Genomic DNA, 144,179 nt, shown 5'->3' with positions numbered 1-144,179 from the left:
GATAACATGTATTACACATTAAGAACAACTATTCTGATATTCTTAGTCATAAGCAATTAAAAATAAATTTTTTTCGGAGCCCATACATGAATGATTACGATTTTGTTTTTACTCATGTACAACCAAAAATATTAAAATAACTAAAAAGTTTAGTTTTAATTTTTAGTGCAGTTAGCTGAAACCACATAATATTAAAAGACAGACATTTATTTTCGACATTTTATTTTACAGATGCTTTATATTAATAAAGTAGTGGCTGTCTAGGAATATATATTTTTTCAAACTGATTCCAGAATTACTTTAATTTCTTTTAGTTAGTACAAACAAAGAATATGCAGAAGTCCTTTGAAAGTTTAAATTCCGAGTCTTAGGCAATTTAATATCCCGTTTAATTATGTTTTATTATTTCATTTAACGAAACCGACTATGAAAATCCAGCGGGATAATTGCCAGCATTTTGAAGTTATATTGTATAAATAGAAAAAAAATATTATAATAAGCAATAGCTCTTGTTACCTGGTGGTTCAATGCTTATGCGGAGCTTTCACTTAAAACTACCGTACCAAAATTCACATCACTACCCACCGTCAGCGTTAATAACAAGAAATCTGGAGAATTTTAATCTACACATGGTCGACGACAGTATCTAGTTCAGTTATGTATTCGAGACAGCTCAAGTGAAGAGGTGTGTTTAATCTCCAGAGGGGTATGAACCAGTATCTGCAACATAATTTATTTCATAAACTAGAGATTTCTTAATTGCTTTAACTCTAGTGACGCTTAGAGCTGAACACGTGTTGGGAAGCTGAGAGTACAAATAAATTAAACTATACTTTACTTATAATTTAGATCGGCAGTCGTATTTTTATAAATATACGCATGCTATTTTTTGAATATATGTTTATATATAGACACACAGATATACACTCATGTCCATAAATTAAGGATAATGCAAAATCAGGCAAAGGAAGAGTTAGAAGCAAAACAAATTTGACTTATTTGTAAAGCTTATTTATTAAACAAAAGGTAAAGAGCAAAAAAAGATGCTATATGTTTGATATTATTAAAAAAATTAGCGATTTTTTCTCCCTGGAGCAAATTACAAAAAAACCTATTTACAAAAACCAATATTACATGCTTGGTATGATTGTTAATACATTTTATGTCTCCCAGACGATGCAATACAGTCCGTACAAAGCCTAGGCATGCTGAGTATCAAATTATCGATCTGATCTTGAAAGATATTACACCCCTCAAAAAGCAATGCTCTCCGAAGTTCCGGTAGACATGTAGGAGAAGGTTGACGGGCTGCAACTCGTCCGCCAAGAATGTCCCACACGTGCTCTGCTGGATTCCAGTCCGGTGAGAATGCTGGCCAGTCCATACGGGTGATATCCTCCGATTGAAGGCATTTGCTTACGATGTTTGCACGGTGAGGACGGGGTGTTGTCATCCATAAACACAAATTGTGCGCCCATGGCGCCCCGAAACAAACGTACACTGCTAAAAAAAAAAAAAAAAAAAAATGGGACAGTGCTATATCTCCCGTTCTACTGGGCCGATTGACAAAATTCAAACTGCGTTTCTCATGTCTCGAAAGCGCGACTTAGGATATATATTAGATTTATATATAGCACTATTCTAACATAGGTATTTTGACACAAAATCGGACTTTTTCTGAAATAACATACCAAAGTTGTTACATATTTCGAGTCTACGACTCAAATTATGCCAGAATACCAAGTTATGTAAAGATCGTACGACTAGTTTTTAAAATATTAGCTCTCAAAATTTTAGCTCCTCAATGTTAATAAAATTTGGCAAATATTTATTAATATCTCTTTTTTCATTAAACTTTTTTGATTTTTTCTCTCACATTTCGAAATTTAGGTTCATTCCAAATAAAATTTACCCATTTTTACTATCATCCATATTTTTAAACCACAGTATATTTTTATAGAAGCATAAGATTTAGAATAATCATTTATATAACTCAAATTATGATATAAACATACAACCCTCTAGAGACTGAATTAGTGGAAGTTCAGTGTTTATGTAGAAATGATCTGCAGCTACTTAATGGTTGGATAAGTCAGGAGCTTCTGTGGACAAGTAAGAATAATTATATAAACGACCCACAACATTCTGGATTCAATTAACTACGAGGATACGATGTTTATTAAATGAATTTAAGAAGTTTTAAAACATAAAAAATCAACTCATTTTTTATCCTAAAATGTATTTTTGTGCGTAGCGTATTTTCATTATATCCTTAAAATTCTAATTTAGAATGTAATTGTCAAGAACTGAATCCTAATCATCAGTAATATAAAAAGTAATTATTACGGTTATTAATAAATCCTTCTTATAAAGTAATTGCAAATATTTCAAAAAAATTTGTCTGAATGCAAATATTTTTCTATGCAAAATTTTTAATTTGATATTAATCAAGATTGCACACGATATTATTTATTTGCACTTTAATTTTTACCGTCAGATCTAGTAGAAGTTACAAATCAATTATATTTAATTAAGGATTCGATTGGATTATTTAATTATGGCAAAGCACACGAGGGTTATCTGCCTAAAGGGAGAGATGCCTTCGTGGAGGACTTTCTAAGGTAAACTGGCTCGTATGCACGTTACATATGAGGAAAACCACGAAAACGCCCATGCAGCCAGCCCGTTCGCGGGATTCGAACCTCAGACCGAACTACCAGTGCTCAGCGTCTTTACCGCTCGGCCGCTGGTGGGCTATTTAATTAAGGAATGACCATCTAAATTTAGAAACAGCGTACCGTAACAGCAATTTAATTATTGGCGCTGTATCTTTCATGTTACTCCCGATTGGCAATCTACATGATTTTTAATGAGTATTCGGGTTTTGCTAGTAACTTCATTTGGAAATCGCGCTTAAACTAAGTTAGTTGGTTATTTGAACATAGAAAGAACATGGGAGCTATTTGGTTCAGATGCTTTCATAGAGAACCTTTGTAAAGAGAACCTAAAAAACTACGAAAACCAACCATGCAAGCCTGGGTTAGACTTCGCAACAAACAATTAGTATTTAACAATCTTCAAATGCTAGGCAACTGGTGAGGCTCCAATTAAATCTCTAATTTAATATTTTATTTGTAAATATTTAAAATATTGTTGTATACTTAGACACAAAAATCAGAATTTAAGTTTTGTTAACTCGTTAGTAAACTACCAAGCCGTAGTGCAAATGACTATTCAAATTTCTTTTGCAATAATTGTATTCACTTAATATTCTTGGAATATGAGCTAAAGAAGGAACGTTCTCGGAATTAAAGAAGTGTTTAAATCCAGTGATATAAGGTTTGTCTTACAAGCTCAGGATCAAACGGATTCTGCAATTGCCCCAGTACTTGACTTGTAAATGGCTGTGAATTAAGCAGATGACTTTTAATCTTACGTTTTTCAGTCAGACAACGTATTCCAATGTTTTGTATTGCATGATAATGCATCTTTTCATTATTCAATAACCAGTCGGAGAACCGCTTGTGTTCCGAAAATAAGTATGTGTGCTCAATCGTCCTGCATGTTTTTCAAATTTGTCTTCTTGTGGTTTTTTTTCTTCCACAAAAACTAAAGTTGCCTCTCAAAGGAATGTTTTTTGATATTGAAGAGACAAAAGGAGTATGACATCTACTTTTAGAGGCATGTCAAAAACAGATCTCTACAAGCCTTCTCTTCCATTACATGTTGTGCAGTCAGACAAAAAGTTGCATCAGCATAAATTCTATAATTTATTTTTATTACACTCTGATTACTTTATTAACATACAGTGAATATATACTAAATCTTTTACTTCAGCTTAATTAATTCGGAATTTTTGACGGAATTGTTGTCGGAACTAGGACTTAGAAGATAAGTCAAATTAAATATTTCGATAACCCAATAAATTCAAGGTCGAATTTCAATATTTTATTTTCGAAGGGAGGGGAAATTGTTTCAGTTTTGGTCCATTATCCTAAGTATATTTGCTTCGATTCTTTATTTTTCCATAAAAGCGAAAAATTTAGGTATGGTATACATACAACGCATAGCTTCAAATGAAAATTGAATAATATACGGAGTGGTTATAATGAAAGTTCCACATTGAAACGGTCATAAAACGAAAACTACTGGATCAAATGTTATCAAACGTGGTAATCGTGTAAAGGAGGTCACAGGAATTTATTTTCCGCGAAAAAAGGAAGTTCCAAACCTCACCACCAGGGAGAAAATGGCGCTGTATGCAATATTTTTAAACGAAATATGGGTCGGAATCTAACTTAACCTTTTGTTACACGGGTTTTATATGTTGCATACCCTTAAGAAAGTTTGAAATAAGCAAATCACCATTTAAAGGCGTTAAATTCAATAAACGTCGAGTGCGCCATCCGTTAAATGAGAAATTCGGCCGTGAAAACCACGAATTAGCGATTAGAAAATGTGAGATCGCAAATCACTCGCACAAGGTCGTACAATCTGGAAATCGTTTTCTTACTGATCGCTAATTTGTAATTTTTGAAGCCTGAATTCGCCCTAAAACATGAAGATACTGATTCAAAAAGCTTTTAATCGATTTGGGCCAAAGAAATCCCTCATGTTATCTATCTAGTTCCATTGCCTTCTCCTACTGCATTCGATTGCATAGCAGTCATTCCAGACCGTTTGGTGTTGACAGCTAGTTTTATAACTGATATATATTTTTCTCTGAAGAGCAGTCGACAGCTGGACCACTGTGATTGCAGCTCACTTAGAGTCAATGTTAAAATGTTTCATGATACATGAACTGTAACGTGCCATTTTAGATACTACGATTTTATTCACGGCTGGGCTCCACCTCACGTGTGTCGCACAGTTACTTAGGCAACATAGGCCAACACTTCCCATCTTCCCACCAGACCTCAACCTCTGTGACTTTTAGCTATGGGGTTTTCTCAAAAGCACTGTTTATGGCGAGAATATAAACAATTTGGCATAAATGAAAAATGTGAAACACTGTCATGTACGTAACATTCCTCCTGATATGCTAAGAGCTGCTGTTGAGAATGCAGTAATAGGATTTAACTTGCTTTCGGAAAATGCTGGACGTACATTGAACATGCTTTGTAACACGTTTCGGAAAATATTAAACACATTTTAAGCAGATGTTTTTGTGTCTTATTTCATTTAACAATCTTGTATACAGCGTCATTTCCCCCTGGTGATGAGTTTTTTAACTATTTTTTCTTCGCTGAAAATAAATTCCCATAACCTCGTTTACACGATTCCCAAGTTTGATAACATTTGGTACGGTAGTTTTCCTTTTATGACCATTTCAAATTGGAACTTTAATTACAACCACCATGTAAATTAAGCTTTAAAAATTTTACAGTTTGGTTCAAGTCCCAGCTTTAAAATATATATATATAATCTTTTATATTAATCCTCTTAGAAAGAATGTTTTAAGAAGCTAATTTTTATCTCGCGTTATAGATTGTATAAAAAGCATGATCTTTAATATGATTTAGATTGTTTCAGCCGATATAAGAATCGGGTTACTCGGTGGTACAGAATAAACCCTGCTGGACTGTTTTATTTCTTTGTCATTTAGCAAAAATCTTTTAATTAAAATATTTATCCTTTGGACTTCTTTAAACTTTATTTATAGTTAAAATGACTAGAAAATGAAAAGCTGTCTTCAGCTGAAACGCAATTCATGTAATTGATATTTTAAAAAATTGACAAGAATGCAAAATTTATGGAAGTCTAGCAATCGAAAAATCTTAATTTTCTTGTGTGTGCACTGAAAATAACTGTAGAAGGAAAGAAGAAAATTAGGGAGAAAAGTAAGCAAAAATTTGCAGGGAAATTTGGCTGTCAGGCATACCAAGATGTTTCAAAAAGTTGGACGCTTTTGAATATACTTTCAGGATACTTTAAAGAATTTAGGTGTTCAAAGAAAAAACACTTGGATGTGTACACCAGCAAATATCATCAATTGAGCTTGTGGTTAACAGAAAAGACAATACGGTTTAGACTATATGGCTGTATAAATTTAAATTATAGTTACAGAACATCATATCGTATCATATAATCCCATGATTTTCTCACTCGAATTATTTGAAGATTGAGGAGTTTATCCAGTGATGTATGTGGATGTCACCTAAAGATGGTTTTTTCCCCTCCTGATGAAACAGCGACCGAGCGAAAAAGTCGCTGAACGCTGGTAGTTCTGTCCGAGGTCCGAATCCCGCGAACGGGCTGCATGGGCATTTTCGTGGTTTTTCCCCATGTGTAACGTGTATGCCAGCCAGTTCCCCTTAGAAAGTCCTCCACGAAGGAACCCTCCCTTCAGGCAGATAGCCCTAGTGTGCTTTGTCATAATTAAATAAACCAAAACCTCTTGATGAAACCAGTCTTTCCTTTCATCTCATAACTTCAAAACGTTTAGCCTCTAAAGACTGATAAAGGCTCTGACCAAATATTGATGAAATGGATTAAATTGAATTATTAAGTTACGTCAAAGCAGAGCTATTTGCCTAAAAGGAAGGATGCCTTTGTGAAGAACTTTCTAAGGGAAATCAGCTGGCATACATGGTACACATGAGAAAATCCACGAAAACACCCATGCAACCAGCCTGTTTACCGGGATTCGAACCCTGGAGTGAACTATCAGTGTTCAGCGACTTTACCGCTCGGCCGTTTGTGGACCTTTATGAAATGGAAGGCGATAACTTTATTTAAAATGATTGTCAGAAATATCAAGATATTTCGAAAATTTGGATGCTTTTTAATATACTTGCGGAATGCCTGAAGAAAAAGAGCAAGAATAAAGTAGAATGCCTGAAGAAAAAGAGAAGAAAAAATAAATTTTACGGTAAAATTTAGTATTTGTATTTTTTTTTTTTTTTTAATTTAAAACTTTTTAATCTTATGATATTTGATTTTTACGATGTCAAAAATAAAATATTTGACTAAAATATGAATAACATTTAAGAAGCCAAATGTAGGATAAAATTGTGTAAAGCAATGGGAACAATGATAAAACTGTTTAAAGCAGTGTATGCAAGTCATCCTAAGTTAAAATGTCGCAATCCTAAGTTAAATGTCTCTCTTATTTATATATATATCTTTTCTGAACTGAACATTGAAAGGCGTGTTAACTGTGCTTTACTGTATTTTCTCTTTTAATATATGCAGTTTTCAAATGCATCGTAGTCTGGGTTACAAAGTATTCTTCCGAAAGAAACGCAATTCAAATAAATTAAATCAAATTCTGGAAAATTTATATTAATAAATATATTTAAAATGCTCAATTCGAAGGAATAAATAGAAAATTTTAAAACAATTATCTAAAGAGACAATGCAACACAAACAATTAAAATAAAAGATAAGAATTTAAAAATTACCTAAAATAATAACTATGACAAAAAATATATATAAAGAAAACTATTTGAAAAAAAATAAACGCTGTACCTTTATTTACGCAGTTCGAATAGGTAAGTAGAAATTTTTAAAACAGTTATTCGAAAAAAAAAAAAAAAAAAAAAAAAACATTCAACTTAAACAATTAAAATGAAATTCAAAAAAGAAAAAATTACTTAAAATAGTAATAAGTAATTTTTTCTTTTTCGAAGTTATAATTAAAAATATAATATAAAGAATATTATTTGGGAAAAAGGAACGATGGTGACTTTTTTTCCGCTCACGGGAAAAGAAACTAGGTTGCCATATATTAAGAAGTTCGCCAAGTGAACTATTCTTGGCGCGAACTGACAAAAAAGTGCCAACATAAATTTGTGAATTTCTCCGTAAATTTCGCTCCAAATTTTAAAAAATTTCATATTTAGGCGTAATTTGAGTCGTAGAATCGAAATATGTAAAGAAATTGGTATGTTATTTCAGAAAAAGTCCGATTTTGTGTCAAAATACTTATGTTAGAATAGTGCTATATATAAATCTAATATATATCCTAAGTTGCGCTTTCGAGACATGAAGAACGCAATTTGAATTTTGTCAATCGGCCCAGTAGATCGGGAGATATAGGACTGTCCCATTTTTTTTTGAGCAGTTTACATATTGTTCCAGAATGACGTCCCGATAGATTTGGCTTGTCATGGTTCCAATTTGAACATGCAGGTCAGTTCTGGAACTCAGAATAATTCCACCCCAAACGAGAACTCCTGCACCACCGTAACGGTGTCGTTCAATGATGTTTTCTTGGTAGTAACGGGTACCTGGAGCTCTCCATATGAAAGTCCTGCGAGAATCAGACTGCAAGCTAAACCTGAACTCGTCGGAAAACATCACACAAACCCACTGTTGTGTCCACAATGCATGCTCTCTACTCCAGGCTAACCGCAGGCGACAGTGAGTTGCAGTAAGTGGAACGTATCCGACACGTCTACGAGCATATAGACCAATTAGCCCTAAGCGTCTGTACACGGTCTGCCTTGAAATTGTCGTACCAGTGGCTGAAGAGAGCTGACGAGACAGGTCTGAGGCTGTGCTCCGCCAGTTTCTTTTGGCAGTAACTGCCAAATGCCGGTCCTCGTTCGGCGTTGTAACTCTGGGGCGACCTGTGCTGTAACGTCTACTCACATTATCATAATCTTGGAATCGTTGCCAAAGACTGGAGATGACACTCTGCGCAATTCCAAGTTCGTCTGATACTTCCAGTTGGGTACGCCCACATTCCAGACGGCCGATAATTCTACCACGTAAAAAATCATTCAAATGCGTCCTTTGTGTCATAACTATTCGGTTATTGCACTGAAATGCTTTATAAAGTGCCTGCGAACAATTTTACTTTTGGAACTTTGGAACCTTGCGGTTATACTGGCTTTCAGCAGGAAATTAAAGTCCTGCTCTTGCCAGTTCCTTATGTGATCCCATGTGGGGCCTGACAGAGTAGAAACCTGAAAGAAAATTTCTCTCGTGGAAGTAGAAGTGTGCTGGAGAGAGAGAAAGAGAAAAAGAAGCACTTTGCTCCTGTATCTTGGATGGAATCCGCCAAGCAGGGCCCGGAGAAAGAAACTTCGGATGACCTGTGCAGGATAGCCCGAATACTAACTGTTCATTCGTCGGAGCCAGTCACATGGGCGGTCACCCTCCCAGAAACTGACCCCGATCGATGCTGCTTGAAAACCAGAAAACTGGAACTTAGAATTCTGAACTCAAGAGGTGGGCGGCAAATGGGCGGAGGTTTTTGTCTGCAGCCAGGGTTTCGTAGATAAGAATGTCCGTGAAATTAGCGGGATTCACATTGATAATATTATTTAAAATGTTGTTGTTTATTCTGCTGAGGTAGTCCTGAATAGTATCTATTTTCAAGTCGGAGTGGAGGGTCCTATTCCGAACATAGTAAGGAGCTTTTGTGATGATTCTCAGCACCTTATTTTGAAGCACTTAGAGTTTGCTAATTTCATTTGCTTTGTAGTTTGCCCAGGCTGGGGAAGCATACGTGAGAATGGGTCGGATTACAGTTTCATAAATCCTCTTTTTCAGTCTGAGGGTGGGGTTTTCATTCTTTAGGAGAGGGAAAAGCCTGAAAATGATCCCGTGTGCTTTTCTGCTTACTCTAAGCATATGATCCTTCCAATTGTAGTTCTTGTTAAGGGTAACTCCCAGGTAATTAGCTTTATCAAATGTAGGGATGATTTTGCCAAAAAGTTTAACCTCAGTTCTGACCCTTTTCCTCTGTCTGCGATTTCGAATGAGTAGAATCTTGGACTTTTCTGGCTGAATGCACGTTTTCCAGCGACTGCACCACCCCTCAATAGCAGGGATTTTGGCCTGAATTCTCGACAAGGCATACTCTGGGTTTACAGACTTGGTGGCTATCGCTGTATCATCAGCGTAGCTGGCTGTGAGAACATTTGTATCCTCGGAAAAGCATGGGAAATCGTTGGTATAGATGATGTAAAAAAGCGGGCCTAAAATTGACCCTTGAGGAATACCTGCGTAAGTATTTTTGACACATGAAGTTGCATTTCCAACTCCAACGGTGCAAGTTCTATTTTCAAGGAAGGACTTGATAATGAGTATCAGATTTCTGGGGAAACCGAGATGAATTAGCTTATAGGTTAGCCCTGGATGCCAGACGCGGTCAAAAACCTTTGCCACGTCTAGCATCAGGATAGCAACACTCATTCTGTTGTGCATAGCCGCGCCGATGAACTCCGTGAGCCTGACTAACTGCGTTGTGGTCGAAAGTCCTTTCCGGAAACTGTGCTGGTGATCAACGAGAAAGTCCAAGTTTTCTTGCATTCTGAGATAAATAATACGTTCCATGATCTTGCTTATGGAGGACAGCAGGCTGATGGGTTTAAAGTTTGCCGGGTAATCCTGCGTTTTCCCTGGCTTAGGAATCATCAGGATGCTTGCTTGCTTCCAGAAAAGCGGGAAATAATTTTGATACAAACATGCATTGAGAATGCCTGTTAATTTGCATACGGTCTTAAAAGGCATGTTTTTCAGCATCTGGTTCGTGATCTTGTCCTTTCCTGGAGCGTTCTTTAATTTAAGTCCCTTAATAATGTTCTGCACTTCGTGCGGCGTGGTTAGTTTGATAGAAGGTTCCGTAGAAGGGCAGTGCAGCCATTGATCGTTAAGGTAATGAACTTGAATGTCCGAACTATGATCTGAGGGGAAGGAATTTGGAATTAACTGTTTAGAAAGGTGTTCCGCTTTGTCTTGATCGGAGTAAGCAAATCCGTTATCGCATTTAAGCGGTTTTCTGGCAGAGCAGGGGCGTTTTAGTGTCCTTGTATGACGCCAGATGGCGCCAGGTTCGCCATTGATCTTTTCCATCTTATCCTGCCATAAGCTAGAACGATGGTCCTGAATCTTTTGCTTGATTTTCCTACTAAGCCTGTTAATTTGAGTTTTGATAGCAGGATCCCAGGTGAGATTAAATTCCTTTCGGAGATGATTTCGAAAGCAGATTATTTCGCGAATATTGGCAGGAAGCATGTGCTCATGTCTGACACGATCAACCTCAGTCGTAGCTAGGGACTTAGCAGAATGCAGGTACGAAGTAAAGTCTGTTATAGCACGTTCAATATCCGAAGTGCTTTGTAACGAGTCACAATTAAAATCAGTGGTCATCAAAGTATTATGATAAAGATTCCAATCAGTATGCTTAATTGGCGGTAGGTTCTTAGCATTTTCCACTCCAAGCAAGCACAGGTACATGATCAGAAGACATGTCACATGTTACCGTAATAGCCATAGGAATATTGAACGTCGTAATAAAAATATCCAGAATGTCAGGCCGATGGTTGAGCATATTTGGCCTATAGGTAGGCTCATCCGGCACATGCAGAAAGACAGGGTAATTACACACAAAATCATGCACTATGCGTCCATTATAATTCGAGTTGCGGCATCCGCAGTCGAGATGCTTGGCGTTTAAATCGCCATCTAGAAAGGTGGGGGAGTCTGAGTTAATAAGTCTATCCAGAATTTCAGCACTGAGCTTGTTCCCAGGGCGGTTATACACCGCACAGAAAGTGACTTCCCCAATGTTCGGTAGATTCACCATCACTTTAACACTTTCCATTCCATCACAATTTTCTGCACTTTTCAGATATGAATCAAATGTCCTTTTAACATAAATGAGCACTCCGCTACCACGGTGGTGGAGTCTGTCACTACGGTAGCTGAAATAATTGGCTATCCTTAAGGAGTGCGAAGGGTTAGCATGGGTTTCTGTAATTAAGCAGATGTCTACGTCATTTTGCTGGATCAATTCATGAAGTTCCGGTATCTTGGAGGTAACGTTCTGCGCGTTCCAGAGCAGGATCTTAGCAGGAGAACTTTGCCGGGAGGTGGGATTATCCATGGTTGGGGGAAGCTGGCCTGACTGTGTCCTCTATCATAGAGGCGGTAGGAAGTGCCTTCGCTACATCAGCAAACATAGAGATGGCTGTTGTGAGCTTTTGAATTACCGCATTAGCTTCGTCGAGCTTTGCTTGAAGCTCACTGAGTTGTGAGAAGGTTGCTTGTGGTGCCATTTGTGGGGGAGTAGCATTACTATTGCTGACTACTCTATCTGCATATGATATGCCTTTTTGCACAAAGGATGAGCGAGGCTTGGGGTAGAACGAACAACCTTTAAAACTGGCAGTATGAGGAAGTCCGCAATGACAGCACTTTGGTGGCACATCCTTGGGCTTGGTGCAGTCACGAGACTCATGCCCCTGACCACATTTGACACACCGTGGTGCGTGACGGCATTGACTTTGAGCGTGGTAAAAGTCTTGGCATCGGAAGCACTGCGTGATACCGCGTCTACCTCTGTATCTTTCAACTGTTATCTTTAGCCTCATAAGATACTTTAGATTATTAAAAATGTCCTTGGTTTACAATTTTACTTCTTTGCCTGTATTCCTTATATATCACTCTCTTACACTCTCGTCATTGTGACGTACCATTGGTGTCATCTGGTTACTTCCTGAAATTTGCATATGATTCTTGAAGATGTGTGTAGTAATTTTACAGGTGATATATTTATTTTAGAGTTCGATTTCCGCGTGACTCCGAATTATCCTTAATTTATGGACATGAGTGTATTTCGTCATATAGATACTTATTCGTGAGCAAAATTAAAAGAATTTACAAATTATGTTTTATAAAATGTATTGAATTACAAGCACTAATTACGCCGCCGAAGAAACTATTAGAATATTCAGAGTAGTCGAATACGTAGGTGTACATCTGCGTGTATGCGGAGCTGTGATTATGGAAGGGATATAAGAACACACAAGGTTTTCGGTGATTTGTATGCCCGTACTCCTTCACGACATACGAGGTGTTTTTCGCAAGAGGTAGGTAAATTTTTTAAGGTATCAGGTGAAATAAGTAGCCATGAACGTATGGATCACAGAATGAGATGGAGAAGTCAATAGATTAGAGGCAGGCTAGGCGCAAGTGCAAGTGACTACTCAGCTCAATGTTGTTTGCAATTTGTGAAAACTGTTTCAGGGCACTAGATCCTTATTGAGAATATATATACCTTTGATAACATATATACGCGTTTTATTTATCTATATGAACGGGAGTTGCGCGGTTAAAATATATCTATATACTGGTATAATAATTTTATGAATACGTTTAAAAACTTGTGTAGTGGTTAGATTAGTTTAGGTTATTGGAATAAGGAAAATATGCAAGGCATGCAAGGCATGCAGTCTTCGTAGAGGACTTAGGCCAATAAAATTTTATCCGTTTATGATTCCATCTAAAAATTAATAGTAATAAATAATATTAATAAATTATAAGTAATAAAAATGATTAATAATAATAAAGGACTGACCTTTATTGCTGTTAATCGTTTAGTTTGTTAATAACAGACAGACTAAATTTGAAAGAAAAATGCAATATCTTATGCTTTTCAGAATAGCAACACACTGTCGCATGGAAGATAAAAATATTTTATTTCGGACAGTGGCTGTTTATATCTTTCCAATCGATGAGTTTGCTGATATTTGATAGGCAAATATCTTTCTTTTTGGAGAGTCGCAAAACATTTCTTTTAAGTCATTGAGTTTACGAATCAAAACATTTTTAGATTCCCCCAAAATATGTAAGAAATAAAAATTAAAAAATATCGAAAATTCAAAATTATCTTCAGCTGCACCTTTCTCTGTGTTTTACGCAAAGATTATTCAAGATTAAGTGTCCCATCCAGTTCATAAGAAACGAGATTATACAATAGCCCTATCACAGACGATGATATTGCGCATCTTAGAAGATCATTTTTGGGTCACTTAAGAGGTTATTTAAAATTATAAAAATGTATTTTAGAGGTAAATAACGGTGGCCATAATTAAACTGACAGTGCTCAAAGTGTTCTGTAACGCGATCTATTTGCGAGAATGACGCCACATTTTGTAGGAAGATTAAACAAGACGGGGGACTAAGGATTCCGCGAAAACAAATAGTTCCAAAAGTCACCTCTAGGGGAATATTTGGCGCTGTGTAATAGAAAATAGAGTGTTAACAAATGCAAATCTATACGAAAATTACCTTTTATTCTGCATTCAAATTAGGTTCAATGTGGCTGCCGTTGTTGTAAACCACATATTGCATTCTGTCCATAGTATGCACAACAGCAGAAAGTAACATGTCTGCAGGAATCTCCCGTACAGTCCGTGATATGTTATCCTTCAAGATAGCCAGGTTCTGAAGGCCATGCAGTTGGAAAGGAGCGGCTAATGACTCTTTCTGTTGTGAATTTCTGTCGTAGCATATGTTGCACCTGTACAGCAACTCCATCTTGCATGAAAATGATTTTCCCCAGGCATTGTCTTTGTTGAAGTGCCGGAATGACAAAGCTGTTCAACATGTGGCGATATTTCTCTCCGGTAACAGAACACGTTTCCGGTCCTGTTGGAGTAATGTTATCAGGTTCAATGTTCCGCCTTACTTTCTTTGGGAACAAGCAAAGACCCGGACTCGGAACAGGGAGCTTACTAAAGCTATGTTCAATAAATGTGGGAAGTAGACAGGATACACAAGAAGGGTATACAAAACCCTTTATTTTTCACTCTTTACAATAATTTCCGTACTTCGGAATACAGAGACCAACTACTTGTGGTCTGAACGTAAGAATATAAAAATATTTAACTAAACTCTAACTTAACTTTGGAATAATAAACAAGGAAGTTTGGCCGTATATTAACAGGAAGCCGTATGTAGTACAGAGAACTGTTAACACTACAATACGTTTAAAATTATCACGAGGATTAAACCTCTGGCCTGGAAGGTAAACAGCAACCGAGTAAAACTTCTGAGGCAAGCGGCCTGCTTCGATTAACTCCTTCCTCTCTCTCGCTTGGCAAAAAGCCACAACATAAGTACTTGGCGTTCGCCAGACAAATTTTGCATAAATAAGTTAACGCTTTTAATTCTGGCCAGAAGTAGAAAATAAGAAGTGATAGTAAAGATTTAAAATAAAATAAACGTTAGTAAAACTTAAGATCCTTACATACTTCCCGCCAGAGTTAATTAGTTTGAAACTGAGGTCTAAAACGACCTTGTTGAAAACTTTTAGCTCTAGAATCTAACGCGAGGCCAATCTTTTACAAACATTTCTCACTAGAAACTAGAAATTTAAAAAAAAATTTCTTTTTACAATACCAGCTCCATGGACAACCAATTTTTCATCTGTACTGCATCTAAACAGGAGCTTTTATTCAAATCTGGTTCCTTCCAGAGATCTGGAAGGAAAACTAGTTTAATGAAATGTTACACAATGAAATGGCAAGTAACATGCATATTTATATTAGTCTTAACATTCTTATTTCATTCATGACTAATTTAATTATCTCTCCCCGTGCTCTCTGACATGTGTTGTGAAAGAACACCAAACACGAATGTGTTTATGTATACGTGTTCAACTGTGCCTCCTACAATCAAAACACTAACGTGTTAAAATTCAACATGACAAGACCTCGTAACACACCCTATCTTCAACTCTAAACCCTGAGGTACTATTCTGAAAGTGGCTAACTCTGAAGTGTAGCGTCAGAGAGCCTAACTACATTCATTCAACCTTTAACACATATTCACCATAATTTGGTCTTTTTACAGTCACACGAACAAAAAAAAATTTTTTGGCATTACTTTCACTTTTACCATATCACAGTATTTCTTAACATTTAAAATAACAGTTCACATTGTATATAAGAACATATTAACATGTCGTTAATTTTACGCAATTTAAAACATACATTAGTAGTACATTGTTAACTTCTATTCTTTTGCAAGCAAGTGCTAATTCTTCTACATTGAAATACTATATTTCAAAAAGTCTTTCAGACTAAAACTTCTTTCTTGCCACAATGTTTTTAAATAAAATTTATACAATAACTTTTACAATATTTAAGTATTTACACAACGCTATTATACATCAACTTTAGTTTTACGCGCGAGTAATTGAAAAACATAATACCAAAATCGGTAACAACTCATTTCTCGCCTTTTTGGCGATAAAGGTAGACCTCACATGAGGTAAAACTTCTTGCAATCTGCCACTTGCAGTAAGAATGAAAGATTAACTTAAGTTTGCAAAGTAACATAAAATTTTACTTATCTTTGTGATATTCGGACATTCTTTTCTCAGCCCAGTCCTGGAAGGTAGCGCAGATTCTCGTTTGATTTATCCTCCTTCTTGTGCGAGCTCGCCCTTCAGTCCCTTCCTCTAGAAGCTTTCTTTTTTCTCCAGTTCGGTCACCCTTGAATACCTTCATTTTCGCCTCTGCCTGTAGTCTTGGCCGTTTGATGGCAGCTGGTCTTGGCGGAACCGGGACACTTCTTCCTCGTTCCTGCTTGGACCTCGTTGCTGGCCGTTCAAATTTTCCTTGTATCTTTTCCTCGGCCGCTAGTGGCCCTTCACCAGTTCGGCGACATTTGCTGCGGAGAGTCATGTCCGATGAATCGATCTTCCGTTTGGAAGCCGGGTTATAGTTCCCGTTATTTCTCCTGGTTTTCTTTGCATTCGTCGAACTTCTCCCTTCTTCATTCTGAGGGTGTTCGTGAGCTCTCTTTTCTGGACGGTGGAACGGCTTCTTTTTCTTGTTACCTTGAATTTTCCAACGGGGAAACTTTCTTTTCAATTGCTCCTGCCTCCTAATGGCTTGTCCTTGTGCTTGACGTTGTTCCACCTCTGGAGCTTGTGCCTGCCGTGTTTGCCGTGCCGGATTCTGCAAAAGATCTTTGAAAATTTGCATTTTATTACGATCATAGTAGGGTTTGATTTGATCAATGTTTGCGGAGCACGTTTCACCATTCCTGGCTTTTAACAGCACTACAGCGTGAGATATTTTTTCTATGACATATGGTCCTTCAAATCGTGGAAAAAATTTGGCAGTTTTATCTTCCGGTGCTGAAGAAAGTGAATGCTTAATTTTTAACACTTCATCCCCTACTTTATAAGTTACTCCCCGTCGTTTCATATCATAATAAAGCTTCTGTTTTCTCTGTGCTACTTCAGTATTCTTTTTTGCTTCTTTAATTAATTTTTCTATATCACCCATTTTAAATTCTGGGGCTCTTTGTTGCACATAAAATAATTCATCTAACGGCGTTATAATCTTTCTGCCTAAAAATAACTCAGCAGGAGTTTTGCCCGTTGTATCATGTTTTGCGGTCCTAAGGGCGAAAGCAAATTCATTGACATAGTTATCCCAGCTTTTATGTAAATTGTTAACATAATTACGGATAATTTTCACTATATTTCTATTGACCCGTTCCGCTATATTTGATTGCGGCCGATACGGGACCATTTTTAAATGACTTATGCCCAGGTTTTGGCACGTCTTCAAATACATTACTTACAAATTGAGGACCATTATCCGATATAACTTTTAGGAGCGCCCCGTATTTTAAAATATATTTATTTAAAATAGAATCAGTAACTAATTTCGCGGAGGCTCGTTTTAAGGGAACAATTTCGGTCCACTTACTAAAATGATCAACCATAACAAGGAGATAGCGAATTTTATTTTACTGACTTTTTGGAAAAGGGCCCAATAAATCGATGCCAATTATTTCATTTGGAAATTCGGATTTAATAATATTTAGAAACCCGGCCGGGCGGAAATTAATATAATTAACTGCTTGACATGTTGGGCAGGACTGGACATACGCCCTTGTTAACTTTTGCAGTTCAGGAAAATAGACTGCCTCGCGTACGCGTTGTATAGTTTTTCGAATACCAGCATGAGAAGCTAAAGGGCTGTCATGGAGCTCCTGCAGGATATTTAATCTAAGACTAGCTGGGATAGCAGGTCCAAATTCGTTGTTGGAATTCGTAGTTTTTGTATAAAATAATAGACCATCTATTAGTTCGTAATGGGCCGCCCTATTTCTTATCGCCACAATATCTTCGTGGCTAAAATTTTCAGGATCCTTTAAATACTCATAAATGCTTCCAAACTCAGGATCCTTACCCAGTTCGCTTATTACAGTTTCTCGGGAATTTATTGTACATGCTGTGAGCATTGCCACCTTTACAGTATTACCTTCTTCATCTATTTTAATTCTGGATAGGGCATCTGCTACGATATTTTCCTTTCCGGGGGTATGCTTGATTACCAGATTATATTCTTGTAGCTTGAGTGCCCATCTTATGAACCTTGGGGATACGTTTTTCCCTGAGTACAATCTAGTTACCGCCGCATGATCAGAGTACACTGTTATTGGCGCCTTTCCAAAATAGACTCGGAACTTTTGCAGTGCTAACAGAACTGCAAGTGCCTCTCTCTCGGTCGCGGAATAGTTTCTTTCTGTTTGATTTAAAGTTCGACTAAAAATGCCACGGGCTGTTGATTTTGCGGAAGTACCGCTCCTACCGCATAATCCGAAGTATCCGCTGAAAATTTCTAAATTCTCATCCTTTTCAGGAAATTTCAACACAAAGGCTTGCGTTAATGCTTGCTTTAATTTTTCGAAATCACTATTGGCTTCGGCCGTCCACGAAAATCTTGTCTTTTTCCTTTTTAATTTTAACAATGGTTCAGCAATAGTGGCAAAATCTTTTATAAAGGACCTATAATATGAACAAAGTCCTAGAAAAGAAGAGAGCTTCTTCGCCGTACTTGGCGGCGGATACCTTTGCACAGCGATTATTTTTGATTCGTCTGTCTCGATTCCTTTCTGAGATATTTTGTAATCTAAGTATTTTAATTCAGGGGCTGCAAATTTGCACTTTTCGACATTAACTTTTAGACCGGCCTCATTTAATAATGAAAACACGTGTCTTAAATCCTGTACATGTTGGTCCAGATTATCACTAGTAATAATGATATCGTCTAAATAGATAAATGTGGACTTTCCAAGAACAGGCCTTAACACAATGTCCATACATCGCTGAAATGTTGCCGGTGCCCCTGAAAGGCCAAACGGCATACGCAGAAATTCATAAGTGCCAGACTTGGTTATAAAAGCAGTCTTAGGCACGTCCTCAGGCCTAACCCCTATTTGAAAATAACCAGTCGTTAAGTCTAAAGTCGTCATATATTTGGTCGATGTTATGTTGCTTAGAATTTCTTCAATAATAGGTAACGTATATACCGGATATTTAGTTATGGAGTTTAAATTACGGTAGTCAATCGCGAATCGCCACCTTTTTGGATGTGTCAATGGATAGTCATTATTTTTCTTACATAAAACCACCGGGCTAGCATAACTACTTGAGATGGGCGTTATGGTCTTTTTACGTAGCATATCGGTGATATGCCATTCTATAATTTTTTCCTTATTCTTATCATACCGGTATGCTTTGTGGCGAACTGGCATTGAATTTCCGGTGTCAATACTATGGTTAGTAACCTGAGTAAATCCTGGAATATCACTAAAAAACGAAGCAAATTCACTTATTACTTGTCGGATTATTCGTTGTTCTTCATTAGGCATCTGGTCAAGGTTTAACATCGGCGGTTCAGCCTTTTCTTCTGGAACTGGTTTCATCGTCAGCTTAAGGGACGTTTCATTAAAATCCAGCGTTGCTTGTGCCTCTGAGAGAAAATCTATTCCTAAGATAATATGTGCTTGCAGATTCTTTACTATGAAAAACATAACCTTTACTTGTTCGTCCTTGATACGGATGTATAGCGGTAATTTACCTATGCACATCTTTCTCCTTGCGCAGCTAACACTGTCGTATTATCCGAATTATATATGCGATATTTACGAAAATACTTCCTAAAAAAATCTTCTGCCACACAGGAACACTGCGCGCCTGTATCCAGGAGTGCGGTGGCTGGGATATTATTCACCAACACTTCAATCTTCGGAAGAGTCAAATTTTTCACCATTACTGTATTTAACTTGAAGGAAGAGGGGTTTTCTTGGCCTGAGGATTTCCGCACCCTCCCGTCAGCAGAAATCCGTTTTAGTTTAAATCATTTTTCATTTCCATGCTTTCCTTCTTTTTCCACTGGCCTTGAGACTTTTTTCCTGGATTGCTATTGAACTGTCGACGTTCGCCGGCTGTTTTTGAATGCTCGGGTTTCCTTGCCCACTGATTCGCTTTGCTTCCGTAGCCGTGTGCTTGACTTTGCTGTGGTCTTGGCGCACGAAATTGGTTTCGTTGTTGATATTGGCGTCTTCTTTCAATGTCCGCCGTTCTTCTACTTTCAAACTGGATTGCTAGCTCAAATAATTTTTCCAGTGTAGTCGGATTCCTTATTTCAATAAAGTCTTGCACTTGGGGAAGTAACCTCGGCAAAATCACTTGAATTATCTCAGGATCCGGACGGTTTCCATACAAGAGTTTGAAGACGTGAATTTTTCTTAAAAGTAAGCTTGAGAGACTTTCGATTCTTTGCTGATATATGCTGAAAAGTTCCGTTTCTAATTTCGCACGATCCCTTACGACAGGGAAGGCTTTTACTAGGGCAGTCTTGAAATTTTCGTAAGTATAGGTGGGACTTCCTGCTTAACCCAAGAGACATCTGCCTATACATTTGAACCAGTTAAGCGCTTGGCCCCTCAAAGCGCTGGTAGCTAAGGTAACTTTTTGAAACTCGTGCACGGTGTAGAGCATGAAGTGGTCATCCAATTTTTCCAAAAAACTGGTTACCGGTGACTTTCCATTAAATGTTGCTTCTGGTTTCATCGAAGCGCGCATGTTCTGGACGATGTAACCAAATCCTTCCAGGGCAGCAGCTGGCATTTGTGGATTCTGAGCCGCTTCTGCAGGCAGCACAGGTTCTTCTTGAAACTCGGCCATGGTTATTCTTCTTCGTTGGGCGCCACTATCAGGTTCAATGTCCGCCTTACTTTCTTTGGGAACATGCAAAGACCCGGACTCGGAACAGGGAGCTTACTAAAGCTATGTTCAATAAATGTGGGAAGTAGACAGGACACACAGGAAGGGTATACAAAACCCTTTATTTTTCACTCTTTACAATAATTTCCGTACTTCGGAATACAGAGACCAACTTCTTGTGGTCTGAACGTAAGAATATAAAAATATTTAACTAAACTCTAACTTAACTTTGGAATAATAAACAAGGAAGATTGGCCGTATATTAACAGGAAGCCGTATGTAGTAGAGAGAGCTGTTAACACTACAATACGTTTAAAATTATCACGAGGATTAAACCTCTGGCCTGGAAGGCAAACAGCAACCGAGTAAAACTTGTGAGGCAAGCGGCCTGCTTCGACTAACTCCTTCCTCTCTCTCGCTTGACAAAAAGCCACAACTTAAGTACTTGGCGTTCGCCAGACAAATTTTGCATAAATAAGTTAACGCTTTTAATTCTGGCCGGAAGTAGAAAATAAGAAGTGATAGTAAAGATTTAAAATAAAATAAACGTTAGTAAAACTTAAGATCCTTACAATGTTCTCATAGAAGAATGGACCTACGATAAATTCCGCTGTGAACCCACACCAAACAGTTACCTTTTGTGAATGTAAGGGAATTGCTGTGACTGCATGTGGTGATTTGTCATCCCGAATTCGGCAGTTCTGGGTATTCACAGTTCCATTCAAATAAAGTGGGCCTTGTCTCCCCATAAGATTTTCCACGGCTAATCATCATCCACCTCCATTCTGGCAAGAAAGGTGAGAGCAAAAGTCAATCGCTTATCATGGTCGGGGTACAGTAACTCCTGTACACGACTGGACAGAAGTTGATAATCTTTCGTAAGATTTTCCATGCCGTACTATAAGGCATATCCATATTCCATAATGCATATCCATAATAAAAGGTAATTTTATTCCGTATTAATTTGCATTTGTTAACACTTTATTTTCTATTACACAGCGCCAAATATTCCCCTAGCGGTGAATTTTGGATCTATTTTTTTTTTCGCGGAATCCTTCGTCTCCCGTCTTGTTTAATCTTCCTACAAAATGTGGCGTCATTCTCGCAAATAGATCGCTCTACAGAACACTGTGAGCACTGTCAGTTTAATTATGGCCACCCAAGGCTCTGAACCGTGACCTTTATTGATACGTAATTTATTACGTAAAATGGTAAAAGTGGAATTGAAAGAAAAACAGATTTAATAACTTAATAATAAAAATTATAGTTGAAACTTCATTACACCCCTTTTCTAAGAAATATTTAAGCTTCTCGCTTATTTTTTTAGCATATGTCACAATGCGGAAACGTTTATTTTGACAGTCATTAAGACATTTTTACACTTTTTTAATGAGAGGATTAATTTTTCATTACGGGATCGGATGTAACGAACCACCAGATATATAGCTAACCAAGCTTCTGGTTTTTCGAAGTTCCTTATAATGAAGTTTGGTTGCATTATAGAGTCCCACTCCCTTTGGTAACATAAACTAGATGAGAACTTTACAAAGACGTAAGCAGCTTATCACTATGTCTTAGAAATTACACCAGAGACTGTGAAGGGTATAAAAGACATTTTTATTTAACTCGAAGAAAAGTTAACAGAAGGCATGTCTTATGCTTACAGAAACAACCAACTTTTAAGACGTAAAAAAAAAAAAAAAAAAAAAAAAAAAAAAAAATAACGAATTGAAATTAAGCTAAGTTAATCATAAAATTAGTTCCAAGGCTACACAGATAAGGTCGCGCAAGTTGGTTCAAAATCTAATATCGGTGTGACAAGCCTAATGTAGAAATACACGCAACTCCGCAGATAACCTGCTGTCAAGAAAATCAACTAGCAGCGTGGCCTTCAACAGGTGGCAGATGCTATCTATGACTCTAATATCTAAAACCTACCTTTAAATATTACCTCTTCCTTCTTTGCCCTCAAATTAATAAATTAATACTTTGGCAGAAAAAATGGAAAGCGAGGCAGACAGAAACTCTAATTAACATAAAATAAATGAATACTCTACAGTATTAATAATATTAAAGCTTTTGCTACTTAGTATTCTAGAGTGCAGATCTAGAGGATATGTTAGAAATTTCAGCATTACTTTTGATGTTTGAAAGGAATGTTTTATATATGTTTTTCTAGAGATTATTAAATTCTGAAATTTTAATTGTTATTTAACGTTCATTCTTTTTTATTGCAGGGATTTATTAAAAGTGAAATTTTCTTGGTTGCTCTGTGAGTAATTAGGAGTTTCTTGACGAAGAAATTTTATAGAAGAGAATAAAAGTTGAATAATTATAATTAGTTTCAATGATATGTTTCATTATTTAAATCATACTAGCACTTTTGATAAAGATTGAATACTAAACGTATTGCCAGAAAATTGTAACGTAATATATACGAATATATTAACATGATGATATGTGCTCATTCTCTCTCTCTCTCTTACATGTACTGAAGATGTTCGGTGTGATCAAGCGAATTAATTATAAAGTATATTTAGCAAAAATCGGTATATTTTCCGAAATAAAAAACAATTCATCTGATGTTAACAAACAAGTTATTTACTGTTTCAGTGGAAGAGGGACATTGATAAATTGAGTTGCACGTGTTAATTTTTAATACCATATACTATCTTGCGACAGAAAAACTTACCTGTAAACGAAACCCTCTTTAAAAATTTATTCTGCCTAAAGCTTGGTGAGACTTATTTTCTAAAAGAAAATCTCCAAAGACGTCAACTGTGAATTTCATTTCATCTTTCAAAGCTAGATGACAGCGCATATGTAAACTAGTAAGAAAATGGATAAATTTTTAAAGTAATTAAATTAAAATCTTTCTTATAATATTAATAAACTCGTTAAACAACTACGCGAAATGCCAGAAAATTTACCTAGCCAAATTGACGAAGCTGAAGATTTTGATTAATAGTTAATATCCTAGGTTTGTCATTTCTACCATTATTTTGAATTCAAATCACGGTATATCATGTATGTATGAGCATAAAATTTGAAAAAGCTTAATAAATATGAAACTAATTTCTAAGTAAAACACTATTCATTTAGAAAAATGCATTTTAAACTATATAATTGAATATTTATGTATAATAAGTGCAATAATCATTTTTGCCCATTATATATGTCAACACCGTTTAATTGCTTTCTGTCCACACAACGATATAAGTATTTTTCCAGAAGGTTCCTGCAATTATCAAAAATATTTAATATATAGGCACACATAAATGCGTTTTATTTATAATATATATAAAAAACTAAGCTAACAATTAGAGATACTGCATTCTGTAATTATCCAGACCATCACTTCTAATACTTGAATATCGTGATCATCGGAAACTTGTCGCTTATTCAATGCTTTTAACGCGTGCTTTACAATACTAACACTTTTTAGACGCTTATAGTGTGAAAATATAAATATTTCTCAAATTATATTGATTTGTTGGTCACTTGACACGAAATTAATAATAATATGCATGCAACGTAAATGTCCGGTTAGCTGAAAATCATTTCAGCATGTTTTAACAGACTGCAATCAGATAATTGTTGTAAAGAAAATTTACGTTCATGATTCCTGAAATAAAAATTTTATTTGCATTTATGCAATAAATCTGCGTGTATTATCAAGCATCAAGAGTGAAAAAGTAGAAGTTTTAATTCAGCTGCAAGTTGTAATTTGTAAATTGTAATTCAACATACATACTTGTCCAGGAGCAATATGGAGTGGATGTGTACCAGAGAACTATAAAAGACACCAAGAAACGGAACATATTCCAGCAAAGGAAGATGTTTCAAGAAAGTGTCTTTCTGGTATTGGACAAAAGCAATGGATCCTCTGGAAGCACGTTTTCTAAAGATACACGATCTCTAGAAGAAGCAGATTGCTATAAAGAATTTGTATTACAACCTTATCCACGAAATGGTAAGTTTATTTGAAATTTTTGTTTTATTTTCAGCATAATTGTAATAAATATGTATTCACTAAGTTAAGATGTAGAATTTTGTGACAAAGTTTTAGATGGGCATAGGATGGTTTGGCCAACGACAGCACGTCCAGTTGATCTGTTTAACGTAATAATGTAGAAAATACTGATTTATAAAAGTCACGTTTGTGTATTTACACGTATTTCATTCTCCAGCATTCATGTAATATATTTATATTGTATAAAATGTATTTATTTTTTGGATAAATCTATTAAAGTTCTTGTGTGTTTCTTCCCTTACGTTTGTGCAATCATGATGACATCAGACACAAAACGAAATTCCTTGCCATTAATGTATTTCCACGCGTATTTTCCCATTAGCATTTTAGAAGCAGATTCTTAAAAATTAAACAAATGCTCGCGTAAATTTTCCCTTTTCTTAATGCGTTCAGAGAGCGAGCTCAATTTTAAAATACACTCTTTCGCAAAAAATCGAAGCACCAGGAAGGAAGTTGTTGAACAAGTGTATAGCTCATACACAGATAATAAAATGATTAAAAAATCAAGGTTATAATATCTGTTCACGGCTCAGAATCACCCATTGAGTGTTCAAATTAGTAATTGGTCGAACCCCCCCCCCTGACGACAATGCATGCTTGAATTCGTCGATGAAAGGAGTGGTAGTTTCCTAATGTCATCCTACGACAATTCTGCCAGGCATTCATCAGTTGTCGCTCCAGATCTGCGATATTTTGCAGTGCCCGAATCTGGCGGCCTACCATGCTCCAGACATGCTCGATTGGTGAATGGTATGGTGACCTTGGTGGCCAAGAAAGAGTATCAACTGCACGGAGACAGTCCAGAGATTTGCGAGCGGTATGTGGCCTGGCATTATCTTGTTATATAATGGTCCCAGAATGACATGCCATGAAGAAGGATGCTGTCAACATATCGTTGAGCTGTTAGAGATATACGGAGGATGACTAAAGATGACCTGCTGTCATAAGAAATAGCGCCCCCCACCATCATACCAGAGGTTATGGCTGTACGCCTTTGTAAAACAAAGGAGGACTGAGACCGCTAGCCACGTCCTCTCCAGACACGAACACGGTGGTCATTTGCTTCAAGAGTGAAGCGGGATTCATCGCTGAACACTATACGATGCCATTCTGATGGCAGCCAAGATGATCGGCTGCGACACCACTCCAGACGACTTCGCCGATGTTGTGGGGTCAAAGTAAACGTCTTAAAGGCCTCTGTGAGCGTAACCCCGCCTCAGACAAGGGCCGTGAGATGGTGGTGCGTTAACTAGTCGACAATGATACCGTTGGGGCGGTTCGTGCCTGGCGAACAATCATCCTAGCTTGCCTCGCATTTGTCCTCCTTGGCCTTTCAAAGCCTTCATTTCGTCGGCAATTTCCTTGTAGCAAACATTGCTGCCAATATCTTTGCACAGCAGTGTCTGTACGCTGCAGGTGGCGGCCTATTGCTCGGTTTGACCACCCAGTTTCACACAATCCTACAATGTGACCATGTTCGAAGTCATTTAGTTGTCTGTAAGGTCTTCGATATCGTCGTAATGGCATCTTTAGTTGCTTCTTTATGGAATTACAATGGCAGCAACAAAAGAAGATAATTTTTCCGCCTCTGTTATTGGTTTTATACATTGCGAAATGCGCGCTATCATTGCAATTCCTGTTCATTTGCCTTGAAATTTTGATCATTTGCATGTTAGATCAAGATGTTGTTGCATACCAAACTTCCTTACGATGGCAAAAGTCCTTCTTGGAGCTTCGAGTGTTTTGCAAAAGAGTGTACATTTGCCTACGTAGTGATTGTTTTGTCTTACTAACAAAAACAAATCCTCAAAAAATATCTGCGGAGATCACACTGAACCTTAACTTTCAAGTGTTGAAATTTATGCAGAAAAGGAAAAGAAACCACTCATCACAGCGAAGCAAACACTGAACTCACATTCAGTCTACGACTCTGCTGAATCAGCTGCACATTCATCTCTAATTATTTATGGATTATTTAAGGCCTACGGAGTAGTTAAGAAATGGCTGTAGCTAAGAGTTGATTTCGGAGAGGGGTGAAATCAAACGAAAGCCAATAATTCGAAAAGTAAAATATTTATTAGATTTACAAGAATACCTTGTAATAAAAGTTAATTCTGAAGTCATTTAAGACATAGAGATGCAGTTGGCGATCAGCAAGGAGAAAATGTTTCGTAAACAATAAAACAAGGAAAATATACCAAGCGTTCACAAAAGCTACATATACTAAGCAAAGTTTTACCATATTAGAGCAATGTTATATTTGCAGAAAAGTAAATATTTAATATATTTGGGTCAGACAGAGGAATTAGTATACTCTGTCCCAAACGTTTATAGACTCAATTAAATGACATGTTTGAGAAAAATTTATGAAATTACCCAATTAAAATATGTTTATTTAAAACGGACGTGTCTTGCAATATAAATGCAAAATATTTAACAAAAATATCAATTTGTCTTTAAAAAAAAAATGTGGGACTCAAAAGTTAAATAAATGTAACTTATGCTATAAATGTAATTTTATGTAAATTGGTTAGTAACAATTATGATGGGGAAATTGAGTCTTTTTATAAGATAACACTCTCATTGTAACTTCCAAATGATAATTTGAACTGCGTTTTAGTAAACCTAAAGCTACTCAACTTTCTGTTGCTGAAATTAACAGGATTCTGAACTTTAACTTTCACTGTAGGTCTGTTAAAGAAATTTCGAAACTTCTGAATCTATTTGTAAGCATGATTTATCGTGTAATGTCTCGTAAGACGCCATAGCAGCCAAAAGAACTCTTCAGGAAGAACTCGAGTGACGGATAGTCGCAGCGATTGGCGAATACAAAGAATGTCTTCGACACAGAAAAAGTTGGTTTACCAAATTACAAGTGCGAACTGACTAGTGTATTGAAAACATCCAAAAACACTGCTCACAAGCGAATCAAGGAATCTGGTTGTATGATTCATGTCAAAATGGCTCAATTATTACTGCCGTCGAAGCTTCACAAACGAATGAGATTGCAATGGGCTTATAACCACATGGCATATGGTGAAAAATGGATCTATATCATTTTCAATGATGAAAAAAATGGAATCTAGATGGTCCTGATGGGTATTCATATTACTGGCATTAATTAGGAAAAGAGCCTTGGAGCTATTTAATAGAAACCGTGTAAGAAAAACTGTTATGATGTGGACAGCTTTCGATTTGAACGAGCAAGTGAGTTTTACCTTTCTAGATGGTCAACAAGGTTCGTTTAAATACATACAAACACTAAAAGAAACCATCTTATGCTATTTGCGGAAAACACTGGAAGACAGAGTTTGGGTGCAACAGCATTTTAATGCTCCTATTCACACCTCTAATACTACAAAATAGTTACTTAGACATGGAAAACGTCACTGTTTTTAAGTGGCCACCAAATGAGTCCCGATTTTAACCCGATCGAGAATATGTGGAATATTATGTCTCGGGGAGTTTACGAGAATGGAAGGCAGTTTGTTTTCTGCGAATGCCTTAAAAGGAATTATCGAGAGTGCATGGTACCATGTGGAACCAGAGTTACTACAAAAGTTAGTTCTCTCGTCGGAGAAATATGTATTCGACGTCATACGTAATAATGAGGCGACTCTGAAATACTAAATAATTTGAAACTGATCACAAGTTTTTAAAATGCTAACATGCTTTAAACTTTTGGGACGCATATTCTTCTGCGTTTTTTTTCTAAACTACAAATTGCTATTTTAGTTGAATATTTACTGGAATGCAAGTCGCATGTGATGTAAATAAACACATTTTTATTTGGAGTCTGTGTTCCTTTCTATTTATCCAAAACACGTAATATAGTTGAGTCTATAAACTTTTGGGACAGAGCATATATGGCAAAAGCCGAATTAAGAGTTGAAATAAAGAAACGTGTTGCCAGCTGTTATGCACGGGGGAGGGGGTAGAATCATAATGGTTTGGTACCTTTAGAATAGGAAATTTAGTGTTTATCGAAAATAATATGGATTTGTATAAATATACAAATGTGCTTAATGAAAACCTGAAAGCATCTGCAAGAAAACCTGGAATGCAAAATACATTTAAACTCTATCAGTATAACAGTCTTAAACATACAGTCCTATGTAATCGCTTGCTGTAATTATACCAAGGCCCAGAAATTAACAAAATTCCTAAATATTCTCCAAAGTGAGTTAGAGAGAAGAAAAAAATATATGATATTTCTTAATAAGTGCCTGTGTGAGCCACTGTATTTAAAGTTTTGAGTTTAGAGATTCCTGTAATACAGTAGTCTTCAAACATTGTCGACTCACGGAACCATTATAACTATAAAGAATTTTGGATGAACCCTATATCACCCTTAGAAAAATATATTATAAAACAATATTTAAAGCAGATCAAACATTAATATGTTGTAGGTACTTTATGTAAAAACAACTAAAGAAAAATACTGTAGTTTTACTAAAAACCTTTAATAGAAAATTAATGTAATTTATTTATTAATAGCATTAACTCTTACTCCGGGTGTCACCTACCCTTACATTATATTTTCTGATAGTGATGTGCTTCGCACGTGTTTTGCACAAACTGTCGAAGCCTATTGATTAACTCTATTGATGTTATCTGCAGTCGCATTTCATATTCTGCATTAATTTATTTCTATAATTTATTTCTGTTGTCACATATACGTTGAGAAAGATTTTTCGCTTAAATACGTTGTTAGAAATGGCACTAAAATATTTGGTATTTTTCCACTTCGCCGGTGAGGGCGATAAAGTCGCCAAAAATGATACAACCGACGCCAAACGGAATATACCCGTTGGTAACCTTTTACGCCATATTTTCAAAACAACTCGCGGCCATTTTTTATCAGATTGATCGTTTCTTTCAACACTGACATACAATTATTACATAGAATTTTTACCAGACATATAAATTTTATGCAATAAGGCCATTCGTGGTAATTTAGTCAATTCAAGTGCAGTCACACCGCTCACACGAAGGTGAATATATCAAAATGGCAAAGTCAAGGGTTAAGTTCACCAATTGTAATAAGAATGCACTAGTGAAATAAAGATCTTCGGTTTTACATGATTTTTAAGTGAGCAGTTCGTACGAATTGAAATAATTCTTGCATTTAAACTCGTATTCCATAATAAGATTTAACTTGAAATTTATACAGATAATTACTGAAAGAGTTAGACTTTTGTAGTGTAGTTTACGTGAGATGAGATCACTTGGGTTAGGTGATATGAATCGGTGGGTATGTTCTACGATGAAAGCATAGAGAATTCGTGAATTCACGTCTTTTCCTACTACATCAAAACTGGATGAAAAAACAATGAATATTTGGGATTCGCCCAGAACAGAGTGAGTGAGTGAGTGCACTGCTATGATGGCTTCCAACAACGGACATGAACCAAACGGAATTATATACCATCACGGCGAGGAAAACTTAAAAACAAAAAAGTTGAATAATACTACATACTAATAAAAGTTTCTATATCTTGGTAACTACGGGAACCAGACGTTATTCTGATTATCTGCTTTAAATTCTGAACATTTGAAACATAATATTATTCACGGTTGTTTCTGCTTAGGCAGTGTCTTGAGTCTATTTTACCAAGGAATACTCTGTTTTTGAGTGTGTTAGACGTCCACATTGCCCAGGCACAGTCCGCTGGTTTCTTCAAGTGCCAGGCTCTTGTATGTACACAATGAAAGTAATAATGATTCGTGTCGCCTTCATCTCAACATTCGTTGAAACGAGTAGCCCTAAGTCTGAATCTGTTGAGGTATACTGGGAATGCTCCATGACCTGTCAAGAACTGTGTTAGGCTAGCACGGTGGGTCTTTATTTCCATGTTAACTTTTGATAGTAAGAGATATGTCCTTCGTCCTACCTCTGCCTCTGTCTATCTGCTTTGCCAATTTTGTAGCAAACTTGTCAAAGTTTTTCGCTTAATGTGAGACCAAAGAAGTTTAGTTGGTCGTTCTAATAAATCCTTCCAGTTGGCTGCCTGCTTGGCCAGTAGGTCAACGGCTTCATTGCCTTGAATCTACATATGAGCGGGAACGCATTTTAAAGTGGGTCAGACATTGTCAGAAGCTGTTTCTGAATTCGGTACACCAAGAGACTCCGCTGTTTTGACCTGCGGTAGCCGCCAGACTTGATGCCGAATCGCTGAGTATGGAGAATTTGTACTGTTGACATGTGTTCGCATACCTAATTGCAGCACTAATAGCTAGAAGCTCTGCTTGGTATACCGAGTTGTTCAAGTCTAGTTTCTTATTCTACTTGAATATTAGAATACCATTTTCTAGTCTATAGTAGGCGCTGCCCTTGCCGCTTTCCATTTTGGAGCCATATGTGAAAAGACTACTACTGTTACTTTGAATTGGTTGGTTGTTTACGCTGATACCGCCGGAAAGATTAAAAGCAGCTGAATGAAACTTATTGCAGATGTTTTGCTCCTCGTAATCCAAATGCTGATAACTATTACCCAGAGTGTTGAAGTTTGACCCAGCCTGGTAACCCTTATGATAGCCTTCCTTTCAACTTAATCTAGGGGAGAAATTTCTGCCAGTTGTTGTAGGGCAGATGTTGACGTGATTGCCCAGAACAGAGGCAGAATCTGAAAAAAATAACTCATGCGAGAGGTTTTTGTGGATTCTTTGCTTAAACGTCAACAACGGAAAATAGGAGAACCTGGTATGATCGTCAAAGTGGATGCAAGTATGGTCACGAAGAGCAAAATGATTGCGTGACGGTTTCTACCAGAACAGTGAATCTTTAGTGGCTTTTCCCGTCAAATTAACGAATATTTCCTTGTGAAGGTGCCAAATCGATCCATCAGCATTATATTAGAAGCAGCTAAGTAAAATATCGAAAAAGGAACTATAATATATTCCAGTTTGTTGAAATTATACTGCACTGAAAAACTGGAAGAGGAATGTTTCGAACATTTCAAACTGTACCATAACCGATCCGGAAAATGGAACGCACACATAGAAAATAGAAAGACTGTAGGCTAACGCCAAATGGCGAAATAAGAAACACAGGGAAACGGCACGTCAGCATCTGGAAAGTTATCTCTCTGAATTTATGTGGAAAAGGGAAACGAAAGACCCATTTGAAAAAAAATTAAATGACATTAAAATATTTATGCCTTGAAAGTAAAAAATTTCTCAGAACATTTTTTATGTGTATAGTCGTCGATAAAATCCGCTTTTAGAGATTTGTAGCATTATTAACACTTTTTATGTGTATACTGTGTGTTGTCGCCAATAAAGTCTGCTTGGCGAGATTTGCGCCGGCTAAATGGAAACGTACCAAATGTTCATAGCTGTGCTAGAAAACGTTTGCGTACACAATCGACTAGACAATTGAAAAACCGGAGAAAACTCTCGCGCTTATGTTATTTTCAGCAGCCCACACACTAAACTTCCCATTAATTTTCAAAGGTAACTAAATTTATTTTTTATTAATAAATACTAATTAACTTGTACTTCATAATTTTCATTTTCAATCCTAGAACCTGGTGTTCCGTGGAACATAGTTTTAACATTGCTGTAATACAATCAATATGATGTTATAAATCTTATGATCTAATTTCTGCGAACTTTTTTGAGACCAGTTTTAAAATATTAGAGATGAATATTCTTCAACGCATGAGCTGTTTACTTGAAATTATTGTTTACTATAGTTATGTCCTTCGTTAGCATCAGTATCTTGGCAGAATTTTGCTTATTAGTTTCTGAAAAAATGGCTAATTTTTTTTCTGAATGAAACAAAAACTTAAAATTTTTAGATTTGTATTACGAAACACACGAGCACGATAATAAAATAAAACAATAACATTAATAATAATGAGAAAAATATGCGAACGTTTCTTTTTATACATGAATTATTTCTTAAAGTAAAGTAATGAGTACATTGAAATTGTTGAGCATAAAAGCTTTATTCAAAGAAAAACACAATTTTGTTTTCTTTTATTACTGAAAAAAAAAAAAAAAAAAATTGCCTCTTCGTTTTCAACATTTTTTTCACAGAATGATGCATTTAAAATTATGGAAAGCATTTTAATAGGCAATTACTTCATTTTTACATAAATGTCAAATGTTCTTTGTGTTTTGCTTCTTTTTATTAATCCATTTATGTTTATTATATTATTCTTGAAAATAAAATTTAATAGATTCAAGACTTCACAAAATAAACGAATATATACACATACGTATGTTTTTAATAGATAAATTCTATAACAAATTATTCATTTCATGGCTGTTCTGAAAAGGCGTTGCAAAATATGTGGCTATATTTCCTTACATATGCAGTTGATGTAAACTCTTAAATAAATTGCTAGTCTAGAGTGTAGAGAACTGGAAGCGGAGGATTTCATGAGGCTTTCAAATCTACATGTTCGGTACATGTTAACTAATTAAAATGTGCATTAAATCGAAATCCATGTCCCGGCGTTTCGCTGCGAATATCTGAAGAGCTATTAAAATGCAAATAACGCCGCAAATGGTGGTTTCAAGTACAATAAATAACCAATAAAGGTTTGATGTAAAGCAGTAAATGCTATCTTATGCACACAGTGGTTGATATTTTGTGCCATAATAAAATGTTCTAAAGCTAAATTTAAATTCCGACAGAACCCACTAAACGGAGAAATACTCTTTATAGATTTCATGAACCCCCTGTTAAAATGCATAGCTAAAATAACGTACAGAAAATTAAATGTTAAATGTTATTCTATATGATTTCCATTAATGAAATAATTAGCTTAGAATTACCACTGATTTTTTCCCTTAACGATAGGAAGAAAAATATATTAAATGCTAATATGCACATGCCATCTACTCGATTTGACAAGCGATGCCATTACGTAAGATATGTTCTTTAGAAGATTGCCTTTCTGCGTTACATGAGATCTTGAGGTTAGATTGATTGATTAAATCGAAGCACAGAATAGTTGCCGACATAAGGAGAGGCTTGCTTTCGTAGAAAGTTTTCTAAAGAAAATAGCTATAATGTGTACATTATACAAGTGAAAAACCCTGAAAATCCTATGACACTGTATATTTACTGATCTGCCCTCTGGGGTCGACCTCGGAAGCTACTGGTTAGGCTCTATACTTAGGCAGTCTCGGCCACGAGGGTAAAAAATCAGATTTTGTAGGACTAGAGTCATCGCTGACGATGGCTGGTTTGGGTTCGGCAGGGACCATATGGTACTGTCTTGTCCGTTCCATTGGTTGCGGATATTCATGGTTTTCCGGGGGGGTACACACACCCGTCGGTGGAATTGGCGAGTTCGGTGAGCCTTTAGACTGCCAGAGGTTTCCAGCGGACGCCTGGAGCCTCAAAACTGCATATTCATATCCTTCCTTGGTTCCTCTCCTGGGAGCGCCTGGAACCGACGTGTGTGTACCATGCCGTAGTGTTAGCAGCCCGGATTGGTGGCCCAGACTCCCTGACATTTTTTGACTTAATTCTGCTGTCCGAGTTTGGGTGCCTCTGGTGATGATGGCATATGTTTTTACATTCCCTTCTGGACAGGGACATGGAATGCGACTTGGCTAAGTATGCCTGTTGACTCGGCTTAGTCTTGGCTCGTCGGCTGATCCAATAGCTTAGCGGCCCCTTGGATCGCCTCTAGGTGCTGTGGTGATTGACTGTGTTAAAGTCAGTCTCAAGCTAGCCAGGTCTGGATGCCTTTTGGTCCTAGCGCACTGTATATTTATCGATATAACGAATGCAAGTAGAGATTTATAGTGCCCATAAGTCTTATCCAGTCAACCAACGTTGGGCTATTGAATATTTGACTTATCTTCATATTACATTTTCAGGGCAAGCTGAGAAATTTAGAAGAAATAAATTCGCTTGCTGATTACTTAAATTTTATTTTATTTTTAACCATTTATGGAAATTTTAGATTACAGAATGGTAGTTGGTTAAGTTACTATTAAAATTGGAGAAAATTAAAGTAAGCAAAAACTTTAAAAATTCGTTTCTCTTTCGAACTTAATATTATATAACTGAAAAGAATATCAAAACATTAAACAAGTGTACCATAGTCTGAATAAGATTACGAAACGAAACATATATAAAGATGACTGCAATCTGTAACTTACCACAAAACTTCAAGATAACTTGTAAGGAATTTTCTCTTACCTTGCCGCGTGCCTTCGTAGTGAAATTGTAAAGCACATTCGCTTAGCATAGAAAGATCCAGTGTTCTATTCCTGCGATGGCATAATGGATTTCTCGTACCATCTCAACAGCCCCCCTCCGGAAAAAAACAAAACAAAAAACAAACTTAGTGACTGCAAATTAACTCCCGAACTAAATTGTGGTGGACGATAATTCGTCATCACTAAGATTTGATGATTCTTTTCCTCTCCAGGCGCCCTTCAAATAGAGGAGAACGTAATTTTTTTTCTTCCTTACCACGTGCCTTTAGGGTGTAATTGAAAAGCACGTCCAGCTAGAATAGGAAGGTCCATATTTCTCGTTCTCTCCCTCCATAAAAACCTAGTGACTCTAAAAGTGTCGAAAGAATTTCTAATTTTCTCATATAACTTTATTTATTTCTTGTTTCTCCACCAAAAAATCTAATGATTTTAAAAGTATTAGATTTTATTTTTAATGCAGATAACGGCACATATAAGAAACCACATGTTATGTGAAACACGTTTTGTGTATGACACCCATGGTATAATAAATGTGTCAATTATTTCAAAATACTCTAAAGTATAAATTAAAGGATTTTTCTGTTGAATAATTTATTACCGTATTTAGCAATTTATTACTGTAACATGGATATCTGATAACCGAAATTTCTCGACATCACAATACTTCCTTTACTTCGTGCAAATAAGTAAAAAGGAGAAAAATACACGAAATATTTTAAAGATGCGTTAAAAATTAATTGCAATTACAAAAATGTTATTATACATGGAGTTTAAATACCTTTTTACCTTTTAAAAGCAACATTATTTGAAAAGCTATGAAAGACAGAATGGCTCATAAAAACCACAACTAAGCAATGAAAAATTTAAATTGCTTTTATTGAATCCGCTTCTGACATCCGTTTTCTGCCTATAAGTGAATGGTAGTTGCTGGCTTTAAAATTTATGATGTTGAAAACTTCATGTTTTGAATTTCTTTATATTAGTTTCAAGAACGTCGTTTGCAAGCAAAGTAATTACGGTACAAAGATAACTGCGCTGCATAATGAAGGACAATCTCGTCGTTAAGCTACTATGAAAACTTGCTGTAATTATTCAGCAGTTAGCTGTTTTATTCAGCAGTTAGCGGTTGCATTAATAATTTTAATTTAACTAGCAGTTTGTATTAATGACATAGAAAATGAAAGCACAAAGTTCTTTGCATTGCCTTTTTTAGCATCAAATTTTTAACAAATTGTTCAATGTCGTCCATTTTGTTATTCATTTCACTATTGGAATGTGCGTCTAAATAACTGCCCATACTTTTTATGATGTTTCTCATTTCGGATGACTTGGGAACAGGATATATTTTTTTTTTTTTTTTTTGAGCTTTGAACAAAGCCCAAAATATCTGTGCCATAATTGGGGCTGTGCACACATTATCATCAGCTACAGCAGCAAATTCTTCCGATAATACAGTAGGACAATCCATTAATACAGAAACTTTCTGAAACATTTCATTAAGTGTTGACTCAATTTCAATATCCTCCCTCTCTATTTCTTTTGGCGGCAAAGAATCTGATACTTTTGAAAATCGTGCACGACGAAAGCAATTTTTATTCGTCCTTTGAGTCACTGAATTTTATGCAGAGTGCAACATATGAAGAAACAGAAATATGCAGAGTGCAATACATGAACCAAACTCACTGATTAAGGGAAGGGATGCCTTCGTGGAGGTCTTTCTAAGAGGAACTGTCTTGTATATAGGTTACACATTGGGAAAAACCACGAAAACGCCCATGCAGCCAGCCCGTTCACGGGATTCGAACCTCGGACCGAACTATCAGTGTTCAGCTACTTTACCGCTCGGCCGCTGGTGGGCCGAAAGTAGCTTAGATAAAAAAAAAAAAACTGGCTCGCGTCACAGGCTATTCCGAGGGTATTTCAAAGCTCAGTTAGTCTCCTTTCTACGAAACACGTGAAACCATATCTCTTTCATTTCACACCCCGCTAAAATCTCGCCTGCGAGGCCGGTGTTTTCCGTATTTTGTTCATTCCAAGAAAGGATATTTTTTTCGTGTTAAGCGATTTTTATTTCGTGTTAAGAGAAACAAAACGCATGAAAATGCATAGTAGTTTGTTGGGACCGTTGCATTATTTCGTGTTAACCAATATTTTGTCTTAAGCGTTTTCGCCTTAAACGTATTTCACTGTATTAAAATTTAAAACATTCTGTATTATAGCAGTAGCAAAGCATTTTGTTAAAATTACGATGCGAAGTGGAGCTGTATCTCCATAGTATATGAAGTAAGTCGAGTTCAACATTGTACAAGGAAAAATGAATGCGGCCCAATACATTAACATATTTAAAACAAAAGCAGTCTCTTTCAGCTTTTAACAGGTTTCAAAACCATACTCACATCTCTCAAGAGGATAATTCTATGTCACTGGGTACTAACAGAAGAAAAGTAAAATTTTCCTAAATTAGTATAGAAATTGCAATGGCCTAAAAGCCTGATCCCAGCTCTTTTGAAAATATCTGGATGACATTGAAACAGAAACACAATAAAGAATAAAAAGAATAAAGTATAATTAACTATAATTTCATGCTGGCATCATATAATTTCAATGAACTACCTCGACAAACTTGTAAGCAGTGTGCCCAAATGATGTGCATTGAAATTCAAGACAAAAGTCCACTGAAAAATGTATACATCTTGAAACACGTTTAAAATTCATTGACTAATAGAAAATTTTTATATTTTAAATTTTATCACAATAATTTCTTTTAGCTTAAAATTTTTTTAATATTTTACAAGAATTGTAAGAACGTTTTTATATTAAGTTTTCTCCATTTTCTCATGCATAACATTTACAATAAAGTTTTTATTTTAAATCTTCAAAATCTTTTGAATTTTCTATACATTATCTTTAAACTGATTTTTTTATTATTAAAGTTCGTATTGTGATGAATTTTAAAATGTGTTTATATATGTGCTGTCATGTAGTGTTGTGTAACTTTTGCACTAAATGTATGAAAAATTATCTTTCTCTGATGACGTTAGTGTTTAAGGTATTTTCCTGTGTATAAGACGCAATTTTTCTTTAAATAATTGCTGTCTAAAAACAGGGTATATCTTATACAACGGTGGCGCCGATGCCAATGAAAATGGTGACGATGAACGAGACCAAGGGTGAAAAACTGCCCACGGCGGCGTGCGCATTACCCCAAGGACTTTACTTAATCGAGTTTCTTTAAAAAAAAAAACGAAATGTCTGAAATTACATTTGAGATTCACAACAATTTCTTCTCCTCTCCATTTCTAAACGAACAAAGAGGTGCGAAGGTTTCAAATAATATCTTTTCTAGTTCCTAACAAAGAAGCTTTCCTCCGAGTGTACATTAAGTCAAATTTAACCTAAAGATAAGGAACTACAAAAGACTATTTTTAGGTCAAGGTCTGTCTACATTTAAGATGAACTGATGCAGTGCATTTGGGGAACTGCACATTGGGTTATTGGTCACTTTAAGGGAGATCTGATATTCTGATTACTGGAGTTCTGAACAGTGATGACGAAGTGTGTACTGAATAAATCCTGATTTCAATAATTTTATGCAATATTTTCCGTTATTTTTTTTTTTTTTTTTCAATTTTCCGATCCCTCAGTGTTAGAATGCTTCATATAACAAGGGGAAATAAGGTAAGTAATTAGACAGTAAAATAATCGTTTTTAATTTATTTTTAATCTGTTACAGGACTAAATATGTTTTGCAATGCTTCGTGGGACGGAGTCTCTTGCTGGCCAACTACCCCAGCTGGAAGCTTGGTTAGCGTTCCGTGTTTTGCAGAATTGAACGGAGTGAAATACGATACTAGCAGTAAGCAAATAAACGTTATTTTTGAGCCAGAAATTAATACAATTTAAATTGTTGTTTATTCCCTGTTAAATTCTTAATTAATAAATGTTTCAGTAAATTAAAATATTATTCTGCACCTGATTCTGCAATATGCCAAAATTCAATATGACATTTTTCTAAATTTTTATCGATATATTAAGTGATTAATATTTTTATGAAGTTTTATGACTTAAACAATCATAATCTCTTAATTGTTAAAGATCGTAAGATCGTAATAATATTTTGTTACTTAAATAACGTCACGCTCAAGGAGAGGGATGTTAAAATTTGACATTCTCACTTTACCTTGTTTATTAGTCTTGCTTAAAAATGTAGAAGAGATAAAATTCTGACGTTTACAAATCTTCTATATGTATTTTTGAATTATATTAAAATTTCTCTTTTAGACTAGCGACTCTTTGAAATCTGCATTATATGCTATCTGCTCTAATATTATGAACAAATGTCTCCTTATTTGTTATCAGTTTGAATATCAAAAGCTTACATGCGACATTTATGTAAGATTTCGATTCAGTTTCTAAAACATGAACCTGAAGTATTTTTCGTAGAACTGAAGCGTATGAGAATAAAACCAAATTCGAAATCCTATCGATCGTGTAAGTTGGCGGATATCATGCCAAACATGTCATCACTTCATCGCCAGTCATTCCTGTAGAAGTTTGAAAGAATTGATCGTTATTACTTTATTTATATAATCAAAAGATACGAGGGTATAGAAACTGAAATCGCTTGTCGCAGATTTTCACATTGCATCGTAATTTTCTATCCTTTCGCAAATAAAACTGCATGTTGTGCCTATTAACGCCCCTTTTTTCTTGATACCAGGATTCCGTAATTTTGGAAATTCTCCGCTGCATACTGTTTCATTTAGGACAGGATCCAATTTTAATCAGTTTTTTTTTTTTCAAAATGCGAGGAAAAATTAAACTTACATAGTTATGTCCTTCTTTACCTGAACTGGTCATAGACATTTGAAAGAAGGCGAAAAGAAAAGGAAGAAGGTGAAGGAAGTCTTCAAAAGGGCTCTTTCTAAGCGCAAATCCACCATGATAAATGCACTCTAGAAGGTGAAGAATGAAAAGTACTACCCCCGGAAATTTTAAGAAAAAGCCATCTATTATAGAAATTACAATGCATACTTACAGTCCACAAAAAGGGCTATCAGATCGAATATTAAAAAAAATTATGTTTACAGTTTTAAGCAAACGATTAAACAAAATCGTTCTAAAATGTATTAAACCTCTCTGCATGAGAGAAAAAATAATCTAAAATTATTTAGCCTATTTTAAAAATCAATAATATTATTTTTCATGTTGTGACTAATCTCACTTGCCTGACAGTAACATAAGAACTTGCCCACGAAATTCATCGTGGAAAGGAGAGCAAGATTGAGCTTGCCCTTTAGCAAAAGCCTTGATCACCATCCAGGTGACAGTCCGACTTTACTCATTTCCGCCCCCATTTTGATGGAGAACACTCCAGTGGAACGGGTCCGAGGGTCTCCCACTGGACAGGACTTTCGGCTCTTCCCATATTTAGGGTGCTCCAATGCAACACAGACATTATACATTTACAGACATCCACGCCTTCTCCCGGATTCGAACACGGTGCCTTCGCTACGGCAGTCAGCGTCGCTAACTATCCCAGGTTGTCGGCTCAGCATACACATTCTTTTAAGCATTTATTTATTTCTCCAGCCTTCTTAGTATGCCTTCGCAGTGTAGTGGTCAACACACTCGGTGCCTATCGAGAGGTCGGAGGTTCGGGTCCCGGCGAAGGCATTGCTCATTTTTCATCTCTCTTGCTTTCAAACTAAACTAATGTCTCTAGGGTGGCGCCCGAAAAAAAAAAGATGGTGGATGATGATAATCCACCACCAGGATTTGGCGATTGGGTCTCCTAATCCTAGTCGCCCTTTAAAAGGAGGAGTATATAAAGTATTTCTCCAGCCTTCTTAAAATACCTTAGTGGTGTAATGGTAAGCACGCTCGACGCGTATTCAAGAGGTCCGAGGTTCGAGTCTCGGCGAGGGCAATGCGCATTTATTACTTCATCAGGTTAGAAAAACAACCTAATGTCTCTGCACATTAAGTGCAATATAAGCAAGCAAACGAAGGAACACATGAAAACACAATCAAAAATTGCGAAGAACTTTAAAATTCTGTAGATGATATATTATTATACATCTTGTAAAATTTAAGACTATTTCAGTGTTTGTTTCCCAAATGCTGCACATTTGAATGTATTATCATGGCTTATAGATCAGCTGAACTGCGATATATTTTGTGTGCAAAAAGTGTTGATTGCATTGAAGGAGGGTGTTTAAGCTCAAATATGGTTCAAACATGTGGGTACAGTAAGTTTTTTAATTTAAAGTAATCCGAGAGAAATATCCTAAAATTATATTTGTTGCCGAACCGACGGTACTGCCTTTTCTTTCTTCTTAGTAGAAGCAGTGTTTAGTAAAATCACAATTTACAGTGGAAAACAAGGAACTCGTTTAATATTTTGTATTTAAAAAATGATATCCGAATAAGCAATAAAAAAACACAGCTTCAAATCTTCATAATAGCCATTTTTTTCAACAACTTCTACCGCTACACACTGCAAAAAAACTCCTCTTCTGTCACCAGCGTATAATTCGATGAAGTAACAACTGTTTCAGAACCATATTCAATCCTTTGTTTTTAAAAAATTTTCTAATTTAAAGCATATTTCGTGGGCGCATTTACGGTTGCAAATAGAGCAGTTTACCTCTTTGCAGGCCTTTACACAGCAATTTATATTACAACATAATAAATTTCTTTTTTCTAGTAGAAGCTCTCTCTCTCTTTTTTTTTTGAGAGAGACAGAAAGAGAGTTCAAATCCTCACACAAATATCTCATGTGCTGCTGAATGCAAAATATACAAGTGTTTGATGTAATACTGGTCAGCAATTCATAAGCGAAGTAAAGAAATTTATTGCGATTGGGGGCTCCCAAATTTCTGTAGTTAGATTGTTTATACTGGCTACTTGTTGCGTGCAAAGAAAGAGAGTGTATATGAAATATTCTCTCCCTTGCAGTAACTGGAACTATGTAAAAAGTCAATCAACTCCTTTAAGTTATGAGTAGTGCTCGAAATTGGATTTTTGCTGAATCATAGGGTTGAGTTCGCTGGGAAAAAGGTTCAAAATACAGCACAAAGCTTTACATTATAATTTTCTGATTTTATACCTAAACGTTTCAGAGAAGGATTTAGGGTTTGCTACTTAAAATACAGATTTCTCAACTCTTGTAAACTAGAAATGTTCTTTAACGGTGTCATGCTCAAAAGTTTACACATATGAGCATTGATTAACACGTCTTTTGGGCCAAAGGTATCTTGGATAAGTTTACGAACTGACTTATAGTTGTTTGAGATAATAGCGAAATCTTTAATACGAGAAAGAGCTTTGCCTTTAAGGCAACTAAACAAATGAAAAAAAAATTTCGACATTCGAAAGGGAAGGAATTTTGTCAATAGAATTTTTGAATTGATGGCAGAAATTTAAATACACAGACTGGTTCCCGTAAAATATGTATAATCCTTTAGGTAACTTCGCGTTTGTATTTTGCCTACTTTGTTTTGTTATGTGCTGCACACATGCGGGTTCTTGTACAAATGAGGATTACAACGATTCTATTTATTTTTTAAAATTTTGCCGAGTTAAATATAATAAATTCATTACATTTGTCATTTGTAATATGCTCTCTATTACCAATTGCATTTCTGCATCATCTTCGATTTTATTGCCAATAGATTTCAGCTGTTCGTCTTTGATTTGTAACTGAACTAAAATGGCTTTCTAATTCATCTATTACTATATGTGTTTCAGGCATACGATTTTCTATTTGATATTAATTTCGTGACCTGTCCGTTATGGTAGGTACGTTGCTTTTTCATAAGTATGTCTAACTGTTTAGCCATTAATAATAACAGTGCTACAACAAGAAGATTCTATACTGCTGAATGAAACCGCAAACGAGCTACTACTACACAATGCAATTTCACTTTCCTTTTTCGAAACTGAAACAAACTATTATCTACAAATTCTTTGAACTAAATATTATTACTTACCCCACCTTCGAGAGTTCCAACATTAATTTTACTCCAGGTGGTTCATACAAACTTCCCAATACGATGCACCAAAATTAAAAATTTGGTATTAGAATAAACAATTAAAAACAAAGCTTCATATCTTCAGATCAGCCATTTTTTTATTTTCAATAATTTCTAACTTTACACGTTGCAACAAAATTCCTCTTCTGTCATCCAGCATATAATTCCATGAAGTAGCAACTACTTCATTAGATTTCGTTTCCGAACCATGTTCAATCCTTCAAATTGTTTTGTTTTCAGATTCTGAAAGAAATATTTTAATAATTAACTTATTTTGTGCCAAATGTCAAAAAAAAATTGCCTCACTACATCAAACCTAGCCGTCTCAAACTTAAAATCAAACTTCTGTACAATAAAATATGGGAGTTGCTTCTGAAAACTTATTTACATTCGCAAAATCAAAAATAACGAAAAAAAAATAAAATAAAATAAAATAAAATAAAAAAATAAAAATAAAAATAAATAAATAAATAAATAAATAAAATAAAATAAAAATAAAGCTAATAAGCCATTTCTGCAAAACTTTTATTTGCATTCTTTTTTTATTATTATGTTTAAGTTATTTGTAGAGTTATTAGGTTATACCGATGCAGGAACGTAAAAAATGTATATTTCCCTCCCTGGGATTCGAACTACGGACCTTCTGAATACAGATCTGGCTTGCTTCAGGACCCACCACAAATGCATGAGAAGCAGAACGAAGGAAGAAAATATCTTACATATTTATGTGCAATTACTGTTATTATGATTGCGTTGTATGCTGTGCATTATAGCAAAAAATGTAAGAGGGTCGATGAAGAAAACCATTTTTTTAAAAGGGATCAATACAAGAACCTTGGTCTAAACAACCAGTTTTAAAGTATTAAATTCAGGTTTACTTTCTTCAATAGAAAATAAATTTGAACTCCCCTTTAGATATCCTGCACAGCTCAGCTCAAGCATTTCTTCACCTCTAGCGCTCATAGTAGCTAGTAGCATTTATATTTCATGACTGCTGGAACACAGCATTCAAGTTTACATGCTAATCGCGGCATAAAGAGGGACTTGAAATTTGAGCTTTGAAGGTTAACTGAACGTACTTCAAAACAAGGTGTTACGCATCATCACCAATGCACACCGTACCACGTAAGAAATAAGATTCTCCACTCTGACTTGAATATGGAAGGTATTCCGAACTTTATTTCCAGAATGAACGAAAATTTCTTGAATAAATCCATCTGCAATAATCTTGTCAATTTTGCAGACATCCTAGTATGTGAAATCTTAGCAGAAGGTAAGAGATACCGCCCTTTTGCCGCCCATCTCCTAAAATAAGATCACGAACCGATCAGGAGTATCTCCCTCTTTGAACACAGCAGCCGAGCAGCTAACTTCCAGAAGCAAGGTGCTTGCTTCACTTTCTTTCCGCTTTCAGATATACTCTGCGGAGAGGGGGCGGGGTGGAAGGACAGTTCTATGTATTCCGTTCTACTGGGCCGATTATTGACGAAATTCAAATTGCGTTTTTCATGTCTGGGAAGCGCGACTTATCATATATATATTAGTTTTACATGTAACATTGTTCCAATAAGTATTTTGACACAAAATCGGACTTTTTCTGAAATGACATGCCAATGTTTTTCCATATTTCGATTCTACGACTCAAATTTTGCCTAAATGTTAAATTTTTCCGAAAGTTTATCTTAGCGCTTTTTTTTTCAGTTTGCGCCAAGAATAATTCATTGGGCGAACTTCTTAATTTATTTATAGCAACCTAATTCCTTTCCTTTTTTTCCATTGTACACGAGCGGAAAAAAGGTTATCACTTGGCGAACTTCTTAATTTATAGCAACCTAGCTTCCTTTCCTTTTTCACGTTCCATTGTGTTCATCATTCCTATTTTCAAATAATATTAGCAAAGTGGGTAAACCATACTTGTGGCTGTTATCGCTTATAACTAAAATGCCAAATTTCAAAACACGCCAACATGTAAATTCATCTACTATAGCTTAGAAAATTTTGAATAAAAATAATTTTTTGCAAGTGTGCCCAGAAATACAGCTACTTTAAGATGATGTTAAAAATTTTATAGGTTTATAATACAAAAATTGTTTCGAAAAATTTATAAATGATATTTAAAAATACAAATTCAAAAATAAACCATAAAAAATGTGCGAATTATATTGCATTAAGCATACATTTCGAATTCTGGAAAAAGGAATCAAGTAAGTTTAATAAAAAAAGAGATATGAATAAATATAAATCAAATTCAATTAACACTGAGGAGCTAAATTTTCTAGGGCTGATTTTTTAAAAATTACTCGTGCAATTATGACAGAACTTGACAGCTTGGCATAATTTGAGTCGTAGATTGGAAATATGGAAAAAAAATTGGCATGTCATTTCAGAAAAAGTCCGATTTCGTGTCAAAATACCTCTATTAGAACAATGCTATATATAAATCTAATACATATCCTAAGTCGAGCTTTCGAGACATGAAAAACGCAAGTTGAATTTCGTCAATCGACCCAGTAGGGAAACGGGAGATACAGAACTGTCCCATTTTCTTTTTTTTTTTTCGCAATGTACCTACTTCTACGGGAGAAAATCACTCTACAGATTCACACTTGTCAGGGCCAACTTGGAATACACTGAGGAACTGGCAAGAGGAGGCCAATACGTCTCCTGCTGAGAACCAGTATAACCTCAAAGTTCCAAATTTGAGCTTTAAAACTTATCCAATGGAAGTTTTGCGATTCACATGTATCATTAATTTTTTATAAAATAGATCTGCAAAATCAGAAAATATGAAATAAATTGTAATGTTTCTCTGCCAGATTAATGTTTAAAATACAAGACTTGTGGCACTTCAATTTCAGAACAATTACAAGATTAACAACTATTAACATTTCCGAAATAAAAATAGCTTATGAACCAGATAGGAAATCAGTATTGAAAGAATTCTGTGACTCAAATGCTTATGTCAACTACTGCATGAGCTCTGTTTTACTTTTAATTTTACGCAAACTAATTAGTCTTTCCTCTCAAAGACGATTTCTAAAGCGGCTGTTATGAAAGAGATCAGGAAATTGAACCGCTTTGGAAAATAAAGAATAAATTTACATTTGAAAAGAGATTCATTAAAGTGCCACGAAAGGTGACACATATTTAATTTTCTCAAATACTTATTTAAGAATTCTTTATCAAGCATGTTATGCCCAAATGTTCAAGTATTAATGTCAGGAATTATTTTCTTTATAAAATAACAGATTTTTTAAAGAGACATTTGTTGGAATATTTGCTTGAAATAGTGTTTTAGATTTGCATCTTTAAAATGCATAGATTTGGCATCTAATTTTCGTTTTAATATGACCTAGATTGTTCAATGATTCTAAACGTAAAATAGCAGACCATCATTGAGGTTTTCGAAAATGACCAATTTCAAATTTCAAGCCGTAAAGTTGCTTTTACACTTTTTACAAAGCAAAATACTTTCGCCTTTTTTTTTTTTTTTTTTTTTTTAAGTGCCTGAATCATTTAAAGTGTGTTGGAAGTGGATAAATTTTGTGCAGTTTTCACGGTGGATAGATTTTGTGCGAAAACACATAAGAACTCAATCTTCATTAAAAATTATAAAATGCAAAAAAGCCTAAAATGCCAGATACAGTTAAAAACAGTTAAAAAAGCAACTTTTACAACTAAAACTAGAGTTTCTACGCAAAAACAAACAATTCGACCAGCTGACAGGGCGCATTTTAGGCTTAGCGCCACTTAAAATTTTAAATTGTTGATACATCTACAACTATTGCATGGGAATTAACTACAGCATTAACCAGAACATAAGAACAATCTAATTCAATCACTTTTAAAGGAAGAAACGCACAACTGACCAGCACAACAAGAATAAAAAACTGAGCTCACCGAGCAGGGTAAAGAGTAGAAATATATATATATATATATATTAAATCCATTTTACAAACCATTTAGGGAAAAATGTCCTTTATTCTGCCCGTACGCACAGATGTCAAAAAAAAAAAAAAAAAAAAAAAAAACTTTCAAATGATTTCAAGAGTGGTAAAAATGGATATTATCTTTGAAATATGATATAACAAATTCTTCGCGATTACAATACTTCTTTAACTTCATACATGGACGTAAAAAGGTATCTCTCAGTAATGAAAAAGAAAAATATTCGAAAGCGATTGAAATTCGAAATAATATTTTATAGATATTAATTGACTTTCGAAACAAGTGTAGAATAAATACTCGTAAATATTATAGTATGTTGCATTAATTTTCAGTTTTTTTAAATAAAAATACATGAAGAATAAACAGCACCGCGCTTAGTTATGTAATATGTGACATTAGAAGCATGTTTTATTCTCTGAAACAGAGGGTAATTATAACGTGTCTCGCGAGTGGCATGCTGTTCTCACAGGCGAGTGATGCGGCTATTACGCAAATAAAATTTACGTATGAAATATTGCAAATTAAAACTCTTAGTGCCTCAAAAAAGTAATTAATTCCTTTTTACAAAGTTTTCAGAGGTTTCTTTCCATTTGAAACCTATTTTATTGCTTTTTAACTGATGTAAATATGTGTGTGTGTGTATTTAATTATGGCAAAACACACTAGGGCTATCTGCCTAAGGGGAGGGATGCCTTCGTGGAGGACTTTCTAAGGGAAACTGGCTCCTGATGTAAATATGAACTGGTAGCGTTTGGAAAATCTCGTTGTGGCTCTCAAACTTTCCTGAATCTTAACATGCGACTTTTACTGACAAGAAATTTGCCATTCTTGATATGTAATGGTGATGCAGATATTTAAAAAAATACCGATCGGATAAGTAATAAAGAAAATACATTTTAAATTAAATTGATTAGATACTATCTAATAATTAAAACAAACCTTAATTATTGAAGTGTATTTGCTATTTCTGAAGGTGTTAATTTTTTAAGCTATTACAAACTGACAAAAATTTAAACTAAACTAAAATATTTTATTCGTCACGGAATAGTAGCATTCTAGGAGCTAGTTGTTTGTCAGATCACATTCAAGATAAATTGAAGGTCTTATATTTTTCGTAATGCCAAAATCATAAATATACACTTGCCAAAATCATAAATATCTGGTAGCGTAAAGTAGCATAATGCAAAACCTCCGACAGAAGCTTTAAAACTAAAAAATAAAGAAAAAAATTAAAAAAAAGAAAACCTGAAAAGTTTCAGATTTTAAATTACGTCCAAAGGGGCGTTTTTTTTAACATTTTGTGTGTTAACTTTATTTATTAAATACCATATTCTTCGCACTCAAACCATAAAATTCAGAACATTGCCATTGCTCGCTTTGAAATATTGAGTTTGTTAATCAAAAATTCGTTAAAGTTTTACAAAATATGAAATCGATAATAAAACAAATTCCAAATTTCAAATTTGGGCTTTCAGATGCCCATGTTCTCAGTAGGATTACGTCAATCAAAATTGGATGGCTGCAGGTACCAATGTTTTATCACAATGCGAGAAACATACACACATTTATGCACATTCTTCATTATTTAATTTCTTCAAATACAATACAGGGCGATAACATTTGGTGACAACAGTTTGAAAAGTGAAACGGACATTCAGAATGATTCGAAGCAAAATCGCAAAACGAAAACAATAGTCCTTCAGGGACAAAGGCCCTTTGGACTAATAAGAAATTTAAAATAGTGTTCTGTGGTATGAATTTGTGGTGCTTTTAAACTGCAGTAACAATAAGCAACGTAATAAGATTTAACAAAACGAAATGAAAGCTCTTTAAACCAAAACTATAAAAAATCGTTTGCAAATTTGGTGAAGCACAGAAATACGATTCCTACACATTTAAAATATGTCTTCCGCATTTCACACGCTTTCTTCGGTCTGTGACTGATCATAGGTTGTCCTTTTAAAATTTATCAAGATTAATAGAGTAGGGCGGATCAGAGCTTACATGTCAAAATGCGTTACATTCTCAAGCTGGCCTACCAGCGGCCGAGCGGTAAAGTCGCTGAACACTGGTAGTTCGGTCCGAGGTTCGAATCCCGCGAACGGGCTGACTGCATGGGTGTTTTCGTGGTTTTCCCCATGTGTAACGTGTATACGAGCCAGTTTCCCTTAGAAAGTCCTCCACGAAAGGCATCCCTCCCCTTAGGCAGATAGCCCTCGAGGCTTTGCCGTAACTAAATAACCTAACCTAACCATTCTCAAGCTAGAAGCGTTGTTTCATTGATCTTCCCATTAGTTATGTAAATATAAATTAGCTGTGTCATTGGAAAATCTTGTATGAAAGGTATTTTTCGCAAAACGGATACCCACTTCCTACTTTGCTACAAAGAGAAAGAGTTCTTCCACAACCTGTTTTAATTATATTTCTTTTCAGAATTATCTCAATTATGTAAAACTTTTAGTCGCTTTGAAGCAGGAAATTTAATTAGAATAAACTTTGTTCCAACTTCAGAAATTAGAGGAAGACGAAATAATTGACAGATACTCTTTGATGGGATAGAAATTACTTTCAGAATATTTTAGTCGGAAAAGTACAAATGACTTAACTTTGCATCAGGAATTTAAATTACGAAAATTGTTTGAAATTAGTCTCTTTTACAGCGTTTGCAATTTATTTCCTCCGTTAACAATTGGTCGTTTATATTGTAATTGCTTCAAAAATTGTGAGTTAGCGGATTACACTTTTTAATTATTTTCACTGATTGCTTCGTAAATCGAGCGACAAGCGTGTTTTGAAACTGTGGTTTCTGGAGTCCAATTATCGATAAAAGCATCGTGATTAATAAAGTAAGATTTATATAGAAGTATAACAAAATTAAGTATTTCGAGAATATTTTCCGAGAAACTGTTAGTTGTTGAAGAAAAGTTATTCCTTAAAAGCATTTCTTGCAACTTATAAAGTCCTAATTATATAAAGTTAACACAAAGTTCTTCACAACCTGCTCAAAATCGGCCGAGCGGTGGAGTCGACGAACACTGGTAGTTGGGTACACGTTTCGAATCCCGGAAAGCGGTCTGCCTGCATCGACATTTTCTTCATTTTCCTCATGTAGAACATATATACGAGTCAGTTTCCCTAAGAAAGTCCTGTATGAAAGCATCTCTTCCCTTGGGCAGACGGCCCTGGAGTGCTTTATCATAATCAAATGAGACCAAAACCAAGTATTCAGACATTGGTAGACTGATAAGCGAATTATCGCTCCGTCGAAGTAAATATGACAGATACTTATGAAAGTTTAAAATAAACCTTTTCTTAAACTCGAATTTAAACTAAAATCACTATTTGTGCGTACAATCAATCACAATAAACTTTGTGGTAGTAAAATAACTCAGAGATGAATTTAAGATATAAAAATATCGTAGCGGAAGACTACACAAAAATTTGCCTAACTACGCTGGCTCAAATTTAACGGCGCGATCTAACGTCGGCTAGCAAAGGGCTAATGCCGGAATATTAACCTCGCAGAGCTGGGTGGTAGAAAAAAAAAAGGCTGAAAGAATCGTTACCAAGAGTTCTATCTCTAAACCATTCGAGACCCTTAAATATTCTTAACTTATTTACAGCTTGGCGAGAGCTAACGGGAAGGATACAAATCATAAGAATTGGTTAATTAACATAAAATATCTTATGAAGTGACAAAGTAAAATGCATATTGTAAAGATACAAATCATAACAATTGGTTAATTAACATAAAATATCTTATGAAGTGACAAAGTAAAATGCATAAATCCTGTCACTCTACTAAGCAGCAATAAAAAATCGTTTCGAAGAACGTTATCGAATTTTTCTACGACAACTGCCAGAGAAATTTCAGGTATGTTAAAGCAGGTCAACAAAACCGTAGTTGCAAATTATGGCATTCAGTAGTACCCAGAACATGGGTATAAATTCCACAGTCCGCTTTATCCCAATATTTGCAGTACGATATCGTAATATTTGCGGTACGAAGCCCAAGATCGATACTCAGTGGATATTCATCAGATTGATACTCAGCGGTACACTTCTTTAATATCTTCATTTAGTGATGAACGTTGACTCTGTTTACCCCTCTACCAGTAGCTATTCTTTGCAATAATGCTTTACTTTTACTTTTTTACTATGTGCGTTTCAAGCAAAAATTGTTTTTCAAGTATTTATTCTGCAACTCTATATCACTGGTACGTCGTATCACACCAGATGTTATACAGACAAAATTAATCTCGACTTGCATTTTTCTACTCGGCATTACTTATTTTCATTCTAAATTATCTCGAATGTATCCTGCATATGTATTTAATTTCACAGTCATGAATTTTTCCCGAACGTTTGAACTTTAGTTTTGCACTGTGAAATTAACTTTGATCTTATACTTCTGGTGACCTTATCTTCTTATACTTCTACTGAGCTTTTATTGCGAATTACTGATTGGATTTGAATCTTTTCTGTCACTGTAGGTATTTATTTTAATTTACCATATTTCTACATCATCTGTATAGATAAATGCATATCTGCAAGGACAGTCTGTTTTTCTTCTGTGAATATATTCATAATGTTGAGAATTTGAATACAGTACATTTATTTCCTGATTGGCTACGTAATCACGTGATCATTGAAAATTCAGCGAAATAATCACTGAAAGACATTACTCATCTACTTTCCTGCAATTTTCCTCGTTACTGTGCATAATATTATATATATATATATATTGCATCTGACATTCAACTTCTATTGAAATTACTTTTTTTTTACTACTGAATGCTTCTCTATAGTAACTGTGACTGAATATTTACCCCGTTTCTGGTTTGTCTATGACCTCACATTGTCCGAACATTGTATATCCTTCTCATTTTATACCGCAGACATCCAGTCGAAAAGTTACACGATTGCGAATTTTCGAATGGCAACACGCACTTTTCCTTCCACAAATTGATCAGTGCATTGGAAAACAATTTAAGGCATCGTGACGTCTGTACGTACGCACGTTGGTATGTATATCTCATAAATAAAAATGATTAACCATAGAACGTCGAAATTTTGTATATGCAACTGCTCTGTAGTATCTACGTTTGTACCCCCTTCTATCCTTCGCTATCCTTAATCGTAGTCATACACTTCCAATTTAAAGGACAAAAATGTTTCTGTTTGGCAATGTCATAAAAAAAAAAAAAAAAAATTTGGGGGCAAATAAAGAAATCTAAATTTTAATGCGTTCTTCCTGTTCCTGTGCCTATACTGGCTACCTGATCATTGAACCAAAGAATGTGAATGAGTTCTCTGATTCCATCCAAATTCTTTGATTGAGCTATCAGAAAATTCTTAGATTGAGTCATTTGATTGAGATCTATTTAAGGCTATGCTGTGTTGGAAATATTGAAATTTTTTTTTATGCAGATAAAGTGGAAGCAGTGAATCTTATGGCTTTGAGGCTGTACAGCTGAATGATGATTCGTCTTTCGGGGAATGAAATTTTGATCCTGATCGGTTTGTTTTATATGAGAATAAATTCTCTCCAAATTCCGTTCTTCGAATGGGGTTTTTGTATTCTTTAGTTCTTTTGAAAGACGAAATTTTTTTATAATGCTATCGAATCTTTGCAATCATACATATTTTGGTGGAGATGTTTACTCTATCAGTACTACTGTTCCTTCTAATCTGTTTGGTGAACATGACGTGTTCTGACTAGACAGTGAGTTTGACTACAAACTATGTACTATGGAGTGTAGCAAGAATGATAAGATGAGAAGGGTTAAATTGCCTCTTGTTTTCCACGATATTACAAGCGCTCCCGCGCTTCGGGATAGACCAACCACTTGTGTCTGAACGTAAAAAAGAGACTAACTAAAATTTAAATAAAAGCTAAATTTGAATACTTTACACAAATGACTAACACTAAGACTGATCTTTTAAATGTATTTTAAATGTTTTCTATGCAGTACGCAAACTGCGGAAAACTACAATACGTCTTTAGATTTCGAGAGGAATTTTATTCCTCTGACCTTAAAGGCAGACTGTAAAACTGATGGCAAGCTCGCGTGAAATCCAGTGGCAAGGCGGCTCACTATCTCTGCATCTAACTCTGCTCTTGGCAAAAAGCCACAACTTAAATACTTAAGCGTTAGCAAGTACAGTTTGCATAAACAAGTTAACGCGTTTATTCTGGCCGGAAGTGGAAAATAAGAGATGATAGTAAAGTTTTAAAATAAAATAAACGTTTGTAAAACTTAAGATCCTTACAACGTTTCATTAGAAAATTGACCTAACACACTGGCGACGAAATTATGTTCCTGTTTATAGCAATCATACTTAAATATAAATTAATAATATTTTAATTAAATTTATTAATCATTTCTTTTGATAAAAGTGTCAATATTAATCCTTTTTTCCTAATTTTTTATTTTCTTTTTCACTTTTCTCTCTATTTTTTTTCTTTTTTCGTCATTTATCGTTTAGTTTTTACGGTTTTTTTGGGAAATAATCTAATTTCCCAGAGGGATCGGATGTAAAGAATCACCGATTATAGCGAATGAAATTATTGGTCTGTAAGTTTGTCCTAGGTTTTTCGGCAGTATTCCTTTTAGATATAAATTTTTCTTTATTAAATATCAGTAATGTTTAAAACTTATGTCTGAGAAGGTGGGTGAAAACTTGAACTTTATAAGTAAGCATTATAAATGAATACGAAAAACCCTCATTAATATAAGTCTGTTTTTATGAACGCAAGGAGCGTAAGAAGGATTATGTCAAAATGCGCACAGTTGAGGGAAAAATATTAGTCGAACAAACAGTTATTTTAAAAGAAAGCAGAAATGATGTATAAATTAATTTAAAAATAAATTTCTTACTTTCTCTGGAATAAAGTTTGAATTTAATATGAGAATCTTAAAGAAAAGTTTAATTTTTAATTAGAATTCACCTTCCTTTAAGACGTCTTTTTCTTAGTTAATCCCATATGTGATATCTGTCTTGGTTTGACTTTTACGTTTTCTATAAAGGAAATAACATTGACTGTTTTTTAGGCAATGCCAGTCGTTTCTGTCAAGAAAATGGTACTTGGTCACCTTGGTCAAACTATCGTTCATGCAAACCTCTAAGAATACAAGAAGACGAGTTTTTGCAGGTAAGATTAATGTTAATTATATGAGTAAATACAGATCAGAAGTAAAGTGGATATCACAATATTTAATTTAGATAATACAAAAAGTTTCCGAAGAGAGCCAAAATCTCATTTTTATTTTTAAGAAATGAATAAGTTCAAAATAAAGAAATAAACGAGGTAAAATAAAATAAATGACCCCTCCCCCCAAAAAAAGAAATGAAATAATATATAAATTTATTAAAAGGATGAAATAACATAATAAATAATATAGAAATAAAAAAAATATAGAAATAAAATAAAGAATATTAATCGTCTCAAGATAGACGTTCAGAAGTAATTCACTCACAAAAACTAGGTTTTCATTAAGAAGTTTGAATTAAATTCATTGTTGATTGTATGAAATGAATGACATAAAGTTAAAAATGAAATAAAATTAAACGAATGACTTAAAAAATACTTATCAAATAATAAAACAGATGTTAAAAGCGGAATTATATCCGAAATAACACACAAATAATATGAAAATAATATACAAATAAAATATAAAAATATGATACATAAATAAAAAAACGTGAATCCTCTCAAGATAGAGAATCAAAAGTTATTCATCAATCAGCACAAGGGGTTTATAAGGAAGTTAAAACTGTTATTAGAATAAGTGTCATGATAATTATGTGGAATAATCCAACTAAGTATTTTTTCATCTGTCTGCGCTTTATATTTGATTACTTGTGATATTTCTTTGAATTTTATATATTTTATGCGCTTGATTTTCCTAAAGGTATTATGGGATATGAAAGAGGCAGCTACTATTTATTACGTTGGCTATGGAATTTCTCTCATTGCTCTTACGTTTGCTCTCTTCATATTCTTCCGTTTTAAGTGAGTACTTTGCTTATTATAATTACAGTGGCTTTCATGATAATATGATATTTTAGAGAGTTATGTTGTTTTTGTAGACTAGTTGTTGAATGTTATCTGAAAATGAACCAACATACATTCTCTAAATAAAAAGCGACGCACCAAAATGGAATTAACCGAATGGGACGAAAATCGGTAGTTATGATGTTCATGTATTGAAAACGAGTTGTTAACACAATCACACGAACTGAATGTCTTATTCAGGAAATACAAGAACCCACTTCTGTCCCTGATGCAAGCTATTACCAGACTGGACATGGAGTCGTAGAGCTAACGGAAGTCTTCTTGCGAGATTACGTACCCTACACATTACAGGTGTCCGCCGATAACATCGCGGCAAAAACATCGCGGACGAAAACGTCGCAGAGAAAACAGCGCAAGGCGAAAACGTCGTGCTACAAAACATCGTGGGAGAAAACATCGCAGTTCTAAAACATCGTGGTACAAAACATCGCCGTCGAAAATAAAGCGGTTCAAAAATTTTGCAGTTTAAAAACATCGTCGTCGAAAATATCCTGGTAAAAAATAAAGTATCTACAAATCATCGCATGACGATAACATCGCAGACATGCTTTTTTGCAGGCTTTAATAACTGTAAATGAATATTCCCACAATGATTTGTGAGCGCAAGATGGAAAGAAGGATAATTTTTACTTTTATATTTTTTTATTATCTAATAAATTTTTGCTGAGAAAATAAGAAGGAAACTTAAGCATAGAAAATTATTGCAACTTATAGCACTTAATAGAATTTTAAACTGACATAGTTAACTAACAAAGACCATCAATAAATCATTTTTATAAAGGTTTTACTGGTAATTTTTCATAAAAAGTATAATCTATAAGTTGCATTTATTTTTCTATTCTTAAGTTTCCTTCTTACATTTTCATCAAAAATTTATTAGTTAATAAAAAAAATGTGAAAGTAAAAATTATTCTTCTTTACATCTTGCGCTCACAAATCATTGTGGGAATATCCATTTACAGTTATTAAAGCCTGCAAAAAAAGCATGTCTGCGATGTTATCGTCATGCGATGATTTGTAGATACTTTATTTTTTACCGCGATATTTTCGACGACTATGTTTTTAAACTGCGAAGTTTTTGAACAGCTTTATTTTCGACTACGATGTTTTGTACCACGATGTTTTAGAACTGCGATGTTTTCTCTTTGTGATGTTTTCTCCCACGATGTTTTGTAGCACGACGTTTTCGCCTTGCGTTGTTTTTCCCGCGACGTTTTCGTCCGCGGTGTTTTTGCTGCGATGTTTTCGGCTGTAACCACATTACAAATGGCGAGTAAGTTCGGCACGTAAAGTTGCGGGAAAATTAGTAGTTGGAAGTAGAGATAGGCAAAACTGCTCGTTTATCGGAACCGTTCGCTCACTGGAGTGAATCAGTTCTTTTTAACGACTCACCGCTCGCTAACAGTGACCTTGATGATTGCGTTCCAAACATGAAAGGATAAGGATCGGTAGGCAAAGATGAGGGACAATTAGAAAGAATTGAACAAGGAATGGGATCGCTTGAATCAACTCAACCAGACCGTTCATTCCATAGACTGATTTCTTTCAACTGTACTTTTGAGATCGCCTAAAAAACCTTTCTGCAGAGAACAACAGTAAAATTCTGGAGTTAAGAAAATACCAAAAGTTAAAAAATAATGAAAACTAAACTCACTTTTGTTAAAAATTACATTATTTTATTACTATAATTTATATTTTGTTGTACTAAAAAACACAGTGTAAAAGTAAATTTTTAAATTGGAGGCAGATCGCAAAGAACATGAAACTGTTTACTGACAATACTGGCATTTTTCTTTTTTTTTTATTTAATTTGACAAAATAATACTAAATATCGCTGGAGGTTCTTCTATTCTGCAGTATACACATTTTGTTTTGCAACCTTGAAAAAATATATTAGACGGGAAAATTTATGTTTATGCATATATACTAATTCTAAGGAAGATAAAAGAGAAATTCATAGCTCTTGATTACAAGACCTTAGTAAAATAAGTAAATAAATAAAAATATAATTTATTATTTTACATAAATATTATAGTAATATTGTATAAAAAAGTGTAATACCTAATATACATAGGTATACTATGACACAGTCTTCAAAGAATCGAAATGAAACTCAAAGGAACATCTCTGAGTAAGCGGAAAGAACAAATAATCAAGACTCCAGGAACCAGATTTTAAAAGCGAATAATAAAGTCTCCGTCGGAATCAGACCCTCAGCTTAGTAGAAACGTGAATAATCACAACTCCGAAGCACCCAGATCTGCGACTAGTATCGGAGCGTTAGAGCACTGACAGCTGGGAATCCAAGGAACGAATTCCTATTATCTACGTACTATTTACAGATCCTTACACTGCCAGATGGGAACAAAAAACATCCATTTGCAAACAGGGGTGTTCTGTTTCGCTGAGATGCGTCGATTTGTATGATGGTTTTTAATTACTAGCTGGAACACAAGCAAGCCAAAGTGCATACATAACACACATAAAAAATAGGTCAGAGACGTTTCTAGTAAAATAATAAAGGAAACATTGCTAGTGTTTACATTAAGAGGCATCAAATTTTTAGCACGCTCCCCAACAACATCTCTAGCTGAACTGTTAAAGAACTATCGTTTCGTTTTCGCCAGGGCTCTGATCATTGGTTCAGTAAAGTTGTAAAGATTATGTTAATTTTCCTATTAGTTAAATTTCGAGTTAAAGTTCCTTTCCTGTCTTCCTGAATTTCAACTTAGAACTTCCGGCCTGAACGTATTTTTAGAATCGCGTTTGAATGCAAATTGAGGAGAAGTATTTAACCGCGAAATTCTGCTGTCTTAGTTAGAGAGAACCAGTGATTCTGGCTAGCACGTTTCCGCCTTTTTAGGCTACTCCTAAAAATAAAGCTATTACTCGCTTACCAGTTCTTAAGAATTTTCACATTCAACTGTAGCTTAAAAGTACACAGTACAGAATCTTACACTGGCGCCCGAAAACTTTTGAACACCATGTCGTTAGAGAGCGGAAAGTTTACGTTGACCGCTCCGACCTTTCAGTGTTCATTTCTCTCAGAGGACTTTTTTAAGAAGCATTTTCGTCGTTATAGGCTCTTTAAAACCATGAGACAACGAGTAATTGTCGTCCAAGGCAAGAAGGTGAAAATTTTGGGGGAAAACACCACTTCATGTACAAATTAAAAACGAGGTGCTAAAAGTAAATTTTCTAGTGATAAACGATTTATTCACATCAGTAATATTGGGGGTTGATTTCTTACGCGCAGCTAGCGCGAATCTTAATTTTCAGAATTTTACATTGCAGGTGCATAAGAGGAAGCGTCTATGCCGGAAATAGTCTTAGACCACCTGAAACCCGAAGAGAAAGAAAAGATTGAAAGTCGGCAAGAAAATTTATTTCTTTATTTAACGACAAACGGGTTTCTGTCAGGTTGTTACCCATACTATTGATATGGGGAATGCCCCTCCAATTCGATCAAAACTATATCGATATGATAGGGTCAAAGAACAGATTCTGGAACATCATATAAAAATGTTAGAAAATAAAATCATTGTGCCCAGCACTAGTCCGTACATAAGTCCGGTGGTCCTTTGCAGAAAGAAAAATGGACTAACGTCCGAGCACCCGGACGCGTATAGGTTTGCAATTGATTATCGCAAACTTAATAGTATAACAAAATAGCCCACGTATCCCCTACCAATAATTGATGAAATTATAAGAAAACTTCGTTCCACTAAATTCATGACAACATTAGACCTAATGTCTGGTTATTTTCAAATCGCGGTAAAACCCCAAAGATGTTGAAAAGACGGCGTTTATCACAAAGTCAGGCGTCTATGCCTCCTTAAGAATGGCGTTTGGTTTAAGCGGAGCGCCGGATACATTTAAAAAGCCATGGATATAGTTTTAAGACCAGTTTTGGTTAAAAGTACAATAATTTATCTCGATGATATAAGAGTCACTAGCGAAACGATAGACGAACATATTAAACACTTGGTAAAAGTTTATGCATTGTTTAGTTAAAAATATTAAGTATTTGGGAGTGATTCTTGTCGATAAATTTACATTCAGGCCGCTTATTATGTATATTCGTGAAAAAGTTCATAAAGCTTTTAAGTCTATTTATGCCTTAATAGGGAGACATTCAAAATTACAGCTAAGTACTAAGAGAATTCTCTATCTTCACGCTATAAGACCGATTTTACTGTACGCAGCACCAGCACGAACTGCTACAGCCAGATCAAATCTCCAGATTTTGCAAAGATTGCAAAATAAATTTCTTAGAACTATTACAGAGACACCGTGGTTTGTAAGAAACACTGCAATACATCGTGGAATGAAAATCAAACCATTAGATAGCAAGATCTTAATTGCTTCACATGATTTCTACACCAAATGTGATATCACGAAAATGAAGCTGTGCGTAGCATAGGAGATTATGACTTTACAGTCATTCAACGCTGCAAAAGACCAAGAACGATACACCATAACGAGTTGTGGTGATCGATGTACATAGTGTATATAGTGTTTTTTCTACTTTTCATTATTTACTCTTTGATGTGTATCATGTGTTAAAAATTTAAACGACTGGTCAATGCAACTATGCTCCTCCCACTTCTGTTATATGCCTCGACTAGTACTACGCCTACGATATTTTGTTGGCTTCAAGACACGGAAGAAGGAGGACGCTACAGCCGTAGCACCTACGAGGAGAAAGTTATGCCAAAGTTTTTATGCTATAGATGTGCAAATTTTCTTTTACGATGTTAATGTTATGCTTCAGATATGTTAAATTGCTATTTTACCCAAGTTATGCCACTGTTACATTATGCCACATTGGATGTGAGTCAGCACTTAAAGTGCACAGGTTTGTTCCAAGATTTGGATTTATTTTTTCACTTTTAGGATACCCTCTTACGACAGATAGAGATAGGTAAAGATTTCAGGGTCGTATACCTATTAAATAAGCGATGACCTATGACCTATGACCTATGCATTGCTTATTGAGGCCGGTTTCAAAATAAACGCAAAAAAAATTAAGTTTGCTGCCAACGAGTTGCGATACTTTGGGTTTAAAATTTCAAGTAAGGGCATCGAGACCGATAATTCCAAGATATTAGCGATTAAAAATTACCATCCCACAAACACGGCTAAGAAATTATCTTTATTTAGGGGCTTGTGTTAATATTATAGGATGTTTATAAAGGACTTTGCGAGGATTGTTGAGCCATTTTTGGTGCTGAAAGGAAAGAACACTAAATTTTCTTGGACACCGAGGCGAACACGGCTTTTGAACAACTAAAAAATGCCCTAATTAATGCCCCAGTCTTCAAATTCCCTGAACGGGAACAATATCTAGACATTGCTGCGGATACATCCGATTACGCAGTTGGTGCGGTTCTTTCCCAAAGGGGGCATCCGATAGCTTTCTTTTCAAAAACTATGAAATCGACTTAAAAGAACCACTCGGCAACAGAGCGAGAAACACTCGCTGTTTTATTAGCAGCTCAGAAATTTGACGTTTGCTTCGGAAGTTTTCCGATAACAGTATACACGGATCATGCGGCAGTCGGTCGCTTGTATTCAGGAAAAAATCTATCGCCCCGACTGATACGGTGGACATTAAAACTACAAGAATTTCGTTTAATTATAAAACACATGCCGAGAAAAGAAAATTTAGTTGCCGATGCCCTTTCAAGAATTAAAATCGATGAGGAGGGGAATACAGTTGAGTGTGCTATGCTCACATGAAAAGTTATTGAGTCCCGTGAGTCTATAATTGAAGAATTAAGGAAAGATCCTGAATTTAAAGACATTTACGCATATCTTGAAGATTCCGAAAATTTTGAACATGTAGATTTAACAGCTATTCGGAATAGAGCGGCGCATTACGAAATAATTGATAAACTGTTATTTAAAGGCCGAAAATGGGCAACAAGTCGTTGCAAATATTGATCAGATAAAACCTTACTAAGTTTTACAGGATTTATTACAGGATATTGGAAGGGAGCAAAGAATTCCGTCAAGTCAGAAGTCAAGCTGGAAAACCCCAACACCAAAAAAGCAAGCAGATGGAGAGACCGGAACAATCACCGGCCAAGCAGATTCAAACAGGAAAAGACACAGACTCAGCGAAACGGAGGAAAATAAGGCCTATGGGCCAACACGCCAAAACTGAGGATTCAAGAAAAACACCAGTTCCGCCGGCGAAGGGGGCGAGGCCTGTTGAGGAAGTTCCAGCAAAACAGCAAATTCAACGATGTGCAGAATCAAAGAAACGCAAGCCACGTTTTCCAGTGGCAACGACTACAGGGAGGCCCAAGGAGGTCCAGACTCAAATAGGACAAGAAGGAAAAGACCAGCCGATACAGCCGTGCCAGACCAACAAGTTAGAAGGTCGAATCGCAAGTTGAAAGACCCAAAAGGCAGAATGGCCCCGCCAGAAATCAAGAGGAAACTGCAGTTTCAAAACCCGCAGCCCGAAGTACAAACCCGAGGTTCGTCGACGGAGGACAAAAGAGGAAACGGTAGTGTGTATTGAAAATACGGCAAAGCACACTAGGGCTATCTGCCTAAGGGAAGGGATACCGTCATGGAGGACTTTGTAAGGGAAACTGGCTCGCATACACGTTACACATGGGGAAAACCACGAAAATGCCCATGCAGCCAGTCCGTTCGCGGGATTCGAACTTCGACCGAACTACCTGTGTTCAGCGATTTTACCGCTCGGCCGCTGGTGGGCAAAAGAGGAAAAGGAATGATGGAAAAACGGTACAGATCATTAAAGTCGGAGAAGAAGACTGGAATTATTAAGACATCCGATGTTTTAGCAATTCTGTTTTATCAGAATGGAGGAGTACAGAAAAATGAAAGATGAGTGAAAAATTTCATTGCTTATTTTACATTGAAAAAAGTTCAAATTATGTCATTTTGTTGTAAGTTGCTAAAGATTTTGAAATAAGAAAAGTTAATTTGAAAATTGCGAGAACTTAGTCCTAAATAACTTGTAATCAAAGATTTTTATGTTCTCAATTTGGCGAGAAGCTAGTATCAGTAAATATTTTTGTTAAGAACTCTCAAGTGGCGAGAATTCAATTGTGAATATCTTTTAATCAAAAAGACTCTTTGAATTGTAAAATCTGTTAACTTGAAGTTAAGATTTCATGAAAAGATGGTAAATTGTAATTAAGCAACTATAACTTTTGATGTAAGGCGAATTTAAAAGTGATGTGTAAATACCTGAAAATGTTTATGTTTAAAGAAGAAATGCTAAATGTCTGTGTTAAAGTGTCGTAAATTTAAACTTGTACAAAAGATAAATTTGGCTAACGTGCAATTGAATTTGTGAAAGAATTGAATGTTTTACATATATATCTGGGTTTAATGTTAGACTCTCCAGCTAACATGTTAAAGTTAAATTTAAGTTTTCCTTAGTTTTACATTAGGAAAGTGTTTGTGTATAGGGAGTCTTTTGGGGTCTAGTATGTTAAGTTTAACTATGTTAGACGATGAGTAGCGGTAGATTTGTTCGCGGCAACAAAACATAAGTACCCTAAGTACATTCAAACACTTTCTGGAGAGCATTGGGGAATGAGAAGTTTAAATATGAATGAAAGTTGTGTGAGGGACAAACGATGTAGTAAAGGAGTAATTTTAAGAAATATGGAAAGTTTTGTAAAAGCCAGTACTACTGTTTTTTTTTTCCTTCCAGATAAATTGGAAGGACCAAGAATAATTAATGGTATTAAACGAAAGAAGAAGCCAATGATTGTTTATTCCATTTGAAAAATTTTGTCAAATTTCTAGTTTTAGTCTAGCTTAAGATTTGCTGTAAAGTTGGCCCTAAGTACAAAACTTTAAAGTGCAATCTAGTTATTGCAAAAAAAAAAACTAGAAATGTTGTGTTTAGACTTAAACAAGGTCGTTTAGAGACCTTAATTGTCGACTATTTAAAGTCTTGTCGGGACAAATGTAAGGATTATGTTAATTTTCCTAACAGTTAAATTTTGAGTTAAAGTTTCTTTCCTGTCTTTCTGAATTTCAACTTAGAACTTCCGTCCAGAACGTATTTTTGGAATCGCGTTTGAATGCAAATTGAGGAGAAGTATTTAACCGTGAAGTTCTACTGTCTTAGTTAGAGAGAACCAGTGATTTTGTCTAGCACGCGTTCGCCTTTTTAGGCTACTCTTTCTTAAGTTATTATTACGCTCGGCCGTACTTTAGGCCCTTGTAAGCTTCCTCTTTATTCAGCTTTAAGAGGCCAACTCTGCTAGAATTTTGATAGCTTCGGCTATAGCTTTTAGTTAAGATTAGTTAAGTCTTTGTTCTTAGTTTCTTAAGTTCAAGCCCAAGTGGCGGCTTTATTGTAAAACTCCAAGACGGAGTCTGTTAAATCTTATTGGAATAATAAAGGGTATTTAACCCTTTTCAAGTTTTATTTACTGTCTCACGAACTCAAGCGATTATTCGCTTACCAGTTCTTAAGATTCTTCACATTCAACTGTAACTTAAAAGTAAACAGTACAGAATCTTACAAAGTGAATCGGTTCCAGAGCGAATCGTCCATCCTTAGTTGAAAGTATCATAACTAAGAATTGCGTTGGCTGACTTGAAGGATGTTGGTTGCCCACAGGGTAAGCATATAAACTTAAGACTACTTTACAAGACACAGCTTGGCAAGACGGAACGCATACCAAGTCTATCGTGTTTGAAGGTTTATTTACCGAAATTTTGAGAGCAAGAAAATGCGCTAATTTCAAGGCAGTAACAGAAAGGGTAAAATGGAAATCACTCTTTTAGAGATAAAATTTAGTAGCTATGCATTTATTGTATAAAATAAAAAAAAAGAGCTTAACAGCTTGGACCTCACAATCAGCGCGGGCCAAATGCATGATATATAAGTAGTTGACGGTCGCAATAAAAACAAATTGTTAACCAAACTTAAAGAAATAGCTAGATATTTGTGTTGTGCATCAATTTACAGTGTTTAATGAATTTACGAATGTTAATATTTGTGAATTAGTTCTTAATATATTTTTGTTTAGACTCATTTTTCATTTGAATAATGGTAAAGCTTTTAATAAGTTAGTAAAAACAACTGTAAAGCTAAAAAGAGGGTGTATGTTCATTCTCACGAGACTACCCACTTGGAGGCCATAAGTCGGAGGACAGCTGCGCTTCTGTCCTTCTGTCTTAAACAGCACACATGTTTCGCTTGTTGGAGGCGAGAAATTTTCGGTTTTCTTCTGAAATGAGAATTTTCTGCTTTGGTTAAATAATAAAATAAGGTTAAAATTATTAATTGAAGTTTAGCGCGAGAACTGGGTATGTCACTTTCAAAAGGGAGGTAGACTTTTGATTGCCTTTTTCTCGTTGGTTGGAGAGAGTTCAAGGTAAGTATTGGATTGGATATGAATTTATAGTTAATTGAGCCAATAGTGAATATAGAAGCGATCCGTACTTTAGAGATACCGAGGTTTTAAAAAATGTTGCGCGAGAGACAGCAGCACCTTATTGAAAATTACAGATAAAAAAAAAGAGAGAGAGAAGGGAAGACAGATAGAGCTTCCTAGGGCCGGCCGAGGTCTGCGAGTTTAGTTTTCTCGGCGTAAAGGAATTTAATTGACGTGCTTCTTGACAGCCCTCCCGGCCGCGAATGAAAAGTCGCTTGAGAAAAATTAATGAGTGTCAGTGTTCCCGTAGCTGACAAGATGAGCTCTTTTCGTCTACCCAGAAAGGTTTTACCAGCCGCCGCTGAGAATTTGTGCTTGAAATTTTGGTTTTCTTTTCGGTTTTCCTGGCTTGACATATCTTTGAAGCAAGATACGGAGTATCGCTAACAAGGGAATAATGGTGAAGAATATGTGTTTTGGACGGTGCAACATGCAACTGTATTTCTCCCCTCAGAGATGATGGACATATTGGAATTCGCTAAGAGAACAAATGGGGACGAATATTTGATTTGGACAGTGCAGCGAGCATCCTTCAGTGACTGACATATATCTAAGTCTTTCCAGGCTTCCCATTTCTTGGGCTCAATGTTTCGCTTGTGTAAATGGACCTTAGCTGCTCAACCACAAAGTAATTTATGTTCGATGGTGACCTTTCATCTGGAAATATTTTCTTGACCGGAAAGCAATGTATGCTTATATTTTAACAGCATAAGCACAGTTTTATTACTAATACGAATTAATTCTGAGCTCTGTACTTTAAGTTCTCTGCATCATCAGTTAGAGTAGATGATTTAAATGTTCCAGATTAAACTAGTAATTTTACGACGGATGTTTTATATAATAAATTGACCACGGCTACTTACCCATTTCTGGACTATGTCACCGAGTTGAGGTGTATCTTCCTGAGTAAATTCCTTATACTGGAATATATATTGCGGAAATAGATAATAGAATTTATCAAGGATAAAGTTAAAGGTATGCAATCACAGCTTGAAATTTTAAAGCCTTTTTGTTTCGTCAAAATACGGCAATGAATAAAGTATTAAGTTCACGACGATTTTAGCCGTGCAAAGAAATTTCTGAAAGATCAAAAAACGTTTATTAACACCAAATTTGACACATTTTGAATATAAACTTTACCATACTAATAAATGTGATATTTAAATGAAACGAAACATTTCACGAATTATCTCTGAAAAAGGCTGCATTAAAATTATCTTGCATGAATATGCAAAGATATGTAAATTATTTGCAGAATTTCTGTACGATTTTAAGTATGCTTATAAAGCTTTATTTTGTTATGGAGAGAATTTCAAATGCAATTTAAGAGTTTATGTTTGTATGCAATTGCTTTTAAAAATTAAATTACATTTTAGGGAACTCAAATGTTTACGTAACACGATTCACACGAATTTGATGGTGACGTACTTGCTTATTGACATAACGTGGATACTGACGGCCACTTTGCAATCTCATCAAAACCCGACGACAGCCAAGGTAAGTTTAAATAAAATGATGGTAACAATTTAAAAAATGTAAATTCTTAGTTGTTACTGCAGTTTATTCTATTTTACAAAAAAATCTTATGTGTACACCACATGACTTCCTTATACAGAATATTAAATTACACGCAGTTTTCCTGCATTTCATTTAAACATACTGAATTAACAGTTAACGAATTTTGAATTAAATCTACTTCGTCGATGGCGCATAAACCACAATAGAATTAATGCACTCTTTAAAGTTCACTATATTTATTTATCATAGCGACACTTTGGCCCTAGGTTCACTAAACAGCGCTACGTCTCATTCATTTTATAACTCGTGCACAAAAATTATATCATCCGAAGAACTACCGAATGCTCTATTCAAATACTATAATAAATCTAAAACGATGTATAAAAGAAATTAAACAAATAATCAGTTCTACAAAAATACGTTAATTTGCGTCTATGTTATACTCCTCCAATAGGAGGAATTTGTTTGAATTTTAAATCTGAAAGCCCTCATAAGTCTTCGTCACTTTCTGACAACCCTTTTCCACGTATTTTTAGCTCAGTTTAATTTTAGAAAGAAATCGTATCGGAAGCAGGTATGCTAGCTTTTTTGTTAATTAGATTTCTTCACGAATTACTCTGCCTTTTGGTCTTAACAGGACCCCTCTTTGTCAAGATATTTTCATTAGGAAAAGTTTTAATTTTTCACACTAAGGGGCCTGTTCCTTGAAATGATGCATATTAAAATTTTCAGGATTAACACTGGATAATCTGATTGTACATTTGCCTAACTAGTCTGATTTGTATAGGATTTTTCTTACATCTTTTAGATGACTTTTTAAGATCATAAGTTTTCTTTTTTGTTTAAAATTATTAGCTTTTATCTTTAGTTTTACTTAAACATATTTATCTTTTAGTTTTACTTACTACATAACATTTGAATTTCACTTAAAATTTATTTTTTTAATACTTAAATACGTAAAAGAAATATTTTAGTACTGTTGAATATATTTTAGAGACATTAGGTATTTTTTGGAACCAGGAAAGATGAAAAATTAGCAACGCCTTCGCCGGGAATCGAACCACGGACCTCTCAATTACACGCTGAGCGTGCAGACCACTACACCCCGAAGGCTTCTTAAGAAGGTGGGAGAAATACGTTATAATATTATTATAATTATTCCATTCAATTTATAGAAGACACCAATTAATATTGATAGTTCATTCCAATTTCTTTTCGAATAGTTAAACGGGCTTGCTACATGAAGATTTTGACAAGTATGCTTAGATTACGGGACGGCTTTTGTTAAAGTCCTGGATAAAAAAGATCCCTTCCCTTAACTCAAATGCGCATTCCTATAATTAATTAAGCAGTCCACTCCATAAAATTGTTCAATTTTAATAATCTTTTTTAATGAAAGCATTGTATTTTAAATCTAAATTGTGAATAACCATCGAGTAGTCTTTGTAGATATAACCCGCGACGAAATACTTTTTATGGATTCTATTCTCGTATGTGTTTCCTCCTATATAAATAAACATAAGCCTATCTTCTACCAAAAGATTTCTAGAAAATGTTTTCCATCGGAAGCAAATGTGCGAGGTCATAATCTAATAATCCCACATATCTGAATTTGAACCGGTTTATTTTTGGTAAAATTCGAAGGAAGCTGGCTCGCCTGAAGATCCTGGAATAAAGTGCTTGTAGCCTCTGTAATTTATCATTTCATCTTCCTGAGTTCATAGATTAAATCAAAACGGTATAAACAGCGCAGAGAAACGTACTGCGCAATGAGGTACGGGGATTGTATACAGGATTCTTTTAAATTTTACAGATTTTCATAATATTTGTTAAGAGTGCTCTGAAAATAATTGTTCTGTAGAATGCAAAAATATATTTCTTGTTGCGTCCCACTGCACTGTACTAGTCAGTTTAAATTTTACAGGTAAAGGTTGATGCCGTTACTAGGTACATGGGGTGAACAAGGCCGGTACCTGTGCATTTCCGTAGGCACTTGAGATCCCGCGAGCAGTCCGAGGGTCTCCTACCTCTCTACCCTACTTTTAGTCTTTCAAAAGGATTTCGTTTGCCATGTATTGTGAGCATTCTCTGGCTACACAGACGTTATATCCTTACAAACATCCATGCCCTTCTGGAATTCAAAACCGGGCCTCTTAGTACGGCAGTCAGCGTCACTAACTACTGATATTCCTTTTTGCATTTAATAAATGCCATCTCTTCTGCTGGCTGTGATCTTGCAACGAGTGGTTAACTCCAGCTGAGTTGGTAAACAATTTCGCATGAATATTTCAAGTGTATCCGGGTTGAGAGCCAACTCAACGGTTTACTATTCATAATCACAATCTCATCTGGGAGGCATATAAAATTTACGGTGTAATTTAGCTTAACCATTTTCCATATTGCAGTGTAATTGTCAAGCATTTAAGTATCTATAAAATTCTTCATTTTCTTAGATGGCCTGTTTCTTGGTCATTTTGTTAACATACTTAATGGCGACAAACTTCTTTTGGATGCTTGTTGAAGGATTGTACCTCTACATGCAAGTGGTTAAGACATTTTCCACTGACAGCGTTAAATTTAAGACGTACGTCGTCATTGGATGGGGTAAGTAAATTCTTATTTAATATTTTGGTTGCAACCATTTGATTTACAATGATCAAAGTTTACCGTTTCAAAATGTTAACAGTAATTTTGTATCCTTGTAGAATTAAACTCCTATTGCAGTTTCGGTGTAGTTTTCCTGTTGGAAAGATTTTTAAAATTCAATTCATAACTATGCGTGTTCTTTCGTAGGATGCATTTTATAATTTTAAAACATTAATAAATATTTTACTGCTTTTCCTGAATGTCATTTGTAAAATAGTTTCAAGAGATTTTCACTAGTTATTTTAATTTTATTCGTAAGAGTACCATTCAGTTTTCATACACTTTTAATTTTTATATTCATAACTCCTTTCAATTATTTCAAGCTTAAACATTCTTTTAAATTAACTTTTGTGCCGTAGTTTATAATACATTACTAGTTTTATGGGTGTTTTTTCTGTGTGTAAATATAAGCCAGTTTCAAAGTCGCTGAACACTGGTAGTTCGGTCCGAGGTTCGAATCCCGCGAACGGGCTGGCTGCATGGGCGTTTTCGTGGTTTTCACCATGTGTAACGTGTATACGAGCTAGTTTCCCTTAGAAAGTCCTCCACGAAGGCATCCCTCCCCTTAGGCAGATAGCCCTAGTGTGCTTTGCCGTAAACTCAATAAACCAAACTAAACCATAAGCCATTTTCATTCATAAAATCCTCTACGAAAACATTACTACCCTTAGCATGAAACGTCTCGTTATGTCTTTTTGTAATCAAGAAAACGAAGTAAAAAACGTTGTTGCAGTGTGCATCTTTATACTGAAAATATAAATGAAAGCATCTGACTTTAAGCAATTCGTTCACAGAATTAATATTTCTACGCATTACATTCTCAGTTACCGTCTTTGTAAGCTTTCGTGTAACTTCCCTTACTTTTGAAAAATTCGAAGTATATTTTTATTTGAGAAATACTATTAATTTGGATTTTGATGAATTTGTCAAATTCTTTATTTACCATTGACCTTTAATCAACAAAACCTGCAATAATTGGTATTCCAATTGCAATTACTTCCTTTCGTTTCATACTGTCATTACATAAATATTATTTCACTTTAATGATATTTTTTTATGTTTATAAAGTTAGAATTTGTTGCATGTTTCATACGTTTAATTTACCAATATTTTAGCTCTTCTGTCGAGGCAATTTTTCAAGACTTGTTATTTCAAATAGCCTAACACTTGTATTAGTTGGAAAACCCGTTTTCATCACCGATAATTTTGCTCAAGGTGAACCGCAAGGGACCTACCGATTTTACATCTACAAGAATGGAAAATTCCGTCTCAATTTTGATTTAGAATATTCTGGGAGACAGATTCGGGGTTCGCCGAACCCTCTTCCCCTGCCACAAAGCACACCGAGAAGGTTTTGTATCACCAGTATTTTGAGTGCCGAATTATACAAACTTGCTTATATCAGAGCTTTCCCTGGAGTTGGAAACTGAGCCCATCTATATAGAAGCCAGCAGCCCTGTACCTATTATCGACAGTGTTTTTGTCGTTTTCGTTACTTTCCGTCTCTCCAATTAATCGAGCAATTGTGGTTCTAAGTTTTTTCATTCAACTGCCTTGGAGGTGTTGACCAAAGAGCTATGCATTGTAATCGTGAAAACTCATAACAGAAAATGGTAGTGGTATGCAAAGTCGGTTCTATAATTTGGCGCAGTTTTTTGAGATAATACCTTCAACGAAACGATTATTATGAGATTGATAAAGAAATTCTAGTTATTCGAGATATTTTCAATCATAAACTCGAACTGATGAAATCGTATGAATCCAATGCAACAACACATAGCAGATATTCAGGATAACTTGAGTTTGAGGCCCAGACGTAGCTTCGCCGTCATTCGCAACAGCTAACAGCAGTATTTTACCGTGATATCGAACATTTAAGTGACCCATGCTTACCGTTGTGCTAAAATTTGCTATATCCACAATTGTTGGGAAAATTAGCATCATGGGTGCAATATATACTGGTAAAAGATCCTGTACATGGATTCCGTTTATGCAGAAAATTAATGGATCATCAGGAAGTAGAAAATTTTCCGACTGGATTTTGACAAAACAAGAAGAGGAAGAGATTTTCAAAAAAAAAAAAATCTTATGAGAACGAAACTTATTTTCAGTTGTTTGTTTTTGTCAAAGCAAATTGCTTCATTTGGAGTTAACAAAACGCTGTGATGATATCCAAAAGCGCCAAATGGAGCTTCGTCTAAGGATTATATGGTGTGGCTTAGGGGTACTCCCCCCCTTTTTTTTAAGAAGAAGTCATTAAAAATGCAGGTATGATGGTGATCATTTTCAAGACATAATCATAAACATTTGTGACCTGCTCTGGATGAAATGGATATCGCGAATATGTAAGTTCAGTAGGAAGGGAATACCTGCCACATATCTCATGAAGGTTCGAATCCCGCGAACGGGCTGGCTGCATGGGTGTTTTCGTGGTTTTCCCCATGTGTAACGTGTATACGAGCCAGTTTCCCATAAAATGTCCTCCACGAAGGCATCCCTCCCTTAAGACAGATAGCCCTCGAGTGCTGTGCTGTAATCTAATAAACCAAACCATATCTCATGAAACCAATAATTTTACTTCATGAAAACAAATTTTGCGCATGATCTCACTCCATGATGGAGACCAGAGAATAACTCGGAAGGTCTTGTGACCTCACATTTTGTGATTTTTATATCAGGTTGAATGTTTAAATGAACAAACCGCAAACAATTACTAAACTAAACAGAGACATTCAACAGGCGCCTGGCGAAATCAACATATACGTTTATAAAAGAGTCATCGTAAATTGCTTGACGGTAAGGTGATGTCTACATATGGCAGATTTCGGTTTCCACTCCTAAACTGAAGTGCATATGGAAGCAAATAAAACCAAAATTTAGTTTTTTTATACAGAATTGGAGAGTACATTTTGAAATTTGAAATCTGTGCAATTTACGAAGCACTCTGTATTTTTATTTTTTATTACCTATACCATAAAAGTTGTTGATTTCAATTACTACAACTATAAATTTTTTCTCAAAATTAAACGAATTTGTTAGAAAAAAATAAATACAAACAGTTCATGTACATTCTTACAGGCATTCCAGCTATTGTAGCTGCCGCTTGGGCTGTGGTAAAAGGAGTAGCAGGTGGTTCACCTGATGAACCTTTTGCACAAAGAGGGTGAGTATCATTCGCGTAGTGTTATTATATACTTTTGTAAATATTCATATTATATGTAATTGGTTTCTGTATATTGTTGCAGTGCAGGCCTTCGTTTTTTTATTTATTTATTTAATTCATAATGTGTAAAATGTGTATTCAATGAAATTTTTAAATTTTACCACCTTGTTTGTTAGTATGTTATGTATTATATCGTAGATTGTTTAATTATAAGTTTAATTATATCTGAAGTGTCAGGAAGCTCAAGCAGAGTTGGATATTTGGGTAGAAACTCTCCTGCGGACTTAAACGGCAATTTTGTATCTTCATTGGTGGAACTGGGCAATTTCTTGCCAAATGGGCAACATTATGAAATGATTCTAGAAATGGCAATTTCGAAAAGTCTAAGAGCCCTTTACTTAAAGCTTCTAGAAGCGGTTTTCTTCCCATTAAGTAACCTATGAACAAGAAGTTGTCAGCAGCCGCGAGTTAAGTAGTTGAAGCCGCGAGTTAAGTAGCTGATTCAGACTCTTACCTGCTGTACATTGCCAAGATTTTGGTGCTATTCTATATTTCTGGCGGGCTAAGGAGATTTTCTGATTTCTCCTAGAACTGTTTACTTTGGTTTATATTGGCCTTGAGAATTTTTATCTTTTCAATAAAATTGGAAGTTTTCCTGTTCATGTAGGCTTAATTATTTAAGAATAACTCTATATACATGCAGTTTGTAATAATATATTTATTTCATTTTAAAAGTGAAATGACTGGAACGTGTAATAATGGTACAGGAGCGGTCCCGACTGTTAGCTTATTTTCTCCTTGGTGTTTTGCTCGTGTGGCCACCTATTGGCACAGATAATAAGTCTGTGCTATCAGACGAGTTATGAGACCCCCAAATGTTCTTCAAAGTGATAAATGATCTTGGGTGTCTAACGTGGGTCGATTTTGTAGCAGTGAGGTATATCGCAGCACCATCACAAAAGTGCACCTATGCAGCTCCTCCGATATGTGAACTGTTTTCTGGTGCCAGCGTCTGATTTGCCACACAGTTGCTACAGAACCTTTTATGATATTTTAATCAAAAATGTAACTGTTTCTCATATTTGAAGACCCTTTTCAGCTTTTGAAATTAAATGTCGTAGTAAACGTATTAAACAAATATTGTGGGTAAACAAATTAAAAAAAATATCATGTATAAATTAAAATAGTGTTGTTTATCAAGGGATTCTTAAAGCAGTGTTATATAAATAAGAAGTAAATGCGAGTAGTTCTTGCGCAAAATATAAATCATTCTTCTGTTGCAATTATTTTTAATCATAACCGAGATGTGAATTTACCAGTATCCATAATTTTTACTTAAAATCCGTATTTTTGTAAAACCTATTCCATATTTTTCATCTAACACTCAAAATATATTCATAAAGGTTTAGTCATATTGCCAGTTAATGATAAAAAGGTTTCTCACTTGTCCTTGTTAAATCCATCTTTAGTTCCATTTTACATTATTCATCTGAAATAAGGGATGGTCTTACCAATAAGCGAGGAGTTAAGACCACTAAACACTAGTAGTTCGACCCGAGTTTGAATCTGGACGAACGGGTTTGCTGCATGAATAATTTTCTTAGTTTTTTCCATGTGTAATGTAAATGCTAGAGAATTTAGAAAGTTATCTAAGAAGGCCTGGTGGGCTTCGAAATCATCAAATACCATAATCTAGTCTAAAATATCTAAACATTTGGTATACATTACACACACGGAATCTAAATGTGTTTTTGTGATCCTCAGAATGTGTTTTACCGAAAAATAAAAGGCGTAGGGAAATATATACCACTGGCAATTCTGACTTGCTTATTTTAGTGTTGGAAGAAGAAATAATACAGGATTGCACTTTTTTCGTAGATGTCTTTATATGCAAAAGTTACGAAGATGGGGAATGAAGAATTCTATTATATTTCCGTGGATAAACTCAAACTCAGATACTGTATGTCTTATTGTGCATTTTCTGTAGTGTCGTCGGTAATGCCTATGCATTTTGGAACATGCGTATAAATAAATTATTTGAGAAAGTTTTATTCGACAGCTTTGCTTGAAATGGGTTTTGCTGATTTAATTCAATCTTATTATTTTTTTTAAATCTTTGACATGTGTTTAGGTTTTGCATTAGAATTCGTATCATTACTCATTCATTTTCGACAAATTGCCACTATCAAGGGAGCGATAACTAATATTTATACCATTCTCAAAACTATCACGAAACCGGGAAATTTATGTTCAATCATAAACGAAGGACTGTATCAGTTCTGCAGTGTTTTACTTCGTAGCATTAATGAAATACTGAAAGAAAAGCAAATAAGCACAGATGATAAAAAATCTTTCCTGGGCAATTTATGAATTTTTAAAAATTAAATGCTTACCGTTGAACTTATTATTTGAAATGTCCCGGGGTTGTTGCAACTGAACACTTAAAAGTTTAATTCGTTAAAAAAGAAAATCGTTTCAAATAACATTTATGATGAGCGTATTACGATGAGAGTCATTAGGTTATTTTGAAGCGGGAGATGTAAAAAATGGGCAGTTCCCTTGCCAGAACTCAAACCCTGGACCTCTCTAATACGCGTCAAGTATGCTTTCAATTACACCACGAAGGCATGTAGAAAGTAGCGAGAAATGCATTATATGCTCGTACGCCCTCTTTTAAAGGCCGACTGGAGATTGGGGGGCTCAGTCGACAAATCCTAGTGGTGATGAATTATCGTTTACTACCTTTTGATTTCGGGCGCCACTTGTAGAGTCATTAGGTTTTTTGAAGCAGGAGGCATGACAAATGTGCATTGCCCTCGTGGAACTCCACACTGGACTTCTCAAATACGTGTCGAGTTTGCCGAAGGCATGTTGAAAGGAGGGATAAAATATCTTATAAGTGTACTTTTAATTCGGTTTAAGTAATTACTTATGACATTATTTTATGTTCCAAATGATATCCAGTTAAGAACTGTGCAAATGCGAGATAGTTTCTTCAGAATATTATTATTTTATGACATATTTGATTTTCAAAAATTAGCTTCAATTGCTTAGGCAATAATTAATAGTTAAAAAGTGACTGTTCGTTATAAAATGCAGTTATATTTTATAAATTTTAAACAAGAAAGCACAACTGCATACGAAATTAAAAAAAGTATTTAATATAGATGTCCTTGCTTTATGATATGATGAGCCTTTGAAGAAAATTAGAATTAAGCATTCAGGTTGCAAAATAATATGCCTTTAATATTTTTTTTTTTTTTTTTTTTTTTTTTGTTTTCAATTTATTTTTGCAAAGAACGATTACGTTTTAACCAGACAGCAGAACATAATTTATCTATACGTGAATATTTTTTCTTCTGTCTTTCAAAGCTTAATAATCTAAAATTCTCTTTTGTGAAAATAAGTAAATTCATTATGTGTTATACTGAAAGACGAATTTCATTCTTTTAAACCTTTTATATTCCATCTGTATGCGTTGATCTTTTTTGTGCTTTCATTTTCATATACCCATTTATTTTACTAAATAATATTTTATGTATTGTATTCTCTTACCGCAGTTTCCTTTGTTAACTTGAAAAAATAATTTGAGTGATATTCCGAATTAGCAAGATATTCGATGTATTATATTAAGATTTCTTTTTCTGGATTATTTTCTGATCATCGTTGCGTGTGATTTCAATTTTAAAGAGTGCATGAATACGCATTTTTAAACTAAATGTATGCTTATAATCTTATGAAATTTTTGAATTCTAAACAATAAGCAAAACGTTAACCTTCTGAATATAAAATGCAGAAATATATATTGTATTACAAATGTGAGAAAATCTAAATTCGCAAAAATGAAATAATGAAAGGGAAAAGTCTCGCCAGAAGCGAGCACGAAAACCTGATTAAACAAAGTACATTGACAATTAAAGTAAATAATTTTCAAAACGGCTTTAAGATTTAACTGTAATTAATAAGCATTTTTACTTCTCTATACAAAGTAAAGGAATTATTGTAATGTCAAAAAATTTCGGATATCATACTTCAACGAAAATATATATTTTAAACTTTCTGGCATTCATTCAGACGTTTTTTTCCCGTGACGTCTGTACATACGGACAGAATAAATGGTTCTTTTTTCCAAATGAATTGTAAAATGGATTTAAAATAGATTCAAAAGGGACTTTTTCTATAACGTCTGTACTTAGGTACGTCAGTTATCTCGCATAACTTAAAAACAATTAGCCGTAGAACGTTAAAATTTTGAATATAGGACTGCTATAAGATTCAGTTGTGCACTTGCATTTTGTATTGCAATTGTCAGACAAATGTACATATATATGTTTATACCTATTCCCTTATTCAGCTTAAAATCATTACCCAGGCTTTATTTTCGCAATAATTGGTGGTCAGAGTCATATACATCAAATTACAGACGTGTTTTAAATGATGAAATCCCACAAATAATGAAATCTAACTTTTAATGCGTTCTCCCTGTTCCTATACTTGTATTTGGGAAAGTTAAATAGTCGTTATGAAAAAATGAAATCATAAGAAATTTGACTACCTTAGGATAAAAATTGACCGGGATATCTAATTTCAAAATTTACAATTTTGTATGCCATTTTCAACTCCTTGAGTTATCAGTTTATTAAGTTAGAATAATTCGTGGAAACAAGTTTAAATGAAGGGCAGCAAAAAATCTATATAATAAATTAGAACGTGCAAGGAAATCATGTGGTGTCCATATCAGACTTTTTAAATTTGTAATCATACTTAAAACGTGGAAAGTAATGGTACTCTATGTGTTTTATAAGAAACTGCTATTTGCCTTTAGCCAATAAGGCTACAAAAGTGAAGTTTGTGCCATCATCTGGCAAAAGGACCCTTTGCATGTCTTTCAAAGTTCGAAAAATTAATTTTAGAGTTAGCAACAAAAATATTGTTGACGCATAGACTAGATGTAGGCGGAATTACATTTTTAGAGGATCAAATTAGAACCGTTTGCTCACTGAACTAAATCAGTTCTTTTTTTTATAATGCATCGCTCATTAAAAATAGACTTGATGAATAAGATCAGGAATGAGGAGAAAATCGAGAGCGGTGTGCGAGGATGAAGCAAAGAGCAGAAAGAAACGAGCAATGGAATCGGAACAATCGACTTCATCAAACTGATAAGACTCTGAACTGATTTCTTTCAACTGTAGCTTCGAGATTTATTAAAACTTCCTTTCTGCGCAGGACTACAATAAAATTCCAGAATAGGAAATTCTTAAAAATGTTAGGAAATGCTAAAAATTAAACTAACCTTTTAACATGGGAATATAATCCCATGTTAAAAGGTTAGTTTAATTTTTACTTTAATTTGTTATCCTCTTTAATGTAGATGTCTGGAGCAAATCTAGAGTAATTCGAATTATGACTTCGAATGACGTATTCCTATATATGGTATTAAATAGAACGAAAGTTATTTGAAATTCTCCAAGTGGTACTCTAAAAGAGTCGCTTAAGAATGCACTCTTGTTAAGCTAGAGATCAGAGATATAAACAGATATTCTACGATGGAACACGTTATCTTATATTTTTAGCAAAGAAAATAAATGATAAATTTTAGAATTTCGTTGCCATAATTAAGTCTGAAAATGTTAGTCCGTAATAGGACTGCATACTTAAACACATTATATGATGACAACATTATTGCTACGGTAAGTGAGATAAGGCCATTATAACGTCCAGTCTTCAAATTGAAAACTAATGCACAACAATATCAAACAGAATTATTTTACCTCCTTTCTCTTGAGTTAGTAATGCATATATAGTCACCTATGTTGTGGTCTTGTGCTCTACGAATATTTTCAGAAGATTTTCTTTAGTGTCTGTTTCAAAATGTAAGAATATGTTTTCTAAATCCCAGTTTACCAGTTTCATGGCCACACTATCATTTTAGTATTCAATCACCCACGTTGCATGTTTAGCTCTATCTTGGTTAATTTATGGTTGACGTTAATTCGAACAGATGACTCTTATTTGAAATGAAACGAAGAAAATAATACACCTCGCACAAAAAAAATTGGGAAAGTCGCATATCTTTCACTTTTATTGGGCCGATGGACGAAATTTAACTCGCGTTTTTCATGTTCGAAAGCGCGACTTAGAATGTATATTAGATTTATATATAGCATTATTCTAACATAAGTATTTTGACTCAAGAGTGGACTTTTTCTGAAATGACATACAGTTTTTTTTCCATTCTATGTTTACATACAGTTTCTATGATACAGTTTCGATTCTATGATACAAATGCCAAAGTGAGAGTTTTGTAAAAATCTCACTAAGAGTTTTTAAAAGATTAGCTCTCAAAATTTCATCTCCTCAATGTTGATTGAAGTTTCTATATATTTATTAAAATCTCTTTTTTATTATACTTAATTGATTGCTTCTTTCATATTTCGAAAATTAGGTTCATTCCAAATAAAATTCACAGATATTTTCTGATTTATTTTGAAATTTTGAACGTTTTAGTAATTTAAAAAAAACGTTTCGAAAACTCTTTTAATTATAACCTTTAAAATTTTTGCCATCACCTTAAAGTAGACGTATTTCTAGGCTTACCTGCAAAAAATTAGAGTTTTTAATTCCAAATTTCCTAAGATATACGTGAGTTTATATACAGGCGCATTTTAAAATTTGATATATTTCTTATCAGCTATAATAACGCTAAATATGCTTTAGGCACTCTGTTATAATTAATTGAAAGAAAGAAAGATGTACATTTTTTTACGTTCATGCACAATGAAAAAAGGGAAAGGAAAATAGGTTGCTATAACTTAAGAATTATTCTTATCATTAAAGTAAAATTAGCTTGGCGTTCTTTTTTCAGCTTCTTTTTTCAATATTTAGGCATAATTTGAGTCGCAGAATCCATCTCTGGAAAAATCGGTATGTCATTTTAGAAAAGTCCGATTTTGTTTTAAAAATACCTATGTTAGAACAATACTGTATATAAATGAAATATATATCCGAAGTGGCACTTTAGATATATGAAAAGCGCAAGTTAAATTTTGGTAATCGGCCCAGTAAAATGGGAGATATAGAACTGTCACATTCCTTTTTGTACAAAGTGTATGAGATTTATTTTCAATATAGTTGCTTTGCTGGCTAAGTGTGCAATATACAATTCAGAAAAGATTTACGAATTATTTTGTTGAAAGAAGAATCCATATAATTTTAAAACATGCTGTAGCGTTTCGAATATTTTACATCTCCCCAAGTGGTTCGTATCTGACATTCTGTAAAACTATATGCATTGAATTATAACAGTGTTTCATCTTTCACTTTTTATTTTTCTATTCTGTAGGTGTCCATGGCAGAATAAAGATTATTACGATTACGTCTTCAGCTGTCCAGTGATGTTAGTATTACTGGTAAATATTTTTTTATTTTCTCCACTGACAGTATAAGAAATAAAGACATGATAACTAAACTGTTTTTAAAAGCAGGACCAAAACAATCATACACATTTATATTCGAGTCCTCTGACTGGTGTTAAAATGCCAAGTTTATTCATAAAATAATTTTACATTTTATGTTCTTTAACCTGTAACGTTTATGTCTGTAACAACTGAATAGTTTTTTAAAGATTTTGTAACTCTATTATTTCGAGAATTTTCAGATAAATTTGATCGAAATTTAAGTAGGTAGAGATGTTAATTATGTATTGAATATGATGTCTCAAATTAAAATTAAAGTAGATTTATCTTATAAGTAAATAGATTTCGCTGTTTTATATATCTATGTGTAGGATATTTCATAAATTTTGCAGTGGTAAATATCTTTTGAATTGCTAACCATAGATCCACAATTTAAGTTAGGAAATTGAAAGACATAATGCACACAATAATTTTAGTTATGTGACACCTTTTAACAAGCAAATTTAATAAAATGTAATGATACAAAATTTATGAGATTTAGATTTTTATATGAGTCTCTATAAATATTGTCCTTTATCTTATTAAAAGGATATAAAACAGAGCGTAACATATAAAAGTTTACTCTCTGGGCGTCAAAATAGCATGATTTATAACACTTTCACCCCGAAGAAAAGAAAATCGAAAAAAGAGACAAACAAAACTGAATTTCATGAAATGCAATAAATAAATTTTGAAATTTTGTATTTCTAAAAATAATAGTTTGAAACCAGTGTTTGTAATAATTTTTTGTAATACCAAAAGTATCTTGAAAAGCTTAATATGCATTTACCAAGATATGTATATGATTTTTCAATTTTGTTTGCTAGTCAAATTTGTTTGTCAGGTAATTTCGATCACATAATCTTATCCAATTCCGTAAATATACACGGCCCATAAAAATGTTTCAATTTTTGCATATTTTTACTAAAAGGTAATATGGAGAAAATCGTCTAAATTTAAAGCTTCATTTCATTATATTCATTTATTAAGCAGAAACCATGAGCCCACAGCTATTCATTCAAAAGATATTTTTAACAGCTCTATGTTTTAACACTCTATATGTTTTATTATTTACTAATTAAGGTATACAAATTAAATCAAAACTGGTGTTTAATAGTCTAATAGGAAAAACACGCGTCAAAACTGTTATAAAAACAAAACAACTCAGTAAAATAACATAATAAATATAACAAGCAATTGAAATCTCTCTGGTCTTTGTCAAGCAGCAGAATAGTTTTCAACAGAGCCATGTTTATGCATTTTACCTGGATGATTATGAATTCTAAAATAATTTAAAAGTAAATGACAAAAAAAAAAAAAAAAAAAAAAAAAAAAAAAAAACTGGTAACAAAAAGTTTACAATACAAATAAATAATGAAATAAAATTAATAATAAAAAAATGTAAAATTCGTAAGTTATACCCTGATATTTTATTAAAAAGACTAATATTTTTTTAAAATTCTTTTAATTAATTTAATTTGTTCCTCTTTGGCACTGAATTTTAATTTATTTCATGAATTTATAAGCCAGATATATTTAAAAAATGTAGCTCTGTTGAAAATATTTTGGCTGCTCTTTGAAAAAGACCAAATAATTTTCAACTGCCTGTTATTATCTGAAAAGGGGCTATTTGTCTCGAAATGAGATTTTGCGTCGGTTCACTGTAAATGCCGTACGTTTTTTCAAAGCGTTGCCATCAAATGTTATAGCCCTATATTTTTTTTTAAATAACAAAAAATCTGCATGAATGCATGCATGTTCCTGGTACTGCGAAAACCTGACGGTACCGAGCATCAAATTGGTTATAGCCGAAAACATCGAAAACGAAACGCCGCGGAAAAATAACACAAGACGGAAACGTCGTGCTACAAATCATCGTGGGAAAAAAGAAAGCAAAGAGAAAACGTCGTAGTTCTAAAACATAGGGATACCAAATATCGTGGTCGAAAATAAAATGGTTCAAACACATCGCAGTTTAAAGTCATCTTCATCGAAAATATCGTGGTAAAAAATAAAGTACCTACAAATCATCGCATGACGGTAACATCGCACACATGTGTTTTTCAGGTTTTAAAAGTTGTAAATGCATATTCACATAAATATTTCGAAGCGTAAGAAATGTTAACGACACTTCAAGAATAAAAGGAAACAAAACAAGATATAATTTTCACCAAAACAATATCAGATTAACAAACGTGAAAGAAAGTAATTTGATAATAAACTAAGCAATTTGTATAGAGGTAACTAGTTATTTATATTCGTTTTTCTAAATATTTTTAGACTTTATTTTTCATCAAAAATTACCAGTAAAACTTTGTAAAAAATGATTATCAAGTTTCTTTCTTACTTTTCAGTAAAATGTTATTAGTTCTTTCAAAAATATGAAATATAAAAGTAAAAATATCCCTCTTTCCGTCATCTCCCCAATCATTATGCCAAAATGCACTTACTTATAAAAACGGGAAAACGCACTTGTGTGATGCTATCGTCATGCGATGATTTGTAGGTACTTTGTTTTTTACCACGATATTTTCGACGACGAAGTTTTTAAACCGCTTTTATTTTCGACCACGATATTTTGTATCATGATGTTTTAGAACTGCGATATTTTTTCTTTGCTCTCTTTGCTTCCACGATGTTTTGTGCCACCGAAGTTTTCGCCTTGCGTTGTTTTTTCACCACGTTTTCGTCCGCCATATTTTCGGCGGACACCTTCAAATTGTATTAACGTATTTTTCCACCGAACATGTGTACATGGAACCTAGAATTTTCAATTTCGAATTTGTTTTATTATTTGATTTATCTTATAAAACTTGAATGAATTTTCGATTAACAATTTCAACGATTTAAAAGCGAGCAGTGGCAGTACTGCACGGAATAAAACATTTTTATCTCCAACGCGCGAAACTGTCTCTAAAGAATTCTAATGTTATGCTGTTTTTAAATAGTTTGTGCTTTTGCAGTTGAAGTGAGTTTTATGTGGCCTACGTACGAAGAACTTGGTATTTAATATATAAAATCAACTGATTAAAAGTTAATAATAAAAAGGTAGAAAAAAAATTTCTAGCCATGTAACTTAGAAAACTGAATATTGATATGGAGAAAGGAGAAAAGACTGAAAAAATATACAAATGTATGCTAACACTTGACAGTGCAACAGGTATTAAGCATATGCTGCTATGCAGCTTTCAAAAATTTTGCGATTTTGTTATTGAAGTGTGTATGGTGTAAGTTTGATTCTTAATAATTTTAAAAAATGCTTAATAATAAAACTAAAAACAAGAGAGTTTCAAGAGCAGGCTGGTAGACTGCGAGCTCAGCGACAGCGTAATGGGCGACCATTAAAATCTGAAACCTGTCACACTTTTTTATTATGTTATTTTATTTAGCTTTCTCGTTTTGATGTATCTTCTTTCTGTTAGACACTGAACTACCAATTCGGATTAATTAGTATATCTTAATTACTTAAGTAATTTCGCAAGGGCTTTACCAATTTATAATTTTAAATTGAAATTTCCAAACCCTTGTGTATTTTATTATTTACTAATGTAGAAATTCATTCTTACAACATTTCAAATTAACTTCTTATCTATTAAGTTAATAACCTATTATTATATATATGATTTTTACAAAATAGTTATGCAAATAATGTCTCGAAATTTTTGGACCGGTGCATAAATACAGAAGGATAACTCCTCAGACAGAGGAGCGGTCTTATTAGATTTTTCTTCTTCCATCTGATGAAGAATCGAAAGGTAATTCTGAATATTCCGGTAAAAAAGAAAAAAACATAAAGGAGATATGACATTATGTCAATATTTAGGTATTTTATGTTCTCGACGTAGAGATATCAGAGCACTCTGGCTCGTCTTCCTAATGGAAATATAGTGCTAGGAAATAACCGCAGAGTTAGCTAGCTGTCCACATGCACCCATTCATAAAGAGCTGGAGGGAAGAGTTACTTTGGGTGACAAAAGAAAAGACAATTCATCACAGAACGTAGAAGCAATGCTGTAGACCTGTGTGTGATTTCTATATTTCATGGAATAGACTTCTCCCAGACGGACATTCGTTGCAAAGGCAACGAAATGAAATAAAGAGTGTGTCAATGGCTTTGCAGTAAATCAGTGTAGATTTTCATATTTTCGGTAATCTAAAAGATGATGGAGTTGTGACACATTTGTATTCGAAGTTCTCTTTAGTGGAAAATTCCCTGGAAAACTTCACTCTAAATATGAGGAAGAAAAAAAAAATCTGGAAGGATTCATATTTTAACTCTGTGCCAGAGGGTTTGTTAAGACTTTTGTGGTCTTGCTAAGCTTGCAGTTTACCAATCTGCTGTTATTTTCATTCATGCTAAAGCAATTTGTTTTTCGTTTTAGCTATTAATAAACGTCGCTTTTTCATACTGTCGCCGTGTAAAACTCAACAACAAAATATTTAAAAACAGTATATCTCAAAAATTCCGGATAAAGTGTTGCCATACATTTTTTTATATTCGCTACATTACTTCCTTATAAAAATTAACCTTTTGGGTTGCCTAAGGTAGTTACCATAAAACGAAAATGAATATGATGATTATAATATCAGATAATAAAAATTTGACATCAGATTATGATAAATGATAATATAATAACATAATGGTATAATATTGTACGGGTACTGAAACTTTAAATCGAATTTTCACAGCATTGAACATCGAGTACGAATTTGTAATAAATTTAGGGCACACAGGTCCGATGCTTTGTTGTTAGGTTTTCCAGATTATATCATAAACAATATCAAATCCTACCTTACAGGTAGACACTTTGTCGTTCATGTTTCTGGCACATATTCCACTTATCGAGTTATTCGAGCAGGCCTCCCACAAGTCCCTAATTGCTCGAAATAATGTTCCATCCATAGAAAATGAGCTACTCATTTGTAAGTCCATTCTGCGGCTCATGCCTTGTAATGCATGCCTGTAAAACAAATCGAAAAGGTTGAAAACGGCCCAGAACTGTGTTCTTTGCCAGATATAGAACTCCTAATGCTATGTTCGCAACAATCATATTCATGAGGAACTAAATATTATCCAGCTTAACGATGCATTATTATAATGTTATAAAACAATTTCATGGAAAGCAAGCAACTAATAATAACCCTGCTATCAAAATATGCAATTATAACTGCAATGATCTTGCAAATATAAACAGGCTTATGGCAATCTCAAATGTCCAAAACATGTAACATACGATAAGAAAATTTTCTTACTTTGTGCCTCTTGTAGTCTTCATATTTTGCTCATCTGTATCTGTCAATGTTGCTCTGTATGCAAGATATGGTAAAGAAGCTCTACAGATTCGTACTTTCCTGCGTCTTAATTTCTTAATTAATTCTAGGTTTTAATCACTGGCTCGAACTTCAAGGTCTGGGTCCGAATGGATAGTTGAATCTTTTGTCACCACATTTATCAATTACCATCTAAATTTTTAATTAAAATATAATAATTAAAATTAAAATTAATTTTAATTAAAAACTAATATTATCACATCTATCTTTCATAGTAGAATAATACTCAAGTTATTTGAACTGTATAATTAAAAAATCTGATGTGTACACCACATGACTTCCTTGTACGGAATATTAAATTATACGCATTTTTTTTCATTTAAACTTATTGGATTAAATTAATTCGACTTTGTCAATAGCGCATAGACCACAATAGAATAAATATACCCTTTAAAATTCACTATATTTGTTTGCTATAGCGTCACTCTGGCGCTAGATCCAATTAACAGCGTTATATTTCGTTCATATTATATATAACTCAGAATGCACAAAATTTATATCATTTGAAGAATTATCTAATCTTTGCAACATGTTCTATTCAAATACTGTAATATATTTAGAACGATGTATAAAAGAAATTAAGCAAACGAAACAAAAAAGAAACAGTTTTTCACAGACGATTCAGTATTTTTCATTCAATTAAATCAGTTCTGATTTCGCGATAAGGCAAAAATTCGTAAAAACTCAAAATATCTGTATTAAAAATTACGAAGTAAATATTAAACACTTATTTTCTCGAAAACATTCCAGAAACGATTAAGCATGATTTAAATCGCAATAATAAATGAAGACGTTATCTTTGTTGTTGCGAAACTTAGTCCCTCTAGATTAGCAACAAATCTGCTATTCTGCTATTTCAAATGTAAACAAGTTCGCCATGTTATTTAAAACTTAAGGCTTAACCGCACTTAAACAGCTTTTAAATTGTTGTTAATTGTACAAATATTGCTTTCAGATTTACTAAAGCATAAAAACCTTAACCGAAAGATAAGAACAACATAATTCAATCATTTTTAAAGCAAAAAATGCACAATTTACAAACATATAAGATTAAATAAACTGAGGTCCCTTAGTCGGGTAACAGAGTGGATATATATATATAAATGTATTTATATACGTTTGGTACGGCCGATTGCAACCAAAATATGAGGTGCACATCTACATGTTATAGGATTCCTATATACAAAATTTCAACTTTCTGAGGCTTCTAGTTTTTGAGTTATGCGAGATACGTACGTACGTACGTTCGTACAGACGCCACCAAAAATTCTCTTCAGAATTCATTTTAAAGCAGTTTTATAATTTTTTTTTTTTGGAGGAAAAGAGTCTTTTATTCTGTCTTTACGTGCAGACGTCACGCAAAAACATCGTTAAATTGCATTCGATAGCGGTCAAAATGGATATTTTTCGTTGAAATATGCTGCCTGAAACTTTTCGCGATTACAATACTTCCTTTTTACTTCGTACAAGGAAGTAAAAAGTAATCATTAGGTTAGGGGTACGGCTTGGCTGCCCATGTATCCTGGTGAGTTCATCACTCCACTCATAACTTACTTCCTAATCTGCAGTGAACATAGTTGAATCTTTGTTATGTGTGTTCTTTATGTGAAAAATGTATTGGTATTTAGATTACATTTTCACTGAGCTTCCGTATATAAAATTAACTGCATTACTTTTCTTTAAATCTTCCGACACATCTGATTTCTTGGCAAATTTTTAATCTTCATTTTTCAGGACTGTTAAATCTGCAGAGAAGACAATCATTTATATATAAAAAAGTATATTTTTAGCACATTTCCGCCTGGCGAGCCTGAGAGCTAATGAAACTTTAAATCGAATTTTCACAGCATTCTGTACTTCCACATTTAGGTTTTGGCATGACATACTTCAAAAGCGGAGCAAATCCGAATGCCGCAAATTTGAATATATTGTTATGCAACGCTCCAACCTATAGTAATTTATTATAGCGTAGCGTAAGAAAATGTCTCTAAAGTGTCATCTTTAACGAGAATAGATGATTACGTTGCGCAAGATGATAAAGTTTGAGAAGTCTTATCTCGAAAGCGCTTTGCAATAGAAATTTTTCAAATTCATAAGAGAAAGCTTTTATCAAGTGCAACTACATGAATAAAAATGAAATTAATGTTTACATGTACATGTATAAAGTAAAGAGGGTTTTTATCATTCTTTACATGATAGATCTATAAACTAAGCAAAGTATAATGTTAAATTTAAAACTGGTTATTGTTTACCATTAAAATTATTTGACTGCATTTTTCTAGTTTAGGTTATTTGAATACTGCGAAGCGCATGGAAACTGTCGGCTAAAGGAAACTAACAATATTCAGTAGTTATTAGCCGCTCCACCACAAGTGGGATGATATTTTTATATAAGTGAATTTTATTAGGAACGAAATGTATATTTATTATAAAAAATTACTTTAAGCTTTAAATGATCAATAATTAGGAAATTTAGAAATTTAAGGATTTGAATTACAACTTTCGGAAATATTTCGGAATATTATATTTCGGAAAACTTTCGAAATTATTAATACAATTTTTTCTTCCTTGCACGAAGTAATGGAAGTATTTTAATCGCAAAAAATTCCGTGTATCATATTTCAACGAAAATATCCATTTTCAACGCTCTGAAATCTATCTGAAAGATGTTTTTGCGTGATATCTGTACGCACGGGGAGAATAAAGGACTCTTTTTCACAGAGCGGATTGTAAAATGGGCTTAAAATGGATTCAGATTTTCAAAATTTTTCGGGATGTCTGAACGTACGTACGCATATATGTATGTATCTCGCATAACTCAAAGACGAGTAGCCTCAGAACGTTGAAATTTTGTATATGGGACTGCTATAATATGTAATTGTGCACCTCCCTTTTTGGTTGCAATTGGCCGTACCAAAAGTATATATATATATATATGCATACAAATAAATAAATAAATATATTTATATATATATACCCACTGTGTTACCCGGCTCTGCGAGGTCAGTTTTTTGTTGATAATTGTGTATTTTTTGCTTTAAAAGGGATTGAATTATGTTGTTCTTATGTTCCGGTCAAGGTTTTTATGCCTTTAGTTAATTTGCATGCAATAGCGGTAGAATTAACAACAATTTAAATGTTGTTTTAGTGCTACTAAGCCTAACAAAGCGGTCATTTGTCTGCATTTGAAACATTTATTAGAATAGGGATTTAAATTAATTTCTGTATCAACTTCAGTGTCTTTTTGCCGAGTGGAACGAAAAGTAAACTTTCAGTTTTGTACACCGAAAGATCTGCCTTATTGCTCGCTGGTGGTATTACTTATTTTTCCATAGATACGCTAATTTTAATTATAAAAATTGTTTTTTTAACTGTATTTGGTGTTTTATGGTTTTCTGTGTTTTAGAATTTTTAATGAAGAAGTTTTGAGTTTTTATGCATTTTTTCTTGCTGCGAAGTGAGAACTGAATTAATTGAATGCGAAATATGTCGAAATTCGAAGAAGGAAGTTGAAATGAAAGGCAGCAAAAGATGTATATAATTTAATAAGCCGCAAGGAAGTCATGCGGTATCTACATCATATTTTTTATATTGATAAATGTTTGCTGGAGCTTCTCTTATAGCATTTCGTTAATGAATAATGTTTTCACGAAACGTGAATCATATTTCTGGTTTATGAATAGATGTCTTAGACTCTTTTTTAATTCCTGCAGTCCAAATTTTTCGTTTTTGTTTGCTTTTTTATATTCTCAAATTGAAAAGTGATGAAACTATTATGAAGGTCAGTTACTGCACAGAAAAAGGTTTTTGATTGTTAATTTGTTCTTCAAATATCATGAAAGGTAAAAATATAAGCTATTATTATTACTATACGAGAACCATATTGCTGTACATTAAAACTTTATTTACATTTTTGTGTATTAAACTTTGTTAAAAATGATTAATTTGCTTTAAAGATTAAACTGAACGAATGCCTCAATTAAGTTGAATCAATTAAGAATATATTAGATTATTGAAAAATGTCTGCCTAATTGCTTTACAGATTCAGTACAGAATAGATAAAAGCTGAATTCTTTCAAAGGAAGGAAAAATTACAACGAAAGTATCCCTAGAGAAGATAAATTATTATCAGTGTTTGCAAAATTTTATCTTGGTTTTTTAATTCATATTTATATGTAAATTTTAAATGCAGCAATGTTTAGAGTTAAGTGTGTGGATTTTCCATTGTTTAGTTTCAAAGAGTCTTTTAAGTTTATCATTATTCTATATGTGTGGTTGACTCTGTAATCACATTAGTAAATATATGTCGTATTTACTCGAAAATGAGACCCTTCTCTCCTTACAATATTTTTATTTTGAAATTTGGTAAAGTCTTATAATTGGGTGTTTTAATAAATGAAATTATAACAGAGAGGAAGGAGTTTAATTATTATACTACTTAGATTAATTATAATGCTTAAATACTAATTAAATTATAGCTACAACTAGTTATAATAGTCTATCTAATGGAAGGGTAAAAAATAAAATAAATAAATCTGAAAAGAATCAGATTTTAATGCCCGTCCAAAAGGCGTCTTTAAAGTTTAATACGGCTCTTTTAAAGATTATCAATAGGGATAATCCGGGTCAAATAGCGAAACGTTTTATAGGATACTAGATGAATATATGTTTAGACTAATATGGGATTGTTATATATCTTCTGTTTATTCGAAAACTGAAAAAATGTGACATAATTATGAACACAATTAGTGAACACCTAGGTGCTTATATGCTCAGCGAAACGAAATGAAATTTCAGATATTGTTATTTGATGGTACGCACTCGAGATTGTGATGATATGAAACAATAGATTACGATTACAGTGAAAAGTTCGAAATTTTCGAATAGCAGCACCCACCTTTTCCTCGCGCAAATGAATCAGCGCATTGAGAAACCACAAGTGGTTGTAACGATACATGTCTGACGAAAATTGCCGGCTTAAAACTTTTGAAAAGAAAAGCATTATAGTGGGCCAATGACAACGGAAGAAAAGAGAGGGAAAGGAATTTTATTGAAATTTAAATTTTTCAAAGTGCCCATTTTCGCAGACGATAACGCATTGCATGCGGAAGATTGTTGATTCAGTGACGAACGTTACGTCGTAGGAGGAATCTAAAATTTCACGTTTTATGGCGCTTTTCAATTCTCCCAAATCACGTGGATTTAATGTCTACGCTTTAGATTTCAGTAATTCCAGAGAAGTTCATCGGAGTGAAGTCAGAAATTGAGGTATCCACGATACTGCAAAGTTACGGGAGATGACCCTGTCTTGAAACGTTGTTACACGTTGAAAACGTGTAATTCCAATAAAAGCTTTTTCTTCTCTTGTCTGTTGTGTTATCATTGGTCCTTTACAGTGCTCTTCATTGCAAATGTTTTACACCGGCAATTTTTGTCCATATGTGAATTGTTCCAACCCCATTGATGGTGTTTCGATGCGCTGATACATTTTTTCTGAAAAAAAAAAAAGTTGGTGAGACATTAGGTATTTTAGTAGCAGGCAAGATGAAAAATTAGCAACGCCTTCCCAGCGAATCGAACCGCGGACCTCTCAGTTACGCGCTGGGCGTGCAGGCCACTACACCACGAAGGTTCTCTAAGAAGGCGGGAGAAATACCTTATAAAGTAGATGCTACCATTCGAAAATTTCGAAATATTTTCACTGTAACCGTAACCGGGAGAACTCCTTTATTTTAAATCAACACAGACTCGAGACTTTCAATAATAATATCTAAAATTTCATTTCGATTGGCTGAACGAACAAGGAGCTAAGAGTTCCTGTATCGAGGAAGGTTTTTCTCTGTATATTTAATGTTTTTAATTATCTGTATCATGAACTAAAAATGCTTGTACTTCAATCAATTCGATTAAAAAGGACAAAATTAATATTCTTAACAACATCATCTATTGCTTTTAAGTAGCTTAGTTTTTAATCAATAAGAGACAAATTAAATTTTAAAGATCTTATATTTTTCTGAAGGTATGAGAAAAGCGAAACAGCACAATATAGTGTTTCGAGACTAACAGCCTTTTTGAGCTAATAATGATATGATTAAGTTTTCCTAATTATTCTTTCCTTACTATAATACTGTATTTAATTATTTATCTTATCTTTCATTCTAACCGGAAGTAAATTAATTCTGATAGCTATGATCTCTTCAAATATTCACCACCAATTTTATTTCTTACAATTCGTTCTAAAATGTAAGGAGGTCTTGTATTCGAGCATATCTGATATTCGAGTAAATATGGTAATGCCAAGTTAAGTTATATATTTTCTTACTGATGATATCTCCATTTTCAGATTAACATCTTTTTTCTCGCCAAAATAATGTGGGTACTTATCACAAAATTGAGAGTTTCCAGTACCGCTGAATCCAGGCAATACAGGTCAGTTTGCTTATCTTATTTAATAGCAAAGAAGTAAAATAAAATATAAGTTTGTAGCCTGAATATATCGAGTAATATGTACTTGATTACATTTAATTTCAATAATAATGCTTAATATTTGCTGCTACTTGGATCTTACCAACAGCAGAATATGTAAAACCTGTAAGATATGCTAAGCTCCTACAACGGAGTTGATTGAGATGAAATTCTTATTGTTTTCCTCGCGTGTAACATGAGTAGAAGCTTTTGAAAATATTGAGCTGCATTTGCTTTCTCAAGAATTATTTACGAATTGGCGGTTAGAGATATGAAATTCATTTTAATTAGCAACAATGTAAGACAAATAATCTTAGTAGACACAATGTGCAAGATTTAAGATCGAATTTTTAAAATGCATTATTTTATTTAATCAAAGTAAATATAAAGAAATATATATGTAGGATCGGTACTTTCTAGGAATATGATGTCTGTAAACTTACTTCTTTTGTGGCTGTCTAGGGGCTAATAAATTAGTCCAATTTACAAATAACTTGAATATTTAACGGAAACATGAATAGTTGCTACAAACTACAAAGTTACATATGTAGAAGGATGAATTTACATAGATGATATTTACAGATGAAGAGAATCGACCGTCTTTTACATGTAAACATCTTTCAGTCGCACCATCGTCTTAATCATCTAACTTCTATCATCGGAAAAGTAAAAGATTCATTCTCACAGCTTGTCGCGTCATCCGATTATAATGAACGATGCCATCCCGTAACTGCTCGGCCTATTCTGACAGAATGCGGCCTCGCATTCTCGTAGTAAGACCATCAACATCTAGGGATCTGAAAAATAAAATTAAAAAAAAAAATTTTTTTTTAGTTAGAATTGAGGGAAAAGTCGTTTTAAATGGTTTATTTCAGCCATCTTCCCTCATCATCTTAACATCTTAAAAAATAACGGCTTTAGCTCTTCTTCAACGTTCGTTTATCTTTAACAGTCTATCTGAATGCATGTATTTCCCAAACACGTCTTCCTTTCATGTTGTCTGGAACAATTCGTATTAACATATTTTATCCTGCTCTACGTTACTTTAAAGTGTGAACGGTAAAGGCAATCAGATTGTCTCATCTTACGTGACAACATTACTCGTCAACTCAAAGTGAAGGTTAAAAAATATATATATTTATGAACCTGTCAACCGGACGGTTACACACAATTAAAAACGTAACTAAAAGAATCTACGTTGTCGGGGGTAAAGCAGAACCTAAAAAAATGCGTCTAAACAATCCTTGGCCCTGGCTACTGGGTACTGCTGCTTGCCGAAGCCCAAAAATCAACTCAAGCAGCAGAGAATTGTAACAAAGTATAACGGTTAAACAAAAGCTGCCAGAAGCTCTCTTACAAACTCGGGAAAATTACAGTGATTTATACTTTAATTAGTTTGCTTACGACGAAAGATTTGACGAAACTAGAATTGAAAGTGCAAGCACGTATAAAATAACTTGGTTAATCTTATAGTTTCACTATTACACTGCAAACATATATGTCCGCCAGGTGTATTAGTTTTATGAATAGATTATTCTAAGTTTACTTTAGCAACATAAATATTTATGCATTATTGAAGAATCTAATCCGAATCTATAATTAAGCTGAAAATATTATGCAATAAATTTTGAAGTGATATTGTTTAATGTATAATACTTCGCAGCAAAATAATCCGTTTCTTTTGACGTCATCACAGCTTTGCAGATTCATTATTTAAGGGAATGCCAGATTAAATTTAATCTTGTATGTGCTGTAGATACTGGAAGAGTTTTGCACAATGTTTTGTTTATGGTTTAAGAATTAATTTTGCAGCGAACCAAAAACGAAATTAGAATTTCCTATAATTTTATTATCTTTTAGAATTTACGAAACACATTCAACTCCAAGTAAAGTTTTCTGCTTAATTCTCTTTAATAGCTTCAGGGTATTCTAAATAACTGTGCAGTTTTAAGAATATTCGTTACAACCATATGCAACGCTTTAGTCTCTCTAAATATAAATAAAGTAAATTTTGTGGTGTTTATTCATTATAACCCAAGGTGTTTCATTAATATTTTATTTGGAGTGATTCTAAGCTAACTCTTTATTTGGTTAGGTTTAAGGATTCTGGTAACACATTAAGGAATAGCAGTTTTTCAACGAGATTATGATTACAATATTTTGCGAGCTCTCAGTTCGTGGGAAATATTCCATAAAAATAACACAGGTTGCTTTAGTTATCTATTAATTACAGAAATATAGGCTTATTTTTCATATAAATTCTGAATAATAAAAAGATGGATATTCAAAGATTAAAATCAAGCATATTCTAGTCTTAGATTGAAACGTTATTTTTTGAGTAAAGCACTAAGAGAGAATATATTGAAAATCTGGGAGAATGTATGCTGCCGTCTTTAATAAATATTAAATTAATTTTTGATTTTATTGATTTGACAGGGAGGTAAACATGCCATGACTTACACAAACCTTAAAAACTTGTCTATTTTAGTAGGGAAAGTCAGATTCAAGAAAATGAGACGAGTAAAATATAATAAATTAAAAAGAATAATAAAAACTAATTAAAAAGCCTGCAAAAAGGTTATAATTATTAGCATTTTAAATTTGATGTAAACTTGAGTATCCTTGACTTGTGCAAAATAACATTTTTTCTAATTACATATAATTAATCATGCATAAGCATAACATGTAAATTAATTTATAGTTTGTTACTGTTAAATCAGGAATTTCAGGGTCATTTTCCACCTTCCAGATTACTTCGTAACTGTGTGAACTGTAGCTGCGAATTGCAGTTCGACTCGCTTAATTTTTACTCCAATCTATATCTTGTTTAGTGTATTTGCCTCATGAAAACGTGTGAATTAAGGCATACTAGAACCACAAGCTCAAATGAGGTGAAGAAAATGAGAGCTGTGTGCTGATGATGACAGGCGTTACGATCGTAAATGGGGGATGGTGGCGACGGACTTGATGTGACTATTCTTAAGGAAAAAGGACTATATTTTTAAAGATTTGTAATTCTATTAACCGAACTTCGATAAAACACAAATCAGTCAAAACTCGTGCAAAAACCTTCGTTTTCCTTTTCGAATGAAAACGCTGTTGCCATCTGACGAAATCATATTTTTACCAACGAATAAAATCAAAACTCAATAAAAAATACTATTGTTTCAAGATTTCGAATATTTTCTTGATATAAGCTCAATTCCCGGTTAAACGGGTTTTGGATTACGCGGGTAAAAGAAATGCTCAGATATCTTTACTTCGAAATAGTGGAAAATTGCTATCGCAAACCATGAAAGTAGAGAGAAATCTTTACGGCAAAAATAAAAATGAGTAGGAAATGTGTGAGTTAGCAACAAAGGTAGCTGTAAGATTACAAATTCCTTTTTTGTAAAATGCTTATTTTTTGAATAAGATATGAAAATAATTTCATTTGTATTGCACAAGGTTTAGGGTATGATGAATTCGTATTTTGGAAGCCGTAGGAATTGCTCTTTGTTATTATTTTTCTTAATGCATTTTTGTTGTACTTTACTGTATTTTAATCTATTTGTTACATGTTTTTATACTTAGAAAGGCTGCGAAGGCTTTATTGGTGTTAATTCCTCTTCTTGGTGTGACATACATCGTTGTTATAGCCACACCTAGCGAGCCTGTAGCTGAAGTTGTTTTTATTTACATACAAGCCACTTTGCTTTCAATGCAGGTAATCACAAAAGTTTCAAGGTGTTTAGACTTAATAATTCTAATATGCAGTATGTTACATAATATTCTTTAAATACAAACTGATGTACAAAATTAAAGATAATCTGTAAAATGGTACTTGATGCAAAATTACTGAATAAACGTTTTATGAAAGCAAATGTATGTAATAATTTGAAACCGATGAATGTAAAACGCGCTTATGAGATTTAACATAATGCAGAAATAAAAAGAAGGCCAGAAAACAGGATGTTGTTGAGAAATAGGATGTGCTTGTTGGATTAGTGAGGTTTTACGTGTTGTTAAGTGTATCGTCGTCCACAGTCAGCGGGATGTTCAAACGGACCATGACCTGTCGTTATATATGTTTAAGAGACACTTTAACTAACAACAGCTTTATGAAGAATGGCCAGATTACTGTACTTATTTATAGCAGGGAGTTCATAATGAGTCAAAAGTTATACATCCCAAAACACCTGCTTATCTGTCATCAGGTTAGTTCATCCACTAGCAACTCATAGTATTAATGTTTTATATACGTATTACACATTAATAGTATTAGTGTTAGCATGCATAAAAGTACCAGTGTCACAAAACTTACTTGCTAATTTGTATTAGCAATTTATATCTTATCATTCCCACATTGGAACATATGTACGTATACATGTCTATGTTCTGTGTCACAATACTTACAGTGCTATTATTAGTACATATTTCCCACCTTGTACGTCCTTATTCAATTCACATCGATTTCTATTTGCTACGCGTGTATATCGCAGTATCTTTTTAACTATACTAGGGGTTTCAGCTTCAATATAAAGGACTGACAAGTTTACAGTATTTGCCTTTAATTATTTACAATTTTATCGTGTCTGTAACAGAATTTAAATATCTGTACATTTGTATCAGGCTTGTCCGTATCAACATACTTATTTCAGCCAGCAAATCTATTTTAATTGTGATTGTACATATAAATGAATTTTTTATAATGTATGTAATGAAATTCATATCTGTAAATCTGTATGAGCGATGCCGCTTCACTCTTTGAATTAAGTAATACAATTCAATAGTGATTGTATATATAAATGTTTGATCTAATTCTGCAACAGAGCTCGGTATCGGCGTATTTGTATTAGCGATGTCCCAGTAACATATTTTGGGTTGGTTTATGTACTTTCAAAGCGTATGTAGAAACTGTATTGCACCATATGGCGCTGTGTGCGCTTGAATTCCTTGGACTAGTGCAGAATCTTGATGACTGAGAAAGATGTAACAGGAACGCGAACACGAACTAAAGTTTATATGTGCTTCCATTTATTGTAAATGTATTTATTGTGTCGTCAAATAAAATCTAGAGAAAATGACAAAAGGCGAGAATGTGTCTGACAGGTAAGCGAAATTTCTTTATAATTTATTATTGAGTTTTAGCGACAAAAAATGTATATGCGTATTTACAGCGTATATGTATGCACATGCATTTGCATGTGAGTTTAAGGGTTCTGTAACAGGAAATGAATATTTGCATATTTGTGTTAGGAATGTTTGCATCAACGTATTTATTCGAACCATTTAAAATAATAGCATGTATATTTGCATGTAATTTTTATTAATATTTGTAACAGTATTCGGTATCTGCACTTTTGTGTTAGTGATGCTCACATCAACATATTTAAGTATAGCTTATGTACTTAAAAGACTTAAAGGTTAAAATAAAAGTTAGTCGAGATAGAGTTAAGTTAAAAGAGTAGGCTTATATACATAGTTCTTTATGTACAGAGTCTCTGTGACAGAAATTCGGCAACATGAAGAATTCCTTACTTGAATAATTATATATAGTTCACTTTCCAATTTCCTTTATAGTTCACCTTCCAATTTTTTTTATTTACTTCAGTCGCTTCGCCTTGCAACGACAGACTTCGAGGAGCTTGATCTAAGGAGTTAAGAAAGAATTATAATCGTCGTCGGGAAGGCGAACAAGCATTCCTAAGCGGACCTGCTGTCCTTTAGGCAGAGGAAAAAAAGGAAAAACACAATAAGTCCTTGATAGTGAACAAAGATATTATGCAAATAATTTCCCTAAACAGAGGTGAGGTAACTTTTGAAAGGTGTATTTCAGCAAAACATGCACACCGCCTAATGTGAACGCGGTTAATGTTATTCGAATATTGTTATCGAATTATCGAAGTTCAGCCTATTTGTGCACGAAAACAAGGAAACAAATCGTTAATTGGGATCAACAATTCAGTTAATATTATCAAAATATTATAGAATAATATTTTAAACTTAAGTAAAATTGCCAAATAAGGTTGAAACAGGTTATAAAAATTGCTGAGTGATAGAGGAATGTTGCCAAGTAAATAATTAAGTTGCCAAACATCTTGATTTTGATTTTAGTCAACCATTTATAACTAGGCGAAAAAGCAATATTACTTTGATGTAGATTTTGAATAACTCTATTGATTTTGAGAGCGATCAGACACAAGAGGTTTTTCTTTCAGAAGCAGAGAATAAAACTTGTGCAAAAATTGCTTTCTATTCTGGAAAACAAAGTTTGTCGAAAAACATTTATGCCTAACTAAGGTTGCTTTTTTGAGTAAGCTAAAATTTTACATTGTCATATTTTCTTACAATGCGGACTGACCTCCTACAATTAAGATTAGGGGAACACTATCAGCCAAGTAACTTCCAGAAGCGTTGTTCACTGTTAATAAATGGACTTTTGCATTGAGGAAAATATGAACATTTCATAAACACGTTTTTGTCTTTTCCTAATTAAAATGTTGTGAAAACGCCTATTTATATAATTCTTAATAATTTTATATTAAACATGCTATTGCTATTTTGAAGAGATTTTTGCTCATTGTTTAACGTTATCGATGGGCTAAATAGTATAAAAATTCGCGTGGGCAAAGGTGATCGCATTAAGTGGCGGCTGCTGTATGAAAATCTTCATCAGAGTCATTTGAAGCATAGATTTCTTCTTGATAAGAATGGATGTCAACACAACAGGGCATAATTCTATGTCTTACTTAATTCAATGGAAACATGTTAGGAAGTTTGCATATCAGTCCGGGTTAACCATGCGCTAAATTAATTATGGATATTCAAGACAATGCAGATGGCATTATTATTTTTTTTTGTAATTATGCATATATTTCTTTTACAAAGTTTTTGTCCTTTGCTGCTTGCAAATAGAGTGAAACTCTACTAAAATTTATATTGAAATGCAAGTCATAAAATTAATAAGGCTTATAACATTCTGATGATTTTATTACTGCACTCTTAAAACGCACAGTTCTATATACATAAAAACAACATCCTAAATGTTTTCCAAAATATAAGCCTTATAACTTTAGGATTCCATTTTAAATTGCTTTGCAAATCATTGCCATCTACAGCTGAAAGCAAAGAATAGTTAAATTAAGCCTGTTGATATTTACCAGATTTTTTGTTGATATTCCAGAGTTTTTAGTTTTCATTTATTTTACACTTTTTTTAAATATTGAGTTATTATTATTTTAAATAGAATGTTACACTCACCTCATTTGTGGTGCTATTATTCTACAAACCAACAGTCTAATTGGAATATTTTAGAAGGAAACTCGTGGTTGTAAAATAACACTGAATGGAATTTAACTTATGTTGCAATTATGTTATAAAATTATATTTTTGTAGAAATTTCTTTGTTAAAAATGAATATTTTAAAAAGTAAATTACGATTGGACTAATGAAAAATAATGCTTTCTTAGGGTTTCATGGTTGCTGTTCTTTACTGCTTCCTTAATGCTGAGGTAAGTACATGAATGATTCCGAAATTAAATTTCGTACTTTCAGATGACCAAATAATTAAATAAGCAGCATTATTTGAGAAACGTCACGCATATTTCAGATTTAAATTAATTTTGTTTACCTTATTATGTTTTTTCATTAATTATTATTAATTAAAAATGTTAATATTCTCAAAAGCATTTGGTTTTTGAAACTTTGAGACTTTCCTATAAGACGGGAAGATTATTTTATAAAATGAATGTGATGTCATTTATGATGGGAATCAGTGTGAAAATTATTATGTATATGATGATTATTTTCTATAGAAGCTTTCTTAATCTACATGGACAGTTTAACAATTTGACGAATGGCGAAATTTAGCTGAAACCTATTTCTACAAAATAACTGGCAGTAATTTATGTCGACATAAGCTTTAATTCAAGAATTTTCATTTATTTTAATTTTTGCGTATGGCAACAGGGAACTTGTTTGTTTACAAACACAACGGCATCATGCAGTGAAAAAGCAGTGAACGTTCTCTGGTTTTAGGAAAAAAAATCTCCTAAAACAGTTCAAAAAGCGATACGGACATGAATTTAATAAACCTGCACCAACGGAACAACCAATTAAAGACGGTTAGAACAGTGTCGAGAGACCGGACATGTTTTGGAGAAAGGAGGTGCAGGTAGATCCAGAGTCCAGTGATGATAGTTCGTAAGGAATTCCCTAAAGAGTTTCTTGACCAGTAATTATCAATAATGTTGACCAATTTCCTCATAACGTTGTAGCCCTGTCACTGGGTTACAATGTGAGCAATTTCTTTGATGAAACATTCCCAGATCACTGGATTTATCCAGTTTCATGGCCATCCTGTTCTCTGACACAGTTTACAGCCACCTCACGAGAATCCTCAACATTCCGAGTCTTATCAAGCAGTGGAATCCTCAGCCCCAGAAGAACAGTCCACAAAAGAATATCCCTTCACTGAGGTGACACGAAAGCAGCGGAAAACTTCTCCACCTTCAAGATCTTCTCCAGTTCTATCGGAACACGTTCTATTATTAAGGTCAAAGAACTCCACACGGACACCCGAAGGGATTAAAGCTCAACTTTCGGCAGATTTGAAACCCTCCCAGCTAGGGATCACTTTAGTGCAGATTCGGCCGACAAGGTCCAGAAAGCTTCTCATCCGGTGTCGAGAAAAAGCTCACCTGCTACGCCTGAAACAGGCAATCGAGGACAGGGCATCACTACTAGAGACACTTGATTTTCGGGAGCCCAAGCCAAGAAGGGAAAGTGTAATTATTTTTGGAGTACCTGAGAATCTAGGAAAAGAAGATCTAACAGCAGCACTTGTAGACCAACTGCCCAATTTCAATCCCAGTGCTTTTCAAATACGAGCAAGCCGTTCCGGGCAAAGCGGAAGGAAAAACTGGGTGATAGACATAGACCCTTAGTCAGCAGAACACCTACTTAAGCTAGGCCGTCTTTTAGTGGGTTTTGAGTCTTGTCCTCTCCGTCCGTACATTAGGATCATACGCTGTTACAACTGCCAGAAGTTCGGTCACTATAGCAGGAACTGTAAAAACGCTCCAGTTTGCGCGAAGTGTGGTAACAGCCACCCGACGCAGGAGTGTAGCTCGGAAAAAGTGAGTTGCACTAATTGCTGCAATTCTGAAAAGGGGACCTCTTTCAGCACAGATCACCCAGCTACTTCAAGTTCCTGCCCAGTGTATGGAGCCCATTTCGAGAGCCTGAGAAGGACCACTGCTAAGAACTAAACCAAGATGACACTAAATAAACATATAGCAGGTCTTCGATTTTTTACAGTGTAACTTGCAGAAGCGCTATGCAGCAACCATAAATACGCTGCAAGTAATGACACATACTGCTGCCAATGTCGGAATCTTCCAAGAGCCATACGTTTACAACGGAGTGATTCCTAGTTTTCGAACACACAGCAGAACGTTTCTCTCAAAGAATCAGCTAGCTGCGATTATTTACAGTGGCCCTCTCTCCTCTCTCCTAATGAAAATCACAGAGCATACAGTCTCCATCAGACTAGACACTAGTAATTGCACCATTGATATTATTGCTGTGTATCTACCCCCAAGCGAAGATATTACCTCTCTATTAGAGGAACTTAATTCTAACCTTCTAACTGGGGCATCACACTGTATCATAGCAGGAGACTAACGCCACCAGTCAACTATGGGGTGCTGACTATGGGGTGAGAACCGAAGGGGAATTGCGGTACTCGAATTCTTGGACAGTAAGCATTTCATTGTCATCAACGCTCAGGACTCACCGCCTACCTTTGAAACATCTAGAGCTCGAGGGTGGCCAGATCTGACAATATCAACTCCCAATACAACTCCGTACAAACAAGATTGGACAGTGAGTGACCTGCCGTCACTCAGTGATCACAAAATTATTACTTACAGACTGGATACTCCTATAGACTACATAATAAAGAAAAGATTCAAAACACCATTTAGAGGACGTTCTGTTTTACGGGAACACATTCGAGCGCATGTAGAGAAATTTATCAAAGATTTCAACAACTGCCAGGACAGAAACTCCTTAGATAATCTCTACGACTTACTAGTTACAAAAATAGTGCAAGCCGCCCACAAAGCATATCGTTTGAAATCTGTAAAGGCAAAACACTCGATATCCTGGTGGTCACCAGAGCTTAACACAGAAAGGAGCAGAGTTCGGGCACTTCGCAGAAAAGCACAATCCACGGTAGATCCATATCTACGGCAACTCAAAATGATAACATACAATAAAGCCAGAGCTTTATATAAAAGAAAAATTAAAGAGGCCAAGTTAATCTCACGGAGAACTTACTGTAGTAATGTCACTAAAGCCTTTGGACCTACTCAAAAGATAACATGTAACAAGGTGTTTCGTCCTACGACCCTTTCGCCTATGGTGAATAGCACTGCCTCATCCAATTTCGAAGTAATCAGTGAGATCATAAATGCAGTTTTTCCTGATGATGATGAAGAGGATTTCTTAGAGGAGCAAGAGGAAGCGAGAAAAACCTACACTATGAAATTTCGCCAAGTTACCAGAAGATACGAACTCCCTCCTACGCAATGGAAGTGGATAACATCATACGTACTCTGGCACCCAAAAAAGCCCCAGGTCCGGATGGAATTGATAATATCATCATTAGAGAGATACACCGGGAATTCCCAAAACTATTCCTTGTGGTCATTTCAGCTTGCTGGAAACATCAGTACTTTCCTAAAAATATGAAGTTGACAGAAGTGGCGTTATTCCTAAAATCAGACAAAACTCCGGCAGAACCTACATCTTACAGGCCAGTCTGTCTACTGCCAGCGCTCGGTAAGGTATTGGAAAGAGTAATTCTTTACAGATTGGACTTCTTCCTGCAAAGGAACAACGCCCTGCATCCCAACCAATATGGATTCCGAATGGGCAACTCAACTGAACATGCCATAAAAGACTTAATGGCCACTATCAAACAGAACAAGGATAACAATTTGCACTCACTGGCAATAGCCATTGACATCAAGGGAGCCTTTGACTCACTTTGGTGGCCAGACGTAATAAATTTGCTGCACAACATGGCCTGCACAACAGCCATTATTACCATCCTTCGCTCGTACCTTCAAGATCGAAGTGTACAAGTAACATCAGGCAGCGGCATTTATGTCAAAAATGTCTTTGATGCCCACAGGGGTCATTCCTTGGACCAACACTGTGGAATATAGTGGCAAACTCGGCATTTCGTCAGTTTGAGAGCGTAGAATACGCTCGAATCATAGCCTATGCGGACGATTTTATGCTAGTTGTGGCAGGAAGGAGTAATCTCGAAATGAGATCTCAATACTGTTTTGATCTGTTCTCCCAATGGGCCAGAGCACATAAGCTTCAGATTTCGGCAGAGAAAACTAAAGCTTTGCTCATAGGACGCAGCAGGCAGCTAAGACGCAACCCAAGCATTAAACTCCATGGGATACCGGTAAAATGTTTTCCCCAATTGAAATATCTTGGGCTATTACTCGACAACAGACTTTCTTGGATGCCACATGTCAGGAATCTTAAGACTCGAATTAGCATCCTAAGCAACAACATGAGACGCATGACTTCACATAAATGGGGTATCTCATCTAAGCTACTAAAAATTTGGCATAGAACCATAACAGAAAGAGTAATAACATATGGAGCAGCAATCTGGGGTGGCGAACTTACCTCTCATATGAAAAGATCACTGCTCTCTATTCAGAGACAGAAGCTACTTCAAGTATGCAGGGCCTACCGTACCACGTCAACACTAGCCCTACAACAACTAGCAGGAATTCCTCCTCTAGATTTGATAGTAGAAAGGGAGGCAGCTATCGTAAGGGTTACCAGGCTGGGTCAAACTTCAACACTCTGGGGTCATAGTTATCACCACTCGGATTACGAGGAGCAAAACAACTGCAATAACTTTCATCCAGCAGCTTTTAATCTCTCTGACGGTATCAGTATAAACGACCAACCAATTCAGAGGTACAGTAATAACCTTTTCACAGATGGCTCCAAAACTGAGAACGGCACGGGCAGCGCCTTCTGTAGACTAGAAAATGGAGTTGTAACATTCGAGTGGAAAAGGAAATTAGGCTCGAACAACTCGGTATACCAAGCAGAGCTTCTAGCTATCAGTGCTGCAATTAGATATGCGAATTAGACTGCAATTAGACTGTTATTAGTATATAATATTCAACACATGTCAACAGGAGAAATTCTCCATACTCAGTGATTCGGCATCAATTCTGGCGGCTATCGCAAGTCAAAACAGCCGGAGTCCATTGGTATACAGAATTCAGAAACAGTTTCTGACAATGCCTATTTCCCAAAGACCCACTTTAAAATGGGTTCCCGCTCACACAGGGATTCAAGGCAATGAAGCCGCTGACCTACTGGCCAAGTAGACAGCCAACTGCAAGGATATATTAGAAAGACCAACTAAACTTCCTTGGTCTCATATTAAGAGAACAACTTTGACAAGTCTGCTACAAAATTGGCAAAGTAGATGGACAGAGGCAGAGGTAGGACGAAGGACATTTCGCTTACTGCCAAAAGTTAACATGGAAATAAAGACCCACTGTGCTAGCCTAACACAGTTCTTGACAGGTCATGGACCATTCCCAGTATACCTGAACAGATTCAGACTTAGGGATACTCCTTTCTGCGAATGCGGAGAGGAAGGCGACACGGACCATTATTACTTCCATTGTGTACGTACAAGAACCTGGCACTTGAAGAAACCAGCGGACTGTGCCTGGGCAATGTGGACGACTAACACACTCAAAAACAGAATAGCCCTTGATAAAATAGAGAAAATCTCAGGACACTGCCTAAGCAGAAACAACCGTGGATAATATTATAACGTTTCAAAAGTTCAGAACTTAAAGCAGATAACCAGAATAACGCTTAGTGCCTTGCAGTTAACAATATGTAAAAACTGTTATTAGTATATAGTATTCAACCTTGTTACTCTGGAGTCCTCCCCGCCGTGATGGTATATAATTCCGTTTGGTTCATGTCCGTGGTCGGAAGCCATCATAGCGGTGCACTCACTCACTCACTCTTTGGACATCATGCCGATCGACTTCTTTTTTCTGGGGATGAACGAAGTTTTTATGCTTCAGAAATTCGCACCATTGAAGAATTAAGAAATCGAAGCACCAATGAAACACGTGCTGTGACCCACAAATACTTAAAAGCGACTGAACGGTAATAGAGAACAGACTTCATATTCTCCGAGAAATTATTGGTGCTCATGTTGAAGGGTATTAATATAAAATGCTGAATAAAATTCAGTCGGTTTTATTTTTCTTATTCTGTGTTATTTAAAACATATCTTTATTCGGTGAATAAATTATGGACACTGTATAGAATGCTCAATTAGGTGTACGTTTTAAGATTCAAATAGTAATATTAAAGTGAGATTCGTGAATTCGGCCGTAAAAATCGATAATTCTGAAAAACTGTAGTTAGGTATTTGAATTATTTAATTTGCGTCCTTTCTTATCACTCTTAATATCATTATTCTAAAACATATATGTTTAAAGCCGAAATAAGAGCACTTTTAAGCCATTTTAAGTTTCTTATCAGATTGGTTTCACTATTGTTAACACCCACTCTCTTTATTTCTATGAGGGAAAAGATGCTTATCAAGAATTATTGGAGAACTGTTAAATCTAGGTGCAAAGTTTATAAGCCTAGGGGTAGTCATTCCTTGGCCGTAATTTAAATGTTTCCTGAGCTCTTTCTGAAATACACAAAGACCTCAAAACTCAATAATAAAACAAGCATTTCTAACACACATTATTAATTTCTGGAGTTGACTCATGCTATTATTTTAAGTTTGGAAAACTTGCGATAATCCGACTTTGCATAATTTTATAGAAAACACAAACGCTGTAGTAATCCACAACATGGTTTTATTGCTGCAACCAACTTGACTGTAAAGATGTAACATGGGAATATTTCCAAAACAACATCTTAAGTGGTTTTGGAGATCCCATACCACAATCCCTCGGTCATTCTTGGGTGTACTTTGTTTAGCATCTGAGAAATAGGGCCATTCACTTGTAGAATTCTGTGAAGTACTCGTAATTTCCGCTCCATCTCCGTGGAATAAGACAATACTCAGTTATTCCTGACTTGACCTCAAATGTCTTGTAGAATCCCTTGCCTATTCAGAACTGAACTGAACCTGGCTCGGCTTCGAGGAAAGCTCAACACCTCTAACATGACTAGCAGCGTACCTACTCGGCTGTGTAGGTATGCTTTCAACTCACGCTTACTTACTAGAATATAAATTATCTTGCGCGTGTGTATTCAAATGAGGAAGAAAGAAGTTAGCATTTAAGGCAAGGTGAATTCACAGCGTATTCTGTCTGCCTGAAGCCCACGTTGTTATCTTGCTTTACTAGCGATTTGATTTTCTGAGCACTTGCTGGCAATAGACTATTAGGCTTGTTTAAATCGACTTTTGAGTCAGAGCCAGCCTGCGTAGTACTTAACTTATGAAGCCGTTAGACTAATTTTCTTTCATTTAATTTTTAGTTATTCGTACATTTTTGGGTTAAGTTAAAATTGTTGGCTTTTGTAAGCAAGAATTGGTGCCATCTGTGGGATTTTATTAACCATTTAATTAATAATTTAATCTGTGGGATTTGAGTTAACAAAGGTTCCCTACACCCTTCTTCTGACTTTGTCGTATATGAAGACTTAGGGATAACTTTTTAAATAGTCTTCTAACTTCTAACTTAGTTTAAGGTGCCAAAGCATACGAGACATTATAACGTTATCCTTCAAATAGCCACATAGGAAAAATTACATGCTGATAAATCAGGCGAGCGTAAAGCACATTCCAGGTCTCCGAAACGTGAGATGGCATGTTGCAGAAATATTTCTCCGACAACAATTAGATGCGCCATGCGTGGGTTTTCTGTTGCTCAGGGTCTGAAGTTTTGCTTGTTAACATATTCCTTTAGATAAAAATAAATTTCATCAAACATTATCAAGCAATCCAGGAATTCCGGCATTTTTTTAATCATTTGTAACAATTTTCTGCAAAATTCAGTCCTACATGCTCTTCCGATTAATGGTGTACGAAACGTAAAGCCTTTAAACTGCTTTATTCAACGATATGCGTTTCTCCGCGCAACATACAAAAACATCACAGTTGTATTAAATTTAAATCATTCAAATATGTCTGCTATACCCAGCATGCAAGTACTGTTACATATTTATTTAAAATGTTTTACATATTATTTTTTCAATTCTTTACAGGTGCAAAATTCTGTGAAACATTATCTAGAGACATGGAGAACCCAAAAGTCTATCAGCAAAGCCCAACGTCAGTCTATTCGCAAATCGTCACAAATAAATAGAAAAAGTATAGTCGTGTACCGATCAAAGTCTGCTGGCGACAGCTGTGTTAGTTTTGCATCTACTACAGAAGCATCTGGCATTAGTATACCAAACCTGCCATCAAGAGCCAAACGTATTTGCTCTCTGGACCTTGCTCGGAATCGCGAAGATGTATTGTAAAAAAATTAAAATGCTTTAATAGAAGCAATAGTAAAAAAATGTTACGGTTTCACTTTATTGATGTAAATACGGCACTCCAAAGCATGAAACTCGAAAAATTCTCTCAGACTCATTAAAAAAAATTATAAAATTCTTTGCTTTAATTGAGATATTTCATGTCTCTTGGAAAACGAACAACCTTTAAACTGATATTTACTATTATCATATACCAAGATATAATTTTCTAGTTACATTGATCAACAGATAACAATCACTAAACATTAAAGTCTATGAGCTTTTAAGGTTTTCATTTGCAGCTGTTATATATATACTGAGTGTTTTTCTCTCATATTTTTTGAGAAATATATTTCTGTAGACAGTCATATGAATTATTTTTGCTTTAAAGATCTTTAGTATGTTCTGATAATTCAAGAATTTGACGTAAAATTTCTTCATGGAATATTGTCTAAATTTCTGCCGTGTAACGGAACGATGAGAGGAGAATCAAAAGTGCGTTCGGATTTAACCTAAAGAATATTTTAATCTGAAAACAACTCTGTTTTTCCCTAGATCAATGGTCTCAAACACACTTTGCACTTATAGTATATATATATATATATAATGTAAAATGAATGTTTTGGAGCTTGGTGGTGACGTAATAGATGAGTAGCGAAGAAACTTGGCAAGGCAAACATGTCCGGATTCAAGATAACTTTATTTTTCAAGAAAGCAAGTTGGGATTCGCAATATTTGGTTCACATACGGACGAGCGTCTTATGCGCTCTACATTTTTGTTAGATCAGCACATATTCCATGAACAAAGAAGGTAGCCGCAAAGCTTCTGGCCAAGAGGAAAGCTTAAGCGAAAGAGACACATCAGTTCCTAGAAAGAAGGGAGGGAGTCAGTTTTTAGTTATGGTTTACAATTCGGTGATTGGTCAAGAGACATCTGCATTAAGGGTTACATAAGATCGCATGATTACTCTGAATGACGCAGTTTAGACTTTTAGGACAGATAGATGAAGTTCCCAAATGAAATAGAAAATAAAAGAGGTTATAGTGAATTAAATTTAAAAGTTTGCTTTCATATTTTTTATCTTATATATATATATATATATATAAAATTGAATTAATTAATTGAAATTCATTGATATAGCTGCAAAGTAACATAATAATAATTTATTTACTAATGGTATATTGAGTACATTATATAAGGAGGTAATAAGATACAATATTATATAAGGAGATAAAGTTAGTAGAATTGGATCTGAATAAAGTATTCCAGAAGAATTGAATGAAACTGAATCCCGAAAATAATTTTTTGAAAACAAACTTGAATTTTAATCATGAAAATTAGAAATGGAAACTTTTAAAATGAAAATTAATCAATAAACTAAGTAATTATCGTATCGTCATTGATCGGAAATTGGTTGACTTTTCAAAGGGGACCAAACCAAGCCCCGTTCAGTTAACAATAATTAAACAATAATTGATGAATTCGAAGGTGTTTCGTTCTTTACTCAAGTAAGAAGTGTGACGCCAAACTGGTAATTTGAGTTGAAGCCAAACTTGCAAGTTGAGTTTAATCCAATTAGTGAGATTAAAGTGAGATGAATTAAAGTAAAGGACTATATAGAATTTATTATGAATGTAGCAGTTCCGTTAAACTAATGAATGTTTTAAATATCTTGAGATATTACTGCCAAATTGAGCAGTAGTAAAAAGTTTTTTCTTTGCTAAATTAAGTAGTAGTAATTTTTTTTTCTCTTTTACTTCAGTAAAATGTCTCCGACACCTTCGCTTTCATGCATATTGATTCAAAGCTATCTTTATAAACATAATTAACAGAATGTAATCCTTGCCATATTTATGAAATATAAATGAAGGTAATCGTTATCAACATAATAAGCAATGCAATCTTTGCAAAATTAATGAAATATAAAAATTGGAAAAATGAATGATATTTATATAAAATAAGGTACAAGAAAACGTACAAATTTAAATGTACATAATATACATAAAAGGCCACAATATGAATTAATTACGTTCGTTTGAGTGGGAGGAGTGTTCGTGTCTGTTTTCTGACTCGGAAGGAGTTCGGCATGCGCTCCAAGATGTAGAGAGAAAAAAATTTAATTATTAATTTTCTGTTCATGATTATCACCCAGGAAAGAAATTGCAAATTCAAACTGGGAAATATACTAATGTTTCAGAGGACTGTTTTAGAATTGGTAAAAGCTTATATTAAACTTAAAATAAGTTTGTAACCGATGCCTTAACATGAACTGTTGGACTAACTGTGACAACAAGGCTGCCCTCTGGTGAGTAGCCAGAGAAGTACTTCAGTAAGAGCCAAGCGTCCCACTTGATAGTTTGTATGAGACTCTTGCTCTGTAATTTTTCTTAAAGTTAAATGTAATGTCCGTGTGTAACTTAAACATGTTAATAAATATTTGTTACACTATACCGGACTCTTCTATGACCCTATCTAAAGCGACGCCCCATACAAGTTTAAAATTTGTAATGGTGTGCATGCTACCCTAGAAGATGATCCGAAAATTGAACTTATGGAGACATCGAGCGATTTTTTAACCGATAGAAGTATAAAGTGGCATAAAAGTGCCATTTATACTTAAAGAAGAACAAGAATGCCCATTAACTGGAAATAGGGATAGCTAGAATCCGAGTTAATGGAGTTCCACTGCACTTTTAAATAACTCAAAGTTTGAAGAGGAGGCGATACAGCCTTTGAAAATAACATAGACAATTCTATAACTTTCGGAATGTGATTCTTTCATTGCACATTGCCAGCAAATGCTCTTTTTGCTATCAAATATTTATTGATAATAGAAGTTCCATCGTCAGGCTTTGCAATTCGAATTTAGTTCGCAAAACGTAGTACATTTGCCACCCCCGTTTTTATAGTAGATGTAAAATGGCATTCATAAATAAAACATAAACTTACCTTCGCACTGAAACATTGGCATTCGCATGATATATTTACTCCTTTATTTCTTTGAAGGAATGTGGAAGATATCCCTGTGGACGGTACACGCCTGGATTTTATATTCAGGTCTCCATTTAAATTTTAAATGATATAAAGAATAAATATAAACTTTTAAATTTAAATTTCGGGTAAAATGATATAATGGTGAAGATTAGATTAAATATACCTATATATGGTATAAGCGGCTTATAAAAATGATATTCAATATTATCCTAAAATATCTCAAAAGATTTTATTCATATTTTATGCATGCAACTCGAATTAATTTTTCGTTCAGCGTTTTGTGCGTGCGCGTTAAAAGTATTTTGTTCGTATTCATTTCAAATAATTTCGTTTACTTAATTTATTTTGAAAAAAGAAATTCTTTCTAAAATGGCTTTCAAGAATCGGCTATGCGTTCATGAAATTAAAGGTAACCGTTATTTAAGGCAGTGGTCTCAGACTCAAACTGCATGCGGGCCGAATGCCCGATATGAAAGCAAACTTGGAATTCGTTTTTTTGACAAGATGAAAAGTTTTATTTAATAAAATAAAAATGCTTTAACTAAATTTCAAATTTTATTTTTAAAGATTTATAAAAACATACATAAGCAGTAACAATAATGACGCTGAGGAAAGAATTCAAATGGTACTTAAGTATTATCCCATTAACCGGATAAGTAGCACGATTTTAACGCCAGTGTGTCTTTTGGAATTCCGTAGTAACGACTGACGAATGGCGACCGCTGCCAACATTTCCGCCAACGGTAGACGGAATAATACGTAATTAACATTAAGATTTATGTTTAATTTCTGAATGAAATCTAAAAGTTGATATTTGCAATAAGTTTGTCAATTATGCTTTGTTTTTCAAGCGTATTAACAGATAAATATTAAATTTTTAGACTGACCTAATACTTTGAATCAACCGATAAACAGCATATTTTTACTGAAAATAAATCAATACAGATATATTTCCGGGTGGGACAAAACTTGACAGTAAATAATGACAACCTTTTGTCTTTCTTTCATTTGTTAAATTTTTCTTTGGGGTATATTGAAAAGATACATAAATTTGTTCGTAAATAATCATAAACGCTTTAATTTTTTCTATAAACTTTCAGCTACTGCACTTGATGGAATTTTGAAACTGATAAAGTTTGCAACTTCGAGAAAAAGTACTAGAAATTATCTTCATCACAACTGTGCATTCATCATCGATTAATCAGGTTATTCCCCCTCCCTTAAGCTTACTAATTTTAACTGCAGTGAAAATCCACATTTTATTTTATTTTATTTTATTTATTACTTTCTTCATCCACGTTACACAAACGTCCATCCAGCCAGCCCGTTCGACGGGCCTTTAATGCTGTACCAAGCTCCCAGACTTCAGAGCTTTAATCATTCAGCCCACAGTGGGTTAGGCAAAAACAGTTCAAATGCAAATGTGCTTCCAAACAAATACATTATTCGTTTGCTTAATTTCGTTATTGAGGTTATTTACTTTTCAACGAATACAAATAAAATTTAATCAAAATCTGTGTCTTCACATCACTGGATAAGATTTGTGTCAAAATATAAATAAATTAGTTCATTTTCAAGTTTTTTTTTTGGTCTTAAGCACATTCATTTTTGATGGCAGTGAAAATAATATAATACTGGAATGCAATTCATTTAGTAACCTCAAATGTTGCCTTCCGATTTTGTCATAATGTCATAATAATACTAATTAATTTACGGGAAGTGTATTAGAGGGCCTTGTAACTTTGCTTCGGGAACCGAATGCGGTCAGTAGGCTAACAATCTGAGGCCATTGGTTTAACGTAAGCGAGAAATAAACCAGAGAGAGACTTAATATCTGAAAATCCAAGATTACTGTCAAGCATTTAGAAAAGGAGTTCACCACTACCATTAAAAAGAAATGAAATTAAATTGTACAAAAATTTAAAAACAAATGTGCAAATATTTCATTTCTTTTAAAGTGAAAGTAATATCTACAGATATTACAGTATTACAGTTCACAAAATACCTACAGGTGTTACAGTAATATTCACAGATATTACAGTTCATAAAATTAAAAAAAAAAGTCATCCCAAAAGAATTCCTATTTTTAAAGCTGCGTCGTTCATTCCTGCATTTTTCTCTCAATTTAAAGTTGTATAAGATATTTCTCTCGCCTTCTTCGCGTGCCTTCGTGGTGTGGTGGTCTGCACGCTGGGCGCGTATTCCAGAGGTCCGCGGTTCTATTCCCGGTGAAGGCGTTGCGAATTTTTCAATCTCTCTTGCTTTCAGAAAACTCCTAATGACTCCTCTACAGTTGTATAAACAGTTAAATATCAAAATATAAAGAAACATATATTACAGTTTCACGATAATAAAAAATGAAACACGTACACAGAAATAATCGGCTCACCAGCGGCCTAGCGCTAAAGTCGCTGAACACTGGTAGTTCGGTCCGAGGTTCCAATTCTGCGAACGTGCTGGCTGCATGGGCGTTTTCGTGGTTTTCCGCATGTGTAACGTGTATACGAGCCAGTTTCCCTTAGCAAGTTCTCCACGGAGGCATCCCTCCCCTTAGGCAGATAGCCCTCGAGGCTTTGCCATAATCACACACACACACACACATAGAAATAATCTAATAATTAAATTCTGTAGGCTAGATTTTTTTTACACATGACTAAACCTGGTTTATGATTTTCCATCGCTTCAAAACTGCATTCACTGAAGCACTTGGGTTTTAATTTATTACCGTTTATAAGGTCCTAAGTAGTATTTTGAGTTCATGAGATATAATGGACATAAAAAAAACAGTTGGATATAAACAACAATTATTTTCAAACGGTTTAACACTGTGATCTCAAACTGGTGGCCCGGGGGCCGCATGCGGAGCCTGAAGCAGTTTTATACGGCCTGCAGAGATGTATCAGTTTTGTATTTCATTCAAATACGCTTCCGACGTCGTGGATGCTTCAGTGGGAACGGAATCAACACTGGTATTGGTGATGCATCACTTTAATTACAGCACATACCACAGATACAACGTTTAATTAATACATTTAGAAAAACTTGAGTACATATCCGAGTTGGTGATACGATCAGAGACGTTAACGAAGATAGCACTCGTCATCACTGGACAAATTTAGTCTCCACACCTCAGCTCGCTGGCGGAGCTTTCCAGCACTCTCTCACAGGCGTCCGAACAGAAGTCTCTTCTCTTTACGCATTCGCATTACTCAGTTAAGTTGTTGCCATTCACAGTTCTTTAAAATAGGTGTTACAATGAATTACAGTTCTCGTAGTGTGAGGAGATCGCTAACGAAGTTCTCTCTAGTCGAGAGCGTCATAGGTCTTTCTAGAGAGTTCATGAGCGTTCTTTACAGACTAACTCCTTCCGCCTCCAGATTTTGTTTTCCTCGGACACGGAAACAAAACTTTTTTTTTTAAGTTCCTACGGTATAAAATATAAGTTCAGGCAGGCGTTCGCTACAAACAAACACCTTCCGCCTCCAGTTTTTGTTTCTTCGGACACAGGAGAAGTAAACCTTCACAGTTCACAGTTTCTGGTTTCAATAGATTGTTCAACATTTTACCAGTTAATTTTAAACCACACTGTTACAAAGGTTCTCCACTCTCATAACCAGGCCATTATAAAAAATACATATAACAATACATATACAATATATGAAAAACCAACACAGAAATTTTGTCTTTAAGAATAAAGCTAACAATTTACTATACACTATGAATCTTTTAAAAAAATACAATATATATAATCAAATAACAAGACAACTTAAAAGAAATGATAACTAGCCTATTTAACTGACATGTACAGAGTTTCTACTTAAGCAGTCTACATTTAAGTTGTCACTTCCCTTTTTATGATGTATCGTAAAATTATAAGATTGCAAGGCTAAGGCCCAACGTAATAATCGACCATTTCTACCTGCATTATTTTTTAGCCATACTAGGGGATTATGGTCCGTTTGAATGGAAAATTTAGTCTGCCCATCTATATACCCTTTCAATTTTTTTATTCCATACAGAATTGCGGCACACTCTTTTTCAGTGGTATATTACTTCCGCTCACTATCAGTAAATTTTTTACTGAGATACAATATGGGATGTTCTCCTTTATCATCCTTTTGGGCTAAAACAACACCATATCCTTGATCTGATGCGTCTGTCTGTAGTATAAATGGTTTAGAAAAATCGGGTGCATGTAGCACAGGCCTACTAGATAGCTTTTCTTTTAACGATTTGAACGATTCATTACATTCATCATTCCAAACAATTTTACCCCTTTTGTTATTCCCTTTTAACAAATCTGTCAAAGGAGCGGCTATAGCAGAAAACATAGGTATATATTGTCTGTAGTATCCAGCTAACCCTAAGAAAGCTCTAATCTCAGTTTTAGTTGTGGGAACAGGAAAATTTTGAACCGCTTCGATTTTTAGTTCTGCTGGAGAACGTTTTCCTCGACCTACTATGTGACCGAGATATTGCACTTCTTCTTGTGCAAACTTGCACTTAGAGGGTTTAATAGTTAAATTGGCTTTTCGTATTCTTTCTAAAATTTCATGTAAATGTTGTAAATGTTCCTCCCACGTTTCAGAAAAAATAGCAATATCATCTTAATAAGGGGTAGCATATTTCTCACATCCGCACAATATTTCTCTCATCATTTTACTGAAATAATAAGGAGCATTTTTAAGCTCAAATGGCATGCGCAAAGGCCTATATACGCCAAAATTCGTAGCAAATGCAGCGATTTTCTGAGCCCTAGGGGTCAGCGGAATTTGCCAATAACCTTTAGTTAAGTCTATCAAGGTGATGAATTTGGCTGCTGCAACAGTTTCAACACGTTGCTCTATATTGGGGATCGGACAGAACTCAGTACGCGTTATTTCGTTTAACTTTCTGTAATCAATACACGGCCTAGGATCCCTACCTGGTGCTTCAACAAGGATCATGGGTGAAGTATACTCAGAGGGTCCAATAATCTTGTATTTTAACATTTTTTCAATCTCGACTTTAAGAATTTCGTTCTGTCGATTTGTCATTCTATAAGGCTTATGCTGTACGCGTTTGTCACTGATTAGTTCGATATCATGTTCGACTAAATTTGTTTTCCCTGGAATATTAGAAAATATAGCAGAAAACTTTACCAACAACTTTCCCAACTGCAGGATTTGTTCATCACTAAGTCTTTCTTTAAGATTGTCTTTTGCTATTATTTCATTAAAATCAAACACATTGGGGTCGGTTAACATATAAGGAAATTCCTCCTCTAATTCCGAGGGTTCAACTATCTCCTCGTTGTCAAGGAGCACCATATTCAAAAGTTCAGGTCTCTTATGATAAGGTTTTAACATATTGGTGTGATACACTTTATTCCCTTCCTGATTCCCTTCAAAACTAACCACATTGTTTGTTTCTGATAATCTTTTCTCTATTTTCCCCGGCCCTTTCCATTGAGGAGCGAGTTTATGGGGTTGGTTCACTGCTAATACTAATACAGAATCTCCTTGCTGGAATTCCCTTTTCACGGCATTTTTGTCATACCATTTCTTCCTTTTGTCTCTCACCTCTTCCATTTTCTCTGTATCTAATTCTCTACTTTTCTTTAACCTATTGATTAATTCGAAAACATATTCTACGGTATCTTCTTTTTCCTGAGGATCTAACCATTTCTCATACAATAATGCGACAGGTGTTCTGAGGTTGGTCCCGTACACTAATTCAGCTGGACTAAATCCTGTACTATCATGCGTTACTGTTCGCAGGGCAAAGAGAGCGGCAGGTAATTGTACTTCCCAATTTGGGGCAGCTTCAATACACAATACCTTTAAGACCCTTTTTATTGACCTATGGAACCGTTCTACTGGATTGCTCTGGGGTGATAAACCGAACTTCTGGAAATTTTTATACCAAACCTCTTCAAAAATTCAACGGTTAAGCGACTCATAAAAGATTTCCCTTGATCAGTTTGAACCTCCCTTGGAAAGCCCATCCGACTAAATACCTGAAAGAGTGCACTTACAACAGATTTCGACGTTATATCCGGTACCGGGACGGCGTCAGGATATTTAGATGCTAAGCACATAACTGTAATAAGATATTTATTACTTTCAGTAGATGTAGGCATAGGCCCGCAAGCATCTACATTAACCTTACTAAAGACTTCCGATATCACAGGTACTATTACCAACGGTGCTTTCTTTTTGTCACTTGCTTTTCCTACACGTTGACAGGAGTCGCACGTTTTAACGAATTCCTCAATGTCTTTATAACAATTTGGCCAGAAAAAATGTCTTAGTAACCGGTCTTTTGTTTTCAGAACTCCTAAGTGACCTGAAGTTCCTTCATGACAAATTGCTTTAATTTACTCTCTGAGGTTTTCTGGAACAACAATTAAATGTTCTTCTCCTCCTAACTTATTTACCTTCTTTTTTACTAAAACCCCATTTTTAATCCCATAACTTGTTTTACTTCCGCTTTTTACTAGTTCTAATAAAGGCGCAAGTTCTTTACTTTTTTGTTGTTCATCAATAAAAGTACTTGAGTATATTTGAATCGCAGGACTTGTGGGGACACAAAGGTTGACAGGAGGTAATATCTCTCTGTTTTCAGACCTCTCATGAGCATCGTCCTTCTCTTCCAATTCTAACTCATTCTGCTCAGAATTTTGATTCGTCTCACTTAAATTTTCCGCTTCCTTTAATTGCCGTGCTTGAGATCGAGTAACGACCGCATTAACATTACCGACATACGACGAATAATTTTTCTCAGTTCCTCTGAGAAGAGCCTCTGTCTGGTTGCCTAATATATATCGTCCTTGGTCTAAGTGGTCTCCTATAACAGCTGCTTTAGTGGTTACTTACCCAAATCGCATTCAATATCTACTTCAGCAACAGGTAAACAAGTCATATGATCATCCAACAAATGTCGAACCCACACGTGTTCTCCCCTTCATTCGATCTATGTCTACATATTTCAGACAAATAATATCTACCGTTGCTCCTGTATCTCTTAGAATAGGTACTTCAAAACCATTTACTCTTCCATTTAATGTATAGGGATCTAACAGATTCTTCTCTGATCTCCCGCTTATCCGATACAAATCTGCCTTTTGGATTTTAAAATTAGGGCACTGAGGACGTAAATGGTCAAAAGATCCACATTCATAGCACTGGAGTCTTTTTCTCCTATCAAAATTTGAGTCTGACGTTTTCCCAACATTGCGTGCATCATCATCTTTTTTAAATTGTGTGCCTTAAGGGTTTTTTCTATTTTTGAAAAGTTACAAGTGGACTGAAAAACACCCATTTGTCTACCTGATATTTTCGTTTTCATTTCACCCAATTTCGTTTTCCCAACCATCGTCTTTTTCGCATCTTCAAATTCCTCTATTTTACCCACCAACAGTTTTGGTGAAGTGATCGTGGCCCATTCATCTATAAAATGTTCCTTAAACTCATTAGGCGTGCGCCTTTTAATCTGATCTACCAACATTAAATCCTTGAGTTGCTCAAATGTTTCGATTTTTAATCCCTTAAGCCACCCATCTAAAAATATCTTAATTTCGTGATAAAAATCGTACCACGTAGAATCCGGATTTTTCTGAGTCTTAACAAGAAGTTGCCGAAACTTCTCCGCACTTAATTTAAATCTTTTAAGTAGTAATTCTTTAATATGTTGGTAATCTCTAGCCTGTTCTTCAGGTTCCCTAGCAATTATATTATTTACCTCAACCGGAAGGACACCAATGAGATATGACACCCATTGATCCGTGGGCAATTTTAGAACTTTAGCTTGCCTCTCAAAAAGTTCTAAGAATAAACTGATATCATCAGTTTTTAAATTAAACTTGGGCATTAGTTTCTGAAAATTCTGATTAAATACCGTTTCACCTGCAGGTTTAGCAGATTCAGTGTTCTGTTTTGCTTTAAGGCATTCTAGTTTTAACTGTTGCTTTTCAATTTCTTTATTTTGTTGTAGTATCTGAAATTCCCTCTCCCTAGCTTCCTGTTCTAACTGTAGTTCTTTCGCTCTCGTTTGCTTCTCTAAGTTTTCCTTTTCTATCCTATCAGTCATAATACTTTCTAACAAATTTTTAACAAATTCTTCCTCATAATTTTTACTATTCGTTATTAACTGTTTTAAATCTATCACTTCATATCTTCTAAAGCTATTTCCCCAAGTTCTGAAGCGACAAGGAATAGATCCCTTTTCTTAGCTTTCCCCAAAAATGCCATTTTCGCAAAAGTACTTGTTCAAAACAAATAAGAACTCAAATAACACTCAAACATAAAACGAATAAACAACCTTACTGAATACTTCGTATTAAAAAAAAAATTATAACAAATTTTTTTCATTTAGTACAGCCAGACAGGGAAAAAAAGAAAAAAAAAAAAAAAACAGAGTGGCGCCAATAAATATAAACACCTTTAATTAACTATCGTTTTCATGACAGCTACTTCCGCTGGCAACCACATGGCCAACGCAAATACTACGTAAATTCGATAGGCGCAAGTTTAAATCAGAACACTATTAGAACATTTCTTTACTGCTCAAAGCTTTAAAATTAAAAATGAAATGATAGAATTTAATATTCTACTTATCAGAAAATACACATCATATTAAAATACAGCACTGGTGTGCTTTCATGAGAAAACCAAAGTAACAAGTTTTTAATATATTCCACAACTTATTTCTTTCACAAGAATTTAACATAAATTTTCTTCTAATGACTTAGAAATGAAAATTGCAATATTGCACTGATGTGCTTTCACATATACACAAAATAAACAGTTCAGATTCTATTACACCAATTTATAGCTAAACTTTAAACATAAATACACTGATGTGCTGTTTATTTACGGGAATGAATTTTTCCCATTATCATACAAAAGAAAAATATCTCGTTAGATATGTAAATGCAACACTTTGATTGCTTTAAAAACCCTTATGCACTGACGTGCTATAAAATGCACTGATGTGCTTCATATTAATGGTAAAATGTTTTCCCGAATATACCACAAAAGGAAAATATCTTGTTAGATATACTATAAGCCAAACACATTGAGTGTTTAAAACTCTTATGCACTGACATGCTACTTCTGCTTTGGGAATTGATTTCCCTAATAAGTAATAAATAATTACATTATACACTTCAGGCCTGGAAATGAATACTGTGGAGAACACATACCTGGTCTCTTGTCACACAAATCTCGGTGGAACCTCCAATTTTTATTTCTTTTTCGTCTGTGACGTCGTGGATGCTTCAGTGGGAACGGAATCAACACTGGTATTGGTGATGCATCACTTTAATTACAGCACATACCACAGATACAATATTTAATTAATACATTTAGAAAAACTTGGGTACATATCCGAGTTGGTGACACGATCAGAGACGTTAACGAAGATAGCACTCGTCATCACTGGACAAATTTAGTCTCCACACCTCAGCTCGCTGGCGGAGCTTCCCAGCACTCTCTCACAGGCGTCCGAACAGAAGTCTCTTCTCTTTACGCATGCGTATTACTCAGTTAAGTCGTTGCCATTCACAGTTCTTTAAAATAGGTGTTACAATGAATTACAGTCCTCGTAGTGTTAGGAGATAGCTAACGAAGTTCTCTCTAGTCGAGAGCATCGTAGGTCTTTCTAGAGAGTTCAGGAGCGTTCTTTACACGCTGTTGCAAGGATTTTATTTATTTGAAGTCCGAGTTTATATTACTTTCATTTCCGTTAGAAACAAATATGAATAACGAAACAAAAATATCTATAAATGTAACTTATTAATGTACAATGAGATGTAAATCTTATTCAAAGACTCAAAGATGCAGATTTTTTAAAATTTTCCTTCGTATTTGTCATAAATAAATAAATTCAATTACGAATTTTTGCATGAAGAATAGCAGCTTAGTTCGCGAATACATTTATATGTAAACAACTCTTATGACGATTGAAAATGAATAAGAAAAGAGCTCGATTAAGTAATTATCTGATTACATTTATAAGCACTTAAGGATTGTAAAATCATAGACGAAAATAAATTCTAGTTGTTTCTCTCTAAGGCTACAAACTTTTACAGAAGTGAAAACACCGTCACGTATTAAGCTGTAGTAAGAGGTAAAGAAGTTAATTGTTATTTTCATATAAACATGTGTATTTTTAGTTATGTGTTGAAAAAGAATTAGATAAATAAAAGAAAAGTTCCTATTATTTATTCTCTAATTTTGTCTCACTTCGTATATTTTCTCTTATTATTAAATTAGCAATTTTTCATAACTGATTTATTTTCAGTTAAAATTAAATCAAGTTATTTGATGATTAGTTAAACATGTAGAATTACTTGAAAGAAATGCTAGTCTAAGAATTTAATGTTTAGCTATCAATATATTTGAATAACGATGTGTAAGCAACAAAAATTGTCTTACAGGTACCACCCGAACTTACTATTTTTGAGAGAGCAAATAAATATAAATTTGAGTTTCTTTCTCTTTGCGATATTATTATTATTATTCTCTTTCATAAATAATTTAAAATAAAATTTTGAAAATCTAAAATGTTTCAGGTTTTAGCGGTAGCTCAAAAGGAATTTTTTAAGGTATTTACACTCTCCTTAAACTGACTATGTACCAGTCTGCTGTTACACTCAAACCTACAACTCCCCTTTTTTTTTGCCTTTTTAGTTCTATTATTAAGCATAATTTTCTTCGCATTTATGCTACATGCAACTGAACAACAATTACAAAAGTTTTAAAAGCAGCATAGCAATAGACGTTTAGAATTCCCGATGTAGCGTTAATTGTTTACTTTATTTTTTAAATATCACATTCTTGACGCTTATGCCACATAAAATTCGATTCAACAGTAAAATCACAAAATATTTAAAAACAGCACATCTTTAGTATTTCCGTCAGGCAGTCTCGCGCGCTGGAGACAAATATGTTTTATTCCGTTGAGTGTTACCACTGGTTGCTTTAAGCTCGTCGAGTTTATTAATCATTATTTTCGTTAAAGTTTTACAAAATATGAAAGAGATAATAAAATAAATTCGAAACACAAAATTCGGGCATCCAGATGTCCATGTTCGGATAGAGAATAATATTATTCTAAATTTTATGGCTCTATGTACCGTTGATTCTTCACAAAGCGAAAAACATACATTTATGCAGTTCTTCCTTATTTAATTTCTTTAAATATAATACGGGACGGTAATATTTGGTGGCAACAATTTAAAAAGAGATTCAGTGTTTATAGGGATTTAAAGCAAAATGCCGTTTCAAGACTAATATCCCATTCGGGACTAAAGCCCCCTTTTGGGTTTCTTATTTAAAATATTTTTTTATTTTAATAAATTTTGGAATTTTTTCATTTTGCTAAAAAAAAAGTCAGGAAACCTTTTTTTTCTATGAAAAAAAAAAAAAAAAAAAAAAAAAAGAATGCGTACCTCTAAGCTGTTTCTAGATAGTACGTCCAGCCCGCATGCAATCTGAGTTTGAGACCACTGGTTTAAGTGATACATTTATAACAGTTAACCGATAAAATGTAATAAAATAAAAAATGAGCTGTGATTATTATGAAAGCCCATTGGCCAGTCAATAACATTTAATAATGCCAGGGAAGCATTCACATTTTAGTGGATAATGATGAATCTGTACATGCGGAACTCGAGTAGTAGTCTTTAAAATTGGTCTACTCGGAACCCTTAGAACTACAAAGTTTCTTTCGAGAACGCCTCCCTACCCTTAGACAATATAACTTACAATAAGATGTAAGATTAATATGTTAGTAAAGCATTATGTTGTAAGTGTTTCATGTAAAAGAAAGTAAATAAAGATAAAATTTTAATTAATAATTACGAATAATTTTAATTATAAAATTTAAGATAAAATATTAATGTAATTTGTTCACTTATAACTTTAAACCGTGCTCCAAGGGTCACCTACCCTTGAATTATATTTAGTGATTACGTAACATTTCAAAGATAACTAAACATATCTTTATATTTGGTTACTTAATAAATACTAATTAGCTACTGTGAGTTCTTTGCAATTTTCTTTTCGAATTCCTGCCTTTTCTCGTGAAAACCCGGGGTTCCGAGTAACAGAATTTGATGAACACTACACTGGAGGAACCAAGTGTTATGAGGTTGAACATTGAACTAATATACGATATTATTAATAGTAGTATCCTGATGACAGAAGGAGACAGAAGGCTATTGTCACCTCTAAATACATGTAATGAAGCAAATTTTTAATTATTGCTAAATTCTAAATTTAGCTAAGGCAATGTTATTTTTTTCTGAAATGTCTAAAAAAACCAAGCAGGCCTATAATGCATAACTATTCTCATATATAATTTTTATCAAGTATCATACAGTGATTTTTTTTACAAAGTTTAATTATTTTTGTTTTTCGAGGGGAGGATTTGTTTTTTTCTTCAATGATTATTTTTTTCCTCTTCCCGACCAGTCTAATAGAAAAAGTTCCCTTTGTTTTTAAATCTCGGTTTATTTACAAAATAATGTATATTTAGTAATTTATTTACTTGAAATAAATTATTTAACAAAAAAAAGTAATCAAGTACACAATCAAATTTTGTATATATTACTTTACTATCCAAAATAAGTGGCTGCTTTTTACATTGTTTTATTTTATTTGAAATAATGTTGCATATGTAAGCAAAAAGAAGTACTTTCAGTGTTTGATATTATCGACATAAATTTATTTTGCTTAACGGAAATAAAATTTTCTATATTTTTTAACAGTCAAATCTTTGTGGAAAATAAACAAGCGGAAAAATAAAATTTCCTCTCATACTTCACCGTAAAAGAGTACTCGCGCTAAAGAAAATTAGAAGTTAATTTAATTTCTTCTTCCTGATTATCTAATTAGGCTGAGTTCCGAATTATTACGATTAAATAGGAGTAGTTCTATCGAATAATTCAAAACTGAAATTTAAATCATCTCTATTAATTTTACAAATGTCCTCTAGATGGCAGCACTATTCGCTCAATGCAAAATTAAATGGGCTGGAATAATGTTTGGATTTTCTTCATAGAAATTTATTTTTGCTCTTAGACTCAAAATCAGTGTAATTGCTATAAAAGTTTAAAGCTTTATTTTAATAAATGATAAAAAACTTTATTGTCCAAAGCCGTGCGTATCGTTTGAAGAGGTCCACACGTGAGCAATTGTCGCGGATGCCCTAAATACAAAATTAAAAATTCCGAAAATCCCTAGAACAAGACCACATCAAAGTTCCATCAAACGAGCACATAAATGATGGTTGTGCATGGTACTATTTCAGCGACTCATAACCGCATTTATATCATTTATATCTACTCGGTATTTTATACCAAAATAAAATATATCCGGTTTACCGGCGAAAGCTTTCCTGCGGAATAATGAATACGGTTAAAATAATATTCTGCATTTTGTAGGTAACAAAATAATTCCTCTTTGTTAAATAATTGGAGGATTGTATATCATTTTTAAATTAAATAAGTTTAAACATGTATAATTTAATAGCCGTTCAAAAAAATCATGTAGTCTCCAAACTTTTTTTTTTTTTTTAAAGGTTTATTGCAAAACTGTTAGTTTAAATTAGTGTCACTTTTGCATAATTGAACTAGAAAGTGTAAAAAAGAAAGTGCGCCAAGCTATATATTGACGAGAAAGGATTCATGCTCTACACCTTGTAAATTTTCAGTACCTGAGCCAGTGGGTCAGTCACTCAATTTTCCTCTTTCAGATTATTAATATTATTATTTAATTTGTTTAAATGTCTTGTTAAGATCGTTAATTTAATTTTTGCTCTGCTTAAGTTTGTAGAGTATTCATTTATTTTTATTAACTAGTTATTTTATGCTAATTAAATTTTCTTTCTCGCTTTCCAATTTCTTGCCAAAATGCTAATTTCTAATTCGCGCTTATTCAAAAGAGGTAGTAAGACATACTACATATTTAAAGGAAAATTTTAGATGGTAGAATCAGAACATGTTCCCCTTGCTGGAGGACTTCGTACAATTTGATTCTCTTGAGGTCAGTTTATCTGCGGCGTTGCGTTATTCCCGCTATTAGGTTTGACCTGCCGATACTGAATTTGCGCGTATTTTGTCTGTTAGTCTTTTGACGATTTCAGTTCTCTTTTTGATTTAAGCTATAAATGCTAGCTGTTCTGTAAACACAAGACGTGCCATCTGTTAAACTTTATCTGAGTTACATAAATGGGTCTTTTACACTTCCCACGTCTCTCTCATAATTTCCAAGGTATAGCGATAAGTTACTTGGTCTAAGAGTTCTCATAATTTATGTTATCAAAGGGTTCGAGACTCTATAAGTTAAGCAAAACGCTCTGATATGTAAAATAAATATTTCAGGGCTGTTTTGACTTATGCTTCTTTAGTGAACTGAGCTAAATAGTAAATAATGAACTAAAAACGCCTTATCCGTGTCAATGCACAGCACATCAAAAACATATTTGCACGAAGTAAAGGATGTATTGCAATCGCGAAATATTTCGGGTTCATATTTCAAATAGAAACATCCATTTTGGTCCTCCCGAATACATATCGATGATTTTTTTTACATTACATCTGTACAGAATAAAATAATTTTTTTTCAAAATGTATTGCAAAAAGGTTTTAAAATGAATTTTTTCGAGAGGTTTGTGCTTACATACGTATGTCTGTATGAGTTTTGTATAATTCAAAAACGATTAGCCCTAGGACATTGAAATTTTGTAAATGGGATTTTTTAACGTCCAGTTGCGCAACCCCACTGTTTATAGCAATCGGTAGTAAGTACCAGACGTACATGTAAAAATACCCCCCCCCAATCTTAAATGGCTTAGAAGTCCTTACCGGTCTTTATTTTAGCTTGATCCTAGTTATGCATTTCCAGTTCCAGAAGTACTTTAAATAACGAAAATATTCATGTTTTGCAATGTCAAATTTTAAAAGGAATTAATTTTCAATAAATAACGAAACCTATTTTTTAATACTATCTTCCGATTCGTTTACTTATATTTGCGACAGTTTTATTCTCCTAAAATAAAATTAATAAATAAATAAAATAAATAATAGTAAATAAAACAAAGAAAAAAAAATCTGAAAGCCTTCAGATTTTATATTTACGCAAAAGGGGCGTTTTTTTAGCGTCTTGTGTGCTACCTTTATTTATTAAATGTCATGTTCTTCGCACTTAAACCATAAAATTCAATTCAATAGCAATATCGTAAAATAATTTTAAAAAGAGCATAGCTTTAGAATTTCCGATACACAGTATCCGCTGGAGATAAAAAGTTTTTTTTTTTCGTACAGTGTTGCCATTGCTCGCTTTGAAATCGTTGAGTTTGATAATCAAAAATTTGTTAAAATGTAACAAAATATGAAATCGATAATAAAAGAAATTTCAAATTCCAAATTTGGGCTTCCAGATGCCCATATTCAGTGGAAGATAACGTTATTAAAAATTGGATGGCTTAAGGTACCGTTGTTTTATCACAGTGCAAGAAATATTCTCACATTAAAGCAGATTCTTCATTGTTTAATTTCGTTAAATATAACACAGGGCGCTAATATTTGGTGGAAAAAATTTGAAAAGTAAACTGACATTTATAGTGAACCAACGCAAAATGCCAAAACGAAATTAACAGCCCTTCTGGATTAACACCCTTTGGGCTAATAATTACTAAGTAAAATAAAAATAAAAATTATAAGAAGCTTGAATTCCGTACGACCAAAATAAATAGGCGTATGTAAATTGAAAATTTGCAATTTTTTATGTCCTTTTCAGCTTGACTTGAGAGACTGGTTTATTAAGTTAAAAAAATTGGAGGAAGTAAGTTTAAATAAAGTGAAGCAAAAAATATGTTTAATTTAACAGGGCGGACAAGGAGGCCATGTGTTGTCCACATCAGATTTTTTATTTGAGTATTTTAAGAAATTAAAATGGCATCAGAGTAACATGCTTTAAAACATTTGTATCGATAGTACTTGCTTTAAAAACAGGAAAAGGTAAGGGTAACGCTTTTAATTTAATGGAGTCAATAGCAGAGTTAACTCATATAACTCTATAAAAATAATTAGTTGCTTTTTGTCTTATAATAGAAAAATGTTTTAAACTTTATTCTGCCCATATGTTACGAGGTTAAAAGATAACGCGTGTCACGTTTTTTTACCTAAAAAGATGTATGCCCTAATGTGATGTTTTAAAAGATCTTTCGTCATTTATTTATTTCAAACTCTAATGAAATTTCTCTAACTGTAAGAAATATTTCTTTAGTTATTGCAGTAAACAAAGAACGAAGTGGGAAGACTCATTTTAAAATCATTTTTATAGATGATGCGTACTACGAAAAAGGAACACTGCTGTTAAGAGTGAAGAAAACAACACATTTTATTTAACGAAGCCAAAAGGCAAGGCTAGAGCCTATATCGCTTTGCACAAAATTTTTTGGTGTGTGCCGTTTTATAACAGAAAAGATACTATATACCTTTTAAAACCTAACTTACATCGAAAACTTCACACTCCTAAAATTAAAAGAGTAGACAATTTAAATCATTAATTTATTTTGATACTTTTGCTAATTATGAATGTGCCGAAGAATTATAAAAGAATTAACGGTGCAAGTGACAAAGATAATTGCACACTATTAGAAGAATTGATCTTAGAGAAAAGGAAAATAAATACAGATTCGTTTCAGAGAATCGTTTTTCTTTATTTCTCCTCGCCTTGATAATTCTGGTTGCTAATTTACATAGAAATAAGTAGTTAATCACAAAGCGTAAATCGTAAAGTTAAACGATCCTTATGACAAGAATTAATTGCCTGATTGCAAAAACAATTATTGGAGTTGCATGCGAAATTTCTTATTTCAAGAACACAAATAGCAGAACGAAATGAATGCTTTCCACATTGAACGCAGAAACACAGCTTCATCCTGCGGCACGGAAATTGTACTTTATTTCGAATAATTAAATTCCTAGCACTTGATATAAAGTCCGTTTCCTTTTGTGAGATCAAAGTAATTATTTTAAAGCGGAGTGAAGTACATGTTTAGCTAGAGAGCCTGGGGACAGATATTTTTTAACGTATTCTTGCTCTTCATTTGAATCTGTTTAGCATTCACATTTAAACTAAAGATAATCACAAAAGAATTTAAAGCTTTTGATGTTTTTCTTTAGAACAGTTTTGAGGTTCAGAAAAGAAATCATTGTTTAGTGGAGATACTATTTCAGCAATTATATTTTAAAACTGTAGTTTCGAAAAATTTTTGAACTGATGATGCATTTAAATGATGAGATTCGGAAAATTACAACACAATGCTTTGACTTTTAAACTGTTCTTATATTGACTCATATGACACTAAGTATTGAACGTAACATCGTACTCAATTTATGTCATTTAGAATTTAATGTGATGTAAGACGCTTTTGTATCTGTAGCCAGGGATGTTCTTCATAAAAATACAGTAAGCCTATTTAATGTGAACTTGTATAAGGTGACCAATTAGTTTACATAAACAAAATTTCGGTCTCGGCAGCGATGAAAATGATCTTATACGAAGTTTTCTGTATTAACGAGAACTTCGGTTAGATGAATTACAAACTATTTTTTAGTCCGTTTCGTCGTTAATCATGTAACACAAACTTTCAAATATTTTCATATTTTTTTTTGTTGTTTCTCGTCTAGAACTGCGTCTTCTCGGAATTTTTGGCTCCGCTTAATTGGATACCTCACAGAATATACTATACTAGCGGGCTGTGACCAAAGCAAAATTTATGAGTTCTGTGTACACCTGAAGTGAAAATGTATTAAAACATTTTGATATAAGTGACATCAGTTCATGCTTTGCAAGCAACAACTAATTCGTAAATATTTTTTTTTTTCGTTTCTAAACCCAAAACAAAAACTTTTGACACTTCACATACGCGTATGACATCATGATTTAAATTTAATGTAATATAACACCTTTTTCTCAATATCAATAAAAGAATTAACGAGATAATAACCACGGCCAACCCTAGGCCTTTTTCCTGTGGTACAATATCTGTAGCTTCAAATTCTACCACACCCAACTAAAGGCGGCGTAGTTGAAACCACGTAATACTGCTAGTTCGTTTTGGTTTGGGTTCGATCCCTGGCAAATGGGCTGGCTGCATGGTTTGCTTTCCCCATATACAATATGAATATTAGCTAATTCCTCTATAAAGTTCTCCACAAAGAGCATCCATTTTCTTAACCAGATAGCCATTGCGTGTTTGCCGTAATCCTGACAATCCATTCATCGACATGGGCTCAAGTATAAGGTGACCAGATTTTAACATTGGTAAAGCGGGACGCCATTGACCGGGGCGATGTTTAAACATTTAGTCTATACAGAGTAACACAAATTTTCATAGAACGAAAAATAGTATTGTTATGTATTTTCAAAATTTCAACACAATTTACAAATACGTTAAAAGAAATTATGTATAGTATTATTTTATTCTTTGGCATATTTCTCGTTTGAGTGAATTTTGTTTAGTATATTGCTATCGTTGTTTGAAAGGTCATAAAATTTTCACAAGAATTTGTTAAATTATATATTTCACTCATAAAATGGCTTTTAAAGCTCAACACATAATTGAGATTTTTCTTATGTCCGCACTTTACTTACCGTAGAAAAAAAGCGCTCAGTCACAGCATTATTCCAGGGGTATTTCACAGTTTTTAGTGCATTATTGTATGGAACATAATTTGTTTCAAAATGATGAAATATTTCTAACCATTTGTTTTCTATTGTGATTTTCGCTGATGGCCAATATTTAATCTTTTCCTTATTAATATATTTTTAATAATGATGTCTAATTAAAAAGACCATTTTCAGAAATATTACTATACGGGAAATTTTGACTAATATGATCGAATGATTTTTGTACATTCCAATTAAGTTCTTGTTTTAATATATTCCCTAGCTTGTCGTGCATTCTTCCTAAAAATCGAGACTTTTTTAAAAAGTCGCGGGACAAACTGTTAAATATCGGGACGGGACGTCCAGTCACCTTACTCAAGTTCACCAAATGGGCTGGCTGCTAGTATTGTAGTAATGTGAATACGTATACGAAAGAGATTGCTGAATGCTAAATTTTTCCCAGAGCCTCAGCTAGTAATCTGCGTTTAAAACTATTTCCGGAGGAACGTTGTTTGTCGGAAAAGTTTCTAAAACAGTTTTTTCCTCAGTACACCTTGTAAAAGCTTAATAATTATAGGGCACTTTCAATATTTTGAAGACAAAAGCTTTCTTGGTATACAAAGAGAAACACTTTTGCTTAAACTGCTCTTTTAATATACCCATTATGTTTATTACTTCCAAGGTTTGCATGTGTGAAAATGTGCCTGATTTACACGCAAGCCTCGTTAACGTATAAAATTGACAAGATTAACATCTTGCTTCATTTTCTCGATCAATAATAGGGGCCAGAAATAATTATTGATCGTAATAGCTCTTAAATAATTGAATTCTTAATCAATAAAAGAGGGAATAGCAAATCTTGAGGGCATGGAAAACGAAAAATATTCTTTCTAACCGAAAAAGAGTTATCATTAAGGAAGGAAAATTGAGATCTACTAAGAGAACTATTTCTTCTTTTAGCTGCTAGCAGTTTCAATTCATGAATGGATGTTTCAAGTAACAAGTTAAAGCAACGTGTTTTAAATCTAGCAATTACGGATAGTAGGGCTCTGCGTCGCTTGTAGAGTCATTAGGATTAATTATCTCGAAACAGAAAATGTGTAAACTATAGAATGAACCCATCGGGATTTGAACTCATCGGGATTATATCAGAAGTTGGGATTACAGAACGCTTCAAGCAACAACTGAAATTCTATGTAGGATTACATGTTGAAAAAACTTCGAAGATAGACGGTATATAGATTTTGTTTTCATATTTAACAATGATTCTATGTGAAATAAAACAAATCAAAGTTGCACTGAAGAATTGTGAAGCAGATAAAATTAGAACTTTACACAAATTTATTTTCAATACAGACGATGACAGATCCAACAGAAAAAAAATTAGAAACTTTTCTGGTTTTGACTTTGCTTCAGATAGTAACGAATTTCAAAAGGTTTTGTTTGGTTTACTTTAAGGGGGCTCATACACCTTAAACCCCTTATGATGTTCGAATATGTGACTGTTGCAAGAATTGGAATAACTTATTTATTTTAAAAGCAATTATTTCCAACTTTTTATGGCGGTCTACATAATATAGCTGCTTTCCGAAATCGTAACCAGAAAGTTTGTGTTGCCACAAATATTTTTATAATTTAATCCGCTTTGTGACAAAAATTTTCGTCATGTTTCCACTTTGCGCGCACAGTTTAAAATTATCTGTTGCATTATTTAATTCCATAGTTTATATATAGGTTTTATAACATTTGGAAACTACTGTAAACCAAAAAAAACTGCGAATTTCATGTTAAATTTTTATTTTATTTGAAGTTGAGTTTATAAAATGTATTTTATTAAAAAAAATCTGTAACGTTTTCGTGCATAAAAGTTTTTAATATTAAAATATTCATCAAATTTTTGGTTCAGTTAGAAAATAGTGCCCATATAAAGAATTCCATCCAATTTCAAGTATGTACCATTAGCCATTTTTAAAATATCACGCGCGCAAAGTGGAAACATGACGAAAAATTTTGTCACAAAGCTGATTAAATTACAAAAATATTTGTGGCAACACAAACTTTCTGGTTACTAGTTTCCAAAGCAGCTATATTATGTAGTCAGCTGTTAAAAGTTGGAGGTAATTACTTTTAAAATAAATAAAATATCTCAATTCTTGCAACAGTCACATAATTCGAAGCTCATAAGAGGTTGAAGGTGTATGAGCCCCCTTAAATATGGCAAAGCACACTAGGGCTATCTGCCTAAGGGGAGGGATACCTTCGTGGAGGACTTTCTAAGGGAAACTGGGAATATTCTAAGGGAATACACGTTACACATGGAGAAAAACACGAAAATGCTCATGCAACCAGCCTGATTCGAACCTCGGACCGAACTACCAGTGTTCAGCGATTTCACCGCTCGGACGCCTGTGGGCCGAATTTTAAAAGAAATTAAAAGATGTCGAAGAAAACTTTTTATTTAAGGAGCTAGTTACAATTTCTAATATTCTAAGTATCTCATTTGACGGCAATAAATCAGAAATAGCGAAAAGAATTTTATCTTTATTATGTGATATTGAAATTCTAGCCGAAACATCTAGCTCCGATGAATCGGAATGGAATGGAATGGAATATTCAGTTATGGCAAAGCACACGAGGGCTATCTGCCTAAAGGGAGGGATGCCTAAAGGGAGAGAGCAGTTGTAATCGTTAAATAGAAAGACGGAAGACCTCGTTTATGTATTGATTATAGAAGATTGAATAAAGTAATAGTAAAGGACAGGTTTCCACTTCTATTAATTGAAGATATTTTAGATCGGTTACAGGGATCACATGTGTTTAGTACGATTGATATTAGAAAAGGGGTTAGGGTTATTCAATTATGGCAAAGTACACGAGGGCTATCTGCCTAAGGGAAGGGATGCCTCGTGGAGAACTTTCTAAGGGAAATTGGCTCGTATACACGTAACACATGGGGAAAACCACGAAAACGCCCATGCAGCCAGCCCGTTCGCGGGATTCGAACCTCGGACCGAACTACCAGTGTTCAGCGTCTTTACCGCTCGGGCGCTCGATATTAGAAAAGGGTTTTTCCATGTTGATGTAAGCAAGAATAGCAGGAAGTATACATCATTTGTAACACACGAAGGTCAATATCAATTTCTCAAAGTTCCTTTTGGTCTATGCAATTCTCCGGCTGTATTTCAGAGGCACATCAACACCATTTTTCGACCTTTAATTAATGATGGTATTGTTTTTCCATATATAAATGACATAATAATCTTGTCGTCCTCCCTTGAAGAAGGAATCGAGTGGCTCGAACGGTTCTTAAAGCTTGTTAGCGAATACGGACTCGAGAATAACTTTAAGAAATTCTCATTTTTCATTTTTTGAAGAAGCGAATCGAATTCTTGGGCCATGTTATCGAAGACGGTGGCATTTTTCCATCCACTTTAAAAACGAAAACGGTCCTTAATTTTCCAGAAACGACTAATTTGAAACAAATTCATAGTTTTCTTGGACTCACCAGATATTTCAGGATATTTATTCCAAAATATTCCATTATTGCTAAGCCTCTGAGTGATCTTTTGAAAAAAGATCATAAATTTAAATTTGACGAGGAGGAAATTCTTTCAATCCGTTAAAGTCATTATTAGCTGAAAAGCTTGTTTTAGGAATCTATAACCCCAGTTATGAGACTGATTTGCACACTGACACTAGCTTAGAGGGATATGGTGCAATTTTAATGCAGAGGTCTCCAAACGATGATAGTTTCCACCCTACCTATTTCATGAGTAAAAAGACCACAGACGCGGAAAAGAAATACTCTAGTTACGAGCTTGAAGCTCTAGCAATCATAGAAGTATTTAAGAAATTCCGTGTGTACTTGTTGGGAATTCCATTTAAAATTGTTTTGACTTCTCTGCATTTGAAAAGACTATGTCAAAACGTGACTTATCAACTCGTATTGCTCCTTGGGCTTTATTACTACAAGAATTTAATTATGTGATTGAGCATCGCTCTGGTGTAAGGATGGCTCACGTCGACGACCTAAGTAAATCCCTCATTAATATTCTTTGTGTTTCAGTAGATAAAATCTTACCAAAACTACATTGCACTGTCGGCCTATATTCTAAACTTAAAACAACATTAAAAAATGTGTTACTTGTTGATATTTATAAAGTATACGATGCTGTGATAATTTATGAATCTGATTTCAAAGAAGAAATTACTTTAAGAAAATTTTTCTCTCCACTGTTAAAAGCCGTTTCTGAAACACTGGTGAAGGAATCGAATAATAAAACGATGGCCATCATGTAAGAAAGTAACAACATAAGATGCAAGAAAAAGTACAAAAATATGGATAATTTTAGAGCTTTATAATATCACCAGCTGTGTTACGTTCGCTGTGCTATTTGCGTAAAAATTCTGTTACATGGGATTCCGTAAAATGAACATTCGTAAACATAGATTCTTATTCACATGAATTCATAACGATAAAAACTCTCCGAATTACCAAGAGGTTGGGTTATAAATATTTGGAAATTTTTTCTACTTAATAAAGAGTTTTCGAAAATAAATTAATGTTTCAATTAACCGAAATTTAGAATCAATAATAATTAATATACGGCTTACGCGACTTATTTAAAGTCAGTGAAACGATATTGCAGGAAAAAATTCCCGGGGTTCATTACTTTGCCTTCGGGTTATTTTACGAAAAGCACATTTTAATTACCTCCCGAGGCAAAACTTCCAATGCTGAAGCTTTCGAATAGCGCAGAATTCATAATTTAAGATAACCTTAAGTTTAGTAAAAAGGATTTCAACTTTAGAAAATGCTTTCCTTACCCTGCAATCTAATATGGTTAATGGAAAAAGCTAAGAATCGTGTTTCGCTTCAAAATATCGTGCTTTCCCGGAATTCTAAACTCATTGGATCTAAGTTATATTAGGGAAGCGAGAAATGAATCTATTATGTATTCGCTGTTCCATTAAAACTTTTAGAACATTTCAGTGGCTCCGAAAGAATGATATAAACGCAGTTTCGAAAAGGGAAAAAATATTTTCTCTCTAAAATTGTACTTTACGGTGGCTTATAATTCTAGAAAGGTACTGCAGATGTTCATGGATGTTAGACACATTGCATAAAAAATTCTTTATGTTCTAATAATAATATAAGGATGAGAAATTTAAACTTATGAAAAATCTTTCTTTAAAGTTACCCCGCTTGTTTTTTTTTTTTTTTTTTTTTTAAGATGTAAAATCTGAAATAATAATAATAAAAAAAATGCTTAGTTTTTTTGACATTAATCGTTTTCCCACTGAAATTTATTTTAACCATTTCTTGATTTAATTTTTAGCGATGCGCTCGAGCTTGTTGAATAAAATAAGACTTAAGCGTTTATAATTGTTATCAAGCTCACCAATCCCGGGGTGTTGAGACCACTGAACATTGTAACTCGACTCTAGTCTATATTCTTGCAAACAAAATTGTTGGTTGTGTGGGGGTTTTCGTCATTTTCTCCATATGCAACGTGAATACAAAGCCAGGTTCCATTAGAAAGTCTTCGAGAAAATTACCATTTCATTTAGGCAGCTAGCTTTCGTAGGTTTTGCGATAATCAAACAAGCAATCATTGCAAGAAACCTGCAAATTTTACAAAAAATTATTAGTCGATACATTGGAAATAAAATGCATTTAAAGTTATTTCAGTTTGCTAGAATATTTGCAAGGTACTGCTGCATCTAGAATTTTGTGTCACAATCATCCAGACCCTATTACACTGAAAGGGAATGATCGCTGAGTTTGAAACAATCACAAAGTCTAAAGTAGAAAGTAGGTTACAGTAACCTTTTCATTTAAGTTTAACTGAACAGAAAGGCACAGCTTGCGTTACAAACTAACCAATACTTTTTCTTTATTTATATTAATATTACTAAATGTAGATTATAAATAGAATAGGGTAATTAATTTGGTTCAGATATTAACCGGCGCTTAATTTTTAAACTTAAGTTAGCAAGACGCTAAGGCCGAAGTATACTTTAGGCAGAGCTGGCGATAGTAAGTAACAGGAAGACGCCTCTAGCAGAAGCTCTGATCTGAGCCTTCAAAAGCTTCATCTTAAATGTACAAAAACCTCATTTGGATTCTGGTGAGGATTCATAAAAGAATTTACAGCAGAGTCTTAAATTGCCATAATTGGTCAATAAACATAAAATACCGTACAGTTTAATGTAAATTCGCGACTGTTGATGATTTTGGAATGATACTAAAGTACACGTGATTGATACAACAGAAATAAGAACTGACATCTAAAATAAAATGACCGCTAGCAAAAATCATTAAGCTAGTTCCTCTGAGAAAGTCCTCCACGAAGGTATCCCTCACCTTAGTGTGCTTTGCCATAATCTACTAAACCAAACCAACCAAACATCATCCTTCATTTGACGAAATCCTCGCTTAGAAGTGCCTGAAACTTCGCTTTGCGACGAAGATTGAAAATTCTAATCCATGATAGAAAAAATGAATAGCACCTAGTATAAGAATTAGGGAGAAGGAAGGGTAGAAAAAATACAGAATATCACTGAAGCAAAACTGAAGTGTTGGAAGGATTTCTATTCCTAAAATAACAATCCATGTAAAATATTTCATAGCATTTCTTGAAGAAAGATCTTTAAATTTATTCAATGTGCATTGCCAAATATCAGGACCTCTCTATGGTTGCTGAATAAGAACGAGACCTTTCAAACAGACAAACTAAGTGACCGAGAATTAAAAGTAAAATCAAATTTTGCACACACATCACTACGCAACAATTTCATATTTTAAATATCAACAAACTTTAAATAAATTTTTACTCCCGGTATAACTTTGTAAATAAAATCTAATTTGTTTGATAAACATTATGGCTCAGTGTTATTAACAAGCATTACTTAAGACACAATAACACGCCGAATAAATACTAATTCAGAAGTCAAAAAACAAAAATCAGTGTTATATTTACAAAATTTTCACAGGACTAGTTTCGATGGTTTTACCGAACCACCATTCTCAGCTGATTTTTGTTGTTTGACTTCTGAATAAGCATTACTTATTCTTCTATTCTCCCAAACAATGGACAATACTATATACGTGCTTATGTACATATCCGTTCTCATGCTTTCATTTGAAAATATTGCTTCTATCCGTAGTATATCATATATGGTCATATAGTATTTTGAATTCACAGATCAGTGACTTAACAATCCTGAAATTTATTAAAGTAGTTTAAAAAGTTAAACGTGTTACGGAAATTTAAATTCCATTTCATCGCTCTTGATAAAATCAGATAAAAAGTGTTTTGTTGCAAATAAGAAAATATCAGTTTTACATAACCGTACTTCATTAATTTCAAATATATTTTTAAATTAAGAAATTTAATTTGGATAAGAAGAAAAAATCAAAAGGAAACTGAGGAAAACGATATTTGAAATTTACTTTGTTATCCTACTGAATACATAGAATTAGTCATAATAATGTCTATGAAATGCCACTTTGACATGTCAAAGTGTAAAAAAGGTCTTTCATATTAGCAAATGAGAAATCCGTGAAAAATACTTTTATTTGAGAGCATAGGAAATTATTTTGTATTATAAAAATTGCAATTTAAATAACCGCATAATAACTGAAAAACAGTTGTAAAATTTGTTTTACAATAAGTCTTCCAGAGCTAGAAATTAGACTTTTTCCCGACTGACAAGGCCAAGGAAATATCATCAAGTTTATAAATGGCTGGTTATGAAATTAATGCATAGTTATTAAAATAGGCTTTCAATTTTAACAAATTTATGAATACATGCATTTAATATTACTGGTCGCATGAATTTTTAAATTAGCTGCTCAATTATAAAGAAATATAGAGAAATTGATTAAAAACAAGTTCAAATGGAAAGAAGGCTTAATGGTTTATTTCATGTTTTCAAGAGGCTTAATGGTTTATTTCATTCTTTGAATAAATTAGAAGATCTTTGTTCAAGAAATGCTATGAAATAGAGAAGGTATTAGTTACGAAATGCGCCGAAAGATGGCAGACGATGACCATCAACAACGAAGTTGTACCTGCAACATAGCGATTTGTTAATCATTTCTTACATTAACAGTATAGAACTGCAGTTTTATAGGAATAACTGCGATTTCAAATCATAGCGATTAATCAAAAAGCCGATATTTGTTCTTGCTTTCTTTTTTTTTCCCCAGCCGTAAATCAAACAAGCATTTAATGTAGTGCAACAAAAAGAATTTTTTCTTCTTGTTTCATTTCGACAACGGTTATGTAGTTCAAATGAATAAAATACTTTTATTTCCGTTAATCGAAAAGTAAATGACATATCTGGCTATTTTGGCAATATAATAATAATAATAATAATAATAATAAAGATAACAATGAATTTAGCATTTTTATATATTAAACAAAAAGATTCAGGGTCACTTATAAGCGTCTTTGAAGTTTTATTTACTCTCGCTGAACTCTTGATGTATCTTCTGCTGTTACACTCAGTCCTGCTAACCCGTTTCTTCTTGTCTTTTCAGTTTTATTATTAAGCTTCATTTTCTTCGGACTTATGCCACACAGAACTCAACAGCAAAATTAGAAAAATTTTAAAAGTAGCGTAGCAGCATATTGTTGCGAATGCACAGCAGCTGAGAGGTGAGATAGCTTCCCCGCAAAAGCGGGGCGAAAATGAAGTTTCTCCAGGGAAGCTGGAAAAGAAAATTATCCTGGCTGAACAGCTGCGGGCTTAGGAGTGGCAGGAAAAGGCAGTGTTGCCATAGTTGGCGCAAAACCGCCCATTTGGCGATATTTACAGACAAAATTGGCGATATATCATAAACGAAACGAGAACATTCTAGAACGCATTTTTAGCGGTTTTCTCCGGAATATTCTCGAAGGTAGGTTTAAGCTATATATACCCTGCCTGTAAGGGGAGAAAGTAGTGTCTTGAGTTCAGAGATTAGCTTGAGAGCCATCGACCGAGCCGGGAGCTTTACTCTTTGCTGTAAAGCTGTCTTCACCATTATAGCCAGAAGGCTGTGTTGCTGATTGTTTCAGCATGTTTAGTTTTTTTTTTTTTCTTTTTTTTTTCTTTTTCTTTTTTTTGAGTGTAAACGTGTCTTTGGAACTGTCTTGCATAATAGTGCTTACTTGCGAATAAACTGTGTTTTGATTCTTTATCAAGTGTTATTATCAATTGCTGCAAATCCAAAACCCCTATAACTCAACATTATGTCTAGAAATCCGATGCAACGTTAAGTGCTGTCACACCTGTCATACGTTAAGTGTGGTTATACCATGCTAATTTGTCAGTCTTTCCTCAGTTTATCATAGCAATGCCAGTTTTCTTAGTAAGATGCCATGCAAAACTTTTTTGTCTTTTTTAAGTAATATTTCCTGTGATTTAATTTGATGCAAATTTCTGTGTCAAATTAAATATAATGTTCTTCGCACTTACGTTACATATAATTAAATTCAAAAACAAAATTACAAAATATTAAAAACAGAATAAAAGGCATTATTCCCTACAGTGTGGATCTGTTTGTTTTCATATCGTTGAATTTTTTAATCAAAATTCATTAAAGTTTCGTAAAATATGAAATAATTAATGAATATATGACGTCATTTTATGAAAATATTGAATATTTTTAATTAGACAGATCACGAATTAAATGCATTTTTGTTACTTAAATCAAGCAGATTCATCTATTGCTATAAAGTAGTTAGTTTGTTAATAGACAACAAACTAAGCTACTATAGATTCAATCTAGTACAGATTCATCTACTACAGAAAGATAAATACCTTGCAGTTTGTCGAATGGCAACAGACTCGAATGAAAAGTGAAACGAGGCATTTACTATAGTGATTCGACACAAAAATCGCGTTTCGAGACTTATAGTCCTTTTGGGCTAAAAATAAGTAATATTATTTCTCTAAACAAGCGATCTATTTCTAGGAAAATTAAGATTGATTTCCTAGTTTTGTTTCAAATAAATGCCGGCAATCGAATTAATTTTTATTTTCGCAGACCTATAATTAAACTCATAGTCTTGATTTTATAATATGGGACAAAATTTTAAACTAAGCCCTTTTTATTTGAGCAGAATTGAAACAGGAAGCTCTTCTGTTTCTAATTAATTTAAAGTAGATAAAAGCCTCACATTTAAATACCGTCGACTTGTATACAAAGCTAAAGGATAAAATATTTTAGGTCTACAGTGAGGTTTGAGTGAGTAATCTTAAATTAGCGTCCCACAACACATTTTAACAATTATGTCTATGTACCTATATGTGTGAGACGATTTTATTGTCGCCGATAACTCTTACATGAAACTTTCAAAAATGTCTGTTTTCCGTAATGAAGCTTTCTATATTCTTATAAAGAATTTATTAGATTTTGCGTAATAATGGACGACCAGAGGTTGAACTCAACGTGAAGCCAATAGGAATTTACAATGGACTACTGAAAGTGGTAATTTTTTTAATGTCTATAATAGTTTATTCTCAAAAACTCAGTTAAAATATTTAGTAAATATACAATATAAAATTCAGGAAATATTCAGATTTAGTATTTAAGACTTTTAGATTACTGGGAACAACACATTAAATTCTGGCTAAAACTGACAAACCGAAAGTATATTTTACTTGAAGTTTCGAATAGATTTTCGTCACAAAATATGTTATGAGATAATGTAAAATTTTCAGATTTGATATCTTAAACTCTCATGTGATTGAGAACAATAAAATACATTTATAAAAGTAAAATGCATCCTCGGAATTATTATTCTAGATGCAATGAGAGTAAGCTTATTATGAAGACTAGCTCTCACTATAAAGAAATTAAAAGCATTAATATCTCCATCTTCAATTTTGTATCCGTTTCACTTTTGTGCCAAATCGCTTCACAGACAAAAGTTTGTTGCCAGCGAATGCCAACATTATATATTATTTATAAAAAAATTAATGCAGCAAATAAAAATATCATAGCGAATGTTAAAAATATATATATATAGGCCAACAATTTAACACATTTTTGGGGATTAAAAAGAAATGCTGCTTTCAAAAGTTTCCTGAATTTTTGTTGTTTTGATTAAAGTGCGAGCAAAGTGCTCTTTAATAAATAAATTTTAATAAAACAAATAATAGGGCTGTTTATAAACTTTGTGATCAATGTCGTAAATACTACTCAGTTTCCATCATTCTATTCTCCCATTCCATCGTCATGCTCAAGTACACTGTGGGGGGGGGGAAAGGACAGTTTTATATCTCTCATTCTACTGGATCGATTGACAAAATTCAAATATTCAAATTGCGTTTTTCATGCCTCGAAAGCGCGACTTAGAATATATATTAGATGTATGCATAACACTGTTCTAACATATGTATTTTGACACAAATTCGGACTTCTTCTGAAATAACAAAGCAATGTTTTTCCATATTTCGATTCTACGACTCAAATTATGCCCAGAAATTAAATTTCGTAAAATTTGGTGCGAAATTTACGGAGAAATTCAAAAATTTATCTGGTGAAATTTTTTCAGTTTGGCCAAGAATAATTCACTTGGCGAACTTCGTAATACTATATGGCAACCAAGTTTCCTTTCCCTTCCATTATGCCGCAGCGAGAAAAAAGACACCTCGTTCCTGCCTTTTTACATTGTATATGACCGCAAAAAAAGTCACATCGTTTCTACTTCCAAATAATTTTAGCAAAGTGTTTAAACCACATCTGATGTTTTATCCCTTTCAACAAATATGCAAAATTTCAAAACGCGCCAATATATAAATTCACGTATATATTCGGAAATTTTGAATAAAAAATTGTAATGTTTTGCAGGTATATGCTTAGAAATACGTCTACTTTAAGATGATGGTAAAACTTTTATAGCTTCAAATTTTTGTTTGAAAAATTTATAGAAATTAATTAAAAATACAAATTTTAAAAATAAATCATAAAAATGGGTTAAATGTATTTGGAATGAACCTGAATTTCGAAATGTGCAAGGAAGAATCAAATAAGCTTAATAAAAAAGAGAGATTAATCAGTATATACCAAACGCGATTAACATTGAGGAGCTAAAATTTTGAGGGCTAATTTTTTAAAAACTACTCGTACGATTTTTACAAAACTTGGTAGTTTGGCGTAATTTGAGTCGTAGAATTGAAATATGGAAAAAGATTGGTATGTTATTTCAGAAGAAGTCCGATTTTGTGTCAAAGTACCGATATTAGAACAATGCTATATATAAATCTAATACATATCCTAAGTCGCACTTTCGAGACATAAAAAACACAAGTTGAATTTCGTCAATCGGTCCAATAGAACCGGAGATTGAAAACTGTCCAATTTTCGTTTTCTTTTTCCTTTTTTTTTTTTTTTTTTTTTCTTTTTTCCGCAGTGTACATATCCGTTATTACACTTTGATTTGAAAGTGTGGCATCGATCGTAGTCTATCCTCTGGTCATATGGTGTTTTGGATTCACAAATCAAATAAATGACTTAACACTCAGAAGCATTTTAAAATTATTATTATTATCAATTATATCAATCTCCTGCAAAACGAAAAGACACAGTGTAGTTTCAAATGCCAAATCAATCAGTTTGCGAAATGAAATGTAATCGTTCTGCAGCAAGTATGTTTGATGTTGATGAAAGATGGAACCTCTAATCCATAAATAAATAATCATCATCCGCTCCACCTGGTGAAAATGAAAACGATTTCGGTGATATGCCTGATGAAATAATGGAAGACGAGCATGATGAGTTTTTCATGTTATGGATAATGAAAGTTTTTAAAGTCATAAGTTATGTCATTTCTTTTAAATGAACAGCATTTAGGTATAAAAATCTAATTTTTTATGAGGATTTTTTCGTTACTTTTAATTTTTATTTCCGGCGTATAACTCGTATATCCGTTACCCGTGAATTTTTTTGTATTAAAAGTGCGCGTTATACTCTAATATACGGTACTTCTCATCACAGCGGTCAAAAGTTAAATGTACTTCCTACTACAGCAACTACGATTAATGACCTATGAAACAGATGACATGTTTTAACCTATATTTTAAGTGAAATATATCTTTTGAAGCTAGCGGCACATTAACGCTATAATAGGTATAATCATATGTTTCGACTGCGAGTGATATTTATTGCTATGCTAACCTCAACATATAAAATATCACAAGGAAAAAAAAAAACCCGTAATTATTTTTTCTTTGCTTTTGGAGTAATTACTGCACATACACACAAGCTCCTACTTTACTTCGTGTAAACGGACAGAATAGTTATCATTTACAATAAACGCAGAGTGATGTTTCGAAGCAATTAACTGGCAAAGACTCTTTACTCTTTGCAGAATTCTTTCCCATTATTTCAAAATGAGCACGTAACAGAGCGTGAATTTTATAGGTGCCACAACGAAGGTGAAAATGCCAGTTAAGCAAAGAATTATGGCTTTTGTTCTTCCATGAAAATACTTATCTTGTGCGAGAAAAAGACAAGTCTCCATAAATCTTTCTTTATTGTAAAACTGAAAATTTCGACGCTGTTCAAAATAATCTATTTTCCCAGAGTAAAAGGAATTTATACATACCTTGCTTTCAGTTTGAAACTTCGGCTCAATAGTTTACGTCTGGTAGAAAATAGTAAGAAAATAAAGGTAGATTATAATAAAAATAGTACTTTCGTTTAAAAGTTTAAGTTTCGATCAGAGTTAAAATAAGAGGCCGATGAACAATTTTGCAGACACTAGAGCAATAAGAATCTGTGTAATATTCATAAATTTGCGGAACTAGCTTCCGATGCTTAAATTTCTTCCTCTGCAAAAGTGGGGGAAAATATCTGAAACCATTCAGATTTTAACTTCGCACCGGAAGATTTGTTGAGATTTGTTATGCTCTGTCTGAGCACCGAAAGTTACCAATCCTTTCTTAGATTCACTCCTGCTAATACATTTTTATTGTCTTTTTAACTTTATTATTAAGGATCACTTTTACTTACTCCACACGTATCACGTAACTTAGTTTTGCAAATATATAAAATAAAAATTGTTTTATCAATATATGTACATACATAAAGTATTGTTGCGTACGGTTTCGTAATGCTTTGAATGGACACAGAACCAATGATAACCTGATAAATTTTATTTTCCCAAAAGACTCGATGATCTAAATTTTTTTATTCATCTATGTTGGTACATTATACATTTTTGACTTTAAAAGTGATTGAATTATGTTATTCCTGTGTGCCGTTTAAGGTTTTTATACCTTTAGTTAATCTGCAGCGATCACCAATTTAAAACTGGCGCTAGGCCTCCGTTTGTTTGCATTTAAAAGTCATAGTAGGGCAGTGAATTAAGTCAGTTAGGCATTACCAACTTCACTATCTGTTTACCCAGTGGAATCAAATGTTAACTTTCAATTAAGTGCACGGAAAAATTTGTCTTTCTGCCCGCTGGCCAAATCGCTTGCTTTTACGTAGAAAGCTCTGCTTGATTTTTCTTTAACATTTTTAAACTATATTTGGTGTTTTAGGTTTTTCTATGGTTTACAATTTGTAATGAAGTTTTTTTGAGATTTTATGTATTTTCGCCTTGCCGCGAACTGAGAACTGAATTGATTGAAGGAAAAATATATGAATAATGAAATTCAAAGAAATAAATTTAAATAAAATAATGCAGGAAAAATTTATTTTTCCTGCATTATTTTATTTCCTAATTTAATAAGCCGTACAAAGAAGTCATGTTGTGTCCACAGCAGATATTTTATTTAAGAAAACTGCTACGTTACAATTCGAAAACCGCATAGTGCAGAGAAAAAATGCTTTTAAGAATTAAGATATTTATTCTTATCGTAATTACACATGTTTAAAATGACTAATAGAATGATATAGGTAATTAAACTAACTAAACTTACCTTAATGAGAATTTAGTCCGCATGGTGTAGAAAGGTCAAATTATTAGTTCTTTGAAATACAGAAATTACCGTTCCTCTTTTTAATTAAGTCCAGATGTAAATGATAAAAATTTCAAAGAAAATGTTAATAATAAAAGGAAAAATCAGGGCTTTATACGATGATCACGTTTAATTAGCTTTTTATCTATAGCTTTCTAATAAGAGAAAGATCAAGAGAGAAATTTTGTTTTTGTATTTCATTTAAAAGCAGCATTTATCTTTTTTTCTTCTCCGTTAAATATCATATTTATATTCCGAATCCAGTCTGGTTATTTATTTTCTTTTTCCGCTTTTAAACTCAAAGATTTCAATTAGTTTAATCGCATAAATATGGTGTACTGAATTTCTGTAAAAACGTGGTTTATATTTTGGCCATGGCATTAATAAGGTAAATATCGAAATTTATTTCAAGTAATTAACATTCAATGAAAAATTAGGTACGTAATGGAAATCTCTTTGATTAATGTTCTATTTTTTCTTAAAATTACTTAATTTTCTCTCTTAAAAAGCCCTATTATTATTAATTTAGCTGTATACATTGCCTCTCTAAGATTTTACACAGAATTTATGAAATCTTACTTTTTATTTACTGTATTGTTTAAAACGATTTGTATATTTCTATGCCTAAGAGTGTTCTTCAAATAATATTAAAATACTGTTTTTAATTTCTCATTGAAACAGCTTGCAAAAGTCTTTGGATTTGGGAACAAAATGTTTTAATTAGCTATTGGTTCTTAATCAATAAAAGTAAACTCTCTTCCTAGTTGAATATAGTTTAATCCTATGACTTAATAAACATCTAATTAACAATTGTCCTGAGGGGAGAAAGCTAACTTAGTTCAAGAGATTTCTGAATATTACTATCAGAATTTAAAGAAGTAATTTTTCACAGGTTAATTCTTTCCGTATATTTAAAAAGGTGTGCACT

General features: G+C 33.9%; 1 protein-coding gene across 4 annotated transcripts; it reads left to right on the top strand.

Moving 5' to 3' along the window:
• Positions 1-24,284: 24,284 nt before the first annotated feature.
• Positions 24,285-106,672, top strand: LOC118192849 (diuretic hormone receptor-like). Of its 4 annotated transcripts, none has more exons than XM_035363870.2 (12): positions 24,292-24,746; positions 38,728-38,850; positions 54,034-54,134; positions 54,895-54,995; positions 65,878-65,998; positions 68,473-68,623; positions 71,744-71,828; positions 79,174-79,240; positions 90,960-91,045; positions 94,655-94,787; positions 98,533-98,574; positions 106,373-106,672. In XM_035363870.2, the coding sequence occupies exons 1-12, from the start codon at positions 24,611-24,613 to the stop codon at positions 106,631-106,633; spliced, it is 1,407 nt and encodes a 468-aa protein (XP_035219761.1). In that variant the 5' UTR covers positions 24,292-24,610; the 3' UTR covers positions 106,634-106,672. The 4 variants fall into 4 exon arrangements, with proteins under 4 accessions (XP_085675058.1, XP_035219761.1, XP_035219762.1 ...); XM_035363871.2 differs by lacking the exon at positions 24,292-24,746 and adding an exon at positions 32,112-32,261; XM_035363872.2 differs by lacking the exon at positions 24,292-24,746 and adding an exon at positions 38,304-38,549.
• The last annotated feature ends 37,507 nt before the right edge of the window (positions 106,673-144,179 follow it).

This window comes from Stegodyphus dumicola, chromosome 6, assembly GCF_044657685.1.
Source record: "Stegodyphus dumicola isolate Sdum_Otavi_A_Nest chromosome 6, ASM4465768v1".
In the NCBI taxonomy this organism is placed as follows: Eukaryota; Metazoa; Arthropoda; class Arachnida; order Araneae; family Eresidae; genus Stegodyphus; species Stegodyphus dumicola.
Note: the sequence above shows the minus strand (reverse complement) of the source record. Positions and strands in the feature narration are given on the sequence as shown.

Excerpts from the sequence above, each read along its gene's own strand:
- LOC118192849 (XM_035363870.2), top strand. The coding sequence starts at position 24,611 with ATGTTTCAAGAAAGTGTCTTTCTGGTATTGGACAAAAGCAATGGATCC. Across the intron at positions 65,999-68,472 it reads AAAACCCGACGACAGCCAAG|ATGGCCTGTTTCTTGGTCAT; the intron begins GTAAGTTTAAAT and ends TCATTTTCTTAG. Across the intron at positions 79,241-90,959 it reads CAGTGATGTTAGTATTACTG|ATTAACATCTTTTTTCTCGC; the intron begins GTAAATATTTTT and ends CTCCATTTTCAG.